Source organism: Sorex fumeus, unplaced genomic scaffold (genome assembly GCF_029834395.1).
Source record: "Sorex fumeus unplaced genomic scaffold, SorFum_2.1 ptg000046l, whole genome shotgun sequence".
Classification (NCBI taxonomy): Eukaryota; Metazoa; Chordata; class Mammalia; order Eulipotyphla; family Soricidae; genus Sorex; species Sorex fumeus.
The window spans coordinates 7,179,918-7,324,096 of NW_026606103.1; the positions used below are offsets into that span (position 1 = coordinate 7,179,918).

General features: G+C 43.7%; 2 protein-coding genes and 1 non-coding gene across 3 annotated transcripts; 1 reads left to right on the forward strand and 2 right to left on the reverse strand.

Moving 5' to 3' along the window:
- The first annotated feature begins 24,610 nt into the window (after window positions 1–24,610).
- Window positions 24,611–98,176, forward strand: LOC130031223 (NUT family member 2G-like). Its single transcript, XM_056122490.1, has 9 exons — window positions 24,611–24,626; window positions 26,485–26,848; window positions 27,304–27,432; window positions 27,805–27,944; window positions 28,334–28,626; window positions 29,028–29,129; window positions 29,577–29,624; window positions 41,079–41,218; window positions 98,005–98,176. The coding sequence occupies exons 1-9, from the start codon at window positions 24,611–24,613 to the stop codon at window positions 98,174–98,176; spliced, it is 1,404 nt and encodes a 467-aa protein (XP_055978465.1).
- On the reverse strand, window positions 82,582–82,708 carry LOC130031316 (small nucleolar RNA SNORA9). Its single transcript, XR_008793663.1, has one exon. It is a non-coding gene; the product is annotated as a small nucleolar RNA SNORA9 (small nucleolar RNA).
- A 4,758-nt stretch (window positions 98,177–102,934) lies between the features above and the next one.
- LOC130031224 (transmembrane protein 184C-like) lies at window positions 102,935–104,152 on the reverse strand. The gene has a single exon (XM_056122491.1). The coding sequence runs from the start codon at window positions 104,150–104,152 to the stop codon at window positions 102,935–102,937; it is 1,218 nt and encodes a 405-aa protein (XP_055978466.1).
- Window positions 104,153–144,179: the final 40,027 nt, after the last annotated feature.

Sequence of the window (144,179 nt, forward strand, 5' to 3'; positions counted from 1 at the left end):
AGGTGGTCAGAAAGGCGTGAAGAACACGTTGATTGTACCTGGGTGGGGGGAGGCACGGTTTGGGAGGCTTGGTTTGAGAAGAGGTGGTAAAAAAGGTGGCTGCAGAGAGTTGGTGAAAAAAGAAAGAGAGGTAGAGTCGGAGAGAGGCAGAGTTGGAGATGTGGGCAGAGCAAGAGACAGAGTTAGCGAGTGAGGGTTCGAGAGAGAATTGTGGAGTGTGTTAAAGAGAGGTTGGAGAGAGCTGGAGAGAGTTGGGAGCAAGTTGGGGAGTGAGTCATGGCTAGATGGGGAGAAAGTGGTGGAGAGAGTTTGGGAGAGACAAGAGATGGAATAAGGCAACTTATTATCAACCAGCTTGACCCTCGTTTCTCCTCTGTTGGCCTCAGGCAATGGTCATCCCAGGTGGGGAAGCGGTTCAAGAGCACTGAACAGTGAGAGAGAGCCACGAGGAGAGCCCATGAACATCCGTTAATCTGTGATCATTCCTAGCGACACCTGGGTAAAAGGAGTTTCAACAGTCAGGGAAAGAAGCTTAGGGAGGAGCCCAGGAGAGGAGAGCACAGAGAGGAGCCCAGGAGAGCCCAGGGAGGAGTCCATGGCAGGAGAGCATATTGGAGCCCTGAGAGACAGCAGGGCAGGCCGCCCACCAGGCGCGCACTGCCTGCCGGAGGATGGACAGCGGGGTCTGCACCAGTGACCGGGGTCTGCACGGTGACTGGGATCTGCACCGTGACTGGAGTCTACACTGGGTGACCGGGGTCTGCACAGGGAGACCCGCGGCTGGAGCCAGACAGGAGGGAGCCGCGCTCGGACCCCGGAGTTCGCTCTAGGCACCGCCTCCTCACTCAGGGGCGCACCCTCGGCTCCCCTCCTGCGAGCGCCCGCGTGCCTGGGGTCTTGCGCAGATCCCCACAGGATGTGCAGACACCGGAGGCCGGTCACACTCAGTCGGGAGCGAGTGTAGCCAGAGCGACAGAGCCCGCTCGCCCTGCAACAGCTGCGGGACTGGAGGAGTGGGTGAGGGTGGGTACCGCACTGCGCCTGCGCACTCGGAAAGTCGCCCTCAGCGCGTCAAGCCCAGCACACGATCCCCCTATGTACCACCAGGTGGCGGTGCTGAGCCAGGAGTAACAGAGACATCCACCAAGGATGACCCCATAAGTCACTTATTTCAACTCATATTAAAGTTGCCTGTATTGGGTGGCGGCGGTTGGGGGCCAGAATTTCCCTTCCAGCACTACATTCTAAAGTCAGAGAATGTATTTTAATTGCTTTTGCCACTATCCTCTAAAGCAACAGGATTCAGTACTGCATAGACAGTTCAATGGGTAGGGCGCTTCCCTTGCACATAGGGATCCGAGATCCATGCCCGGAATCCCATATGGTCGCTTGAGTCCACCAAGAGTAATCCTTGAGCAAAGCCAGGTGTGAACCAAAATCCAAAATATAAAGAGCAGGAGGTAGGATGCTTGCCTTCATTCTGCAGATCCAGTTCAGATCCACAGCAGCACGTGTGTTCCATGAGAGGCAGAAAAATCAGAGCACCGCTGGGCGTGGTCAAATTGAACCCCGCCCCCCGAATACTATTGATGCAGGTGCGGGAGAAGTGGGGGCAGAGGGTTTCTATGTTCAATCGCGAATCCCTGGTTCTTCAATATTTTCAAGAATGAAAATATTAAATAATAAAGATTCTCAGAGTTAGAAAGTAGAAAAGTTTATGATAAGTAGAAGAGAAAAATAGGAGATTCCCAAAACGGGAAGGAACTTAGTGTGGGCCTATGGCTCTTTTTGCGAGACTTTGACAGGAAAACCAGGTCTTTGTGTGACAGAGAATGCAGGGAATCTACAGGGTGGTCATGCTGGTTTATCTTTCTGGTCGTCTACCTCAGGTATGTTCATTATCTTAGCCTTGTGACTCCCAATTCTAGGACAACCTCTGAAATGTAATTAATGAAAGAAACATTATGGGAGGGCTGGAGCAATAGTACAATGGGTTGAGCACTTGTCTTATATGCAACCGAACCAGGTTCGATCCCTGGCATTACATATAGTCCCTTCAACCTGGCCAAGATTGATTTGTGAACACAGATCTGACAATAATTCCTGAGTACTCCCAGGTGTGGTCCCCAAAACAAACCAAACAAAAAGTACTTTTATGGATCAGTAATATAATGGACTGAGTGCATGCAAGAGTCTCAAGTTTAGTCCATGAACAGATCCCAGGCCCCCCAAGCACTACCAGGAATAACGTTGAAAATCAAAAAAAAATTCCATCAAACTCAAAAGTATTTATTATGATGTGGATTCTGTCTCATCTGGAATGAGAGGCTATGTGTTAGATGACATCCAGGGGATCTTCCACTGGGTGGAGTTATCACTGCACCATAGTAGAGCTCTAGCCAGAGTCAGTAGAGATTTGCTTAAACAAAGGATTATTTTGTAGACATGTGAAACGGTGATATTTCTGAACAATTTCTCAGAGTGGAGCTTAATTTATCTGAGTTAGATGACCAGATACGTAAAATTTAACACAGAACAAGGTGAAACTTACCATCACCTTTTCAAGTTCACTGCCTTAGCAGTGGTAGGTTGGTGTGTGGGTTTGAAGTAGAGCATTAATCACCTTTTGGGTTACTAATTTTTTTTTTCCATCTTTAGTGATTTGCCATTCTGGCCCCGGCTAATTTGAGTTGCATTTACTAATGTGATTGTGTAGTTTCCCCATCTTAGGGGAACATTTGCTTTTGTTTCAATATTTCAGCTGTGCTCCTGTTCTTTCCTCCACCTAAACATTTTCTAAGAAGTGTAACTTCACCATTAGAATGAAGCGTTAGTTAACTCTCTCAGCCTTCTAGAGGCTTTCCAATTTCTCTGACTCCTTGTAATCCATAAGTACCCCTTTGCAGTGCATCCACATAAGATATAGTTCTGAACTCTGGAGTCCTGTTTGTGGCTGGCTTTACAGCCATATAGCTCTGTGTCAGGTGAACTTGATCTGGCACCATTTAATAATTTCTAAGCCATTTTTGGGGTTTGATGGTGGTGGAAGGAAGTACAGTAACTTTATACAAGCTAAACATGAACATTAACAATTATAAAAAGCAATACTCAAATAATAATACCCATATTTGTTGTGTGTGTGTGTGTATGTGTGTATGCTGATACCCAGGCATTGTTTTAGCCGAAGAGTAGTGTTTCATTTCTGGCTGCATTTTCTCCCAGTAGCCAGAGTGAAAGTGAACAAAAAGTGGGAGTACAACATAGCTTTCAGGATGATATGTTCTTGTTTTTTTCCTCTTTTAACTGCTCTAAAATGAGTCTCACTCAGTATTGTGAAAAATCAAGTTTCTCTGATGAACTCATTCTAAGGATATTTCTTAGATATATTTCTTAGATATGGGGGGGATGTATGTTGGTACTACCTCCTAAATGGTGCTCTGAAGGTCTGGGACCCTTCTTGGCATTTCCTGGACAGCTGTGCATGAAGTTCATTTCAGGATGCTGCTTGGGCCCTGAGAGTTTGGCCAGGCATCCCTATTGGTTGTCAAGTGCCTCCAAGACCAGAATTAACAGGTCCCAGGGCTGCAGCTGGAGATGCTTGGGGGGCTATGTGATGTCAGGGATCAAACCAAGGTTGGCTTCATGCAAGGCTTGCACCTTAATCCATGTACTGTACCCTAAACCCTATTCTAAGAATCCTTAGATTTATTAATATGATTTAAATCATAGTTTTAATTATTCAAAGTACCCTTTCCCCCCTAACTTCTGAAAGTCTTATATACTCATTGGAAAAGCTAGAAAATACTAAAATTATATGAAACATAAAAAAGATATATAATTCACCTAGGGAATTGCTGTTAATTGAACTTTTATTTATAACTAGTCTTCCATATTTTTGCACTTTGTATCTTTGTATCTTTAAAGTGTTTAAAGAGAGACGCCTGCAGAAAAGTAGCTCTGAGACTCTGTCTTTCCCTCTTCACCGCTCACACTGCACTGATCACAAATCAAGGAGCCCAAAGAGTACCAGATAAAAGAGACCCTAACAAAAACACTGCAAGACATATCATAGTTAGAATGATTGATGCTGCCAATAGAGATTACTGCAAGCAGCAAGGTCAAAGAAGGAAATCGCATACAAAGGAGCTCCCCTTAGATTCACAGCAGATCTATCAGAGGAAACCCTCCAAGCCCTAAGGCAGTGGCAAGATATAGTGAAAAAAAACTCACTGAAATGAATGCTTCACCAAGAATACTCTATCCGGCTAAACTCTCACTCAAATTCGAAGGAACGGTACACTATTTTCTAGACAAACAGCAGCTCAGGAATTTCATAGACTCAAAAACAAACCTAAAATAAGGGCTAAAGGGGCTACTGTAAGACAGGACAAACCTTACAACCACAACACACCCTTACAGAAAGATGACACAAAACTTCATAACAAGAATCTCTCTGAATGTCAACAGTCTAAATTCAGCAATTAAGAGACACAGAGTGGCAAAATGGATTCAGAGACAGAACCCAACATTCTGCTGCCTACAAGAAACTCATCTCAACAGCCAAAGCAAACACAGACTCAAAGTCAAAGGATGGAAAACAATGATGCAAGCTAAGAGCTCCTTCAAAAAAGTTGGGGTGGCCATACTAGTATCCGACAGCATTAATTTCCCGTCGATTTTCAGGTCGGTTTTGTTTAAGCTTTTCCTGTCCTATAATGTCTTGTCAGTTGTTTCCTCTGGGTCAGAATCTGTCCCATGATTGTGCTCTTCACAAATTATATTACTTCGGCATTCAAGTGTTCAGAAACAAGAGTTCTCATGACAGACAACAAAGCAGTAGTAGACAGAGAATCAATTCAATAATAGAGAGAGAATCAACTAATAGTTATCTGGGAATAAAAATAACTGAGTGACTTGGGAAGAAAAATCAGCCACTGCCAGATCGAAAGTTTGCTTCTCCCGAAAAGGAGCATAACTTGAGACCCCCATAACCATGCCACTGGACTCCGCACCAGGCTGTTTCACATGGAGCACTTCAGAGGGGGGCAGGTGAGAGCCCTCCCTGCCCCAAGAGACCCAGCTCTGACAGCCAAAATCTCCACAACCCTACCACCCTACTGCCACGACGCTCTGGGGTCATTCCCCACGTGCTCAAGCGGAGTCTCACACGTGAGTGAACATATTCCTGGAAAGAGCATAAAACACCCCCTGCCCAATCTCCATAATTACCACACCACATTTGATGTGGTTCAGATAGTAGGAACAAATCATAGAGGGAAATATATATGCATATATCTATTTCTTCACAGTTTCCTATATGAATAATGTTTTTAAGCATTTTCAGCAGTACTACGTAACAGACAATATGAAATATATTATTTCTGTTGTGTTTGGGACAGGGATTGGGGCTTGGGTTGGAAACATCCTGAATTTGGTGGTGGTAATATGTAATGATGGTGGGATGGGTGTTTGAATATTCACGATCACAATCATCCTGTTGATCATAGATTGCCTTGAGCAGGCACCAGTAACTTTTCCTTCGTCCTAGCCCCGAGATTCGAAAAAGTGCCACATTCAAGGCTCTTTCAGGTTTAGGGGAATGAGACCCAACATTTTTAGTGGCATTTGGCATATTGGGTATGCAACGGGGAGTTTGTGAGTTTGAATATTAAATGTAATCAAATATTGTGAACTAAATTATAAAATAAAAAAAATCTTGACTTTCTTACTGAATACATTTAGCAAGGGCTAAATTATGTACGATTGCATTTCTAACATAAAAGCTCTGATTTAATTTTTTAATTTTTTATCTCTGTAAAATGTTTTATCAAGTATAAAACTACAAGTGCCATAAGAATTATCTTTGCAGATATTTGTAAGAATCTATTTTGGCTCTGTAAAAATACTTGATGTTGCTGAGGTTTCTTGTGCTCTACACTACATAGATGTTCTACACTAGAAATTTGTAGAAAAAAATTTATTTCTTGTGGGTGAGGAGGCCATCTCATGTGGAAGACAGGGTAGCAGAATGCTTGCCACAGGACAATGTTGTGTCCCATTCTACTCATGCAGTGCAACTCCTTCCACATGAGCGCATGCAATGGTGTTATGAAATAACATGAAAACCTGGTCACAAGGTCTCTCATGCCATTTACCAGATATTTGCAACATAGTTCTAATAATAAAATAGTAAAGGTATTTAGAAACCTGTTTTAAAAACCACCTTTTCTCAAATTCTAACACATGAACAGACAAGACAACATTGTGGTAAAGCAAAAGAGACAAAACCAAGTTTCCAGTGTGACAAAGTTTAAATGTGAAGCACAGGTACAATAAATTTTGCAAAGGATCAACGATTTTACATACAATTAAATATCCTATGATACAGAGTAAACTAGGCAGAAAGTCTGCTCTGTATTGCAAATTAACCGGGATACACTCTTCAGCCTTCAGAATTTAATTTCTAGGAAGACAAATGTTAAAGGGTTTAATAAAGCATTCACTTAGATGATTATGAACAAGCAAGACTTTTGGGCAGGACCTATAGTACAGCAGCAGGACATTTGCCTTGCATGTGGCTGCCCGGGTTGGATCTTTGGCATCCCATATGGTCCCCTGAGTAATGCCAGGAGTAATTCCTGAGTGCAGAGTCAGGAGTAACCCTGCGCAATGCCAGGTGATCCAAAAAGCTCGGAAAAACAAAACCAAAAACACATAAAAAAAACCACAAAAGAAAACAAAAAACCAAGACTAGTTTTGGACATGGTAACAAAGCTGACACATAATAAAATCATCTTCATATATTGCACTTTCAGGTACTTTGCAAAATAATTAGCAATATCATCTTTAACACTGATTACAATAGTTTCCCACAGTTCTTGCTCAATTATTTTAAAGAAATTTTATATTTATAAAGTTGTTCACAATACTTTATTACATACATTCACTATTTCAACACCAATCCCACCACCATTACACCTTCCCACCATCATTATTTCGAATTTTCCCACCCCCACCCAAGCCTGACCCAAAGGCAGAGGCTAAATAATTGATTTTGTATTACTTATTATAAATAATAGACTTAAAATTATCCAAAAAGACTTCCTTAGAGGAAAGTGTGTGAAATTTGTTGTATCTCAACATTAAGCCCCTCTATAGGAAATGACTAACATGTTGTTACAGGTTGAGCCATATATATATATATATATATATATATATACAGATCAGTTGCCTTCTACCTTACATCTCATCAAATGTAAATCTCTGACTTCTTTATTTATTATGATGATAACTGATGCTACTTGGCTCAGTGTTTGGGTAACTCCCAGCATTATTTGGGGAACAATGTGTTGCTAAGGACAGAACCGAGGGCTCACATATGTAAAACATGCACAACAGTCCTCTTAGCCATCTCCCTGATGATCCTTCCTTATATTTATGGGAGGTGACTTGCACTAAATTTTGAGAATGGGGCGAGGTTTAGGTAAGCTTCCCAGTTTAGTGGGGATTTTTTAGTATTAGAAATGATGCTTTCTGAAATGCTCTCATTCTTTTTCTTCTTATAGTTTGTTGTGGGACTTCTCTTTGTCTTTATTCTCCCCATCCTATTCAATTTTGTTTTTATCCTTAGGACTTTTACTTTGCATGTGGGCCCTGGTCTGGGAAGGGATCTCTGGTAGGTCACTTTCGACTGTTCATGAGGCTAGACTAGACCAACTCTTTCGAGCCTTTCCCATCCTGCCTATTTCTTATGTCATCATGACATGGGTACCCTTGTTCTAGTGCCAATAACTATTCTCAAATTGGCTGGTTGTATTTTTCATTAAAGTTCCTTTTTTGAAGGGGTGGCAGACCCTATCAGATGCAGCCTTTTATTCTCCCTGGCTTCTCCTTTATTGAGACCTCCATTTACATGCGGGTTTTGTGGCCATTGGTGATTTGCTAGTATTCATTTGTAGTTTGTGATTCCTTTTGTTATGAACTTTGCCCGAGTTTTCTTATTTCTCTAGTTCCTTTAGATAGAATAAATGCTTTTCTTTGAATGCACAAGGATATTAAACTACAAAGGGCAAAATATCATTGTGAAAGATATAGATAGGGCTGGTGATAACCAATTTCTATATGGGAACAGTCCCTGGCATTGCCCAGGTACCTAGTGGTACTCAAGCCCTGTGCTGGAGGCCCCTGTTGGCCCTGCAGTGTGTGGTGTCAGGAAGTGTTGGGAATGAGCCCAGGCCTCCCACGTGCAAGGCATGTTCTCTGCTACTGGATCCATTTCTCCAACGCAAGAACCCATTTTTTTATTTTACCTGTTAGTCAACATTTTTTTGACAGGGGTTGGGGTGGTATTTAGGTTTGGGGATCATATCCAGTATTGATTAAGGTTTATTACTACGATTTTTAAATTAAATCACCATGAGATACACCGTTAGAAAGCTGTTCATGGTCCAGTTTCAGTCATACAATGTTCTGACCCCCATCCCTCCACCAGTGTAGATTTCCCACCACCAGTGTCCTCCAGTTTCTTACTGCCACCCTCAACTCCCAGCCTACCTCTATTGTAGACAGTTTTCCTCTATCTCTCTCTCTCACACACACACTATAGTTTGCAATATAAATATTAAAAGGTAATCGTATTTGTTCCTTTACCTACTTTTAGCACTCAGTTATTATCCGAGTAATCATTTACAACTATCCTTGTCATAGTGCATTCTTCTCTATCCCAACTCTAAGTACTTTCCTAAAGGGATCACTCCTAGCAGTGCTCACGATGTTGTGCTTCCATATATGGTGCTAGATATCAAACGGGGGTTGGTTGTGTTCAAGGCCACTTTTTTAAATATTTCTTGACCCTCAACTTTTTAATTAATTATTTTTTGAGAGAAGGTGGGATTGCCAAGAATAGAAATCATTACCTCATACATTGCAAGCATGTATATCATTCATATATACACATGTATATCACTGAGTAACAACTAGGCTGGTAGTACAATATGAGGACCTGAGATAATTCAGACCTGTTTTGTGGACCATGTGGTATCAGGGATTGAACTGGCGTTGGGCACATATAAGGCATGCACCTTAACATCTACTGTCCATCTGTCCCCCATCTAATCTTTTAAATTGCAATAAAATACAGCTTTAAAAACTTGCAGAATATACCTATTTCTTATATAGTAATTAAAAAGTACAAATTAGTCAAATTCATATCACCCATAGTTTCAGGAATCACATATATACCACTGATATCTATTTATATCTCTATCTATCTATCTATCTATCTATCTATCTATTACTCTTCTTACACATTTCATCCCATCTAACTTATTTCCAGACATCTTGGAAAATTTTAATTATCAATAACAAAATATATTTTGAAAAAGTTGGAAGACTGACCAAAAGTTTAAACGCTTCTATTCATGCCAGTAGTCAAAGGTAAGACTTCCGGGTCTTCTCTTAGTTGAGGGATGTTTTTGGTTTCAGGGAACCAGGGGAAGAAACGTAAGTGAATTTTGGGTAAGTGGATATCAGGTTGACTATACGGATTCTCCTGGTAAGAGAAGCAGAGAACTCCTGGAACTGGAGGAAGCATTCAGGGAACTAGGACTAGACCCAGACTCTGCACCTTTTTGTGAACTCAGTCCACAGTAATGTGTTTATTTTCTTCTTAAACTGACTTAATCTTTCTTTCCTAGTGACTCAAATCTTTTCTTCCTGATATTTCTGCTTACCTTTTTAGGTTCCCTATTAGAGAGCCTGGCAAGCTACGGAGAGTATCCTGACCACATGGAAGAGCCTAGGAAAATCCCCGAAGTGTATTTGATAAGCCAAAAACAGTAACAACAAGCCTCACAATGGAGACATTACTGGCGCCTGCTTGAGAAAATTCTCTGCTTGGGAGGACAGTGCTACAATGCTGTAGTAGATCATTAACATGTTGTTACAGGTTGAGCATTGTGTGCTAATATATATATATATATATATATGTATATATATATATACATATAATTTTTTTTTATCAAGTTCGGTTGCCTTCTACCTTACATCCGTCAAATGTGGTGTGCTACTCTTGGTATATCAGTGGCACACAGTATGAAATGCCCAGGAATTCTAAAATTTTAAATATGGCGCTAGAGCTGAAGTTAAATTTTTAACTGGATGGTGGTTTGCAGTTCGGAAGCATCTCTGTATCATGTTGGCTCTCTTCCAAAATTTATTTGTGAGTCTCTGGATCATGGTCATTAATGAGCTTAAAAAGGTCACTACTTTTTTTCTATTTTAAGGAGCAAACAATGAATTCCTAAGCTGGAGACTTCCTCCAGTCAGGAAGTGAGAGAAGTACAGAACAGAGCTACTTCTAAATTTATTCAATAACACTAAAATTTATACCACAAGAAAATCTCAAAAATAAACTATTCCTAAGTGTAGTCTATTTTGGTGTATAACTTTGCCTTTCAACTAAGTGAAACTGACTGAAATTAGTTAACACATAACTTTATTTTACAGCTATATAAGTCTAAACTCTCCTTCCCGCCACCCCCCCCCCCCCACCACCATTTTTTAAATGACAATGCCGCCCATGAAACTCCAAACAGGCTTGAATTTATAAATAGCAAATTTCATGGATTGTGCTAGAAGCTCTTCTCAGACTGTCATCCCCTTTTATTTTCTTCGAATTCAAGTTTTTCTGTAGAGTTTAGTTCTGGGAAGCCCTGTTTTCCAAAAGTTACCACAAAATAATTTACTTATGTATTTCAACAGAGAATTCCTCAGAGTATATATTTTTCTCCATTAGAACACTAAACATCAAAATTGAGTCTTAATCCAGTAAAGCTGGAATCATTAAAGTTTCGTCGATTCGTAGATTGCCTCGAGCAGGCCCCAGTAACGTCTCCTTCATCCTGGCCCTGAGGTTATATTCAAGGCTCTTTAGGAGAATGAGACCCATCATTGTTACTGGTATTTGGCATATTGGGTGCGCCACGGGGAGTTTGCCAGACTCTGCCGTGTGGGCAGGCTACATTCGGTAGCCTGCGAGTTTGTCAAGTAGGAATGAGATGTCATAATAAGATGTCGAGCGGGCGCGAATGAGGCCGCGCGGTTCCGGCAGCTGGTTTTTATAGTCTCAGAGTCTTGGCCGCTGATGGGATTACACGGCGCCAGGGGGCCAGTTGGTGGGTGTGACCCCCGCCTACTGGAATTTGGAGGATCTGGGTGGAGGATGCTCGACTCCAATCCGAGTAGGCTTGGAGATCTCGGCCCCGGAACCCATGTGGCTTTGTCTCTCTGCCGGTACCTTCAGGTGTGCGGAGAGTGGTCTCAGCATGGTGGTGGCTGGTCCTGGAGGTCTTTGGCTGCCGGGGCCCTGGCCAGGGCGGGGAGGAAAGCTCAACCCGCTCTCCTCCAAGGGGCTCCAGCGAGGAATAGCCAGGCGCGGGGTCAGGAGACTGCGCTCTTCTCCTCCGGGAGCTGGTTTTTATAGTCTCAGAGTCTTGGTCGCTGATGGGATTACACGGCGCCAGGGGGCCAGTTGGTGGGTGTTGGTTTAAGTTGCCAAAAAAGTTTAAGTTGCCAAAAACCTTCAATCTAAATTAGAAGCTACTGATATTCATGACTTCACAGTCTGAGCTTTATTAATGATGCAGCTTTCCTTGAGGGCTTCTACTTCTGCTTTCAATCTCGCTCTAACTTTCTAGCCTTTACACACAGAAAATTGGACAAACTGACTGCACACATGTGCAAACTCACATACACACACATGCATACTCACAGTCTGTTGATTGAGTTTGCTGCTTCTCTGATCCCTCCCCACTCCAAATGGCCAGAAGACTTGAAGGTAGACCAAGAAAGATAGGGTGTTCCCCAGGGCAAGTGGAGCCCTATTGGCCTACTCAGACCATCCAGTGTCCCTTCAGACTCCCCCCCACCTTCAAATGCCCCTCTGCCCTGTCTGTCTCTTAGGGAAACAGGTCATGAAAGAGCTCTCTTGGCATCAAGTTGGCAAAGATAAATCATGAACAAGTAATTACTAAACCAAGACAGTGGTACATAAGCATTCTCAGCTTTTCTAGTTCTGAGCGAGGCATTTTCTCAGCAAACCAGGAGTCTCAAGGTGGCGGTCTTTCTGCAGCTTAAGTTGCAAAGGTGGAGGGGCTGCAGCCTACTGAAGAGGAAGGAGGGCGGTGGGCACCACCGACAATAGGGAGGCAGGGAGAAGGTGGGAAGAGGAGTATACCAGGGATATTGGTGCTTGGAAATGTGCACTGGTGGAGGGATGGGTGTTTGATCATTGTGTGATTCTAACCCAAACATGAAAGCTTGTACCTATCTCATGGTGATTCAATAAAATTTAAAAAAAGACACCTCTCTCTTTAGAGAGAGGAAGCCAAAAAGTATTTCTCTTATCTCATGTCTCAGATTAGCTCATTTTTACCCTATTTCTTGGGTCTAAATCAGTGTTTCAAAAAAAAAACAAACTCAAAATCTCAAAAGCCCAAGTGTTGGAATTTTCTGTATTAGCCCTTTATGTCCATATATTTTGAGAATAAGAAGTGTAAAGTAAGAATTTCTCAATGTTCCTTGGGCAGGGAGGGCTTTCACCCGCCCCCCCCCCCTTGGGGTGCCCCGAGTGAAACAGCCTGGCTCAGAGTCTGGTGGCATGGCTATGTCAGGCGTCATGTTACTCCCTTCCAGGAGAAAAAGCTGGGACCAAGCCCTGGTAATTGAAAGCCTCCAACCCAACTGCCACCACACTCAAGGCTGCTCCCCACATGCTCAGGCTGACTAGTGAACATATTCCTGGACCACGCGACACATCATAAGACACTCCCTACCCATTCTCCATAAGTACCACACCACATTTGATGGGTGCCTACAAATAGTAGGCAAAAAAATCATTTTGGGAAATATATATGCATATATACATATTTTCTGATATATAAACGAAAGCTCATATCACTGAACCTTTAATAACATGTTAGTGATATCCTAAAGTATGTTTTAATGGCCCCTGCCAAAATAGAACAATCTTCACACTGTTTCCTCTTTGGAGACATTCTTGTAGCATTTTCAGTGGTTTTTCAAAACAGACAATACAAAATATATTATTTCAGTTGTGTTTTGGACTGGAGCAATAGCAAAGCAGGTAGGGCATTTGCCTTGCATACAACTGGCCCGGCCAAGCAGGGTTCGATTCCTTCGCCCCTCTCGGAGAGGCTGGCAAGTTACTGAGAGTATCTCACCCACAAGGGTGAGATTGAATATAATATATATTCAATATGCCAGACACAGTCACAACAAGTCTCATGATGGAGACGTTACTGGGCCTGCCGCTTGAGCAAATCCATGAACAACTGGAGGACCGTGACCCTGTTTTGGGACAGGAACTGGGGCTTGGGATGGAAACATCCCAAATTGGGTGGTGGGAAGGTGTAATGGTGCTAGAATTGGTGTTTGAATATTATATATAATCATTTATTGTGAACTACCTTACAAAATTTTAAAAAAGTGATTGTTTTTTGCTTTTATTTTTTTTTCTTTTTGGGTCACACCTGGCGATGCTCAGGGATTACTCCTTGCTCATGCACTCCGGAATTACTCCTGGCGGTGTTCAGGGGACTATATGGGATGCTGGGAATCAAACCCGGGTAGGCTATGTTGGCTGCGTACAAGGCAAACACACTACCCACTGTGCTATCGCTCCAGGCCCAAACATTTAAAAAAAAAAGAATTTCTCAGCGTTCCGTGTAGGAACCTGTCAGCTAACAAGTTTCAGAGAAATGACTAAAGCAACTTGGATGATGCCAACAGAGAGGAGGAGTTCTGGTTCTCTTGCCACTAAAAAACAAACTGTCAGGGACCCCTTATGCTCTCTTCCACGGAAGCTATTAACCCCTTGCTTCCTGGGGAATGGAAATCTTGGTAAAATAACGGTGAGTTTCTGAGGATAGGTAAGAAAGACGAGTAACTCCAAAATATTTCCTCCCAGCCTCCTAAGACAGAAAAGTTGCTCACTCCTCCACAGCAGAGTAATAACGAAAAGAAAGTCCCAGCTCACCAGATGAAGTGTGGTAACAGGAAAGAGAAAAAGATGGTGAGTAGGGAAATGAATACCAGATCCTTGGGAATTCCCCAAAAGAAAAAGACAAACACTACACATGGGTGACTCATTAACCCTTCCCCACATTGAGTAGGTAGGTGATCAGTCTCTCCCAGGCCCCTGAGTGAGAACCATTGTGAAAGCACTGTTCAGAACAGGCAGCACTCTGTGGGCCGCTTGGGGCCAGTCCTGGCATCTGAGAATCAACTCCATCCAGAAGGGAAACTTACTCCCCACATCCTGAAAAGGACTCAGAATCCAAACCCTCCCTGGGAGAGGAGCTAGGGGCTTTCCTGGAAGTCTGTCCAGGTAAGAAACTGTTAGGGAAGGTACCTGTTGTCAGTGAATCCCATTGATCCCTTGTCCGCCTGGCCAACTTCTCCTGGAGTCTGTGGGCTGCTAAGGAAGGCTGGTACCCTCAGGCACCTTCTATAAGGACCCAGGTCTCCTTTCACCCACCAAGCCAGGAATTCCAAGTTGTCTTAGCATCATACCAGGGCCTCCAAATGTAACAGTTCGATTAATCCATCACAGCAAAACAAACTTTAGGACATTAAGCAATGAGAGTGAATTATTTCATGTCAAGACTGACCGCAACCAGGCAATCTTCTGGAACTGTAGCCAGACAGGGGCACTGAGCACTTGACATAGGAACATTCCTGAAACCACTCACTGGGGGCAAAGAGAAGAGGAGCAAATAAATGGGGCTTCTCAACTGGTTGTGTTGTGACAATACAATAAGTTACACTGAAGCAGGAGGGGTCTTAGTTGTGGTTCCTGTTGCTGGAAATCTTTGTTATGGACACATTCTTTTAGGTCCCATAGAGACATATATGAATTGACTAATTGTGTCTGTGACCCTTCCCTACTTCTCCATCTGGGTAACAGGTGGGTGTGGGTCCTTATGCTCCATTCTGAACCAAGACTTATTACTGATGACCTATTCTTCTCTGCTAGGTTCCTAGAATGAGCCACTCAGAGTTCCTGCCTCTGGCTGTCTCCTGGTTGCCTTTGCTTAGCTCCCGCTCACATTTCTAACTTTGCTGTCACCATAGCAATACACCATGAGAAGGTATTTCTTAATTCAAGAGGTACAGCAGACGCAGAGCAAAAGTACAATTTAACCCTTACATATCAAAGCAGCCTGAGACATCAATGGGAACAGTACATCACTGCTCAGACCACCTTGAACCAAGAGTTAAACCAAAAACTCACATGAAGCACTAGTAATAATGAAAAAAATTAAGAAATTTCACCATTCTTTGGACAGGGACAGAAGCCCAGAACACTTCTCAAGTGCTTCATAAATTCTGACACAGACTGACATGACCTAAAGCAACAAAATGCTCTTCATAACCACTGAACTACTAAAGCATCACAAGTGTCAATGAACATATAATAAGACTGAGGGGAGAAACAATAAGTAATTGAACAGAAGAGGTAAAGAATACAATAGTAGTACTCAGCATGAGAATGGAAGAAGCCAAAATTGAATCAGTGACACACGTGGCGGGGGGTGGGGGGAGTATGATACAGCCAGAAGTTCAACCTGGACCTTCTGGGCGAGTGCATCAGCAGCCTGCTGTTGTCTTCATTGCTGCTGTGCCTTTGGTCGGACCCCAACAACTTTGGCCCAAGTTTGCCAGGAAAGTAAACCACCAAAATTTACGTATGTGGGAGCCATACAGACAAACCCCCGCTGGCTCAGCTATACAGGCTCATTTATTGGCCTTATTTTCAGAGACCCATAAATTTCGAAAGAGAACAAAAGCCATAGTTAAGGGCGGTGGTGCACTGTTGGGTTGCAGGCCTGCCCTGCATGGCATATGCCAAATTCTCTGGAAAAGATGGAAACAGGGGCCATGATCTAGAAACACAAAAGAGTCTCGAACAGAGCAGCTCACTGCAGAGATGCCTCCAGAATTCAAGCCAGACCAACTTCACTGACATGCCCAGATTTGGGGCGGGGTTGGCAGGAATTGTCCCTCCACCTTTCCCCTAAACCCCACTTCCCTGGCGGTTGCCAACTTTCAGAACCCAGAGAGAAGTTCAGGTAAGTGGGTTCAGAGACAACAAACTCCTGGCATCAAGGGATAGGGGATGGGCCGGTCCCTCTCTTACCCCATCCCCATGGGACCCTGGATGTCATGCCCACAAATTGCCTCTGGCTGCTACAAAAGCTTCTTAATGGCCATGATCCAGAGACACACAAAAGAATCTCGAATTGAGCAGCTTGCTGCAAAGATTTCTACACACCCTACTTATCTAGAATGTTAGAATTCCAAGAGCACGCTAAGGCCCTTGTGACCACGAGACATCTTATGTGAATCATAACAAGAAATTCAAAAGGGAGCATAGGGGAGATTGTCTGCCATAGAGGCAGGGGGAGGGGTGCGAAGGTGGGGATACTGGGGACTTTGGTGGTGGAAGATGTGCATTGGTGAGGGATGGGTGTTTGATCCTTGTATGACTGAAACACAAATAGGGTAGTTTTGTAATTATCTCACAGTGATTCAATAATTTTTTTTAAAAAGACAGTACACTTGTCCTCATCAATAAGTAAGAGATGGAGGCCAGAAAGATAGCAAACCAGGTAGGGCACTTACTTGCACATGACTGATCTGTTTGATCCCTTGTTCCCCATGTGGTCTGCTTAGCCAGCCAGGATTGTTCTCTGCATGCAGAGCCAGGGTAAGCCCAGAGCACCAGTGGATGTGGCCCACAAACAAATAAAAAAGAGGTCTAGAAAAGAAAAATTTTAAATAAATAATATAAGCTATTTAACTGACAACAGAAGAGAAAAATCACTGAATTATAGAATTTCTAGAAGGACAGTAAAGAAACAAATGCAATAGTGTAGTGGGTAAGGTACTTTCTTGCATGAGGCTGACTTGGATCCAATATTCAATATCACCCAGGATCCTCCAAGTCCCACCAGGAGTGACCTCTGTGTACAGAGCCAGAGCACTTAATAGCCCTGAGCACTGCTAGTGTAGACCCCAAACAAAAATTAAAATGAAAAAAGTCAATAAAAAACCTCCCCAAGCAAAAGTACAGATCCAAAATTGATTTATTAACACAGAAGCAAGCCAAATTAGATCCTCAGCACCCACATGTTTTCCCAAGGCCCCTGGGTGTCACTCACAATCACTGAGCCAGCAGTAAGATCTCAGCTCCTCTGGGACTGATGCAAAAAAAACAATAACCTAGAAATCAAACTAATATTCACAACAAATGCAAAAAACTACATGAGTCTTATCAGTCATTTTACAAAGGAAAAGGAAAGCAACCCCGGAAATGGGAAAATACTACATGTTTATGGGTATGAAAAATTAACATTGCCCAAATGATAATGCACAAATTATACATATTTAATGCAGTTGTTCAAGATTATGATGACATTCATCAACAATTTAGAAAAACTTTCAGTGAAATTAATACAAAATCATAAAACTCCCTGAGAACTAAAAGCAATTTTAAGAAAAAAGGAGGGAAGTATTGCTTTTCCTGGCTTAATATTGTACTATAGTAAATTTTCTCGTTATAAGATGTATGGTTGTTAGTGAGACCCCAGAAATACCCAAAGGGGCCATGAGTGAATATTAGTTAACTGGAGGTGGTGGTGGTGGGGATAGGCTAAGACTATAGGGTTAACCAATAAGATAGGAAGATATAGGAAGAATCAAGATTGAAAGGGGGCACATTAAAGATAAGGTCAGAAGCAACGTTGCCAAATGTAGTAATCAAAATTGTGATCTATTGAAAAAAAAGCGAACTCTCCGGCCATGGGGTAGAATTGACAGCACACAGATATAACTCACATATTTATTGAAAAATCTACGACAAAGTTGCTAGGTACATAAAGTCGGGCAGGCAAGTCCTCTTCAACTAACATGTGGGGAAAACTGGAAAATAAAATGTAAAAAAAGAGAAAGAAATACATATCTCGTATCCACCCAAACTTAACTCAAAGTGGATTATAGACTTTGAAATTGGACCATAATCCATACAATACATTTTTGAAAGCATATACAGACCTGTCTAGGAAAGGAACCTCATAGGTGTGTGCAATGGTTTGATTTCACTGGTAAAAGAAATAAAAATACAAAGGGGATTAAAACAAATGTACAAGTGATTACAGAACAAATGAAACTTGAGATAAAATTTTAAAACTGCCCTACTGAGTGGGAGAAAATATTTTCAAACATATAAAAAATAAAGGACCAATATCAAGATGTATAAAGCATGCAAAAGCTCAACAAAACGCAAATCATCACATCAAATAGGAGAGAAGTGAGAACCATCCACAAAGAAGACACACAAATGATCAATAAGTGTATGAAAACATGTTCAGTATCAACTATTACGAGGATATTGCAAATCAAAACAATGAGATATTATCACCCACCAGTGAAAATGTCATATGTCACAAAGAGTAGAAACAACCACTGTAGGCAGGAATGTAAAAAAGGTTCCCTCACCTCACTGGGAAACTGAGCTCGTTCAACTTCTAGGGAAAACACTCCAGAGATTTCACCAAAACAATAAAAATATAATTTCCATATGTTTCAGAGATTTCACTTTTTGGCATTGACCCACTAAAAACAAAAAATATTAATTTGAAAAAATATATGTATACCTGTGTTCATCGAAGCACTAATTAGAATAGCCAGGATATGGAGACAACCCAAACATCAATGAAGGATGAATAAAGAAGTTCGGACGCACGTGCACACATGCAGATGTCCACAATGGAATTTTACTAAGCTATTACAAAATAATGAAATCTCTGACTGGAGCTGGAATAAGTCAGAGGGATTAAGACAAAAGCCTTAATTTCAATAAGTAAATTAGTTGAAATAAGTAAGAGAGATTAAGACAAAACTCACACAATCTCTCTCATGTGTGATACTGGGAGTCAGAAAACAAGGAAATAGAGAGTGTCAAATATGGCAACCCCTTAACCTTGAATTCCAAGCCTGAGATTACCATGCACTTGGGGGAGGAGTGGGATAAAACAAGAGGTGAAGCTGGAAGTAGCACATGGATAGTGGTGGAATGTCTTGGGCATTTTGGTGAGATGAAATGCAATGACTGTAATAATAAACGCTGTTCCCCAACAAAGCAGTGGTTAGAACTGTTGGTTATTAATTATTTGTTAACAGGGAAGGCACACATGACCTGCAAAGATTAACCTTAGACCTTTCACTCATCATCCTCATTTAGGAGGACTTGAAATGCTACCAACTGAAGTAGTGATGGTTTGCAATGAGAAAAATTCTCTCTAGCTTTCACATGACTCAAACTATGCACACAGGCTTATTATTTTAACCATCTTAGACATCCATCCTAGCCAATCAGGGCGTACAAACTCAATACATCAGGATCCTTCATGAGCTCTATTGCGCATTCACTACCAAGATCTCACCATTCTACAAAGAAGTAATCATCCATATCAAGAGAGGGGTACGGCCGGGTGATACCATTTCACCAAAACTCTTCAGTGCCACCCTCGAGAACATCATGCGACGACTGGAATGGGAAAACATGGGAGTGAAGATAGATGGTCGGCAACTACACCACCTCTGCTTTGCTGATGACATCGTTCTAATAACACCAAACATCAGCCAAGCGGCACAAATGCTGAACGACTTTGACCGTGAATGTGGAAAGGTCGGACTACAGCTGAATCTTACGAAGACAATGTTTATGAGAAACAGCCTTGTTCCTGACGCTCCATTCGCTCTCAACGGAACCACCATCTCCGAATGCAACAGTTATATATACCTAGGTCGAGAAATCAACATGATGTATGACCTGGCACCTGAGTTGCACAGGAGGAAGAGAGCGGCTTGGAATGCCTTCAAGAGCATTGAAGAAATAAATAAAAGGACAAAGAACCTCCAGCTACGAGCACATCTCTTTGATTCCACTATTCTTCCTGCATTAACATATGCCTCAGAGACCTGGACCCTACGAAAACAGGATGAGAACGCTATTCGGGTCTCTCAAAGAGGAATCAAAAGAACTATGCTTGGATTATCACGATTCACTCAAATGAGAGATAGAATCCTGAGTTCTGATCTTCGTCAACGCTCAAGAATCATGGACGCTGTCTCATTTGCCAAGACATCAAAAATCAGATGGGCTGGACACGTAATGAGGTTTATAGACAACCGCTGGACTAGAGCCATTACTGATTGGATTCCACGGGACATCAAAAGATCACGTGGACGCCCACCTATAAGATGGTCAGACTTCTTCGTCAAGACCCTAAATGATCGGTTTGAGGCTCTGCATGTTCCTAGAACGAACAGATACCATTGGGCTACGCTAGCACGCAACCGGGATGAATGGAGACGTAACTGGCACCCGCTCGAATAAAGCGATGAATAACGGGGATTAAGTGATTAAGTGATTCATAACAAATAATGCAAAATAAATTATTTTGGTTCTGCTATGGGGCAGGGGTTGGGGTTTGGGGTGAAAACATCCGAAATATGGTAGTGGGAATGTGTAATGGTGTTGGGATTGGCGATCAAATATAAAATCTAATCAAATATTGTGAACTAATTTTTAAAAATAAAATTAAAAATAAGAAATAAGAAAATTCTCAAATGAAAGGAAAAATTAGCCAATTCACCAGTTGGTTCTGGAAGAATAAACAAGATTGACAAGAAAAAAATATCCAAAGATGAATATCCTAAGATGCAGTGTGGGCAGGATACCCTCAGTAGATTATCGGACTCTCTGAAATATATAAATATATGTAATATTTATATATTTATTTATGGGCTGGAGCGATAGCACAGCGGTAGGGTATTTGCCTTGCATGCAGCCAACATGGCCGAGCCGAGTCCGATTCCTCCAACCCTCTCAGAGAGCCCGGCAAGCTACCGAGAGTATCTCGCCTGAATGGCAGAGCCTGGCAAGCTACCTTGTATTTGATGTGCCAAACACAGTAACAACAAAGTGTCCAATGGAGACGCTACTGGGCCCGCTCAAGCAAATCGATGAACAATGGGAGGACAATGATAAAATATTTATATGTTTATATATAAATATATATTTCCTCTATCATTTGTTGCCTACTGTCTGAAACCCATCAAATATGGTGTGGTAATGATGGAAAATGAGTAGGGATGTGACGAGGAATATCTTCACTCGTATGTGAGGCTCGGCCCAAGCATGTGGAAAGCGGCCTGGAGTGTGGTGGCAGTTGGGTAGTGGAGCAAGAATATAGGTTCCAAAAGACCTAGTGATTTCACATTTGCATGTTCCTACCAAAACCCCTTAAGAGAAAAGTCAAAATGATATATGCACTCCTATATTCACTGCCGTGCTAAGTACAATACTCAGAAAAACCCAAAATGGACACATAAATGGATAAAGTTGTAGTATAAACAGAAACAACAGAACCCTACTCAGCTACAAGAAAAGGTAAAATCTTGCAGACTCCTGCAATTTGGATGGATGGAGGGCATCCTGACAAGCAAAAGAATTCAGAGAAAGGACAAATATTGTAGGATCTCAGCATGCTATATAAACAAAGGAAAGTAATTAAAAACTCCTGAATGAAAAGATGTCTTGACTTTTGATTACAAAAGAAAACCTCAGTCAAGGAAGAAGCAGACTGAAAGTGATCTGAGAACAATAGTGGGGAAAGGCACCCAGGTCGAGAGTTACTGATGACAACATGTATGACCTTAGTTGTGTGATGCACATATAACATGCAGAAAACCACATCCCATGACCGCTACACAGGTGCCTAAGTTTTCAAACACACCAACACTGGACCTTCACAACTCAGGATGAAGAACACCCCTCATTCTGTGCCCTGGGAAAGAATCCATAAGACCTTCCATGACTCGCTACTCCCAGGAGAGATTGGACACACTCAATAAGCTTCTGCCTTGTCTGCCCAGTTCACCATCATCCTTCCCTCTGGAATTTCTCAAGATTCATTCCAATTGCTCTTTGCTCTCCCCTTTCTACAGCATATATTTCTCATCCTAACAAATTCTTCGTGGGATGAAGGAAACTGAATTAGTGTAGCCATGATACCAGAACCACCACCACCACCACCACAGGTTCCTCATATTTGATGGGTCATCAAGCTCAGCTTGCTCTTCTGGGCCCAAAATTTCACTAGCTGCTTCCTGAAGTAAACAATCTGAAATCCCTGTCTCTGTCATCTGGCCATACTACTGCTTTCTTGGAACTGGTAATCACCATGCTTAAACTCAAACAGATCTGCGATTGCAGCATTACACCCATGTACTTGTGAGCTGACAATGGCTGGACATCTCTACCTGGTCTCTATAAATGAAGTGTCTTGTCCAAAAATACTACAGATGATGAACACACATTTAAGAGGTTTTTAAGGCATTACAATATACAAAAACATAGTTTCACTGTCAGTTTCTTAAGCTCAACTGAACCTTACATATCTCTGTCGATATTTGCTTAATTCTTGCATCTCCTGCCAACCAGGCTACCAATTGCACAACAATTGGATGTCAGATTATGATTGTTTCAATATTTTAAGTCAAGAAAACTGTTTCATTTATTGACGAGGGAATAGTGATGGAACCTAATTATTGGTTTCTAAAACGCTTTGGGAAACAAAGGTGAAGCTTTTCTATGTATGTATTTTCTATGTATGTCAGAGCTTCCCATTTTCCCCATTTAGGAGTGACCTGACTTTTTTCATGTTCAAGGGCTAAAGTTTTCAATAAGGAAAAACTTTGTGTTTGCTTTTGCATCCTACACAAAAGGTCCACATGGTAGTAGGGCTTTCTTTGCTCCTGCTGTTTTAATGCTGTTGTATTTTTGGATTCTTTTGTTTTGGTTTGAAGCCACACTGGCTGTGCTGAGGAATTCCTTTGCACTCAGGAATTACTCTGGCGGTACTCAGGGTACCATCTGGGATGAAGAGGATGGAAGCCAGGTTGGCCATATGCAAGGCAATGGCCCTACCCCGCTGCATATTCGCTCCGACCCCAAGTAGCAGACTCAATGGTCCCAGGAGTCCTTTACCACCCTAGCTCTCAGCGTCCAGATCCGGAACCGATCTGGCCCAGGTGTGCGGCACTGCCACAGCCTGGGGGATACGCGCCCCCGAGACAGCTGGACAGTGCCACATACCCCTCTGTTGAGCCCGACATAGGCATGGGTGCGACTATCCAAAAGAGGACTCATTACTCCCATAGCTTGTAGGACGTTGGCAGTTGCAGACCCCGCGAGAGATGCAGGTGCGCGTGCGTGTCCGTTACCTCTAACTGGTTAGAACTGAGCCAGGACAGCCCCAGTGCGCGCGCACCTACAGGCTGCAGTGGTGCAAATGTCGGCCAGTCATGCACGAGATTGGTGGCTTTTCAGGCATAACAAGGATTCAGTTAGGGACTGCAGAAGTTTATGCTGTGGGGTTGGAGTCTCCTTAACAAGAGAGAAGCCGTTTGACCAATATAAAGAAATCACTACACATGCCAGCTGGTAGAACGTACATGTACTTTTAACCAGAGTGGAAATCAGTTATGAGTTCATAAAAATGATATCCTTAGGGGTTTCAGTTCATAGTACATGTCTAGAAATATGTTAACAACAGAAAACCAGTTTGGTGTGGGAGAGAGCATTGTATTACAAGGCGAGGTTGAAGGGAACACCCAGCCATGCATTAAAAACACATCATTGAGCCTCTGGCAAAACTTAGCTTTGAACCACTAAAGATATTCCTCGACTCAACATTATATTTAGGAGGCAAATCATCCATAAAATGTATTGCAAATGCAAAGAAGTAAGTTTGAGCTTCGTAGCTGTTTTAACATGAAACTTCATGGCTATTCCAGGAGGGATAAGAGATTCCAGTAGAAAGAAACTTTGAAAAAGCTAGTCAAACATGTTAGACAATTCTACATTACTTTCATTCCTAGGGATTGGACCCTAATGAAGGATTAGCAAAACAAACAAACAAAAAAGCAAAACCCACTGCGTTTGCTTGGGAAAATTCCTTTTAATTTTTGACCTCCATGGGTTCACAAGTCACAAATGACTAAATATTGCAAACACAGAGTAGACTCTGTTGAAAGAGGTCAACAGGAAGAGAGGAAGGAGAGAGATTTGAGGGGCACACAACTAGACTGGTGGATAAAGTGTTGAGATACAGCGAAGACCAAGCCAACCTGTGTGCTGAGAATCGGGAAACTTAGTCTTAGTGGCTGGAAGAGGCCATGTGAGCTGCTCTGCCACTGAGCAATTTGAAGGAAAGTTCTGGTTCTGGCCGTCCAATCAGAGCCCTTCATGGAATGTTTCCCCAGCCAGGCCCTCCTGGCCCTCCCCTCCCCCACTGCAGAATGTCTTGGGCCCAAGATTCTGAGGTTTGAATTCAAACTTCACCCTCACCCACTGGGATCCTGAGCGTCTGCGTGAGCAGTTCACTCTCTGATCCTGGTCCTGAGTTTTGCCGTTGTGAAGGCTGATAAACTGCAGTGGCCTCTGGCCACGTCTATGGCGATGGCGTCAGGAGGAGGTAAGCCTGTGAGGGTGTCTGTGTATGTGAGAAAGTCTCTGTCACCCTGAAATCCATTGGGTTCATAGTCACCCTGACTGGGAACACCATGTTTTGAGTGGGTGAAAGAGGAGAAAGACCTGGGCTCCATAGATATCTCACCTGTACAGCAAAGGGAGCCCAGGAGAACCTGAGGGGTCTGGGAGGGCATCGTTGGAGGTGTGTCAAATTACCTGCGGGAAGGTCATTGGTATGGACACAGGGTGGCAGCAGGCATTTGGCTGCTTTATATGTGAGTGTCCTGCTGGTGGATGGGGGAACAGGGCCATTTGTCATGTGTCTGGAGGGACTGTTTTGTGGTGGCACAGGAAAGACCCAGGCATGCTGAGTCCATGTCTCCTCCTGTGCTCTAGAATAAGTTTAGAAGTAATTAGACTTGGGCTGAGTTCAACCTGATTTGGACAGCTCAGCACAGATGGTCCAGCCTGAACCTTGTTGAATGAGGCTGTCTGTGTGTAATTCTGCCATGATGAGTCCTCCCCAGAGCTGGGCTGCAAGTGACTAACTGCCACAGTCAGAGCCTGACACTTCTGCAGACTTAAACTCTCTGCTGGCTGAGCCCAGCAGCTGCCTTGGGTCAGCAGGTTGGGAGACAGGTGACTTCAGCGTAGTTACAACTCAGCTTCCTGGGTTGTTCTGGATTGTTCTACTTTTGGCGAAGTTTGTTTTTCCATGGTCTGGCATCTCATGGTGCAGCCCCAGCAAGCATTTCAGCTCTGAGGTGAAGATTGATTGAGAATTGCATACATCCCTCACAGACAAGGGATAAATGGATGTGTGAGTCTATGTGTGAGTTTGTGAGAATGAGTGTGTGTTTCTGTGTGTGTTTCTGTGTGTGTGTGTGTGTGTGTGTGTGTGTGTGTGTGTGATATGTGGGGTTTTCCTGAGAAAAGTCTGTGAAGGTCTGTTCCTTGAGGAGAGGTGGAGTGTACTGAGGCAGAAAGAGCATCGTCAGAGCAGTTGGAGACATCAGGGCCTCTGTCCTGAGCATGATGCGCACAGGCTCTGGGTCGTCTCTAGTGCGAGTCTCTGTGTGAATTCCACCTGAGTAACGATGGTGGCAGACAATTTTCTTTCCTGGCACCTGGTTTGTGCCTGATGTCAATTATCCTGTATCTGTCTCTGGGATAAAGTCTTAGATTATTTAGAAGATGTTACCAATTTTCAATCTAACATGATCAGCAGCTCTAGAACTCTGGAAACATCCCCAAGTGTCTGACTGGTGAAATCTCTGGCCATTTCCACAACTGCTGCCATCCCTGTTGGAACTCTCCCAGAACACAAGAACCCTAGCCTTAGGATCTCCACGAAGTATAACCCAGCTGCAGGGGAGGCATGGCCTGTGCCAGGGACTCAGGGCTGAGACAGGGCACACCACCTCATTCCTTTCAAAGGGCCTGATCTAGAGATGGTTGGGCCAGTGAGGCCTTGCTCCCCCCCCACACTGTCTCCCTCTCACTCCCCTCCCTCCTCTCCACAGTGTCTCATGTGCTGCTCCCAGAGATGACCATGAACCTTGGGGTCTCCGGCTCTGCTTTCCGGGTCTTGCCTTTTCTCAATCCAGGGCTCCCCCAGTCACCACCCTGGGAGCCCATCCAGATGCCCCATCTGGTGACCTCGGCCATTGCTCCTGGCAACCCTCTGGTACTGTCACCTTTCCCCATGATGCCTGTGGTGGCAGGAGCTGCCAGCCATGGTCCCCGAGTTACTGAAGCTGGCAAGGTCATCATCCAGATCAGTCCTGAGGTGGGGCTTGTGGAATCAGCCCAGAACCAGCCTGTCATCCTGACACAGGCTTCACTCAACTGGGGGGGCCCAGAAGTTCCATCTGCCGTGAATGGTCATCCTGCACCCATCTACTTGGTGTCATCTTTGCCGGAGACCATTATGCCGACCTCAGCTACTACTGTCACCCAGGCTGGGACAGGAGACCATCCTCCTCAGGCTCCACTGCCAGTGGCCCAGGTGGTTCCCATCATCCTCCCATCCAGTGGTGGACCACTGCCCCAGTGGGTTTGTGGGGAGAGTGGTCCCGCCAACACCCGGAACCAGGCATCACCTGAAACCTCCAGCAGGCCGAGTAGCGTCTACGAGAACTTTCGGCGCTGGCAGAACTTCAAGGCCCTGACCCGGAGGTACCTTCCTCAGACTCCGGACACTGAGGCCGTTTCCTGCTTCCTCATGTAAGTCCCTCGGGTGTCCTAGACCTAATGGGAGCTTCACAGGAAGGGACTGGGGTGAGCCCCAGGGTAGGGTCAATGACAGCATGACCTCAGGAATGCCACCCTGGCGTTTCGGCTCAAATCCCATAGTGACCAGTCATGCCCTAAAGCTTCAACTCAGTCTGCTCATCAGGGTTGGACCCGACCTGTGGTCTGTAGGAGAGACATTCTGTTCCTAAGACCAGACACAGCACAGATGCACCAGGGTTCAAACAGGCCATGACTGCTCGGCCTTGGCATCTCATGACGTATCCCCAGAGCTGAGGGATCACACCAGCATGGCCACTGAGCTGGGGTGCGGGAGGCAGAGTCAACTCTGCGCGGGGAGACCAGGCCGCCATCGGGGGTCTAGGCATGTGTTTAGGGCAGCGGGGGCTCCCGGCAGATACAGACCCTGACCGAGCCTGTCCTTGCAGCCCGGTTCTGCGCACCCTGGCCCGCCTGAAGCCCACCATGAGCCTGGAGGAAGGCCTGCGCCGGGCCCTGCGGGAATGGGAGGGCACGAGCAATTTTGACCGCATGATCTACTACGACATGGCTGCCAAGTAAGTCAGTCCTGGGCAGAGAGTGGGGGTTGGGGCTGGCTGCGGGACCGGGCTTCAGGGGCTGCTCCCAGATGGCCAAGTGGTCCTTGGCATCCCCGGGAGGCCCTTCCCCTGTGGAAGCTTGTCCCTCCTGGGGCCGGGACACTTCTCCCCACCCCACTCTGGGGCTCCTGACCACAGTCTGAGGGTCACAGTCCTTTATTTTCTGTGACCCTCAAAAGGCTGATATGGGGAATCACTGGGGGCGCTGGGGTCTGTGCCCACCCATTCTCCACCCTCCTGAGGTCTTGGCCGTGAGAGTTCCCTGTCCCTGCCTCATCCAGTGTGGTCCAGGCCAGCCCATCTCAATGGGGTCTGTGCTCCCCATACCAGGTTCATGGAGTTTGAGGCTGAGGAAGAGATGGAAGCGCAGAAGCTGCAGTGGATGAATGGCGTACAGGGCCTGCCAACCCCTGCCCCACCCAGGCCTGAGCCTCAGGGGGCTCCAGGCCCACCGCTAGGCCAGCAGCCAGGTACCGACCCTGTTCCCCAGCTAATTTTCATAGGCCCAGGAAGGTGCTAGGTTTCCTGCCCTGCCAGGGAGCCTTCACTCTCCCGGGGACACCCAGGCCTATGCTCAGCGGCCCCCTGTTCCTGGGTTTCTCCCTCTCACTGAAGACATCACGCTGCCTGAGGGCGTCAGACTCACCTTTGAAGTGGGTTTGGAGACCCTGGCGACACGGTTGACCCCTCCTCCCTTTGAGGGTCCCCTCATCCCTCACGCAGTTATGGGAGATGTAGACACACACCTGACCTGACACTTCCCACAGGTATCCGTCCCCATTTCTGTGCTCAGTGCTGTGTGTCTACGGGCAATAGACGCGGGGTCCCCTCACGTCCCTCTCCCCTTCTTCCTCCTCAGCCTGTGTCCCTAAGATAGTCAGACCCCGGGCTCGGGCAGCCTGCCCCAAGACGCACAAATCACAGCGGGCCCCCAAAACCAAGGCCCCCAAGGAGATCCCCCCTGAGACCATGCAGGAGAACATGGATATCATGAACGAGCAGCTAAAGGCCCCCGATACAGTCTGCAGGGCGCCCCTTGGCCGAAGGGCAGCGGGCAGGAAGGAGCAGCAGGAGGAGGCCAGGACCTGCCCTGACCCGGAGCTCCTGAGCTATGTGTATGAGCTGTGCTCCCAGGAGGCCTTTGTCACCAAGGTGGGTTTTGGGCACTGCTGTAGGGTTTGGAGGGCGCAGGGTTGCTTCTGTCCAGGGCTTGGTAGTGACATATTTCTACTTGTGTTTGTGTGTATGTGTGCACATGTGTCTCCCTGTGTACAAACATTGGCCCTAGTTTGTGAATTTCTGGGTTTGGTCGATGTGTGAACATCTCTGTGTGTCTCCATCTGTGTGTACTGTGTGGGCTCTGCGCAGAAACGTGTGGATACATGTACATGTGCCTAGAGGTGGAAAAGTGTGTGTCTTTGTGTCATGTGTGTACATGACAGAGACTATGTGCAACCGTCCAAGACCCTGCACTGTGCTGAGAACGGGTGTGTTTGGATCTTAATTCCTTCCTAGTCCGTATGAGAACCCTCACACCCGCTTCCCCCTCCCAGGTCGAGGCAGTCATTCACCCCAGCTTCCTGGCGCACCTGCTCTCCCCAGAATCCCAGCTGGATCTCCTGGACCTGGCTGAGGAGCTCGAGGAGGAGGAAGGACTCACCCCCACACAGGTGAGGCACATAGGTCTCTGGGGTCCATGCAGGACCCAGGGGAATAATGTGAGGGTTTCCTGGAAGGCAATGGGGAGCGGTCCACGGCAAACAGGAGGCATTTTGCATGTGATTGCTGGAAAAGAGTCCCTGCAGGGGACGCAGGGGACAGGTCCCAGGGCACTCAGAGCAGCAGGTGGGTCATGAGTCAGGGAGGGGCGCCCAGCACTGGGGCCTAGTCACTTGGTGACCTCCCTGTCCAGGCCATGGCCAGAGGCCACCCTTTGAGTCCTCAGGGAAGATGAGGACGTGAATATGGGGTTAGGGAAGGGTTGGCGGGGGTGAGGGCCCTTAGTGGGACAGAGATCTGGGTTTTCTACTCTGGGAGGAGTCGCGGTCACTCTCTGTTCCTCCCTGCACCCCCACATGCCCACACTCTCCTCCTCCCTTCAGATTGTGGAAAAGCGTCTACGGACTGCACTGGACAAGGAGGTCCAGAAGGCTTGTCCCCAACACCAGCTGACTCCAAAGGACTCAAGTCCATCTGAGAGTGCAGCAGGTCACTGCAACTCAACCCCTACCTGGGGCCATAATCCAGGGGCCAGCGCTGAATCCTGTCCACCTGAGACTGACTTTGGACACGCCTCAAGGCCTGTGCAGGCTGAGGCCACTGGGATGGCACCTCGAGCCTCTGTCCTCTCTTTGGGGAGCCTGGAATCCCCATCCCTTCAGGCAGAACAGGCCCCCTGTCCCGGCCTCGCTGCCCCTACTCTGGACAGCAGTGTCTCCCTCATGCTGGGAGAGGCCCCTCCTGGCCAGGGGCCACATGGGGCAGCAGAGGGCTCCAGTGAGGAGGAGGAGGAGCTGCCCTGCCTGGCCTTCCTCCAGGCCTCTCAACACAGCCTTCTGCCCTGGGGCTTCCCCATGAGCCCTGGCTCAGACACTGGCCCCCGCTGCCCGAGGGCCTGGGGGGCTTCTCAGACCCAACCCACTCAAAGAAGGGCCTGCAATCCTGCTGCCCCTGCTACTGCCCCTTCCAGGAAGCGTCCTCTGTGTGGGAGAGCAGGACTGGGCACTACTGAGAAGACCCCCTTCCCTGGGGAGCACCCCAGGGTGTCTGGGGACTCAGCCTTGACTGTGGAGCTGGTGGGCCCTTCCCTGCCCCCAAAGAGAAGGTTCCAGCCTGCTGTAGCCCAGAGGATTACAGTACAAGATGGGTACAGCATCCAGTAGGACACCGGGGGACTCCCTCCCGAGCCTGGCTGCCCCTAGCAGCCTTGTCTTCCACCTGATCTTCATCCAGCTAGGACTTCTCTGTATTGTTTGGCGGGCCCAGTGGCGGGGTTGTGCTGGAGCAGCCCCTTTGTGTCATTGTGTAAATAGTTAATAAATTTCATTTCATTGAAAACACTCTTGGTATCTCCTGTCTCTCATGCTCCTTGGACAATCCTGAGATGAAAACAGGTAAGGGCGTTAGAGGGGTTGGGTCCTGTGAGACATTGTGCTCCCTGGAGCAGGGAGGAGTCCTCCCCACCCTTAGGGAGATGTGCTCAGTTTCACCAGACCCACCCAATTCTGTGGACATACGCGAGGCTCAAGTTTGCTGCCTTTTCCTTGGAATTCATCAAAAAGCACATCAAAGATTGAGGGCATCCCGCTGGGAAAAATCACAGCATGGGAGAGAGCAACACAAAGGAGCTCTCACAGATGTGGGAGACAGACTCTTTCTATTTCTTCCCTGAGTCCGTGGGTCACACCCAACAGTGACTGCTCTACAGAGCTCCTTGTTCTAGGACTCACTCCTGGTATAGCTCAGGGGACAACGTGGTGCTAGACATCAGTAGAACGAGGGCTGTGCACATGCAACACAAGCACCTTAATGTGTATACAATTTTCCCAATTCTCAACATTCAATTTGATTTGTTTTAGTGTCACACAAAATGGTTGCTGGAGCTTACTCTGGCTCTGCCCAGGAAGTACTCCTTTCTGGGCTCAGGGGACCACATGGAGTGCCAGGAATCAAATCCAGGTTGCCCATTTTCAAATCAACTGCCCCATCAGCTGTACTACTTATTCAGTTCCAAAATACCTTTTAAAACAATTTCACCACACTTTAAAATAGAGCTTGTTTCCTCAGAAGGTGTCCATAACCTCCTCCACTCAGCCATCACCCTTTCTCTTCCCATTGATCTTTGAGTCTTGAACCACATATTCCTTTCTTCCTCTAGATTCCCACACTCTGGCCATCTAGCTTTCTGTGGCCTCTTTCACTGAGAACAGCTTTTCCTGGTCCACCTACATCAGCACATGTCCACAGTTCAAACGTCAACTACAGAATCATATTCCATGTGCAGTAGGGCTACATCTGGCAATTCCTTCAATGGTTGATGAACAGTGAACTTCTTTCTACTCCCTTGTACTAGCTAACAGCAGGTACACAGATTTTAAGTGAGGTTCTCAAATAATTTTATTGAGAACGCAAGCCTGGGAAAAACCCTCTCACTGCTGGCAAAGAACACCAAATTTGGGATTGTGGAGTAGAGGTTTTATGCACTGTGTAATGCAAACCAAGCACGAAGGTTCTGATAACTGTATTAGGGATGCAACGATTTGTGTTATCCAGAGAACATGTGTCCTCTCTTGGTGTTTTCTTTGCACTAAGACAAACAACAAGGCCCTTAAACTTTCCTTGTCTGTCCCATCTCGACTTCTGGAACTGAGCATGGTGTCCTGAACCTGCAGTTTTCTTTATCCCTGATAGTTCAGGATCTATATTGCCTTTGGTGCTCTGTTACTTTCTGCCTATTTGGAGACAGTTCAAAATCACAGGTAGTTCCTGTCAGGAATGGGTTTTTTTTTGTTACGCAAAATAATTTTTTAAATTTTATTTTCATAAAGTTATTCACAATAATGGATTACATTCAATATTTCAATCCCACCAACATTAAAACATCTCAACACCATTATTTCTAAGCTTACCACCACCACCACTCAAGCCTGCCTAACAGACAGATACTTTATTTTGTATAGCTTATTATGAATAGCATGAGAAATCACCTGGCCACAAAAGTGGCTGCACGCCCTGGAATTCTACAATTTTAAATAATTAGTGTCCGAAGAAATCTCTGCAGCTAGCTGCTCAATTCTGAGATTCATTTTGGAGTCTCTGGATCATGGCCATTACTGAGCTTCAATGGCAAAAGGAGGAAGGCAGTTCATGAGCGTGACATTGAGGCGAGGAGATGGGAAGGAGCAGCTGTACCTGATCCCTTGAGGACTAGAGTTAGCAGTCACTGGTCTAACATACCTGGGTTTTCCATTGGGCTCTGGATTCGTAAGGGGCAGGTAGAGGGACAGCACCTGCCCCTGTCTGAGGCACCCCGGTGAAATCGGCCTGCTGCAAGATCAGGAGACATCTCTTTAGCAAGCGTCCTGGTTCTGAGATTCATTTATTGTTGTGAATGATTTCGGGTAACCTTGAGGCTCCTCCACAGCACCAGTAGCTCAACATGCCTGATCATGCATTTGGTCCCTAGAAGCAAGAACAGTTCCTGGGAACCACACCAGTTTTGTTCTTTAAAACTCTTTAAAACTCTTAAAACTTTAAAACTCTTTAAAGCTCTCTAAAACTGTGATCAGTGTGGTAGAAATGAGGTATATCCAGACTCTATGGCACAAATGAAACAAGGCAGTCAGACCTTTCTACTGCTCCTGCATGCTCCTTTATGGGCACACAAAGTCCAGCATCCAGACTTCAGAGCAGATCAGCTGCCCTGCAGGGGACCCAGATACAGCAGCGGGGCCTGTGCTCATTCCCATAGACTAGCCCATAACCTCCAGGTTGTTCCTGTTGGCGAGCTCCTTGCCACCTAGCCCAACCCCAGCAACCGCTGGGAGTTTAAACAACACTGACGTGTCTGGAGAAAGCTCTGCTCTCCACTGGGGAGCACTGAGGAAGCCCTGCAGTCACAGTCAGGGAGCTGAGGGGTCCCTGGGCTCTTCCTCCTCCATGGAGCAGACCCTAGAGGGGCAGCCGAGTTGTGGAGCTGGGTTGGATGGAGGAGACTCTGAGGTGGTGGTGCTGATAAAGGACCTGAAAAGTTGGATCAAGCATCTGGAAAGCCCTGGGGACCTGGCTTTTACCTGTTAGAGCAGGGATAGCAGCTTGCTGAGACCAGCTCTTCATTCCTTTGAAGAGGGCGGGGAGTGAGGGTGGAAACGGGTCTATCTGGGGCTTGGGAGGTATTAACACAGTCTGCTCCCAAGAAAATGCACATCTCAAAATCCCTGGAGAGGGGACCATGTTTTATGTGACCAGGATAAAGATTGAGGGGTGCATTTTCATGGGATAGGTGGAAAACAATGGTCTCATGATCAGGCCTTGAGGATCCTGGAGCCCCAGAAGAGTCTCGCTGTTTGTGTCAAGTTCTTGGGATTGGGTTGTGTCAGACTAAAGCCATCCCAGAGCACATGCAGGTACACCTGTGACCGTGCCTGGAAAACACTTGCAGGTGTTCCTTGCATTGATGGTGCTTCAGCAGGCTTTGGTGCCCTCTTTGCCCAGGTCCTGTGCTCTCTGTATGTGTTGTCTCCAAAACAGGCCACCTGGGATAGGCTCCGGAAAAGGCAGCAGCCTCTGCAGTGGCCTAAGGGCCATGTTCCACACCCCACAGTTGGAACAGCTCTGGTGAGAGTCCAAACTGCACATCCAGGTGTGGGCTAGGTAAGGGCTCAGGCACTGGATCATGGAAGGGAAAACAAAACCCGCACCAGAGCTAGGTGAGAAGAGTTTCTGCAAACCTGTGTAGGCAGGTTCAAGCTGTGCAGGGGCTAGGGACTTACATGAGTAGATGGTCCTCAACTCTGGGCCAGAGGAGAAGTCCTTGCGAACCCTTACTTGATGGGGCTGGATCAAACCCAGGTTCTAGTAGAAACTTGGTATGTGGATGACTCTAGTTATGGCCAGCCAGATGGAGGCCAGTGTTAATCCAGCCTTCTACAGAGGGGACTTGGTGTGGTCCCAAGAGGAGGTAATGTGTGCCCTCTGGCAGGACATGCACTCTTGGCCTCCCTGCGAGTTGCCAGGCTGGGCTCTGCTGAGGGACCTGTGACTCAATGCTGCCCAGGAGACACAGGGCCTGGATACATGCCACCCGGTGGCTGCCTGCCAGGCTGCTGCATGCTGGCTCCAGAGCTCTATGGGTGGCAAATCGGGCTTGGTTTGACCCCTACACCCTGGAGAAGGAAGCAGTGCTATGGGCCTCAAAGGTGTTTCCAGCGATCAGACCCATTGACAGGGACAGCTCAAACAAAAAAACACAAACGGGACTTCATAAAATTAAAAAGCTTCTGCCTAGATAACAACAATGGTCTACAATGAAAGGACACCAGACTGAACTGGAGATAATGTTCATGTGCAACACATCAGGTAAATATGAATATCCAAGATCTAGAAAGTACTCAAGAGGACTCACCCCCCTCCCCCAATTCACAAACCCTATTTTAAAATAGTGAGAGGAAAGAAATAGATGCATCTTTAAAGTCGACTGATGGCCATGAAATAAGACATGAAAAAGGGTTCATTATCACGTGTTGCTGGTCTTCACTGGGCTGGAGCAATAGCACAAGAGGTAGGGTGTTTGCCTTGTACGTGGCTCACCTGGGTTTGATTCCTCTGTCCCTCTCAGAGAGCCCAGCAAGCTATTGAGAGTATCCCGCCATCTTGGCAGAGCCTGGCACTCTACCGTGGCATATTCGATATGCCAAAAACAGTACTAACAAGTCTCACAATGTACACATTACTGTTGCCCACTCAAGCAAATTGATGAACAACGGGAGGACAGTTTTACAGTGCTATCACTTACTCTCAGTGAAATCCAAATCAAGATGATAATAAAGTATCATATCACACAAAGGAGAATGACATCTGTCAGGGAAAAAAAAGTGGGCACAATCTGTGGTGTTGTTGGGATGTGGTGGAAAAGGAATCCTTACCTGCTGTTGTTGGGAATGTTGTCTGGCTTAGCTCCTGTGGAAAACAGTTTGGAGGTTTCCCAGAAAAGTAAGAACAGAGCTGCCATATGATCCAGCAATGCTGCATTTTGATATTACCCCCAAGACACAAAAACATTCATTCAAACGAACAAATGCACACCATTATTCATTGCAATACTCAACACTATAGCTAGACATGGAACCAACTTAGGTATCTAACATCGGATAAACAATTCATGAGAGTATGATATGCAAACACAGTGCAGCTATAACGGAAGGTGACGTCATACAGTTTGCCACAAGCTGAATGGAACTGAGTGAGTCAGAAGGAGGACAAATGCCACAGACAAATGTCACTTGTCTGTGGTATATAGAAGAACAGGGTAAGGAATGCAAGGTAACAAATGGGATACCTATATGACCCTTGACCCCTGACTACAGAAGTAAGGAATAAAGGGAAGGAAAAACTGAAGGGAGTGAGAAGAAAACGATGGAGGGTAACTGGGGTAGGGGGCATGCACAGTAGTATAGAGGGGATAGTTTTATCTGTATATTATGTCTGAATAATACAGCTAACAATAGTCTAAGAATAAGACTCAAACTACATCAGCCAAATAAAAAAAATGTGCTCGTCCAGGGGGTATGGTGCTGCCGTGAGTCAACCTGCATCTGCGGGGAGAGTGCATCAACAGCCAGACTTTCTCAGTGTCTGGATGGGCTACCTGCCTCCACCCCCCTGTACTTGTGGAAGCCTCAGCAGTTACATCCACACCGCAAAGCTGCCACACAGTTAAAAAGCCTTACCGAGCCTTACCGAGTCAATAAAAATACTGAATTCTCTGAACAAACTCCATGCCCTCTTAGCACCTGTATTGTAAACCATTATGCACAAAAGGAAAAGGAGAGAGAGAATAAGAAGAAAAGTGCCTCCCATAGAGGGAGGCTAGGGATGAGGGATGGGGCGTTGGGGGATGGTGGGAAGGAAACAGGGGACACTGGTGGTGGCAAATGTACACTGGTAGAGAATAGTCATGTGCTGGATCATGATATGACTAAAACCCAACTATGAAGAGCTTTGTATTCGTACATCTCATGGACATTCAATGAAAAAAATTTTAAAAAGTAATGTGGAGTTCATGCCAATTCAATCAGCTTAATCAATGGCTGAATAAATAGCAGTACTCCTACATTAAATATAATGGTAATAACAAAATATACCTGTCAAGGAGACAGGCTGGGGGGTGGGAGGAAGCTTTGGGAAACTGGTGAAGAGAGGTCAATACAAGGGGTCAGATTGTATTGGAACATTGTATACCTCAAAGTCAGCTATGAATAACTATGTAAGTAACAACTCCTTAATGCTTAACAAACTTTTTCTGCATTTAAAAAGGAAAGAATAACTGTAGCATTGAGAGGATCAAAGAACAAATATGATTTCATCATCATGGGATATGAGCAGCTTCCGCCAAACATCACCCTTAAAGTAGTGCCAGAAGGGTCCATCATTCTATCACCATAGTCAGTGGTTCATCATCTGAGGATGCCTGAGGACCACATACCTGTTTTTCTGAAGGGGAGGAGGGAGAGGCACATGGAGTTGATGGAGCCCCGTGAGTGGAGCCATAGCTGTCAGCTGACCTGACTGGAGAGGTAGAGCTTCACCCCCCACCCCTAGCAAACTCCACAGAGAAAGGCTAGGTTTGTGCCAACTAGCAAGACTGGACATTGTACACAGCCCCTTGGCTCTGGACACTTTGCTGTGACAGGTGTGTTCTTTCCCCCACTGCCCTTCCCTCTTCCCTGGGGATTCAGAGTCTTAGGTCAGAGGGAAACCCAGATGCTGTCCACCAACACCATAGACATGGGCTGAGATTGGAAGAACTGCGAACTCTGTGCTCAGGTTTGCCTTCCCTACCCAGGGCTGTGGGTGGCTAAGGGAAGCTGTCTCTGGCCTGCCTTTCCCCTCTTCCAAAAAGGACCCCAAAGAAACTCAGAAGTAACGGCACAGCATCACCTGCTTGTTTTGGAAGAAGAGGCGATTGAGAAATCACAAGCTTGCAGGCTTCAAAAGAATGAACCTGTGAGGAAGCACTCACATTCTTCTCAGTGCATGTGGAACGATGTCCAGTTCAAATCAATCACAGACCTCTACAAAAGTATCAAAAATATTTAAATGAAATTAAGCATCTTTTCCCACTACAAAGTGACGAAGGAAAAAAAAATAAATCCAAAGCAAACAGTAAGAATCACACTATACAGACGCAGAACAAGATTCTTCTGAAAAACTTTTAAAACAGTGAGGAAATAAATAAGATATATGAATATTAACAAGAGACACTGCAAAAAAAACTAAGGTATGAGGCAAAGAAAGTGATGGGAATGAAGGAAGATCAAAGAAATACAGGCCTACCTTTCAAAAAAGAGAGGAATAAGTAAGAAAGTCTCAAAAAATCAATTTGAGCTCACATGTGAACACTATGGAGATGGATAAATAAAAAAATTAGCAGAAGGAAATGATAAAAACCTGATCGTAAATAAACAAAAATTTAAATGACATAAGAGCCCATATTATTTGAATCTCCTTCCTACAGAGCCTGGTGGATGTGATGGCAGAAAGAAATTATTATCTCATGCATGCTTCTTTTTCTAGAAACTCATAAATGACAAAGTAAGGGCCTTTGATTGTAGATTTCTGAGATATTCTCTCTTTATTTTTTAAATTTTTTTTCTTGTCCCTTTTTGTTTTTGGAACATACCTAAAGGTGCTCAGGGCCTACTCTGGGTTCAGAAGTCATTCCTGGCATTGCTCAGAGGACCATCAATGTTTACTGCATCAAAGCAGGATTTAGTCAGATGCAAGTGAGTGCCTTTACCCCAGTACCTAGCTCTGGCCTTTCTTTCCTTTTTTTACTTCTTTTCTTTTGGGGTCATACCCAGCGATGCACAGGGTTTACTCCTGGTTTATACACTGAGGAATTACTCCTAGTGGTGCTCAGGGAACCATATGGGATGCTGGGAATAGAACCCGGGTCAGCCAGGTGTAATGCAAATGCCCTTGCCACTGTACTATTGCTCCAGCCCCACTTCTTTGCATTTTAACATAGGTTTCGGCACAGAAGATGAAAGACAGGGTCTTCAGCTGCCTCTGATCTCACCTGTAGATTCGTCTGACAGAAGAGACATTTCACAGCAGAAGGAAATGTGAATTTCATTTTCTTGTGTCTTGTTCACTAGTGTGATAATGGGTCTCAGGGATCTGAGAGCTCAGATGGACACAGGGAGGACATGAAGTAAAGAACTGAAACATCACTGACCACTCACGACAAGGAAGAAGCTTTGCGACAGAAAATCAAGAACAAATTGGAAAACTCTCCAAATCAGCATATATATTATTGTAGATTTCAAAAGGGGAGGAAAAAATTACTACAGTAAGCCAAGAAAAGCAGGAGAAAGAATCTAATTTCCAGACTTAGCAATTCATAAGAAATTTCCACCAATCCCAGACACATAAAGAGAAATACAAAATTGGTTTTGACAAAGGTGCAAAAGTAAAATTCTTAGCTATGATAGAAAACACAAAATTAATCAGCTTAAAAATGAATAAACTGAACTTCATCAACATTTAAAACTCATATTTGGAGTAAGATGGTTTTCATGGCAAGTGGTCACCACGCTACAGTTTTCCATCTTTACAACTTCGTCTTATTGAGAATGATATTATCCAAACGGGACTATACATGCTATGAAAATGAAATGTTATAGAAATGACTACTCACTAAATGACTAAGCAAAATCCACTTGACATGCAGTTATAGAATCAATGTTTCTTATCTTGGATTTTAGCATTTGGTACAATGGATTCTACTATTTTCCCTGATGATTCACTCCCTGAGGATCTTTCAGATTATTTCCAATGAAAGTCATTACTGAAAAATTCCAAATTATACTGAAAATTTTGGAATTGTCCCTTCTAATGGGTGAATTTCATGACATGAATTATATCTCTGTAACAAGCTAAGAAGCGTATCCCTTATCTAGTGGTGTGGCTTGCCCTTCCTGGGTTTAAGCATGCGCCATACAATCCTGCCTTCCTGAGTCCCTCCTCTCTGCTGGCTCCTTGGGTCTCCCGTTCTGCTCCAACATTCTCATCTAAGGACGAATTCACTCCCCCAGCTCCAGCTGCGCCATCGGCCCTTACTAAACTCTGATGTAGACCTCTCCAGCCCAAATCTCTTCCAAAAGCCAAGTGGAGTTCCTAGTCCCTCTCTTGAGGGAGTAGAAGCACTCAGATCCTCTGTGGACCCTGCTCCAACTCTCCAAGGCCTGAGCAGGTCAGAGTGCAGCTAAGGTAGGGTGTGAGAGCTGGGGTCAGAGGGGGTTAGGGTGGGGACAGGGAGGGGTCAGGACAGGGATAGCACAAGGGCAGGTCCAAAGTCAAGGAGGGCTCATGAGAGACCTGTGTCCAATGGGGAAGATGGGATTAGAGAGGTCATATTTTAGGGTTCAGAGGTCAGAGGGGTGCAGTCAGGGCTGAAGCCACTCTGGCCATGGGCATGGAAACTGGAAGCCCCTGCAGGAGTTCCAGCCCCTCAGCCCTCGGCTCAGCAGGTGCTTGGGGCACCCTGGTCTGAGGTGAGCAGATGGCCTGTGGGCGGGGAACAGCCGCGGTAGACTGGCCCATCAGTCTCCTCTTTTTTCCTCTCTGTGTTCCCCAGTCTTTGAGCGGGCAGCTGGCCACAGCGTCCACACGGTTGGGGCACCCGGCCCACCCTGTCCAGGTCACATGGCCCACTGCCCCTTGCGGAGACAGCGGGGAGGTGGAGGCAGGACACTAGTACAGCCCCGCACACAAAGCTAGTGTCTGGGCCAGGGGTGGGGGTGGGGGGGTGCTGCGGGCATGGGGTCTCCGGGATGCAGCTGTGACCATCTGTGGCCACCACATCCCTTCCTCGCATTCCACGGGGCTTGCTCACTGTGTGCTCTGCTGTCCATGTTCCTGCTGCCCAGGCTTCAGACAGGAATATCAGACAACAAGCTACCCTGTCACTCTGGAACTGGTTGACCGCTGCTTCTGCTTTCCCACTGAGAAGTGGTCAAGGCTCTACCAGAGAGGAAACGGGGACGTCCTGTTTACCACATGGCATCGGGCTGGTCATCACAGTATGCAGGAAGCCCAGGGGGTATGGATGATCTCTGGTGGCCACGAGGCCGTGGAAGGCCAGTGGCCATGGCAGGGCAGCCTGCAGTACCAGAGCATTCATCCCTGTGGAGCTGTGCTCATTCATTCCCACTGGGTGTTCTCTACCACCCACTGCTTTACAAAGTGAGTTGTTTCTCAGGTCCTAGCAGCCGGGCTTGCAGGGGGAGAGGGTTAAAAGTTTAGAGCCCCTGCATCCTCAAGACTGTGTGCTGGGACAATCTGTGTCCTTCTAGTCCAAGTTTTTTTGCCTGTGACCTGTCCTCTCCTGTATTGTCCTCTCTCCTCACCTGATTTTGCTCATCTTCTATCCTCATCCCTGTGCCTTTCCCTGACACAGGTCTGCCCCCGAGATGGCAGTGTTCATCCTGCCTCCCAGGAGCAATGTCAGCTGGCTCTGTGTCACCTCACACCACGGCTTCTCTCAATGTCCCTGCAATCCTGGTTGTCAGAGGGAGGCTGGAACCTGGGATGCAGTGGCAGATGCTGTTGTTCTGTAGGTCTCTGGCCTGGGGTCTCTGCTCACATGTCTATTGGTCAGCTGCATGGACACTAGATATGGAGTACCTGACCTTGAAGAAGAACAGAGCTGATCTCTGTACTGGGTTCGGTTGGGTGTTCCCAGTGGTTTGGGAGTGGCAGTAACCAGGAGTTGGATCTTTGGTACATACAGAGGACCACAAGCATCTGCTTTGTGCTGTGTCCCACTGGAGTCCCACTGTGCATTAGGTTGGCTTGACCCACCTCACTGTGTCTCCATTTAGTCAGAGCAGAAGTTCCCCCTGTGGGTCAGAAGGGCTGACACCATTGGAGTGGAGAACTCAGATGGGCAGGCTCCAGTGTGCATGAATCAATTTGTGGATGCGAGAGTTTGGTTACCGGCTGTGTGGGGAGGAATTTCCAGGTGAGTGAGTGGAAAGGTGGAATGTTTCGTCCCTCATGGTCAGAACACAGGACATCCTGCACGCATGGTCTCCTTTGACCAATGATTTTGTGCAGTTTCACAACAGGTGAGTACCAAGGAGTGAGAAAAAGGAGTGGTTCAAGAGCAGTTTGGTCATAAGGAGGGTCAAGAGGCAAGATGGAGCCAGGGCGCTCTGCATGTGCCCAAGGTAGGTCAGGATTGTCCAGGCCCATGGGACCTGAAGCCCTCCGTGATCCTTTCCAATAGTGGGTGTGTGCTGAGTTGTGATTAAACCGCCCTGATTGCGAGAGAGAAGGTCTGACAGAAAGAGAGGGTTCTGTGCGGTGGTGCAGACAAGGCAGTGCTGGGGGTCAGATGATGGTGGAGAGGCACAAGCTGCCATCTGCAGAAGATGATGACTGTCACCTTCCCTCCTGCAGGAAGTCTCAGGCCCCTGAGGATTACTGGGTGTGTTGCGGAAGTACCCAGCTCTACCAGGACACCCAGTAGGCCAGGAGGGTGGCTGTGAACTGCATTATCATCCATCCAGACTTTTAGAAGCTCCACCATTTTGCAGCGGTGTTACAACTGCACCAACCTGTGAACTTCAGCTCCTATATCATCCCTGTATGCCTTCCAACCCCTGGCATGGAGCTGCTTCTTGGCACATCTTGTTTGATAAATGCCTATGGAAAGCTCTCTGAGGTCAGTGAGTGGTTATGGTGTGGGTGTGGATGGGAGACAGGGACTAGGATTCTAGCTCATCAAAATCTCTAGTTAATGTGGAGGCCTATTCACCTTGTGCCTCTGTGCCTTATTTCCTGAGAATTGGACTCTTCTCGTTCCTCTTGTGAAAAATGTCTCCTTCTGAAAGCTTCAAGTTACTCAGGTCGAAGACACTGAAATTCTGGGTCCTTTGCTTTTGGGAGTCAGGAATCTGGAAATCAAAGTTTCTCTGTCTTGGGTGTAAAATCTTAACTAATAAGTGAATTGATGTAGGGTTTCTCAAAAATGCTGTTTAGGTGACCTGAGAACTCCTCTCAGTGATGTACGGCCCACCTTCTCAGTTTGAGGATACAGTGTTGTTAGGTTCTGCAGTGACAGAGTTAACCAGGCCACCTCAGTGAAAACTGGGCGAAACCTCTAGGCCACATCTGGTTGTGCTCAAGGGCCTGTAGGGCTTTATCTTGATGCTCAAGGAACATGTCATGCCAGAGATATAACTAGCAACGATTTTGGGAGAAGCATGTATTTCACACATCTGTTCTCTTCTATCCCCTTGGTTCTAGTATTTCAATTTGATATAGATCAGACATGACTTTATCAACTCAATTTGTCTGAGTATTCCTCTTTCTACTGTGAAATACCTTAATTTTTCCATGGCCATAGAAGGAACATGTAAAAGTAAGAAAAAAGCTCTTGGAGAACCTCGGGGAAGAACGATGATGACCTAAAATCATCTCAGTCCCATCACCTAAGTTTTGTTCTTCTCCTTACCTGTGTCTCCTATCTGCATCTTGGATTTGTCAGGTGAATGGAGTAATAGGGTGAATACAGGGCAAAACTTTGTGGAGGTTTTCAGTAAAATGAGGAGAAGTATAAAAATTTGCGTAAACTTGAACTTGTTCAGAGAAGTGTGTTTATACATTAGTGAAATATTGATGCGTAATGATTAGGGAAAAGGAAATATTGATTTATATTTTCAATTTTTTATATTTATAAAGTTGTTCACAATAATTTATTACATTAAATATTTCAACACCAATCCCACCACCATGTACCTTCCCGCCACCATTATTTTGAATTGTATCTTTAACTTTATATTTTTATATCTTTATATCTTTATGGGCTGAAGCAATAGCACAGCGGGTAGGGCGTTTGCCTTGCACACAGCCAATATGGCCGACCCGAGTTCGATTACTCTGCCCCTCTCAGAGAGCCGGACAAGCTACCGAAAGTATCTTGCCCACATGGCAAAGCCTGGCAAGCTTCCTGTGATGTATTCGATATGCCAAACACAGTAACAAGTTTCACAATGAAGGCGTTACTGGGCCCGCTCGAGAAAATCGATGAACAACCGGAGCACCGTGGACCGTGATATCTTTATATTTATCTTTCTTTTTTTCTGTCTGTCTCTCTGTCTTTTTCTCTTTTGGTCTCACCCAGCAATGCTCAGGGGGTTGCTACTGGCTCGGCACTCAGGAATTATTTCTGGGGATGCTCAGGGGACCATATGGGATGCTGTGAATCAAACGTGGGTCGGATGCATGCAAGACAAACACTTTACCTGCTGTGCTATTGCTCCAGCTGCCCAATTGCCTTTATTTCTAAAGTCATTATTTGGTACACTGCTTCTCTTCAAAAGTGCTACAGGCATTTCAGACAGATCATATCATCTGGAAATGGGGTACAAAAGCATTCCAGATTCTTGCCTGAATCAGTGGCAGGAACACTTCCTTCCTCGTAACCAGCCCCCAACTATACATGCACATGCACGCACACACACACACACACACAAACACACACACACACACACAAACACACACACATGCTCGCAGACACACTCATACTCTCACTCAGTCATACAAGCTTATGCTGCGTTTGTCTTGAGGTCCAGGACCATGCCACAGACTTATCATTAGTCAGCCTATAGAATTTCAGACAATCAGCTTCTGACTTTTATGGGCTTAGCTGTGACCAGGTGGCCTCACCTCCAGTGCTCCCATGCCAGCCTGCCATCACAAACATCCTTCTGCCCATTACTTCCTCTCCCCTTCTCCTTTCTCTCTAGAAACTTCTTTGTTTTCACTGGGTCTGCAAGGTAGAGTTGTCATTTCTTCGTTATTGCTTGCCTTAGGAAATCACTTTTACATTTGAGCAAAATCTGTTAATTGTCTTTGGATAACTAATTAGTAGTGGTAGTTTAGAATCATATGGAGTTTCTGTATTAATTTTTTAAGGACTGCATATCATTATCCCTAGCAACTACACTAATTTCATTCCCAGTACCAGAGCCCTTTTCTCCACATCCTTGCCAACAATCATTTCTTCTTGAACCACTTTCCCAACTATGAGCCATTTCCGTAGCTATAAGTAATTTTGAATTTTTAAATGTGTCTGTGCGCCATCTTTGAGGAAGTGTCTGTTTATGTCTTTTGAATAATTTTTACTGTATTTTTTTCTGTTTTTTGGTTATATGAGTTAATATATTCTGGGTATTAATCCTTCGTTAGGCATGATGATCAAAGAGCTTTTGCCTATTGCTCAGTTGCTTTTATTTGTTTGTTTGTTTATTTGTTTCCATTGTAGTTTCCTTTTCTTTATAAATGCGTTTAGTTTTATGTTGTCCCATTCTATTGGATAACATTGGGTGTCCTTGCTCCTCCTGCAGAGAGCTTAGGTTTTTTGAGCTGCTCCCACAACAGTGCCCTTGAGGCATACCCAATTCCATCAAGCACCAATAATCCTATATTACTTTTCTCTTTCCTTCATGCCATTTGCAAGGATTATTTAGCAATGTCCATTTTGTATAGACACAGAAAGACAGTTGATGGCTATGCTTCGTAACATGGAAGTTAATTGGCTCCAAAATAATATTTACTCCTGGTCATCCATATTTACTTGACTTAAGCCTCAGTTTCACTTGGTTCCTAGCTCTCCAAAAGCAGGATCCTGACGAAGGGACTGGATGGGCCCAGGGTAAGCTGAAAACTACCCTGGCATTGGAAAGAGATAGGCTAAGTGTATGAAGTATAATAAGTTAAGAGCATCATCAGGTAAAAGACTCTGTCATGACCCAAGAAGAAGTTACTGAATAAGGACCCTGCTCAAGTTAGGATCAACTAGCCTGGCCTGAGAACTGTGGTTTGGAATATATAGCAAGATGTCCCAGGAAGATCCAACCTTTAAGCTTAATATAGTTCTTACTGTGTTCATACAAAAATGACTAGAAATTTTATAAGAAGTTACTATGGTTGTTTAAATGGATTACTTACTAGCTGAGGAAAGGAGAAAGCAATATACCCTAAATGCAATCCCGCCCTTGTACAGCTCTCCTAGTAATCTGGAGTGCTCCTAGTTATCTGAAGTGCTGAACCCTCAGATGAGATTTTGTCCTCGAGTTAATCTCCTAGAACATCCCCTGAATGACTAGCTTTATCTCTGTTTGATGTTCTGATATTGTTCAACCCCTCCTATGTGTACCCCCATCCTTCATGATTTCTATATTACTATACTGTAAGGGGAAAGAAGGGTCTAGGAGGATGAAAAGGAATCCAAGGACGATGACTGGAAGTAGAGGACTTTTAGGTCTATGAAGAGACTAGGATGACAGAACTATGATGACTGGGACTACGAGTAAAAGTACAACGATGGTTTTGCAGTAAGGAAAGAGATCAGACTACACTGGGGAGGAGAGAGAAATAAACTGGCTACTGACAAGTCTGGGGCCCAGTTCCCCTGTTCCCGAAATCCTTTGTACATCTCTTGCTGTCATCTAGCCTGAAAGGTGGCTCTCGGCCACCAAACACTTGAGTCCCACATGTGTTTCCACTCCTTTATTTGGAAACTCACACCATTCGTGTATTCTTGATTGCTTTTCCCTCCCCACTGGAGATGTGTCTGAATGTATTCCTAATGTTGAAATCCCAGAATATACCCCCTAACTTTTCTTCTGTGTGTTTTATGATTTTATAGACAACATTTCTCTGTATGTGTTTCTCTGTGTGTTTGGGCCATTTCTCAGAAATTTCAGGGAAATTTCTGACTCTGGGGGTGAGGGTTTCACTCCTTTAGCTTAAAGGGGACCTGCAGTGTTGGATAGTGACCTTTACTCCTGCATGCAGAACATATGCTCAGCACTTTGACCCAACAATCTCTCTGATCCAAGATCCTTATGTCCAGGCAATATCTCCAGACAGTTCTCCCTGCCCCATGCTCTATATGATTTAGTGTCCACACAACTTTATGAGGGTTTGCTGGAAGACTTCAATGCATCATGGTCTGAAAAGTTAGTGGATACATTTTCTATCTTCCTGATTCTATTGAGGTGTGTTTTGGGACCCAGCACATAGTCTATCTTGGAAAATGTTCCATGTGCACATTTGCCGAAAAGAATGTGTATTTACATTTTGGGGGATGGAAAGGCCTGTATACATCTATTAGCCCTCTCTCTTCCATTTCTTCCTTCAAAGCCTTTCTTCAAAGCCATTCTTCCTCCAAAGGCATTCTTCCATGTCTTCCTTCTGAGTTTTAATCTTGTTGATCTATCCAGAGGTGATAAGATGGTGTTGAATTCTCTAGCTACTATTGTTTTGCTACCAATATCCTTCTTAAAGTTCCCAAGAAGTTGTTTTAAGTGTTTTGGTGGTCCCTCATTGGATGCGTATATGTTTAGGAGCATGATTTCCTTCCTGCTGTACATATTCCTTGATTATTAAAAAATGGCCTTTGTTGTCCCCTAAAATCTTTTTCAGCCTAAAATCTTTGTTGTTGGATATTAGTATGGCCACCCTGGATTCTTTGAGGGAGTTGTTTGCTTGAAGGATTGTTTTCTATCTTTTGACTTTGAGTCTGTGTTTGCTCTGGCTCTTCAGATACGTTTCCTGTAGGTAGCAGAATGTTTGGTTCAGTTTCTTAATTCATTTTGCCACTCTGTGTCTCTTAGTTGACATTGAGAAAGATTATTGTATGGGGTTTTGTGCCATCTTTCTGTAGAGGTCTGTTGTGCTTGTAGGGATTTGTCTTGTCTTACAGTAGCCCCTTTAGTCCTTCTTTTAAGATTGGTTTTGAGTTTACGAAGTTCCTGAGTTGTTGTTTATTCATGAAATAGTGCATTATTCCTTTGAGTATCATTTTCCTCCTTTCCTGAGGGGCTTGAATTTTGGTGTCAGAAAAATAAATTCTCCCTATAATTTCATCTCCCTACTGAATTTTCTTCACATTATTTTCTAGGTTTAGCTCTAAAATAATTCTTTTTATTTTACTTACCTTTTTATCTCTGAACTAAATATATTCTCCTGTATTTTTGTTGTCTAAAGGTATTAATGCGATGGCAGATGAGTGCTGGAAGCCAGGTGGAAGGGTAACAGGGAAGATGGTGGGTCTGTCATTGGATGGTGGAAAGGGAAGATATATTGGCTGATCGGGAATTTCTATGAGAATGATGGGAGAATAGATGGATAGATGGACAAAGGTGAATGGATAACCAAGGGATAGGAGGGTGTGTGAGTGAATGTACACGAGGAGAGAGAGGCCAAAGGAAGGGTGACTGCTGATCTGGAAGGACGGGAGAAAACTGACTCATGGAGAATGAATGGATCTTGAAAGGGGAGTTGTGCTGGTGATTGCTTCTGCTCTGTGTGTTGCATGCATTGGTGGGGGAATTTGACATTTTTTGTGTTTAATAACAGGGCTGGGTGTTTATTTATGGGAGAGAGATGAACAAAGTAAGATAAGTTAGGAGGCCTAGGGAAACAGGAGGAGGCTTTTCTTGCTGGTGGGTAGGGGGCTGAGGCAGTGCTGAGGCTCAGCTGGGCTGAGAAATCTTGTTCTTTGGGAGTGCTAGAGAGTGGCAGAGTGAGGTGGGGGTAACTGAAATGCCAAAAGCCTCCTCTGTCCTTTGAGAGCCGGAGACTGGTAGTGAGTTGGAGGCTACAAGGACTCCTGCTGGGATTTTTAGGGAAAAGGATGATTGGCACATTCCCACTCTCCAAGATTAGCCCAGCTCTCAGGCACCAGGGAAGCTGTGACAGCTCACCTCAAAGTAGGTGACTAACATAGTGGAACTGTGTTATGATTTTTGGGTCACACCCAGCGATGAACAGGGGTTACTCCTGGCTCATGCACTCAGGAATCACTCCTGGCAGTGTTCAGGGGACCATATGGGATGTGGGAATCAAACTCGGATTGGCCACATGCCAGGCAAATGCCCTACCCGCTATACTATCGATCCAGCCCCTGGAAATGCATTATGATGCCCCTGGAAGTGAAAGTCTGAAATCGAGGTGCAGCCTCTGGTTCCTTTGGATGGTGTATGGCACATAGTCGCCTTGGCTATTCCAGCTTCCAGATGCTGGACCCATTCCTGGCCAAGTACCCCTTCTGGCATACTCAGGGAACAAATCTGAGTCTTCCTCTGTCACCCCATCTGTTCTCTCACCTAAATCTCCTGCCTCCTTCAGCTGAAAGACGCTTACAGAGTGGAGTATCCTGAGTGGCAAGGAAAGAGAATCTGGGGGAGAGGAACTGGCTGGGGAGAGGGGACTGGAGCCATGGCTGGGGTGGGCAATGGACCCTCTGGTGCTGGTGTGGTGGAGGGACACTGTGTCCATGGACCGCTACCACTGTAGCAGTGGGCAGTGCTGAAAGGAGGTAAAGGGATACGCATGATACCCTTTCAGTAACAGTATTGCAAACCATCCTGCCTAAAAAGGAAATGAGAGGGGGTGGGGGGAGACAGGCAGACAGACAGACAGACATGTGCTCTGGTCCGGTGTGTAGGACACTGTGTCCATGGTCCCCTATCACTGTAGCAGTGAACAGTGAGCAGTGGGCAGTGTGTGGTCTGGTGCTGGTGTGTAGGACTCTGTGTCTATGGGCCCCTTTCACTACAGCAGAGGGCAGTGGGCATTCTGGTGCTGGTGTGCTAGAGGGACACTTTGTCGATGGAACCCTATCGCAATAGCATTAGAAATCATGGTACCAAATATTTTAGAAATATAAAGAATTGCTCATGGCACCCCCAGATCTCCTGAGCATCATATGGGTAGTCTCCCCAACCCCAAGAGAGGAACCAGTCCAGTGGTTGCACATGCATACTGAGGGGCGCAAAGGCCATGTGCTGCCAGACACACGCCCAGCCCAGCACCACTGCCAGGGTGTGTCCTGTCCTCTTGCAGGCCCAGCAGCCAACATAGCCTTCCTTGGGAACATAGCCAAGGTGCCCCGGGCCTCTGCCCAGGCGCAGCACCCACAGAGGGGTCAGTCCTGTATGGGGCAGCAGACAGGCATCTTCTGAGGCAATAAGGCCCCAGGAGGCCCCAGATGTCTCCCAGGGTTTAGCAGCAATGTAGGGTAAACTCACAGGCTTGGTCCCCGTCACAGTGTACGTTCACTGGAGCATTCAAGAGTGACTCCTCAGTACAGAGCCAAGAGGAGCCCAAGCACTTCTGGGTGTGACTCCACTGCCCCCAAATTGTTTTAATATTTCTTTGTTTTAATATTGCTTTGGGGGTATATGTTATTCACTTCCATCTCCACTAATGTGTCCAAACACCAACCGCCACTGATTTTTGTCATGTCTAGTCTGTCCCTTTCCTCTCTACAATGTAATTTTATATAAATTTAAATTCACTAAATATTTTAAGAAACACATTTTATGCTTAACTTTCCATAAATAGTAGCACTATAGCACTGTCCTCCCGTTGTTCATCGATTGGCTTGAGCGGGCACTAGTAATGTCTCACAACAAATTGTGAGGCTTGTTGTTACTGTTTTTGGCATATTGAATACATCACGGGTAGCTTGCCAGGCTGTGCCGTGCAGACGAGATACTCTCAGTATCTTGCCGGGCTCTCATAGAGGGGCAGAGGAATCGAACCTAGGTCGCCCGCATGCAAGGCAAACACCGTACCCGCTGTGCTATTGCTCCAGTCCTCATTAGTAGTAATAAGTGCAAATAATTAAAATGTTTAACACTGAAGAGTTGTTTTCCTACGTTTCTCAATTATTAGAGTTGTAAGTAGTTTTGAAAAACTATGTAGTAGTCTAATTCCCTGAGAATCTATAAGATCCTGAGTTTCAAATATCTTGTCACTGAAAATAAAGAATGGCTTTCAGACACCGGTTCTACAGGTACCTGGACCATCACGATCACAATCACCATCAGCCTGTTGTTTGTCGATTGCCTTGAGCAGGCACCAGTAATGTCTCCTTTCTAGCACTGAGATTTTAAAAGAGCCATATTCAGTGCTCTTTCAGGTGTAGGAGAATGAGACCTATCATTGTTTCTGGTGTTTGGCATATTGAGTATGACACGGGAAGTTTGCCAGACTCTACCATGTGAGCAGGACACCCTCAGTTGCCTGCCCGGTTCTCCAAAGTAAGAACAAGATAATAAGATTAGTGGCCACGCGCTTCTGGGAGCTGGGTTTTTATAGTCTCTGGGACTTAGCCGTTGATGTTTTTTCATATATGATTATATTAGGATTCTTTATTTCCTCAGAAGGTCTTTGCTGCCTCCTTGCAGAGAGCCCTTCCTCACCAAGCACACACCTTTAAACACTGATGATTCAGCCTGCTGGAGCATGCCTACTCAGGGCTGTTAGGTAACTTCCCCCTGGAAGCAGCCCCATCACCTGCCTGATTTAGAAAACAGTTTCTCAAGAGACCCCAGAAGCAGTGGCTCAAGCCAGTTCCCACCAAGAATGAAAGCCTTGCCCTGAGTGCAGATTCAGCCTCTCACATAAATGGCGATTTCTTACTGTTTGTTTTGTTTTGGAGTCACACTCAGTTGTGCCCAGAGCTTAGTCCTTTATCAGAGATCACTCCTGACAGTGCTCAGGGAGCCACATAGGATACCTGAAGTGGAGCCTGGGTTCACCATGTGCACAGTAATTGTCCTATGTGCTATACTATTTCTTCAGGTTCCCACTTAGGTATTTAAAATAAACAGTTCCTTCTGCTGTTTTGTACTCCAGACAGCATCCTAATGCCTGTTGGCTCTCGAAGAGAGATGTGTGTGCACACAGGACAGGAGACGCCGCAGGGCTAGAGACTCAGGAAGAGGGCGTCCAACAAAATCCTAGTTTCAAGGTATCTTATCCACACCAATAATTCTGCATTGATTACAGTCAGGTGATCTATGCTTATTTAACAGTCTGTATCCAAAGGGGTTTTGCTGAGGGGGTTTAATGTTCCTTTTTTATACATGTTTTTATCCTCCATTGTCAGATATAAATTAAGGGGCTAACTCAGATCTGGCTATTTCATGCTGAAGAAGATCACAATGAAAGAAGTGTGAACAGAATTAATTGATCTGGTGAGGAAAATATTCCTTCAACTGTAAACTACATTCTATCTTCAAAATCCCTGCCATGAAATTCACCTTCAGTCCAAGACATATTTTGCTTTTGCTCCTTCATTTTGGAGGGGCCACACTGGTTGATGTTCAGGGCTTACTCCTGGTGAGACCAGACGGGGTTCTGGTGACTGAACCCAGATCAGTCTTTCTGCTCTACCATCTCTCCAGAAACTCAAAGACACAGTGGGATGTTTTTGTTTCTGTACTGTCATATCATTGAAAATTCTTGAGAAGTTCCTTAACTCAAAGCTGTTTCGTCCAATTATTTTAGAAAATCCTTTTAACAACCCATACCAACGGTTTAATCTAATCTTACGTAATAGTCTCAACTGAATAATCGCCACCTACTTAACTTCAATTTTCAACACTGAACATAGCCAAACGTATACCTTCACTAAAACAGAACACTAGTCATAAGCCTAACCAAAGGCTTGACCTAACCTTATCTATTAGCCTTAAGCGAACAATCTCCCTATACTTTACTCTCATCAAGTAATTGTGGGTGGAGTGATAGCACAGTAGATAGGGCGTTTGCCTTGCAAGTGGCTGACCCAGGTTCGATTCCTCCGTCCCTCTCAAAGAGCCCAGCAAGGTACTGAGAGTATCCTACCCACATGGCAGAGCTTGGCAAGCTACCCATGGCGTATTCTATTTTCCCAAAACAGTAACAAGTCTCACAATGGAGATGTTACTTGTGCCCTCTTGAGCCATGAACAATGGGAGGACAGTGCTACTACAGTGCTTGTACAAGTAGCCCAGTCCTTATCCTTACTCAAACAGAACCCAAACCCTAATAACAGTAAACCAAAAACAGCAAAGCCACGTTCTTATAATCCCCAACCTAAAGGCTGGGCATTAATTTACCTATTATCCTCAACTGAACAATCTCCCTAGACTTTACTTCATTTTCAGTTTTAAAAGCAGTCAAACCCTTATCAAACAAAACTTTAATCCAAACCCAAACCTGAATGCAATCCACATTCTTTAGCAACCCACACCAAAGGCTCTGCCTAATTAGCCTCAAATGATCCAACACTCTTTCTCTAATAACCCCAGCCACGTCCTAATTCAAATTGCTATAATATCCCATATCAAATACTTGGCCTAAACTGCTGTCCTAGATGAACAATTGCCCTATGTATGATTTTCTCTTTTCAACTTTAAACATAGTTAAACCAATACTTACTTTACAGAACCCTACCCTACCCCAATTCTCATTGTTTTATTCTTTTTTTTATTGGATCACCATTATATGTAGGTACAAAGCTGTTCATGATTTGGTTTCAGTCATACAATGTTCCACACCCATCCCTTCACCAGTGCACATTTCCGACAACCAATGTCCCCAATTTCTCTCCTGTAGGAGAACATTGGTTTGCCTTTCCTTCCCAGCCACAGGGAGTTTGGGTTTGTTGATTGCTCCCCCAACCTGTCAATTACATTTGCCTCCTGATCAGACTCTGCTGACTTGTAAATATTGTTTTTCTCTCTTAATGTCCTTTGCATAGTTAGCTACCTCAGAGCAATGGCTTTTTGTATGGACACAGGAAGACAGTTAAAAAGACATGCTTTTGTGACTTGGGAGTTGATTGACTCCAGATAATATTACCTCCTAGACATCTGCTCTCTCAACTTAAGCCTCAGTTGCCCTTACTGCCTAGATCCCCCAAATCAGGGCCCCGATGAGGGACTGGATGGACCCAGGCAAGCGGTAAGCTACCCTGGCATCAAAATGGGCCTGGTCAAAGTTGCCTAATACTAAACTATAAGTTAAGAATATGGTCATGGACAAATTCTGTCATGATCCAAAAGTAACAACTAGATTTGGGTCCTGCTGGGGTTAGGAATTATTGATCCAGCCTGAGCACTGTAGTCTGAGTCTGTAGAGAGATGTCCTCAGGAAAGTTGTCCTACAAGCCTAATTGTGTCTATTACTGTGTCAACACAGAATGGCAATTTTTAGAAAGTTGAATTAAGATGTTAATTAACTTTCTGGTCCAAAGAGAGGAGAAACACACCTTAATTGTTGTTTTGGCCTGGTGGGCTGCAGTGGTCAGAAAGGCGTGAAGAATATGTTGATTGTACCTGGTGTAGGGGGAGGCACGGTTTGGGAGGCTTGGTTGGAGAAGAGGTGGTAAAAAATGTGGTTGCAGAGAGTTGGTGCAAAAAGAAAGAGAGGTAGAGTCGGAGAGAGGCAGAGTTGGAGATGTGGGCAGAGCAAGACACAGAGTTAGCGAGTGAGGGTTCGAGAGAGAATTGTGGAGTGTGTTAAAGAGAGGTTGGAGAGAGCTGGAGAGAGTTGGGAGCAAGTTGTGGAGTGAGTCATGGCTAGATGGGGAGAAAGTGGTGGAGAGAGTTTGGGAGAGACAAGAGATGGAATAAGGCAACTGATTATCAACCAGCTTGGCCCTCATTTTTCCTCTGTCGGCCTCAGTCAAAGGTCATCCCAGGTGGGAAGCGGTTCAAGAGCACTGTACAGCCAGGGAGAGCCACCAGGAGAGCCCATGAACATCCGCTAATCTGTGATCATTCCTAGAGACACCAGGGTAAAAGGAGTTTCGACAGGGAAAGGAGCTTAGGGAGGAGCCCAGGAGAGGAGAGCACAGGGAGGAGTCCAGGGCAGGAGAGCACATTGGAGCCCTGAGTGACAGCAGGGCAGGCCGCCCACCAGGTGCGTGGTAGCCTGGGAAGCAAACCAATGCTCACTGCCTGCCTGAGGACTGGCAGCGGGTCTGCACCAGTAACCGGCGTCTGCACTGTGACCGGAATCTACACTGTGACTGGAGTCTACACTGGGCGACCATGGTCTGCACCGGATGACCCTGGTCTACACGGTGACGGGGTCTACACTGGGAGACCCGCGGCTGGAGCCAGACAGGAGGGAGCCGCGCTGGGACCCCTGAGTTGGACCCGGCTCCGCCTCCTCACCCAGGGCCGCACCCTCGGCTCCCCTCCTGCGATCGCCCGCGTTCCTGGGGTCTTGCAAAGACCCCCGCAGCGTGTACAGACACCGTATGCTGGTCATACTCAGACAGGAGCGACCGGAGCCAGAGCGACACAGCCCGGCTAGGCTAGCCCTGCTCCAGCAGCGGGACTGGACTTGGCGCTGAGGGTGAGGTACTTGCACTGCGCCTGCGCACTCTGAACCTCACGCTCAGTGCGTCAAGCCCAACACATGATCCCCCAAGCACCACCAGGGGGCGATGCGGAGCCAGGAGTAATTCAGACCTCAACCAGGGATATCCCAAAATGTCACATATTTCCACTCATATTAAACTGCCTGTATTGGGGGGTGGCGGTTGGGGGGCCGAATTTCCCTTCTAGCACTACATTCTAAAGTCAGAATGTATTTTAATTACTTTTGCCACTATCGTATAAAGCAACAGGTTTCAGGACTGGACAGATAGTTCAATGGGTAGGGATCTTCCATTGCACATGCGGACCCGAGGTCCATGTGGACCCGAGATCCATGCCTGGAATCCCATATGGTCGGTGAGTCCACCAAGAGTAAACCCTGAGCAAAGCCAGGTGCGAACCAAAATCCAAACTATAAAGAGCAGGAGGTAGGGTGCTTGTCTTCATGCTGCAGATCCAGTTCAGATCCAAAGCACCACATGTGTTCCATGAGAGCCAGAATAATAGGAGCACTGTTGGACGTGGTCAAATTGACCCCCCACCCAAATACTATTGATGCAGGTGCAGCAGAAGTGGCGGCAGTCGGTTTCTATGTTCATTCACGAATCCAGGTTCTTCAATATTGTCAAGAATGAAAATATTAAATACTAAACATTCTCAGGCTGGAGTGATAGCACAGTGGGTAGGGCATTTGCTTTACCCACAGCTAACATGGCTCACCGGAGTTCGATTCCTCCACCCCTCTCCAGAGCCTGGCAAGCTACTGAGAGTATCTCGCCCGCCCGACAGAGCCTGGCAAGCTAACCGTGGCATATTCAATATGCCAAACACAGTAACAACAAGTCTCATGATGGAGACGTTACTGCGCCCGCTAGAGCAAATCAATGAACAATGGGAGGACCATGACTGTGAAAGATTGTCAGAGTTAGAAAGTAGAAAAGTTTATTGATAAGTAGAAGAGAAAGGAACAGGAGATTCCCAGAGTGGGAGAGAACTTAGTGTGGGCCTGTGGGTCTTTTTGTGAGACTTTTACAGAAAAAACAGGTCTTTGTGTAACAGAGAATGCAGGGAATCTACAGGGTGGTCATGCTGATTTATCTTTCGGGTCATCTGCCTCAGGTATTGTTTCTTATCTTAGCCTTGTGACTCCTAATTCTAGGACAGGAGAATATGGTCCTGGGGAGCTCCACGAATGTTTAAGATTTGTCCTTGCAGATGAGGTGGAGTAGATCAATGGGGGAAATGGAACTGCAGGTGAGGGGAAACAGTGGACACGCCTCTTGTTGGCAAGGGGAAACTGAGGATTCCTCTTTTACTATCAAATGATGATATATTCATGAAGGTGTTACTTGGTTACATGAAACACGTTATTAAGTTTTTCAACTTTGTTTATATCTAAGTTACAGGATATATCAGTTTGGACTCATTAGTGAGTGAGAAGCAGACTGTCACTATGTATTTGGTGAATGAACGCTCAATTGAGTCACTTAACACTCTTCTATTCTACTAGATTTTATCAGTTTTTCCTTTAAAGTTTTCTCATTTATTGGTTATTATTTATCTATACAAACTCTAAAATGTAATTAATCAAAGAAACATTATGGTAGGGCTGGAGCAATAGTACAACGGGTTGAGCACTTTTCTTATATGCAACTGAACCAGGTTCGATCCCTGGCACTACATATGGTCCCTTCAACCTGGCCAAGAGTGATATGTGAGCACATATCTGAGAGTAATTCCTGAGTACTCCCAGGTGTGGCCCCCAAAACAAACCAAACAAAAAGAATTTTTATGGATCAGTAATATAATGGACTGAGTGCATGCAAGAGTCTCAAGTTTAATCCCTGAAGAGATCCCAGGCCCCGAAAGCACTACCAGGAATAATGTTGAAAAACAAAACAAAAAAATTCCATCAAACTTGAAATTATTTATTATGATGCGGATTCTGTCTTATCTGGAATGAGAGGCTGTGTGTTAGATTACATCCTAGGGATCTTCACTGGGTGGAGTTATCACTGCACCATAGTAGAGCTCTAGACAGAGTCAGTAGAGATTTGCTTAAACAAAGGATTATTTTGTAGACATGTGAAACGGTGATATTTCTGAACAATTTCTTAGAGTGGAGCTTAATTTATCTGAGTTAGATGACCAGATACTTAAAATTTAACACAGAGCAAGGTCTAACTTACCATCTCCTTTTCAAGTTCACTGCCTTAGCAGTGGTAGGTTGGTGAGTGGGTTTGAAGTAGAGCATTAATCACTTTTTGGGTTACTAATTGTTTTTTTCCGTCTTTAGTATTTTGCCATTCTGGCCCCGGCAAATTTGAGTTGTATTTACTAATGTGATTGTGTAGTTTCCCCATCTTAGGGGAACATTTGCTCTTGTTTAAATATCTCAGCTGTGCTCCTGTTCTTTCCTCCACCTAAACGTTTTCTAAAAAGTGTAACTTCACCATTGCAATGAAGCGTTAGTTAACTCTCTCATCCTTCTAGAGGCTTTTCAATTTCTCTGACTCCTTCTAATCCATAAGTACCCCTTTGCAATGCATCCACATAAGATATAATTCTGAACTCTGGAGTCCTGTTTGTGGCTGACTTTACAGGCATATAGCTCTGTGTCAGGTGAACTTGATCTGGCACCATTTAATTATTTCTAAGCCAGTTTGGGGGTTTGATGGTGGTGGAAGGAAGTACAGTAACTTTATACACACTAAACATGAACATTAACAATTATAAAAAGCAATAATCAAATAATAATACCCATATTTTGGGGTGTGTGTGCGTGTGTGTGTGTGTGTGTGTGTGTGTGTGTGTGTGTGTGTATGCTGATGCCCAGGCACTGTTTTAGCAGAAGAGAAGTGTTTCATTTCTGGCTGCATTTTCTCCCAGTAGCCAGAGTGAAAGTGAACAAAAGGTGGGAGTACAACTTAGCTTTCAGGATGATATGTTCATGGTTTTATCCTGTTTTAATTGTTTTAAAATGAGTCTCACTCAGTATTGTGAAAAAATCAAGTTTCTCTGATGAACTCGTTCTTAGGATATTTCGTGGGGATATGGGGGCACGTATGTTGCTACTACCTCCCAAATGGTGCTCTGAAGATCTGGGACCCTTCTTGGCATTTCCTGGACATCTGGGCATGAAGTTCATTTCAGGATGCTGCTTGTGCCCTGAGAGTTTGGCCAGGCAACCCTGTTGGTTGTCAAGGGGCCTCGAGACCAGAATTTACAGGTCCCAGGGATGAAGCTGGAAATGCTTGGGAGACTTTGTGATGTCAGGGATCAAACCAAGTTTGCTTTCATGCAAGGCTTGTACCTTAATCCATGTACTGTACCCTAAACCCTATTCTAAGAATCCTTAGATTTATTTATATGATTTAAATCATATTTTTAATTATTCAAAATAACCTCTCCCCCCTAGCACAGTGGCAGGGCATTAGCCTTGCATGCAACCAACATGGCCGACCCGAGTTCGATTCCTCCGCCCCTCTCGGAGAGCCTGGTAAGCTACGGAGAGTATCTCGCCCGCACGGCAGAGCCTGGCAAGCTCCCCGTGACATATTCGATATGCCAAACACAGTAACAACAAAGTCTCCAATGGAGACGTTACTGGGCCCGCTCGAGCAAATCGATGATCAACGGGAGGGCCTTTACCTTTTACCTTTACCTTTACCCTCCCCCCCTTAACTTCTGAAACTCTTATATACTGATTGGAAAAGCTAGAACATACTGAAAATTATATGAAAGACAAAAATATCTATAAATCACCTAAATAATTGCTGTTAATTGAACTTTTATTTCTAACTAGTCTTCCATATTTTTGCACTTTGTATCTTTAAAGTGTTTAAAGAGAGACACCTGCAGAAAAGCAGCTCTGAGACTCAGTCTTTCCCTCTTCACCGCTCACACTGCACTGATCTCGTCCCAAACCCAGCAACATGAAGAAACAATGCAAATCCCCACCACTTGGGGAGGACAACAAAAAGAATGCAGAAGAATCCGTCGATACTGTTCACCTAAGGGACCTCTCAGAAAAGGAATTCAGATACGAAGTCAGGAAAATGTTCAATGAACTCAATCAGACAGTTAGACAGATATCCAGTAACATGACAGAAAAAATTGACAAATTGCGCTAGGAAATGAGAGCAGAAATGTCATGAATAAAAGATTCTGTAGATGAAATGAAAAATTCAGTCTCTTCTCTCAAAAATAGAATGACCGCAGCTGAAGAGAGAATCAGTGAGCTGGAAGATCAGCTGCACCAAACCAACTGGCAACAACACACAGTGGCAAGGCACCTCAAATTAGCTCTACAGAGAATCAGAGTCCTAGGAGATGATTCCAAGAGGAACAACATTAGAATCATTGGACTACAAGAAGCCCAGGGAAACAATCCCAATGAAAAAACCACGGTGAAACAAATCATTGCTGAAGTATTCCCATAGCTCCACAATGCAGCCATTCAGGTTCAAGGAGCCCGAAGGGTACCAGCTAAAAGAGACCCTAACAAAAACACTCCAAGACATATCATAGTTAGAATGATTGATGCTCCTGATAGAGATACAATACTGCAAACAGCAAGGTCAAAGAAGAAAATCACATACAATGGAGTACCCCTTAGATTCACAGCAGATCCATCAGGGGAAACCCTCCAAGCCCGAAGGCAGTGGCAATCTATAGTGAAAAAAAAAACTCACTGAAATGAATGCTTCACCAAGAATACTCTATCCAGCTAAACTCTCACTCAAAATTCAAGGAGTGGTACAGTATTTTCTAGACAAACAGCAGCTCAGGAACTTTATAGACTCAAAACCAAACCTAAAGTAAGGGCTAAAGGGGCTACTATAAGACAAGACAAACCCTACAATAACAACACACCCTTACAGAAAGATGACACAAAACTCCATAACAATAATCTCTCTCAATGTCAACGGTCTAAATTCACCAATTAAGAGACACAGAATGGCAAAATGAATTCAGAGAGAGAACCCAACATTCTGCTGCCTACAAGAAACCGCTGGAGCGATAGCACAGCGGGTAGGGCGTCCACCTTACATGCGGCCAACATGGCCGACCAGAGTTCGATTCCTCCGCCCCTCTCGGAGAGCCCGGCAAGCTACTGAGAGTATTCGATATGCCAGACACAGTAACAACAAAGTCTCCAATAGAGACGTTACTGGGCCCGCTCGAGCAAATCGACGATCAAGGGAGGGCCTTTACCTGTACCTTTTACCTTTACAAGAAACTCATCTCAACAGCCAGAGCAAACACAGACTCAATGTCAAAGGATGGAAAACAATCCTGCAAGCAAACAGCTCCCTCAAAAAAGCTGGCGTGGCCATACTAGTATCTGATAGCATTTATTTTGCATTGAAAAAGATTAGAAGAGACAACGAAGGCAACTTTCTCTTCATAAGGGTCACGGACAACAGGAAGAAATCACACTCTCAAATGTATATGCATCTAATGAAGGAACAGCTAAATATTTAAAACAAATGCTAACAGATTTTAAGGAGGACATTTCTAGCAACACAATAGTAGCTGGAGATTTCAACATCATCTTATCACCTCTGGATAGATCAACAAGAACAAAACTCAGCCAGGAAACGTTGGCTTTGAAAGAAGAAATAGAAGAGGGAGGGCGTATAGACCTGCACAGGGCTTTGCATCCATAAAAGAAAGAATACACATTCTTCTCCATTACGCATGGAACATTTTCCAAAATAGACCATGTGCTAGGCCACAAAACATACCTAAATAGAATCAGGAAGATAGAAATAGTATCAACAATCTTTTCAGACCAAGATGCACTGAGAATAGGAGTGAATCACACACAGATACGGAGAACCAAATCAAACACCTGGAAATAAAAAAACTCAATGCTTCAAAACGAGTGGATCAGGAGGGAAGTCAAGGATGAAATCAAAAGATACTTGAAAACAAATGAGAATGAAGACACGAGCTACCAAAACTTATGGGATGCAGCAAAAACCGTTTGAAGGGGAAAATTTATAGCTCTGCAAGCATATCTCAGGACAGAAGAAAGGATGCACTTAAACAACCTGACTTCACAGCTCAAGATCTTAGAAAAGGATCAACAGAAGGAGCGCAAATTGTGCAGAAGGAAAGAGACTATAAAACTTGGAGCAGAAATCAACGACGTGGAAACCAAAAAAAAAAAAAAAAGCAATTCGAAAAATCAATGAAACCAAGAGCTGGTTATTCAAAAAAATAAATAAGATAGATAAACCACTAGCAACACTCACAAAGAAACAGAGAGAGAACGCTAATAAATCGAATCAGAAATAAGAATGGGGATATCACAACAGAAACCAAAGAAATTCAAAAGATCACCAGAGACTACTTTGAAAGTCTGTATGCCACGAAACAAGAGAACCTAGAAGAAATGGATAAATTCCTGGATTCCTATTATCCCCAAAGGCTGAGTCAAGAAATACAGTGTACCAGAATAGACCTACTCACATCAAGGAAATTGAAACTGTAATCAAAAGTCTTCCCAATAACAAAAGCCCAGGTCCAGATGGATTCACTAGCCAATTTTTCCAAACATTTAAAGAGGACCTATTGTAGGTTCTTCTCAAGATTTTCCAGGAAATTGAAAAAACAGAGACTCTCCCAAACAGTTTCTATGAAGCCCATATCTCTCTAATACCAAAAGGAAACAAAGACACCACAAGAAAAAGAAAACTCAGGTTGATATTCCTGATGAACCTGGATACGAAGATTCTCAACAAAATAGTAGCAAATAGAATTCAACAACTCATCAAAAATATCATACACCATGACCTAGTGGGATTCTTCCCGGTGATACAAGGATGGTTCAACATTCAGAAATCTGTCAATATAATCCATCATATCAATAAAAGAAAAGATGAAAATAATATGATCATATCAATATATGCAGAGAAAGCATTTGACAAGATCCAGCAACCGTTTATGATGAAAACCCTCACCAAAATGGGGATAGAGGGAACTTCCGTCAGTATAGTTAAGGCTATCTACCACAAACCTACAGGAAACATCATCCTCAATGGGGAAAAACTGAGAACCTTCCCCCTAAGATCAGGGACGAGACAAAGATGCCCACTCTCTCCACTATTGTTCAATATAGTACTGGAACTACTTGCAATATCAATTAATCAACAAGAAGATATTAAGGGCATCCAGGTAGGGAAGGAAGAAATCAAGCTCTCACTATTCGCAGGTGATATGATACTATACTTAGAGAATCCTAAAACCTCTACCAAGAAACTCCTTGAAACAACAGACTTGTATAGTTAAGTTGGAGGCTATAAAATCAATACACAAAAATTCATGGCTTTCCTATACTCAAATAGTGAGAGAAGAAAGTGACATAAAGAAAATAATCCCATTCACAATAGTACCCCAGAAAATCAAATACCTAGGAATCAGGTTAACTAGTGAAGTAAAGGACCTATACAAAGAAAACTACAAAATGCTTCTTCAGGAAATAAAAGAGGGCATGAGGAAATGGAAAAATATCCCCTGCTCCTCTTTATAATAGCCAGAAACTGGGAAGAAACCTGAGTGCCCATTAACAGATGACTGGTTATAGAATGTGAATGGAACTGACCGGACAGAGGTCAGCACTGGTGTCTGCACTTCCAGAGACCGGCCTGTGCCCCTATGGCCCATTGACCTTCTTCAGACGGCCTGTCACTAAACCATTAATAGTTCTGATTCTAGAGCAGTTTGGGTACACTGCGCTGTCTCTCTGCTCTCTCTTCTCACATTCTCTCTCTCTCTTTCTCTCCCTCCCCTCTTCTCTTTCTCTTTCTCTCTTGTCTGTCCTCTTTCTCCCTCTCCATTTCTTTCTCTCACCCCTCTCCCTTCTCTCTCCCCCCTCTCACTCTCCCGTCTTCTCTCTCTCTCCTGTCTTCTCTCTCTCCCCCTCATTCTCTTTCTCTCCTCCCTTCTCTTTCTTTCTCTCTCCCTGTCTTCTCTCTCCTCTTTCTCCCTCCTCTTCTCTCTCCTCCTCCTCTCTCCCCCTCCTCTCTTCTCCCTTTCTCTCTTCTCTCTCTCCCCCCTCTTCTCCCTCTCCTCTCTCTCACTTTTTCTCTCTCTTTCTCCCACTGATTTTTGTCCCACACCTGGAGATACTCAGTTACCACAGGCTCTGTACTCTGGAGTTGCTGGTGGTATTGCTCAGGGAACCGTGAAGCTTTGGCCTACATGCACAGCATGCACTCAATCCATCGAGCTCACTCCAACCCCTGGCACACTTGTCTTTGTTTTAGAGAAGGCAGGAGACATAGTGCAGCAGGTATGGTGCCTCTCTTGCCTGGGGCCTACCTGGGTTTGATCCCTGACACTCCATATGGTCCCCTGCGCAAACCAGGAGTGATCCCTGGGCATGGAACCAGGAGTAAGCCTGGAGCACCATTGGATGTGGCCTAAAATGTGTGTGTGTGTGTATGTGTGTTAAATAATTTTTATTTTAATTGAATCATCAGGAGATAGTTACAAAATTGTTCATGACTGGGTTTCAGTCATGCAATGTTCCAACACCCATTCCTTCACCAGTGCATATTTCCCACTACTAGTATCCCCAGTTTCCCTCAAACCATGCCCAGCCTCTCTCTATGGCAAGCACTTTCCTTTTTTCTCTCCTTTGGGCACTATGGTTTGCAGTACAGATACTAAGAGGTCATCATGCTTGTTCCTTTACTTACTTTCAGCAGTTCTTATTCAGTTCTTATTCAGAGTGATCACTTCCAACTGTCTTTGTCATAGTGGTTCCTTTTTTATCCAAACTTCCTTCTCCCCAGCACTTGAAGCCAACTTGCAACCATGACCTGTCCTCCTGGCCCTTGTTTCTACTGTCCTCAGGTGTTAGTCTCATATTGTTTTTCTTTTAATTCCACAAATGAGTGCAGTCATTCTATGTCAGTCCCTCTCCTTCTGACTCTTTTCACTCAGCATGATACTCTCCATGTCCATCCATTTACAAGAAAATTCCGTGCTTCATTTTTCCTAACAGCTGCATAGTATTCCATGGTGTAGATGTGCCAGAGTTTCTTTATCCAGCCATCTGTTCTCAGGCACCGAGGTTCTATAAACACACTCTTATTCCCTCCCCTGACCTTCCCCCTTGTTGCTGTTGATCTGCCATGTGGGGTCCACATGCGGCCTTATTGTGGCACTCGCAGTTCTCACTGTGATGCTGGCAGGGGTTGCGGGCAGGGTGCAGGGCTCACATAGTCTGCTGGGGTGCTGATGGGGCATCATATGTCAGGATAAATCACTCACTCTGCTGGGGTGCTCCTAGCAGGTCGAGTATTAGGCTGCAGGCTCTTGGGTTTGTGCTCCTGTGGCTGTGGTGCATGCATCTCTGCTTGCCAGCATGTACCACTGGCTGAGCCATGCAGGCTCTAGCTGCAGTGCTCACAGGGTGAGGGGTCACTGTGGTGCTCTGTTTGGAGTTCCCAGGGCTCACACTTTCTGACTGTGATGCTTGGGTTCTTGGTTATTACTCACAACATGTGACAGTGGTTTGGGTGCCAAGAACATTCCTGGCACATGTGGCAACATGGAATTGGAACTCATTTGACCATATACCTATAAGGCAAGCATCTTAGCCACTGTGCTATGCGTCAAGCCCTCCATTTTAAAATGTTTTAGGAGTATAATGTCACCACCCTGTTTCCACCAAAGTGACAGTATCCCTCAGCCATAGTCCCCTGGACCTTTCAACCCTGCCCTGCCTCTTGGTGTGCTCAATTTGGGAGTTAGAGTCTATGGGTTTGTCTTTGACATTTCTCTCCTTGTGGTGTATTTCTTTGAATACCATATATAAGTGAGATCATCCTGTATTTGTCTTTCTCATTGTGAGTAGTGATTTCACTGATCTTTTACATGATTTTTTTCATTTCTATTTTCCTTACTTCCACTGTAATTTTTATTTTTTTCCCTTCATCTACTGACTTTGGCTTTAATTTGTTCTTCTACTAAGTTCCTTGAGGTATGCAAAAAATATTTATCATTGTTAATTTTGACAGTGCTGGAGAGTGAACCCTTTAGCTACTTCTAGAAGACCTTAGATGTGAAGATGTTCCCTTCACAGCACTGCAAGGGGAGGCCCAGGAAGCTTTCTCTGTGCTGTGCATTCTGACTTTGCTCTGAGTGCTTATGCACCAGGCGGGAATGGACGTGGGTGTCCCTGATGGTCCACATCTCCAGTCCTGTTTTGTTTTGGGGTTACTTCTGGTGCTGCACTTAGGAATCACTCCTGGTAGTGCTCAGGGATCGAACCCAGGTCAGGACACGGGTCCTACCTGCCATGCTCTCATTTCCTATTTTTTTAAATTTAACTTTTTTTTTTTTATTGAATCACTGTGAGATACTGTTACAAAATTTTCATGATTGAGCTTCAGTCATACAATGATCGAACAACCCATCCTCCACCAATGCACATTTCCCACCACTAGCATCCACACTTAAGTACCTATTCTTAAGTGTGGGACAGAGGTGCTTGTTTGACTTGCATTGATCCAGCAGACAGAGATGCATGTCTTCCTCTCTCCCTTAATCCTGTGTTTTTACATTGAAATCTCGCCATCCCCTCATAGCATTCACGGTATTCTAAGAGGTTGTCTTTCTTGCCCCAGTGTCTGCCTCTCTAGAGGATATCGCAATCACTCCCTCCTTTCACAAGCACTGCAAGTGTACCTGGAGCTCACAGACCCAAGTCCCTCCTACTGCCCTTCCAGATAAGTCCAGACTCTCTAGGATTACTCTTCAGGCTTAGTTTCCTTTGGACTCCCTCCCACATCTCTGATTCACCATGGCTCAGTATTTCCCTCATCCACTTACTCAAGCATCTTGATAACATATGTATCCTCTGCTCTTGGAATCTGCCTTTAGTTCTCTTTGGCAGGCCTTAAATTGAAATCCTTTCAGAGTAAGTCCTCAGCATTTAGCCTTCGGAGGGTTTGATCAGAATGTCCTCTCCACCACTTTGTCATAGTTCTTTTACAGCCCTCATTTCTGCCCTGGAGTAATTTAATTGCACATATATCTTCCATTAGGTTGTAAACCCTTGGAAGACAGGGATGTTGCCATCCATTATGATTTCCCCAGTACTTGATATGGTGCATTTTGCTTGTGTGGTAGTGTGCAGGGGCTGGCAGCTCCAGGCTCTGTGCTTGGAGTTGCTTCTGGGGGTGCTTGAGGGATCTTACTGTGTCAAGGATCCAACCCAATCCAGAGTCTTCTACATAACAAAGCATGTGCTCAGTCTCATTGAGCTGTCTCTGATATGGTACTTTGAATGCATTTCGTATTCATGGTTAGTGGAGTTAAAGCTCAATGTACTTGTGAATCAAGGTTTGTTTTCAATAAATTCAAAGTTTAAATTGTTATATTAGCCAAATAGTATTGTTTAAAATGGAACTTAATCATTTTTTAAAATCTCTATCCCAAAGCAGCTCAATGAATTCTACATTAACCTCCATTTTATAGAGGTAAAAAACAGCAAGTATCTTGCAAAAAGTTCCAGAGTGAGGGGAATCTGTGCCTTAGAAGATCTTGTTTTTCTAACTGAAAAAGGCCCTCGTAATTCTCAAAAAAAAATCCTGAGAAGTCAACCAAGGTTGGTTAAATGAAGAGAAAGGATGAAAGTGGGAAAGAGTTACAGCTCTCCATATGCAAATGCATCCTGTCTGTCTGTCTGTCTCCATTTCTCTCACTCCCTCCCTCTTCCAAATCTTGGTTCAGCCTTGGGAGAATATAGGAGTCCTGGAATTTATCCATTTCTTTAAAGTTCTCTTATTTCACGGCATAAAGATTCTCAAAGTAATCTCTGATTTGAATTTTCATAGTTTCTGTTGGGATGTTACCTCTTTCATTTCTGATTCAGTTTATTAGGGTTCTCCCTCTCTCTCTTTCTTTGAGAGTCTTGTCAATGGTTTATTGATCTAGTTTTTTTTTCAAAGAACTAGCACTTGATTTCATTGATCATTTGGATTGTTTTGGGGATTCCAGCTCTTTTTTTAAAAATTGACTTACCTTGAGATACACAGTTACAAAGTCTTCATGATCTGGTTTCAGTCATAAAATGTTCAAACACCTGTCCCTCCACCAGTGTACATTTCTCACCAGTGCACCAGTGTCCCCAGTCCTCCCTCCATCCCTCCCTCCCTCTCTCTATCTCTCTCTCTCTCCCTTCTAGCCCCCTTTCTCTTTCCCTCTCTCTCTCTCTTTTACCTCCCCCATCTCTCTCTCCTTCCCCTTTTGAGCATTATGTTTTGCAGTATAGATACTGAGAGGCCATCATATTTGATCCTTTACCCACTTTAAGCACACATCTTCCTAGACTATAGACCAAGCATTATGGCTACTTAATACCTGGATTGCAGACCACAACACCCTAAAGGAGAGAGAGAGTAAAAGGTACTATCCACCTGCTACAGAGGCAGGAGTGGGGGGTGGGATGGGGATTATGGGGGGGATGCTGGGAACATTGGTGGTGGAGAATGGGCACTGGTGCAAGGATCAATTGATAAGATAACTCTGGAATTAATTCAAGAGGAACAACATAAAAATAATCATTGTCCCAAAGGGACAGGAAGGCGACTCTTGTGAAGATGCAACAATCAGAAACATCACTGCTGAGAAGTTCCCAGAGCTGGAGGGGGCAAGCACCCAGATCCAAGAGACTTGAAGGGTACCAGGTAAAAGAAATACAACTAAAAATACTCAAGATACAAACTAGTCAGAATGATGAATGTCTTAGATAGGTATAGAGCACTTAAAGATTAAAGAAAAAAATGACATGCAAAGGAGTGTTGGTACAAATGACAGAAGAATTCTTACATGAGGCCCCAAGACAATGGTGGGAGATAATTAAACTCAATGAACAACTTTACCCAGCCAGACTCTCATTCAGATTTGAAGGAACTATACACAACTTCACGGATAAGAAACAGTTCAGGAACTTTATGACTCAAAACTGCTGTAAAAAGAGAATGAAAAGGGCTACCGTAGATAAGAGAAATCTCACAAGTAGACCAAATTTCTACAAAAAGACGGTACAAACTCCAAGGCAATAATCACACTCAATGTCGGAGGCCTAAATGTACCAATTAAGAAACATCAAATGTCAGTATGGATTAAAAAATTGAGTCTAACCTTCTACTGCTTGCAAGAATTAAATTTAAGCAGTAAGGGCAAACAGATTCAAAGTCAAAGATTGGAAGACAATATTTCAAGCACACAAGCCCCAAAAAAGGCTGGGTGGCCATACTGATATCAGACAACATTGACTATAGTATTAAAAGGTTTTAAGAGACTGAGAAGGCCATTTCTCAGTGATGAAGGGATATGAACATCAGAAGGAACTCACATATTCCTAAACACATTTAAAATTCATAAAATGACCAATAGACTTGAAGAACATTGATGACAGCACAATAACAGTTAGAGATTTCAACACCACTCTGTCTCCACTTGATAAATCAGCTAGGCTAAAACTAAAAGCGGAAATACTGGAATTGACTGGAATTGAAGAGAGAAACAGAAGAGAGGAACGTAGTATATATACATATATTATATAAATATATACACACACATATATATGTATGTGTGTATACACATTCTTCTCCAATGCACATAGGGCATTCTCCATGATAGAACACAAGTATAATCACAAAACATAACTCCAAAAATTATTTAACATTCTCAAGTCAATCAATGCAATGCACTACATCAACACAAAAAAATTAAAAATCATATCAATAGATGCCAAGAATATATTAGATAAGAGGATGAAGAGGAAGGAGAAAAGTAGCTTGTAGAAGAGAGCTCAGAACTTCCCCAGTCTCTGAAGGGAAGCTCCAGAAGAGAGATAATGCAAGCTATCAAAGGAGGAACACCTAGATTACTCTGGATTATAGACCTGAGAAGGAAGGGAAGGAAAAGAACCTGAGAAGGACAGGGAAGGAAAGGAAGAAGAGGCAGATAGGAGGTAACATGGGCAAAAGGACTCAGACACATTGGTAGTGTTACTGTTTACATATTTTATTTAGGAATGCAAAAAATAAAAAGAATGTCAAAATTATTATGAGTAATTCAGAGGGTATTAATCACTAACAATTTAATGATTTAATTAAAAAATATTCAAAGCTCTTTTTAACTGCTTACCTCCCAAAGAGTTGAGGATTTCAGCAGATGGCTTCTCCTAGAAGGTTATTTTTTTGTAGAATCTTTAGAATTTTCTAAATGTGGTATCCTATTTTCTGCAAATAGTTCAATCTTGACTTTTTTCTTTCATATCTGGATGCCCTTGATTTTTTTTTTTTTGCCTAACTGCTATGAGCAGTACTTCCAGTAGTATATTAAATAGGAGTTGTGAGATTGGGCAATCTTGTCTTGTAACTAATCTTAGAGGTTTTTAGTTTTTTGCCATCTATAATACTTGCTGTGGGCTTATGTGAGATGACTGATTATATTGAGAAAATTTCTTTCAACTTCCATTTTGTTGAGGGTTTTTTATCATGAATGGGTACTGGATCTTGTTGAATGCTTTCTCTGCATTGATTGATGTGATTATATGATTGTCATCTTTTCTTTTATTGATACAGTGTATTATGTTGATTGAATCACAAATGTTATATCAGTTTTGCATCCTTGGGAGGAGTCCTACTTGGTCATGGTGTATGATCTTTTTGATGACCTGCTAGATTTGTTTTATTAGTATTTTGTTAAGGATCTTTGCAGTTATGCTCATCAGGGATTTCAGACTATAATTTTCTCTCTCTCTCTCTCCCTCTCTCTCTCTCTCTCTCCCTCTCTCTCTCTCTCTCCCTCTCTCTCTCTCTTTCTAACTTTTTTTTAATATCTGTGCTTTTGTTATGAGGGTGATATTTTTCTCATAGAAATTGTTTGGGAGTGTTTCTATTTCTTCAATTTTCTGGAAGAACTTTATAAAGATTGACAGTAGGTCCTCTTTAAAGTTTGGAAAGTATTCACCAGTGAATGCATCTTGGCCTGGGCTTTTGTTTCTGGAAAGAATTTGATTACCATTTCTATTTCTTCAATAGTAATAGATTTGTTCAGGCATTCCAAGTTTGGTACAGACTTGGGAGTTTATAGGAATACTAGAATTTATCTGGTTCTTCAAGTTTCTCTTGTTTTGTTGCATGAAGATTCTCAAAACAATCTCTGATGATTCTTTGAATTTCTGTCGTTTCTGTTGTGATGTCCCCCCTTCATTTCTCAGTTTATTGGGGCTCTCTCTCTTTCTTTGTATGTCTTGATAGCAGTTTATTGTCTTTCTTTTTTTTTTCCAAGAACAAGATCTTGGTTTCATTGATCTTTTGGCTTATCTTTTGTGATTCCAGCTCGTTCATTTTTACTGTTTTTTTTTATTTCCTTCTTGCCACCTGGTTTAAGCTCCTTTTGATGGTCATTTCTCAAGATCTTAAAGTGAGAAGTTAAGCTGAATATGTGGGTCTTGCTTCCTGATGAATTCTTACAGAATTCTTACTAAACATTCCTCTTATAACAGTTTTAGATACATCCCACAATTTCTGGTAACTTGGTCTTTATTCTCATGTCCAATGTTTAGATTCAGCCTTCTGGAACTGTGAGTTACCGTGGATAGTCTTTGTCTTGGTCGACAAAATAAAGTCAGACAGTCTCTCACCCTGTTTGTTCCATTCTAGGCCATGGGTCCCAATGTGGAGTTCTTCAGCTGAACTTCTCGGTCCTATCTTGGCATTAAAATCACAAACAATGATCTTATAGAAGGTGTGGTCTTCTTTATAGAACCTCTCCAACTGCATGTAGGACTTCTCAATTACTCCTTCATCATAATTGGATGTTGGTGCGTTTACAACGAAGATAGAAACTGCCAGTAGTGAGCCACATCTATTCAAGTGTAATTGTCCTATTCAGGTTGTAAGGCATTCGAAAGAATCAATGCTGTGGCCAAGTTCGTGTTGACAAGGACACTGACACCTCCGATGCCTCTTTTGTCGCATGTTCTGCCTTATTATCTGTCATCTACAAGCTGTTCACTTAAGTCATCCCGAATAGGATTGACAGAACACTAGATGAAGGAAAACCATGCGAGCAAGCCAAGTTCCGCAAAGGATTCAGCACAATTGACTGCATCCACACGATAACCAAGCTCATTGAGGTTTCTTGGGAGTTCAAGATGCCGCTCTCCCTAAGGTTTATTGATTTAAAGAAGGCCTTTGATTCTGTTGAGACCGAAGCAGTCATTGAAGCCCTAGCCTATCAGGGCATTCAAACTCAATACATCAATCAGGGTCCTCTGTGAGCTGTATTATGGATTCACTACCAGGATCTCACCATTCTACAAAGAAGTGATCATCGATGTCAAGAGAGGGGTTCAGCAGGGTGATACCATTTCACCGAAACTCTTCAGTGCCACCCCCGGAAACGTCGTGCGATGACTGGAATGGGAAGGAATGGGAGTGAAGATAGAGGGTCGGCAACTACATCACCTCCACTTTGCTGATGACATCGTTCTAAATAACACCAAACTTTAGCCAAGTGGCACAAATGCTGGCCGACTTTGACCATGAGTGTGGAAAGGTAGGTCTACAGCTGAATCTCACGAAGACAATGTTGTGAAAAACAGTCTTGTTCCTGATGTTCCAATCGCTCTCAACGGAATGACCATCTCCAAATGCAACAGTTATGCGTACCTATGTCGAGAATTCAACATGACGAATGACCTGGCACCTGAGTTGCGCAGGAGGAAGAGAGCGGCTTAGAACGCCTTCAAGAACATCAAAGAAATAACTAAGAGGACAAAGAACCTCTGTCTCTGGGCACATCTCTTCAATTCCACTGTTCTTCCTGCATTAACATATGCCTCAGAGACCTGGGCCCTATGAAAACAGGATGAGAATGCTATTCGGGTCTTCCAAAGAGGAATCGAAAGGGCTATGCATGGAGTGTCACTTTTCACTCAAATGAGAGAAAGAATCTGGAGTTCCAACCTCCTTCAATGGTCAAGAATCAGGGATGCTGTTTTGTTTGCCAAGGCGTCGAAAATCAGATGGGCTGGACATGTAATGATATTTGGAGACTGCCACTGGACTAGAGCCATTACCGACTGGATTCCACGGGATGTCAAAAGATTGCGTGGCCGCCCACCTACAAGATGGTCAGACTTCTTCATCAAGACCCTGAACAATCTGTTTGAGGCTCTTCATGTTCCTAGAACGAACAGATGCCATTGGGCTACACTAGCACATGACAGGGACAAATGGAGACATGACTGGCATCCACTCAAGCAAATCGATGAGTAACAGGAAGTCAAGTGATCAAGTGATATCCTTAACAATTGTTTTCTAGCCTTTGACTTTGAGTCTATGTTTGCTGTTTAAATATGTTTCTTGCAGACAACAGAGTGTTGGTTTCAATTTTTTAATCCATCCTACCATTCTGTTTCTCTTAATTGGTATATTTAGCCCACTGACTTTGAGAGAGATTTTCGTTAAGGGGGGGAGGGCTTGTGCCATCTTTTTGTAAGAATTCGCTATGACTGTGGGGGTTGTCTTCTCTTAAAGTGACCCATCTAAATGGGTTTAAGTCTATGAAGTTCAGCTGTGAAGTTGTGTTTTGTTCCTTCAAAATCTGAATGAGAATCTGGTGGGTAAAGTATTCTTGGTGAGGCATTTGTTTCACTGAATTTTATTCACTGTATTTCACCACTATCTTCAAGCATGGAAGATTTAATCCGATAAGTTGGTTGTACATATTAAGGATGCTCCTTTGTAAGTGATGTCCTTTTGTGATGTTTTCTTTCAGTATTCTATCTCTATCATTTTCAGCATTCTGATTAAGATGCATCTCATGGTATTTTCATTTTTATTTCTTTTAGCTAGCACCTGTTGGGCCCCCTGGATTTGGGTGCATGTGCTGTTCAGCTATGGGAACTCAGAAATGATGGCCTTGACAGTTGCTTCTTCATAGGGTTTTTTCCCCTGTCCCTCTGGGAACTCAAGGATTCTTCCATTGTTGTTGAATTTATCCCAAAGTTCTTCTGTCATCTATTGGTTTATTTTGAGGCTATTTTCTATCTTCTGGTGTCTTCTGGAGATTTCCTGCACCTCATCTTGGAGTTCACTGATTCTGTGTTCATAAGCTGTTACTCTGTTAATGAGGTTTCCCAGTGAGTTTTTCATTTCATCTTCCAGGTTTTAGATCTGGCATTTATGCTTGTATTTTCATTTGCATTTTCCTTATTTCTGCTCTCATATCCTCTTGTGTTTCATTGGCGGTGCACTCCATTGTTTCTTTGAGTTTCCTATGGATCTTCATCAATCTCATTCTAAATTCTTTATCAGAGAGGTTATATAGCTCATTGTTACTGGTTGGTTCATCTGGGCTAGAATCTGCACTGTTTAGTGGGTTTCTGTGTTGCTTTACTATTGTGACTGTTGTAATTTGAAGTTGTTTCTTGTGCATTGTTGTAGTTAGAATGTCTGTGTATGTCTATTATTAATTATGGAGAGGTGAAGAAATACATGGCTGTTCCTCTTCATTCCACGATGTTGCTCTTCATAGGTGGGGTTTAATACTGACCTGGGGAGCAAATTGGCGTCCCTGAATTCAAACCAGAGTCCTGGATGCCTTCCTGGCCTTCTTTTTAGTTTTCAGAGAAGATGGGCAGAGAAGATGGCTTCGTTACTGTTAGTTTATTATTTGTTTTTAAGATAGTTGTTTTCATTGCTTCATTTTTAGCCTATGTTTTCCAATATGCTTCCATGATTACATCTGTAACTTGGAGAGCAAAATTTACTTCAAGAATTGTTCTACCAGCAGAATTCCCATATTCAAATAAAAAAAACCCATACATTTAATATGCTCAAACCAATAGCATTAAATATTTTTATATTATTTTTCTCTAAATATACAATCCCAAGTGAACATTACCTATACATTTACTTATATTCAACCCTTTTTGAATTAATACAATAATTTTCTCATTCTCTTTGGAAAATAAGCAAAGGAATGAGTTTTATTAGAATAAACATAATATAGCTCTATCAAATCATTGAAATATTTTTGGTAACATTTTGGGTAATATTTAAATTACCCAGGGCTGGAGTGATAGCACAGTGGGTGGGGCGTTTGCCTTGCACGCAGCCAACATGGCTGACCCGAGTTCGATTCCTCTGCCCCTCTCAGAGAGCCTTGCAAGCTACCGAGAGTATTTCGCCCGCACACCAAAGCCTGGCAAGCTACCCGTGACGTATTCGATATGTCAAACACAGTAACAACAAAGTCTCACAATGGAGATGTTACTGGGCCCGCTTGAGCAAATTAATGAACAACGGGAGGACAATGACAATGACAATGACAATGACCAAATAGTAATTTAAATCCAATTAGTAATTTAAATCCTAAATAGTAGTTTTAATAAGTCAACTGTCAGCTCTAGAAATAAGGAAAAAATTTAGAGGAGTAACTATAGGCTTGGATTTTCTAAAGGGATTGCAACATATAGAGTTCCTTGACATTTTTAGGTTTTCAAAAACAAGTTTGATAATGCAGTTTTAATGTGTCTGATATTATGTTATATTGATAATGCTATATAACAAACTGTGATATAGAATTGAGCAAGTCAAAAAGATATAAGTAAATGATACTTCAGTAATACTAATTGTAAATTAGAATTAACTTACCACAAGTCAATTTTTTTGGTTTTGTCTTGTTTTGTTTTGGCGCCACAGCTAGCTGTGCTCAGGGCTTCTTCCTGGCTCTGTGCTCAGGGATCACTTCTGAGGGTTCAAGGGACCATAGATGGACCCATGTCAGAAGCCTGCAAGGCAAGCTCCCTTTCTGCTGTACTGTCTCTTTGGCCCTGTCAATTTAAAATTTTTTTAAAGAAAAGTCACTCTATTTCCAGCTATAAATCAAATAATAACTTACAGCAGATCTTTAATTCAAAAAATCATTAAATGCAAATAAATTTATTTGTATTCTTAAAAATTAAAAAAAAAACTTAAGGAAGCTTACTATTTTCTTGTGTTGTTGTAAAAACATCCATCAGGTTTGAATTTGCCATCTTGCAGATTTTGTTTCATCATATCAACTGAGTCAAGAAGATCCATAGCACTGAAATACAATAAAATTTTTTTAAAAAAGCTCTTTAATTGTTCACATTTTTACTTGCTCAATTCTAAAAAGTACTATATAAATGAATTTCTGAAAATAAGGGTGTTTGCCTTACAAGCGGCCAACATGGCCGACCCGAGTTCGATTCCTCCGCCCCTCTCAGAGTGCCCGGCAAACTACCGAGAGTATTCGATATGCCAAACAGAGTAACAACAAAGTCTCCAATGGAGATGTTACTGGCCCGCTCGAGCAAATCGACGATCAACGGGAGGGCCTTTACCTTTACCTTTACCTCTACATTTAAACTGAGTTGTGGGGGGAGGGGTGAAGAAGCTGAACGATGAAGAATCTGCTCCTCATGTACATGGGCCTGGGCTCTATCACCAGCAGAGAAACAGCACCACCAATACAATGAAACTCTTAGAAATCTTGCTGAACAGTTCCCAAAGTTAAAGAATGCAGACATCCAGATCCAAGGAGCCAGAAGAGTGCCAGCTAAAAGAGACCCGAATAAAAACACTCCAAGGCTAAGCGAAATGAGTCAAAAAGAGAGGGACAGACATAGAAAGATCGCGTTTATCTGGGAATCTAAAGTAACAAAATAAGAGACTGACAACCAAGAATAGCCGAGATAAGTACCAGGAGGTTCACTCCATGACTTGGAGGCCAGCCGCACATGCTGGGGGGAAAGGGAAAAGGCAGCTCAGATAGAGAAGGGAGCACCAAATAATGGGTGTTAGGAGGATCCTCCCAGGATGGGAGAAGCATGCTGAAAGTAGACTATAGACCAAACAAGATTGCCACTCAATGCCTCTTTTGCAAACCACAATACCCAAAAGGAGAGAGAAAACAAAAGGGAATGCCACAGGGGTGGTATGGAATGGGGGGAATGGGGCGGTGGGAGGGATACTGGGAGCACTGGAGGTGGAGAATGGGCACTGATGGAGAGATGGGTACTCAATCATTGTATAACTGAAATCCAAGCACAAAAATTTGTACTTCTACAACTGTACCTCATGGTGTTTCACTAATAAAAATTAAAAAACAAGTCAAAAAATAAATATTTGAACTTTAAATTCAATTACTATGCCATATAACTCAATTTTCAGGTTTATTTTAGGGGCAGAAAAATCAGAATCAAGTTTGTCATCATCAGATATACTATAAAATATAAAATAATAGGAAAAAATTTAATTTTTTAAACTGAGCTATATTTTAAGTGATTCACAGTACTAAGGGGAACAAGTGTAAAGGATTGTTTTATTTACTTTCAATAATTCCTAGGTTCTCAAAGATTTGCTCAAATGAAATGTTCACTCCTAAATAATATTAAATAATACTATTTATCTTTGTTCTCGGAGAGCCTGGCAAGCTACCGAAAGCATCTCGCCCACATGGCAAAGTTTGGCAAGCTACCCGTGGCCTATTTGATATGCCAAACACAGTAACAACAAGTGTCACAATGGAGACATTACTGGGCCCGCTCGAGCAAATCGATGGACAACTGGTGGACGTTGCTACAGTGCTACCTAAAATTAATATTACTTCTTTTTTTTGGGGGGGGGGCATACCTAGCGATGCACAGGTATTACTCCTGGCTATGCACCCAGGAGTTACTCCCGATGGTGCTCAGCGGACCATATGGGATGCTGGCGACCGAACCCAGGTTGGCCGTGTGCAAGGCAAATGCCCTACCCGCTGTGCAGCTTAATTTGTGGCTCCAGCCTCAAATTAATATTGTTTTAAGTACAAAAAAAAGTCAAGTGAACTCCTCTCAAAACGCAAATATAACTTTTATAAGTGGAAGCACACTTCAAATAGTCTGATAAATTATTTGAATAAAAGTATAGCTTTAAGGAATGCATGCAGGTAAGAAATGCTGAAGAGAAAAAGCACACCACACTGTATTCTGATATTGGAGAAAACAGCAGCATTTTCTCAAATGACTGCTGCCATTCAGTTGTCTGGTGATGGAGACTGAATGTGTACATGGTCTGTTTCACCAGCAGGGTGAGCTCGGTCCTCTACGATAAACGTTTCTATGTAAATCTCATGGAAGCTAAAAGAAATCTTTTCTATAGTTACAAGCATGGGTGAATACATGCATAAAAGCAAACTATTAAATATGATTGTAGACTAATACTAATTTATTATTTACTATTAAATATGATTGTATAAAAATTTCATAGAGCAGCCCTACAAAAAGAGCTTTAAAAAGTAATTACTATATTAAGATTCTACCACATGTTTTGTAGTCACAGTGTCACCAAAGTAAAATTATATTTTACTGAAGTATTTAAATCTCTCCTATTTCTCTTATTACTAATCTTTATTGTTTTCTCACTTGTATTTGCTAATTTTGGTTTTGCTTTTCCTATTCTTTTTTTAATTCCACATGCTTGGTTTTTCATCTTTTATAGGATTATGGTTTAGCTCTATACTAAACATTAAAATAAAGTCAATTATTTTCAGTGTAAATATATAGTATACAAAGCATATTGAAAATATTTCAAATATAAGTGTACAATAACTTTAAGCAAATATTATTACCAAATACAAATTTTATTTATTTATTTATTTTGCTTTTTTTAGGTCACACCCAGCGATGCAAAGGGGTTACTCCTGGCTCATGCACTCAGGAATCACTCCTGGCGGTGCTCAGGGAATCATATGGGATGCTGGGAATCCAACCAGGGTTGGCTGCGTGCAAGACAAACGCCCTATCCACTGTGCTATCGCTCCAGCCCCCAAATACAAAATTTACATATAAAATATTTCAGAAAATTTAACCACAATTCTGAACAAACTGCCAAATATAGAGGATTATTTCATCAACATAAAGGAGAAAGTGCTTAATAACTGACCTAGTAGAAGAAGGCACTATGACCAAATGTCTTCCAATGCAGCTTCAAATGGTTGGGTATAAAAGTTTATCCATAGGATTATAAGATCAAGTTAACCTACATATGTATTAAAAAGGATGTTTAAGTCAATACAGTTCAATGCCACCTTAAAAATCAAACACATTAGTTTATAATGCGAAACTTACTCAGTATTGTCATGACATTATAAAATAAATAAAACTGCATCCTTAATAACAAATTGCAATCTTCAGATTAGTTATGTGGATAGATTATTGCATTCTTCACAGAAAAATTTTAGAAAACAAGAAAGCGTACATGCTGTCTGAAAACCCAGAAAACAGGAGCAGGTATTAAAAGCAGAAATAATGGTGCCTCGCCTGGACTCCTTAACCCCTACTCCTCTATACCACATGGATGCTCAGACTGCAGAAAGAGCTGTCAGAAACCTAAGAAACTGAGATGGGACATTTTGGCTTTCAAGTAACTTTTAATATCTAATAATATATATAATTTCTTAGTCTTTTAACAAAGAATACATTGAACTAACAACATTTTTAAGTTATGCAACTCAGATTTATGTAAAAACAATTGTTTCCGATAATGCTCAATAACATTAAAGGTATATTACAGAGATAGGTATATTATTATGGCCATTCGCTTTGAAAGAAATTCCGAGAATAAACACAGCTTTCAACGTTAATTCACACAATGAATATATGACCAACTTTAATTTTATTTATTTTTTTATTTTTTGCTTTTTGGGTCACACCTGGAGATGCACAGGGCTTACTCCTGGCTCTGCACTCAGGAGTTACTCCTGGCGGTGCTCAGGGGACCATATGGGATGCTGGGAATAGAACCCGGGTCGGCCACGTGCAAGGCAAACGCCCTACCCGCTGTGCTATCTCTCCAGCCCCGACCAACTTTAATTTTAAATGGTATATCTGCTGACTAAAAAATATGCAACACATTTAAAACACATACACTTCAGCAAAATTAATGGATACTTCTTTTCTATAAAATTATGTAAAGGGTTTAAATTAACTTTTATCTTTGACTTTAGTGAATTTAAACTATGTGTAATAATATTATTATCATCCATATAGGAAAGGAAAAAATCAAGCTCTCACTATTCGCAGATGATATGATACTATATCTAGAGAATCCTAAAAGCCTCTACCAAGAAACTCCTTGAAACAATAGACTTGGACAATAAAGTCGCAGTACCCAAAAATTGTGCCCCAGAAAATCAAGTACCTTGGAATCAGCCTAAGGAGTAAAGGACCTCTACAAAGAAAACTGCAAAACGCTACTCCACAAAATAAAAGAGGACATGAGGAAATGGAAACATATCGCCTGCTAATGAATAGGAAGAATTAATATTGTCAAAATGGCAATACTCCCCAAGGCAGTATACAGATTCAATGTGATCCCTATGAAGATAGCCATGAAATTCTTCAAAGAAATGGATCATCAAGCACTCCTAAAATTCATTTGGAGCGACAAATGCTCACGAATAGCTAAAGCAGTTCTTGGGGAAAAGGGTGGGGAGGCATCACCCTCTCCATTCTCAAACTCTACTACAAAGTGGTAAGAATAGTTGTAATAAGTACCAGGAGGTCTGGTCCCCGTCTTGGAAGCCGGCAGCACATGCTGGGGGAAAGGGCAGTTCAGACAGAAAAGGAAACACCAAGTAAAGGGTGTTTGGAGGACTCGCTGGGGATGCAAGATGCGTGCTGAAAGGCTGAAAGTAGACTATAGACCGAACACGATGGCCACTCAATACTTCTATTGCAAACCCCAACACCCTAAAGGAAAGAGAGAGAAAAAGGGAATGCCCTGCCATAGAGGTGGGGTGGGGTGGGGGTGGGGTAGTGGGCAGGCTACTGGGTTCATTGGTGGAGAATGGATGGGCACTAGTGGATGGATGGGTACTTGATCATTGTATAACTGAAACCCAAATACGAAAGTTTGTAAGTCTATTTACAAACTAGTTACCATGTAGCTGTACATGGTATCTCACTAATATATATATATATATATATATATATATTATCATTACAACATATAATTATAAATTAAACTCATAAAAATTAAATTTACAAAATTCAAGGAGATTAATCTTTACAATATAATTAAGGGAAAAGTTTTATAGAAATACGAACTACCTAGTCATGCATGGTGTCCAGTATTTGATTTAACCAGTCATATATAATGTAAAATCTTCTTGAGATGCACATGTCAGTCATTTCTTGGAATTATTTTAAAAAAGGAAATCTATCAAAACAAAAAATAGATTAATTTCTTACATTTCAGATATTTATCATTTTTCTCTAAGAAAGCATCTTTAAATAAACTAGTAACTTGATAAAACAGAACTGAGCCTGAAATTCACTAGAACAAACTAACAGTAGGCACAAACTAGGCAAATTTTCAGCAACTGATTAGTTTCTCATATTTTATGTGTTTCTAATTTCTCTAAGAGTTTCTTTAAATAAACTACTTCATAAAAAAGAATTGAGCTTAAAAATTCACTAGGACAAATGAATACTAGGCACAAAATGGGCAAAATATCAGGTAGTGCAACAGGCAGAATGCTCTCATTGAGCATGTAGCCAGACTTGATCTTCAGCACCCTGATCATCATCAGGACTGAGCCCTGAGCACAGGGACAAGAGTAAGTCCTGAGCACGCCCAGGTGTGGCTTAATCAAAGCCCACCCACAAATGTTTTCCCTCAATTCCCTGTTCTGTCACAATCACATCTCAGGGTTCATTCCCACTGCTGACTGTCAAATACACTTACTTTGCTTCTTCATCCTCCACATGAGGACGATCATCTGACATTTGTCTTTTTCTTCTCAGCTCACTTATTATAACAGCTTCCAATTCCATCCAAGTGTCAGCCAGGTGAAGCTTTCACCTCTTCTCACAGTTGAGCGGTATTGCACGTGTGTTTGTACAAGCTCTTTATCCACTCATCTCTTGTGGGCACTTGCGTTGTTTCCAGATCCTGGCTGCAGTCAACAATGCTGTGATGAGTACAGGTGTGGAGATGTCCTTCAGGCTGAGCCAAACCAGTCTCTCCAATGAAAAATGAGGTTCCTATCTGGCACACCCCCACTGGCACTTACTCATTTCTGGCTTTGTGTTACACATTTGTGAGTCCCCATGTGAGTGATGTTTTATTTTCACTTTGATTTGCATTTCCCTTATAATCAATGATGACGAATTTCCTTTGCCTCTGGGTCAATTTCACATCTTGAGACCATGTCATTCCTTTCCTTTCCACATTTTTGAATCGGTTTTTCTGATGGAGAGGTTTTTTTTTTTTTTTTTTTTTTTAGTGAAACATCATGAGGTACAGTTGTAGATTTACAAATTTTTGTGCTTGGGTTTCGGTCATACCATGATCAAATACCCATCCCTCCACCAGTGCCCATTTTCCACTACCATGGATAATATCCCTCCCCCCATCCCCCCATCCCCCCGAGCCACTGTGGCACGGCATTCCCTTTTGTTCTCTCTCTCCTTTTGGGTGTTGTGGTCAGCAAAAGAGGCATTGAGTGGCAAACATGTTCAGTCCATAGTCTACTTTCAACATGCATCTCCCCTCCTGGGAGGATCCTCCAAACACCCTCTATTTGGTGCTCCCTTCTCTATCTGAACTGCCCTATCCCCTAGAATACCCGGCTGGCCTCTAAGCTATGGAGGAATCCTCCTGGTGTTGATCTCAGCTATTCTTGGGTATTAATCTCATATTTTGTTATTTTATATCCCCCAGATGAATGCAATCTTTCTATGTCTATCCATCTCTTTCTGACTCATTTCGCTTAGCATGATACTTTCCATATTGTACCACTTGTATGTAAATTTCATGACTTCATCTTTTCTAAGAGCTACATAGTACTCCATTGTGTAGATGTACCAAAGTTTCTTTAACCAGTCATCTTTTCTTGAGCACTCAGATTTCTTTCAGTTTCTGGCTACTGTAAAGAGTGCTGTAATGAACAAACAAGTGCAGATGTCACTTCGACTATACATTTTTGCCTCTCTGAGATATATTCCCAGGAATGGTATTGCTGGGTCAAATGGGAGCTCAATTTCTAATTTTTTGAGAAGCGTCCATACTGTTTTCCAAAAGGGCTGAACTAGTCGGCATTCCCACCAGCAGTGAAGGAGTGTCCCTTTCTCCCCACATCTGTGGCAGCATCAATTGCTTTTGTTCTTTTGAATGTGTGCCAGTCTCTGAGGTGTCAGATGGTATCTCATTGTGGTTTTGATCTGCATCTCCCTGATGATTAATGATGTAGAGCATTTTCTCATGTGCTTTTTTGCCATTTGGATTTCTTCTTTGAGAAAGTTTCTGTTCATTTCATTGCCCCATTTTTTGATGGGGTTGGATGTTTTCTTCTTGTGGAGTTCAACCAGTACTTTGTATATCCTTGATATCAACCCCTTGTCAGATGTGTATTCGGCGAATATTCTTTCCCATTCTGTAGACTGTCTTTGTATTTTGGTCACTGTTTCTTTGGAGGTGCAGAAGCTTCTTAGTTTAAGAAAGTCCCATTTATCTATCTCTGTTTTCACTTGCTCAGTCAGTGGCGTGGCATCTTTGAAGATACCATTAGCTTCAATGTCATGGAGGGTTTTGCCAACTTTGTCTTCAATGTACCTTGTGGTTTCTGGTCTGATGTTGAGGTCTTTAATCCATTTTGATCTTACTTTTGTACATGGTGTTAGGCAGAGTTCTGAGCCCATTTTTTTGCATGTAGTGATGGAGAGCTTTAAGAGCACTTTATGTATCTTAGGTATTAGTCCTTTATCTTGCGTATGGTCTCAAAATCCTTTCCATCAGCAGAATGTCTTTTAATTGTAGGGCACATTGCTCACAGAATGCAGAAGTGTTCTAGTTTGATATAGTTCCGTTTCTGTTTTTATTACCTTTGCCACTTGAGTTCTTACATTTCAGACTTCACTGTGGTCATGATTTTGGAGAGTCTTGCCTATGTTTCCCCAATGGATTTTTCAAGATTCAAGTGCAATATAAAAATTTTAATTTACTTGAGTTGATTTTTGTTTACAGGGTGAAAGAGGGGTCTATTTTTCCCTTATTGCTTCTGTTTTATTCTTTTTCTTATTTTTCACAATTGTCTGAGATTTCTAACACCTTACTCTGAATGGAGCAGGTCAAGATCTCACAACGTTTCATAATTGCAAGCACTGTGGGAAAGCACAGGGTCACTCCAGACCCAAGTATGATGAAGGCTTGCACCTAATTTCATTTTTTTTAATTGTGACTATCTAGTTTTCCCGTAATCATTGGCTAAAGAGGTTTCCTTGCTCCAATTCATGCACTTCTTCATAAATAAATTGCTCATGCATCTGAGGGTTTCTCCCTGACTTCTCAATCCTATGCCATTGAGAAGAGACTTTTTTTCTTCTGGTACCAACCAATTTTGATTGCTAAAGCTTTGTGTCAGAATTTAAAGTCTGGGGACACAATGCCTCCCATTTTTCCTCAAGATTGCTTTGGCTATGCCAGGAGTTTTGTAGCTTAATGCAAATTTTAGAAAAATTTACTCCACGTCCTTGAATAATGCCACGGAAATTTTTTCAGAATTGCTGTTTCTGTAAACTACTTTGAGTTAAGATAGTCATTTTCAAGATGGCAATTATTATGATCCTTAAACGAAGAATATTTTTCTATTACATTAGTTCATTTTAAATTCCTTTCAGAAGTTTTTCAGTTTTCACTAAATAGGTCTTTTACCTCCTTTGTTAAACTAAGGGGTTTCTGTTTTTTACATGATTGCAATCGGGTTTATTTCTATTCTGAATTTGGGGTTTTTTTTTGTTGTTTGTTTGTTTACATGTAAGAATAAATTAGAATCCTGTGCACTGGTTTTGTAGCCTGCTACTTTACTATATAAATATATTGTTTTGAGGAGTTTTTCAGAGGAGCCTTTTTGGGTTCCTACATACGAAATTCCTAACAGTGCTTCGTAGGTTTTAATAAGTAAATCTTTCACCTCCTTTCTAAAAATTGATTACACATTACCTAATGTTTTTCATAACTATAAGCAGGATTTTTAAATTAAATCACTCTTTTATCATTGTTTACATATAAAATCACAAAAGATTTTCCTGTTTGCTTTCGTAAGCTGCAACTTTCCTGTAAAGATTTATTGCTTCTAGGATTGTTTAATGAATGATTGGTTATGCAGTCTTAGGGTTCTTGATATGTCATTTGTAAACAGTGAATTTGATTTCTTTGCCAATTTGAACACAAATTTAAATTTTTTTCTTGCTTAATTTCTGTGGCAGCAGCTATCAGAACTGTATTGAATAAAAGTGCTCTCAATATATTGTTACATCCATAACAGCGTTGGGAAGTCAAGCACTAAAGAAACAAATTGTGATTGAAGCCGACTTCAGGTTAACCATGTCACCATAACACTAGAAAATACTTTATCTGTGAAACAAACAAACAAAAAACTATAATGTATTTACAGAATAAAATAAGGGATTCACACTGTGCTAACATACACCTACAGAGAACAAAGGCAGTAAGAAAAATACAAAACCCAAGAAAAGTGAGACAGAAATAACATTTTTCCCTTTCTGATATTTGGGCCATTCTCAGTGGTACCTGAGAGTGACTCCCAGTTATTTGCTTGGGGACTTCCTGTGGACCTTTGGGGGCCAAGCAGTGCCAGGGACCCAGCACAGGAGATTCATGGCAAAACATGCTCTCAAGCCATTTGAGTGATTGCTCTGGACAGAGGATTATTTTTTAAGGGCAATACTGACTCTGTCCCCAGTGGCAATTACTTTTAATATAAGTTTACTCTTCCCCATAAAAAAACATAAATGGCCAAATACATTAAAAAAAAAAAGGCCCTCCCGTTGTTCGTCGATTTGCTCGAGCGGGCCCAGTAACGTCTCCATTGGAGATTTTGTTGTTACTGTGTTTGGTATATCGAATACATCACGGGTGGATTGCCAGGCTCTGCCGTGCAGGCGAGATACTCTCCGCAGCTTGCCGGGCTCTCCGAGAGGGGCAGAGGAATCGAACTCGGGTTGGCCATGTTGGCTGCATGCAAGGCAAATGCCCTACCGCTGTGCTAAATTTTTAAAAACACACAAAAGCCAGTAACCTACTTTATATTGTCTAAAGAAATTCTCCAGCTCTAGCGACACACAAAGGTCAAAAAAATGGAAAAAGATTTCCCATGATGGGAGAATTATGCTGAAAGTAGACTATAGACCAAACATGATTGCCACTCAATGCCTCTTTTGCAAACCACAGCACCCAAAAGGAGAGAGAGAGAATAAAAGGGAATGCTCTGCCACAAAGACAGGGGGGGGGGATGGGGCTATGGGGGGATGGGGGATGGGAAGGATACCAGGACCCATGGTGGTGGAAAATGGGTACTGGTGGAGGGATGGGTATTTGATCATTGTATAATTGAAATCCAAGCACAAAAATTTGTAAGTCTACAACTGTACCTCATGGTGTTTCACTAATAAAAATTAAAAAAAAATTCCCATGCAAATAATAGCCAAAAAGGAGCCACAAATGTAACCACAGTAATATTAGACAAACACTTACCAAGAAAAGCCTGTATGAGTGTTTGGATGAGCGCATGCGGCCAAGAGACCTGAGCGTTGGTGCTGGAGAAGTAGGAATCTTTAGAGCAGTGAGTGAATCCACGGAACTGTGAGGTCTGGAAAACGGGTCTGCAGCAGGAAATGAGGCAACCAGGGCATTTGCTCCCCAATGAAATGGGTTCATGTTTCCACGAACAGCCTTCACCAGGCATAGAAGAGGATGTTATCTGCTTAGATCCCAGTAGAAAAAGCTCCAGAATTTGTGTAATAGCTTAGAAAGGTCAAAGGAGGGAGGAGCTCTCTTAGATCTCCCATCCTGTCCAGCAGCAAAATCCTGCTCTTTTGTTTCCACAGGGCAACCAACAATCACCCTGATACCAAAAGCAGTCAGAGACAGCACAAAAAAGGAAAACTACAAACCAATAGCCCTGAAAAATAAAGATTATATGAACCTATCAATAGGTGCAGGGAACACATTTGACAAAATCCAACATCCATTAATGATTAAAAACGCTCAATAAAAAAATGGAGTTGGAGAAATTTCCCTCAATATAGTTAAAACCATTTAACACAAATCCATAGAAAGCATAGTACTGCATGGAGGAAAACTAAAAGCCTTCCCTTTCAGATGAGGCACAAGAAAAGGATGGGCTTTCTCACAATTTCTATTCAATAATGTACTGGAAGTTCATGCCATAGTAATCACGCAAGAAGATATTAAGGTAACCAGATAAAAAGTCAAGCTCTCTTGATTTGCAAATTACATGATACTGTACTTAAAAGCTCTGAACACTCTACCTAAAAAAAAAACCCTCCTAGAAACAAGAGAATTGAATGATAAAGCAGTAGGCTAGAGAATAGACACCTCTCAGAGGAAGATAGGTGGATGAGCAGTAGGCAAATAAAAAAATGCTCAGCATCACTTGTCAGAGAAATCCAAATCAAGACAAAAAGGACACATACCACCTCACACCAGTGAGAATACAATCTGTTCATAGACTAGAAGGATTAATGTAGCCAAGATGGCAATAATCCTCCAAAGCATTATACAGATTCAATGAAATTGTATGATTCAATAAATCATTATAGATTCACTTCTTTATAAAAAATGCCCCTTGAATGTTCCTGACATTTATATGGACTGACAAATCCCCACCAAAAATAGCCAAAGAAATCCTAGGGAAAAAGAAAACTGGAAGAATCACTCTGCCCAATCTCAACTATACTGCAAAGCTGTAGTAATTAAAGCAGTGTGGTATTAGAATAACACCACAGACCTTGGTATGTAAAATAATAAACAGACATTAAGACCAGTGAAATAGAACTGAAAACCCAGGAACAGATCCTCAGGTATATGGACCGCTAATCTTGAGTAAATAAGCAAAACATCTTAGGTGGAGCATGAGAACTTCTTCCACAAATGGTGCTGGGAAAACTAGTTGGTCAATGCAAAAAAAAAAAAAAAAGAGAAATCAGAACCTTTTCTAATACCATGTACAAAAGTCAAATCAAAATGGTTAAGTACCTCAATACCCAAAAAAACATAGTCAGAAGAACACTTACGGACACTTGAAGCTAGAGGCATCTTTAAGGAGCCAACTGCCACTGGCTAAGCAAACAGAAACACAGATAAACAGGACAATATCAAAACAACTTATCTGAATGAAAACTGTTACAAAAACACAAAGATTCCCCCCAAACTGGAAGATAATTGACCATCATTCATTTGATAAATTGTTAATATCCAAGATGCATATAAGCACTGATAGAACCATGGGAAAAATCCAACCCCATAAACAAATGGAGAGAAGAGATAAAACGAAACTTCTTCAAAGACATACAAATGATCAAAAGGCATATGAAAAAATGCTATACATAAGTAATCATTATGGGAATGGAAATCAAAACAATGAGATAGCACTTTACACTACAAAACTGGCACATATCAAAAGATGAGGAAGAAGAGGCTGGGCTGATAAAATCTCAGGGCCAAAATAGGCTGCCAAAATGAAGAAGGACAAAAATGACTGTACTTTCAGTGCACATATGCTGGCATCAGATGCATCCATCGAGGACCTGATGGTGCAGGCGCGAAAAATCAAGTAGAACATCATTGGTCTGACCGAGACGAGAAGGCATCAATCACATCATGCCATTTTTGACACTGGGGAAGAGCTGTTCCTCAGAACATGTGACAAAAGAGGCGTCGGTGGTGTCGGTGTCCTTGTCAACACAAACTTGGCCATAAACATTGATTCATTCGAATGCCTAACAACCCGAATTGGACAATTACACTTAAACAGATGTGGCTGGAGAAGTTCTATAAAGAAGACCACACCTTCTACAAGATCATTGTCAGTGATTTTAATACCAAGATAGGACCGAGAAGATCAGCCGAAGAACTCCACATCAGGACCCATGGACTAGAATGGAACGAACAGGGTGAGAGATTGTCCAAGTTCATCATGTTGACCAAGACCATCTATGGTATCTCACAATTGCAGAAGGCTAAATCTAAACGTTGGATATGGGAGTCTCCCAGTGGATGATTCCACAATGAAATTGACCACATCATATTCAATCAATGGTCTTGCCTGACCGATATTGCTGTCTGCGCTCTCCCCTCGCTCCAAAGAGGTGCATAATAGCAAAAGGATGCTTAGCGCGTGTGTGCATGTGCAAGAACTATGGGCAAAGGCCAGATTCCTGCACAAGACCAACCCGAGTTCAATCCTTGAGACCCCAGGTGTCCCTGAGGCCTCCAGGAGAGACCTCTAAAATGCAGAGTCAGGGTCAACCCAGGGCACTGTAGGGTGTGGCCGCAAAACAAATGAAAAAAAACAAAACAACTGGAGGCAATTGAATGCAGCCTAAAGCTGCAGTGCTGACCCTCTCATTGCCCATAGTCGTGGCCATGTCCCTGTGTGTGGCAGCTGCAGACTCTGGAAATCAGTTTCCACACCAAAGCGTGGTTCATTTTGGGGATCCTTGTATGGTCACCATCCTCATGTCCCTTGGGGGAACTTGCAGCACTTGGTGCCCTACACGAAGCCTAAGTTCCAGAGGCCCATCATCAGGATGTTGCCCATGTCACACCCACATGTCACACAGCTGGGTGTCTCTGAAGTATCACCAAATACGTGGACACCTTATGGTAGTGATAGGAGGCCTATGTCCTCTACAAATTCACGAGCTTCCTAGTCAACTTCCTGAAGAGCTGTTTTCAACCTGGAAGTCATGTGGAAAGGCAAAGAGAAGCACAAGTCCTCACTTCCCTTCTTCTGCTGCCTTCCGTGCTCCATGGGAGAAATTCTGCTGCCCTGGTGCAAGGGGGTTGTGCTACAGTATGTCACGATCAGACTGGCCACCACAACCACCGCTGAGATCTGTGAGACGTGCAACATCTATGTGAAGGAACATTCAGCTTGCAGAGAGCTTGCGTGCATTTGGTCATCATCAACATGCCCCTGTTCTTTGCCATGTATAGCCTCCTGATATTTTATTAAACACCAAAGGAGGATCTGAGCCCATCTAGCAAATGGGGATGTTCTTTCATGTGAAGCTCATTATCTTCTGGAAAACAGTGGTGATTGCTTTGTTGGTAAAATTTCATGTGATTTCAGACAGCAGAGACAGAAACATTCTGCATAGAAATGTTCATTGCTGCCATAGTCCACCACTACACCTTATATGGGAGATCAAGAATTACGAGTGTGCAACTCTTTGTTCCTCGAAACGTCACTTTTTCCACTTCACAACCACACACTGGTAATTACCACGAGCTTGGAGACACACTGATGGCACAGAATGTGCTCAGTACAGTTAGAGGTACCTGAAGACCTTTAAAATGACAAAGAACATCACATAAAAGCTGAAACTTCGGAATCCATAATCCAGTGCTGCACTTCTTTATGCTTTTTCTTTCTTCCTTTATTTCTCTATCTTCCTTTCTTCCCTCCTTCATTTCCTCCTACCGTGCTCCCCTCTCCCTTTCTCCTCTTTTTCTTTTATTCTTTCCTTTTTCCTTCCTCCCATCCTAGACCATGGGTTGGACAGCCAATCTATGGAGAAGACATCAGACATAAGGACGGTCGGTCCAGGTACAAGTTCCAGTTCTGCACAGACTCATTAGGCTCACCTTGACCTGCCTCCAGTGAGGCTCCCACACTCCCACAGGCAGAGAGGGAGTGTCCCAGTGTCTGCCCACAGGAGCTGAGGGGGGGTGTTCAAGAAAGAAAGTAAGAAAGAGAGAGAGAGAGAGTGGTCTGCCATAGAGGCAGGCAGATGGGGGGAAGGAAGACATATGGAGAACATGCATACTGGCATACTGCTGAAGAAATGGGTGTTGGAACATTGTATGACTGAAACCCAATCATGAGAAACTTTGTAACTGTGTATCTCATGGTGATTCAATGCAATAAAAAATATTTGAAGTGCCCCTCAAATCTGTGTGTGTGCGTGCGTGTGAGAGAGAGCAAGAGAGCGAGAGAGAGAGAGCGAGCGAGCGAGAGAGAGAGACTATCTTTTTAGTCACTGTATCTGTGTATATTTGAAATACTGGAACGTTAAAGCCAAGGTAAAATAAAAATTAAAGGCCCTTAGGACAAGCTGGAGTTCAGTTGTGAAGTCTCATGTACCAATATTTAGAACTATCTGGTTTTTGATATATTTTTAATGATTCTAGGATGACTAGACTGAGGACTCCACCCAGCTACTTAGTGAAGTTGAAAGGAGAGCAAGCCAGCCATACCCTGGAGAACTTAGGGTTTACTTGTGAAGAGTTAGCCCTGATACTAACTGGAAGAGGCCACTTTAATATGGGAGCAGCCTGGAAGTTGTCTTTCCTTGCAGTTTCATTAAAGAACAAATCAAATAAATCAAGATAATTAATTGTAATCACCATTTTAATTAAATTGTTAGTATGTATGTTAAAGTAATTGATTTAAATTTGTCTTGAAAGTTTTACAATTATGATGTTGAAATTAATAAGTAGCTATTTTTTTGTGAGAACTTTGGTGGAACAAGGCTTCCCAGAACTAGACTCTAAGGAAAATTTTGGATAGGAAGCAAGGGAAGTGCTCAGGAATAATCATTCCATGAAAAGAATGGAATAATAAAACATTGCATGATATTTGCTTTTATATAAATTAAGATCCATTTGGAAGACATTGTCGTTTTAAAAAAATCTTTACTATTTTAATTATATGACTATAAAGTTAAGTATATAACTTGTAGTTAGTTATATAATACAATAATTTATGTTATATTATTAAATAATTATTATAGCACTGTCACTATAATTCTGTCCTCCCGTTGTTCATCGTGTTCATCAATTTTCTTGAGCGGGCACCAGTAACATCTCCATTGTGAGACTTGTTGTTACTGGGGTTTTTTTTTTTTGCATATCGAATACATCATGGGTAGCTTGCTAGGCTTTGCCGTGCGGGCAGAATACTCTTGGTAGTTTGCCGGGCTCTCCGAGAGGGGTGGAAGAATCAAACTCAGGTTGGCCATGTACAGGCAAACACCCTACCGGCTATGCTCTCACTGTGGCTCAAATAATTATTATGTGCTACATAATTTAAATTAAGTATTTGACTACAAAATTAAGAGAGAGAGAAGGAAAGCGCCTGCCATAAAGGCAGGCTAGGGGAGGGGCAGTGACAGGAGTTTCTCCCGGGTCATTTGTGGTGGGAAATGGACACTGGTGGAGGGATGGGTTTTGGAACATTGTATGCCTGAAAACCTGGTCATGAAAGCTTTGTAACTCTGTATCTCATCGTGATTCAACAAAAAACTTCACAAAAGCCAATAATTTAACATACCTAGCAATATTTGATCTCTGAGATTTTTGGTAAGTTTAAATTGTTAGGCTGATTTGGTAACCTTAGCAATAGCTCCATTCCTCGATGCTCCTGAAGAGACTGGAGGAAGTCTCCAGTTCAGGAATTTATTGTTTCTTCACTATGGATTACAGATGAAAGGGAAGAGAAATGGGGGCGTTTTAAACTTCAAACTTCTAGGTTACCCTGTGACTTTGGGTGATTTCTAAAATAAAGGATTAAGTTTTAAGAAATGGGACACAGTTATAAGAAGAATTTTTTGTTTGTTTCTGAATTTTTTATTGGATTCTGCAAAGCCAGAGAGCCCTAATAAGAATTTTTAGGCTATACTGCTAATTATTTTGCCTAGAACATGAAAATGCATTTCATTAACACAAATCATCTTATATGGTAGTTTTGACACCTGGTCTGAAACACAGTCATGACCTAAGTCTTAAGTATAAATATGAAATTTTTATAGTGCTTAATATGTGATTAAATTAAATAATTCTTGATATATGATAATATATGAGTTTTTAAAACTCTTTAATATGTTTTCCTAGAAATTGTGGTTTTAAGGATGCAAAATAAACCTAGGTTAATTTACAACAGGAGCAAAGCTTTTTTTGTTTTTTTTGGGTTTCTTTTGCTTTTTGGGTCACACCTGGCGATGCACAGGGGTTACTCCTGGCTTTGCACTCAGGTGTTACTCCTGGCGGTGCTCAGGGGACCATATGGGATGCTGGGAATCGAACCCGGGTCGGCCGCGTGCAAGGCAAAGGCCCTACCCGCTGTGCTATTGCTCCAGCCCCAGTAGCAAAGTTTTGCTGGAGCCAAAGTGTAGTATGTAATAGTTAACTGTTAAGTATTCTAAAGATTTTGGCTATTTACAGAATAATGTGTTTGTGTTTGGGTTTTGTTACACTTGAAAGTTTTGTAATTTTCAGTGCACCAATATTGTCTGGTCTATGCATGTGTTAGAAGCTGTGAAATGGTGGCTCTTAAACCAAGTTTGCGAATGTCTCCAGTATTTTGACTTAGAACTGTGATAGGATGAGAATCCACGTGTCCATGCTTTTCTGTTACTACGTGAGACCACAACTTGGGCTCTTCATAGAAAGGTTCCCCTGAAGAAGTAAAATGAAGAAAGAAAAAGGAGCACAACCTGATGACAGTTAGCTCCCCGTCCCTCTTTGCAAAACTGAGAGCTGGGATTATGAAGACATCACCATCTCAGGATGGTGATGGTTGGATAGTATGATATTTTTAAGAACAGTTCTGAGTGCTTTATGAATAGGGAATTTTAGGAAAACAAAATATGTCTTAGGGTAAAGGGAACTTAAGATTTTAAATACTGTAGTAGAAGTTATTGTCTCGTGGGAAAATGGCCTTTTAAAAAAGGAGGAAAAATAGAAAGCTAGAAGAAATATTTGACTTCAAACTAAGGTAGACATAACTGATTTTAAATATTGTCCCCTTTCATAAAATTGTGTTAATTTTCAAGCACTGTTTTAAAGATATAAATATGAAGTGTCTAACATTATCTAAACTGTGTACTGCAGATGGGGAAAATGTGGTTAAGCTAAATATTACATCAAATAGAATGATTTTACACAATTTTAAAGTTTAAAAGAAATAGAGGAGGCCCAAGCGATATTACAGCAAGTAGAGTGTTTGCCTTGCATGTGACAGACCAGTTTGATCCCTATATGGTCCCCTGAGTCCTGCCAGGATCCCTGAGCACAGAGCCAGGCACAAGACGTCAGCTTCCTCACTCCCAACCTTTCACTGAAGTAAAGAAGAGAAAAAGAGAAAGTCAAAGAAAAGGAAAAATAGAGTTGTCATGCGTGTAACAAAATGTTGAAGATGAGCATAAAATTAAATAATTTGGTGCATGATCATACCAAATGTTTGTTTGAAATGAATTTAGAAACATTGTGTTCTTTCAGTTAATTACCTGAGTATTACACATCAGGATGTTAGTTAGATATTTGCTTGTATCTTTCCTTAATGCCTTTTGTGTGTTTTGCTCATGTCAATTTCTTGTTGTGTTGGACAAGGAATACTTATAAAGCTATGCTTTTTCTATAAATCAATGTGTGAGTGGATTAATTCTAAAATACTAGCAATGCAGGTGGACTCTGATTAAAGAACCTGGGCACTCATCACATTCACTTATTTTAAGCTTGAGTTGCCTTACATTGGTCTTAAATCCTAATACCTCCTTGGATGGCCCTGAGACAAGCTCTATACTAGCCTGACTTCTACACCGGAGTGTGTCCGGGCCCACATGAATTATGACTGGATAATGGCTCTTCTTTGGAACAGGCTTAAGGAAGCAACTGGCAAGGGAACTAAGGGGTTGGGAAAATGAAAACAAGTTGGCCTGAAGCCAATTTGTAGTTTGGGGAAGAGGACCAGGTGTCCCTACACACCCAAAACTCCAAATCAACAACCTAAATACATGTCTCAAAATCTGGAGAAGGAACTACAAATAAAATAGCACTGTAGCACTGTCCTACCATCGTTCATCTATTTGCTCGAGCGGGCACCAGTAACATCTCCAATGTGAGACATGTTGTTACTGTGTTTGGCATACCGAATACGCCACAGGGAGCTTTCCAGGCTCTGCCGTGTGGGCGGGATACTCTCAGTAGCTTGTCTGGCTCTCAAAGAGGGACGGAGGAAGTGATTCCAGGTCAGCCACGTGCAAGGCAAACACCCTGCCCGCTGTACTATCGCTCCAGCCCACAAATAAAATACAAAGAGTGAAAGGATAAAATTGAAGTCAAGAGAGGAAATCAATAATATAGAAAGCACAAAAGAAATTCAAAGAATCAATAAAACTAGCAGCTGCTTCCTCAAATGATAAGCAAGAGAGACAAACCTTTCACTACACTCACAATCAAGAGAAAAGAAAAAAAATGTTCAAATAAAATAAATCAGAGACCAAAAGTGTAGATCATAACAGATCCCTTGGAATTTCAGTATGTAAGAGGTCACTATGAAAAACTTTATGATATTAAGTTGAAGAATCTGGAAGAAATGAACAGATTCTTAGAATCAGCACTGTCTGTCCTCCTATTGTAAATTGATTTGCTGGAGCGGGCCCAGTAACGTCTCCATTGTGAGACTTATTGTTACTGTGTTTGGCATATCGAATGCATCATGGGTAGCTTGCCAGGCTTTGCCATGCAGGTGAGATACTCTTGGTAGTTTGCCAGGTTCTCCAAGAGGGGCGGAAGAATTGAACCCAGGTAGGCCTGGTTGGCTGCGTGCAAGGCAAACACCCTACCCGCTGGGCTATCGCTCCAGCCCTCTTAGAATTATATCATTTAAAAAATCTGAATGAGAAGGATGTAGTGTTTATTAATAGACCGATCATGACTAAGTAGTCTCATCAAGAACAACATTCCAGGTCCAATGGGGTTACTGGAAAGTTCTATCTGACTTTCAAAGAAGGTTTTTACTAAAATGGAAGAAAAAAAATCATAGATCATATTGGTGAATGCAGAGATAACTTCTGACAAGTTTCAGAATCCATTCCTGTTGAAAAAAAGAACTTTATTAAAATAGGGGTGGAAGAAACCCTTTTCAAGGCAGTAATGACCATCTGTAACAAGCCCAAGGCCAAGATCTTTGTTTTTTTTAATTGTTTTTATTTTATTTTCATGATTTTTGGTAACACCCTTCAGTTTTCTTACCAAACTCAGGAGTCACTCTCCTGACTGATTCAGGGACCATATTGGATGCTAGGGATTAAACCCGGGTCAGCCACATGCAAGACAAGCACCTTAATCACTGTGTTATCCATCCAGCCTAACAGCCAGTATCATTCTTAATAATAAAATATGCAAAATATTTCTTCTCAGATAAGGTACAAGGATGTCCACTATCCTTTCATCCTCCACTTTTATTCAATATTGTATTAAAAGTCCTGGCTACAGCAACAAGGCAAGAAAAATAAATCAAGGGACCCAAATTGTGAAAGAAGTCCAATCATTACTATTTGACCATGACATGATTGTATATTTAGAAGACCCTAAAGAGTCAACCAAATGCTACTAAAATTAATAAATCAATACAGTAAAACTCGCTGTAAAAAACCCAATGCACAAACATTGGAGTCATTCTTATATACAAATCAGTGAATGAGAGGAGTAAGCCACCAAGGAGTCTATCCCATTTATATTAGTGTCCAAAATAAATATATCAGTTTCCAAAATATCAAGAATCTCTGATTAAACCTAACAAAAGATGTAGATCTACATCATGAAAACTTTCAACCACTTAATAAAGACATAGAAGACCTTAGGAAATAAAAAAACAATTCCATGCACAATTACAGACAGAAAGACTAAATTTATTAAAATTATTAATCTACCTTAGCTCATATATTCAACATAATGCCCATCCAAATTCAGATGACATTCTGCAAAGACCTAGAAAAGTCAGCAATATAGTTTGTACGGAATCACAAGAAACCACAAAAAGTCAAATCCATACTGAAAAAGAAGAGATTTGTAGGTATCTCATTACCTATAATTTGAAACTACATTTATAAAACTATACGGATCAAAACTGCAAGGTACTGGCCTAAAATTAGGCTTTATACAAGTTACTGGAATAAAGGTACTGCAAGGTACTGGAATAACGTTTGGTTTTATGATCAATGTTAAGAATTGAATACTCAAGGTAAAAAAATATTTATAGACATAATTTTGATAAAAGGAGGTGAGAACATGAAAAGGAGTAAAGATAGCCTCTTCAAGAAATATTGCTGAGAAAATCGGATAACCACAGGTAAAACATTAAAGCTGGATCCACATCCAAAAGTCAAATCAAAGTGAATAAAAGATCTTGAGATCTGACTGGAAACTAAAGTACATTTAGGAAGATATAGGCAGAATAGTCTGAGATTTCAACCTCAAAGATGTCTTCAATAATATGATTGGCAAAGGAAACAGAATGAAAAATAAACAAATGGGACTATATTAAAATGTTTCTGCATGGAAAAATGAAAGGCTGAAACTAAAAGACAGCCAACGAAATGTGAAAAAACTTGCATTCAACACATCATAAAGGGTTGATCTCCAGGATATTTAAACTACTTAAAAAGATCAAAGAAAAATATACAAAGACCTTATCAAGAAGTGGGTGGAGGAAAGGACTGAGCGATAGTATAGGAGGTAGGGCATTTACTTTCCCACAGCCAACCCGGGTTGAATCCTCAGCATCCAGTAAGGTTCCCTGATCATCGCCAGAAGTAAGTAATGAGGGCAGATCCAGGAGTAACCACTGAGCACTGAGGTATCCCCTCAAAACTGAGATGGGCCTAAGAGATGCTGCATTTGGCAAAGGAACCAATTGATAGTCGAGCAGCAGGAGCTGCTCTCTATCTTCACATGGTGCCACCGCCACCCACGGGGACAAGATGCCTAGGTTTCGCACCATCACTGCACCTGTCAGCTGTGCCCCAGCAGTTTGTCTTTTAGTCCTGGTTTTGCTACTCTCTGGCCAGGGCCATGTGTCTGCTGGTGAGAGTCCTGTGCTCAGTACCTTGTAACTATCTGGATGTCTGAGCCCTGCCTGTACCTGAGCTATCCTGAGCATCAGAGCCTTGCCTCTAACTGCCAGAATCTGGGCACGAGTGATACTGTGCCTCGTGTCAGGGTACACCATACTACCTAATCTATTGGGAGGACAGTAACCAGAATGCATGTTCTCAGAGAGAGAGACAGAGAGAGAGTCAGAGACAGAGAAAGAGACAGAGACAGAGACAGAGACAGAGACAGAGATACAGACAGAGAAAGACAGAGAAAGAGAGATAGAGACAGACAGACAGAGAGAGCACCCCAACTCGGGACTTCCTTTAATCTGCTGCCAAATCCTACCCTCAGCATTCCAATTCTGTGTTCAGATTGACTCCCTGTCCATGGGCTGAGATTGGCTCCCTGTTCCTGGGACTCTACACCTCAGCTCCTGCTGTGTCTCCCCCTCCCCCCCCCCCCCCCCCCCGTCCCGAGTAGTGGTTACCTTAAATTCTTTTAGGGATTGTGGCAAAGGACTATCTTCTAAAACTCCTTCCTGTTGGCATGTGGACGCTCGTTTTGCTTGGGACTCCTAGGTGCCACACTTGTTCCCTAACTGGAACAGTGGGGTAGGAGTCAGTGTCCCTGATGGCTGGTCAGATAATTAGTGGGGCTCCAAGACTTGAGAGACAGACATGCTCAGACCCGTGACAACTAAAAATTATTTCACTAAGACCAGGGAACTTTGGAGAGAATATTCCCATATGAAGAAACAGAAAATATAAAAACATCCCTTAACACCCATAGAAACATATAGAACCATTTACAAGTGAAAAACACATTTAACTATTAGCCTTGAAGAGATATTTTGCATCTTCTAGATTTTGGGCTTCATAGTTCTTGTCCTTGTAGTTTGTGTTGGAATCTAAAATAATTATTTCTGTGACCTGGGTTTTAGTGGGTAGTCTTCTAATCAGTGACTATTATCATGGAAATGGGTTTCTGCAGAAGTTTTCTCTATTTGCACATTTACTTTTCCAATGCCCTTCCTGATGGCAGTAATAACATCTCCCTTTGGAGCTGGTTTTGAAGTTCTCAAATGCAACAGCATTTCGGGCTCGATTCCTGTGTCCTCTGTTCCCTATTTCAATCGACATTCTTTCTCACTTTCAGTAGTTCTCCAAGGCTAACCCTTGAAACCAAGCCTACTATTTGAAACTTTCTCTGTATGTCCAGGGCAGTCTATGCTGCCAGTAGGCACAGACACGCCTCATTCATGGGTGCTCACCATCAGACATTAAGGATGCTGAGTCTGGTGAGGGAAGGAAGGTATTGTCATTTGGATAATTTGCTCCTGTACAGTTATCAGACAGCTAACCTTTGATATAAGGAAAAAGCTTCTAATGCAAGCTGTGAGTTCCAGGCCTAGCCAATATGAAACCAGAGAGCACTGAAAAATGAGCAAAGAGACTTAAGGTGGTACAAGAAAATGTCTCCTAAACTGACTTGAGGAACTCAGGAAGGCTATATCCTCAGGCTTGTGTAATTCACTGAATGGTGACACAGCAGCCACCGAAATATTTCTTCTACTTGTATGTTTTCAGATGGAGAAACCACCAAATGGTTCCAGATGACACACCATCGGGCTGTCCAATGAACAACTGGGGAAACTTTGATTTGAAGTTTCTCCATAAAGAAGGACTCAGCCACTTCTGTACCAAGTCTGGCCACAACACAATTTGGGAGGTCAAGTATGGCCAGCACAAGGAAGTATAAACCATAGTGCTGTCTGGGAATTCTATTAGTTTTGTAAAAATATGGGTAAGCACATTGTTCACCTTATGTTCACCTGCTTTATGCTTTATGAGAAAAACCTGGACTTTGTTGGAATTGTAAATTGGTACCCTCTTTTCTTGCCAAATACCATGAGACTAGAACAATGGACAACCCCTAAGAGCCCTCTTCCTGCAGTGCTCATAGCCCCAGAGTTGTTTCTCCCTTATCCATACCCACAAATGGACCTGTTGACTATCAGGAAAGCTGGAGACTTAGGATTTATGGCTTTGTGCACACTTCAGGAGGCTCCCCAGGGATGCAGGAAATATCCAGGATCCATGTGCCTTTCTCCTTGAAAGTTATAGGCCAGATAAAGCCAGATCTAGGGAGATTCTCGAATGACCCTGAGAAGTACATAATGAAGTTCCAGGGTATTCTGCAAATGTGTGAAATGGCATGGACAGTTATAATACTCATCTTAAATCAAAACTTAAAAACAAACAAAAGAGTACTGTACAAAAGTACATAACTTGATTATGTACTTATCTGAGTCTTATAATCATTTCTGGAGAATTCAGAATCCTTTGATAAATAAAATATATTCCACAGCGCAGTGGCAGTCTGTCCTGTAGACTCAGGATGGAATTACAAGCAGCCAACTGCTGCTTGGTGCCTAGACACTGTGAGTTACAGAGTAGGGAAAATAACAAGAAGCAGAGACTGACCCCTTAATTATGCTTTGTTGATCATTATTGAGCAGGAACCAGAGAAAACACCCACAATATCTTTAGAGTGTCAGGGAAGCAATTAGAAAATACACTACCTAAATCCTATGCAAGGTGAACTAATCTTATGGAAAAAAATGTTTCTGCAGGCTGCCCCAGATATACGGAGAAAGTTTCAGAAGATAGGTGTGGGTCTGGAGGTTGTCCTTGGAGAACTATTGAAAGGGGCTTTGGCAATCTATTGCAACAGAGAACAAGAGGGCACAGGAAGAAATAGAGCCCAAGAGTGGTTTTGCATTTGAGGACTTCAACAGAAACTCAAAAGGGATATGCCATTTCTGCCATCAGGACGGGCACTGGAAAAGTGAATGTCCAAATAGGAGAAACTTCTGCAGAGACCCCGTCCATGATAATAACAAGCACTGGTTACAGGACTACCCACCAAGTCCTAGGTCCCAGAAATAGTTGCTCTAGAATCCAACACTGCAAACCACAGGGACAAGAAGTTTGAAGCACAGCATCTACAAAATAGATATATATTTTCAAGGTTAATAATTGTTTTCTTCTCTTGGAAATAGTTCTATGTCTTTCTATAAGGGCAAGGGAGTACTTTATACTTTCTATTTCTTAATATGAGAATATTTGCTGTAATGTTCTTTGGTTTTAGTGAAATGGGATTTAGTTGCCACATGTCTAACCATGTCTGTCACACTAGAGTCTTGAAACCCCAATGATCATTCGACCACCATCATAGAAACTAACCACAGCTTCACCAGAGCTCCAGTTAGGGAACAGGAGTTGTATCCTAGGGGTCCAAAGAAAGACCAGCACCCACATGTCAACAAGAAGTCATTTCAGAAGATGGGCCTTTGGCCCAATCCCTAAAATAAATTTAGGTTAATCACTCCTGACATTAGGAGTTAATGCTTTAGGGGATAAATTAATAATTTAGGGGAATTCTTCAGTAGAAGCTGAGGTGTAGAGTGCTAGGTCACTTTCAATCTCTGCCTATGGACCAGGCAATCAGAACGTAGAATAGGATGGCTTGGGGTGAGACTCGGCAGTAGATAAAAGGAAGCCCCCCTCCCTCTGTCTCTGAGCACACATTCTCTGGACTCTCTCCTCTCTCCATGGATCAGGTCTTTCCTAGACATGGGGCTCAGACCCAGGCAGGGCTCAAGATGCCCTGTAGTGACAAGGCACTGAGCACAGGACTCTCACACACACACACACATGAACATGGCCAGAGAGTAGGAAAGCAAGGACTGCATGACAGGAACTGCTGGGATAGAGCTGTGAAGCCCATTTGATGGTACAGAACATAGGATCTAATCTGCCTGGGCAGCTGTGCTGGAGACAGAGGAAAGCTTAGATGAGATAGAGAGCAACGCAGGGACAGGACCCAGGCATTGTTCGTGGGGGGGGCAAGTAGACAGCTTGGGACAGGACAGGGAAGTCGTCCACGGGTCCAGAAAGTGTCAGGGACAGGACATGGTTATCATTCACAAGTAAAGGTGAGGCCTGGACATCTAGGGAAGGACCTGGAACCATTTATTTTTCTGTACAAGAAACTAACTTTCAATCTTCTGAGTTTTAGGTGCAAATATTTCATACAATTCTCCCAAACCCACCACCGCTTTCTTGCTAATGAGAGTGCAGCAGGTATGGCATTTGCCATTCTTTAGCTCTTTGGGTCACACTGGCAATGCTCATGGGTTACTCCTGGCACTCTAATTACTCTTGGCAGTTCTCGGGGCACCATACAGGATACTGCAGATCTAAGCCAGGGCGGTCTTGTTCAGGGAAAATTTCCCACCTGCTGTACTATTATTATTATTATTACGCTGAAGCGATAGCACAGCGGGTAGGGCGTTTGCCTTGCATGCAGCCAACATGGCCGACCTGAGTTCGATTCCTCCGCCCCTCTCGGAGAGCCCGGCAAGCTACCGAGAGTATTCGATATGCCAGACACAGTAACAACAAAGTCTCCAATGGAGACGTTACTGGACCCGCTCGAGCAAATCGATGATCAACGGGAGGGCCTGTACTATTATTACAGTAGGGCATTTGTTTTCTACACAGCCAACCCAGATTGGATCCCTGGCAATTTATGTGGTCCCCTAATCACCAATAGGAGTGTTCCCTAAGCGGGGACTGTGGAGTAAGCCCTGAGAAAAGAAGATAAAAAAAGGATAGAATTGGTGAAAAAGAAGAAGGAAAAGAATGGTGGGAGGAAAGGCTAAAAGAAGACAGAATTGAAGGAGAAGGGAATAAGGAAGAATGAAAGAAAGAAATCAAAGAAAGAAAGTTAGAAATAAGGGAAAGAAAAACCAAAAGAAGCAAGTATCAAAAGTAAGAAAGGAAAGAATGGAAGGAAGAGGAGAAGAAGGAAGGAAGGAAGGAAGGAAGGAAGGAAGGAAGGAAGGAAGGAAGAAAATCCAGAAGGAAGGAAAGAAGAAGAAAAATGGAGGATTCCAGGACTGAAGGAAGGGAGGGAAAGAAAGAAATCGGATGGAAGGAAGAAAAAAGAACGAACGTATTAAAAAAGGGGGTAAATGGAGAGGGGAGTATGGTAGGAGGGAATGAAGAATGGAAGAAAAAGGAAGGTAGAGAAATAAAGGAAGAAATAAAATAGAATAAAAGAAACGAAAGAAAAAGAAATGGGGAGGAAGTGAGGGAGGAGGGAATAAATGAGTGAAGAAAGAAAGGAAGAAAAATAAAAGGAAGAAAAAGAAACGAGGATGGAAGGAAGGAATGAAGGAAGTAAGGAAAGAAAGAAATGGAAGAGAAAGAAGGAAAGAGTTAAGAACAGAGGTAGGAAGGTGTAGAGAGAGCAAAAAGGAAAGGGAGAAAGGAAAAAGAGAGGAAGGAAGTAAAAGAGAAAGATGAAGGACGTAGGAAGAGGGAAGGAGAGAAAGGGACAGAGGAATAAGAAAAAATAAAGGAAGAAAACAAGAGAAAGAAATAGAAAAGAAAGATGGTATGAAGGAGAAGGAAGGAAGGAAGGGGGAGGAGGAAGAGGAGGGAGGGAAGGAAGGAAGGAAGGAAGGAAGGAAGGAAGGAAGGAAGGAAGGGAAGGGAAGGGAAGGGAAGAGGGAGGGAGGGAGGGAGGGAGGGAGGAAGGAAGGAAGGAAGGAAGGAAGGAAGGAAGGAAGGGAGGGAGGGAAGGAGGGAAGGAGGGAGGAAGGGAGGGAGAGAGGAAGGGAGGGAAGGAGGGAGGGAAGGACGGGAGGGAAGGAGGGAGCCAAGGATGGAGGGAAGGAGGGAGGGAAGGAACGAACAAAGGAAGGATAGTAGGTGGGGACGTAGCGAGGCAGGGAGGGAGGGAGGGAGGGAAGGAGGGAAGGACGGAGGGAGGGAGGAAGGGAGGGAAGGACTGAGGGAAGGAGTGAAGGAGGGGAGGGAGGGAGGGAGGGAGGGAGGGAGGGAAGAAGGAAGGAACAAAGGAAGGATAGGAGGAGGGGACCCAGGGAGGGAGGAAGGGAGGGAAGGAGGGAAGGAGGGAGGGAGGGAGGGAGGGAGGGAGGGAGGGAAGTAGGGGAGGGAGGGAGGGAGGCAAGGAGGGAGGGAAGGAAGGAAGGAGGAAAAGAATGAAAGAACCCCCCCCCCCCTCAGTTCCTGTGGGCAGACACTGGGACACTCCCTGTCTGCCTGTGGGAGTGTGGGAGCCTCACTGGAGGCAGGTCAAGGTGAGCCTAATGAGTCTGTGCAGAACTGGAACTTGTACCTGGACCGACCGTCCTTATGTCTGATGTCTTCTCCATAGATTGGCTGTCCAAGCGATGGTCCTCTGCATTGCTCTAGGATGGGAGGGAGGAAAAAGAATAAAATAAAAAGGAGAAAGGGAGAGGGGAGTACAGTAGGAGGAAATGAAGAAGGGAAGAAAGAGGAACACAGAGAAATAAAAAGTATTGAGGAGTACAGCACTGGATGATGGATTATGGATTATGGATTCTGAAGTCTCAGCTTCTTCCATGTGTTCTTGTGTGTCATTTTACATGACTTACGTATATGTAACTGTACTAGGCGCATTCTATTCTACCAGGACTTCTTCAAGCTCTTGGTGACTACCAATGTGTGGCAGTGATGTGGAAGAAGTGACTGAAGTGTCTGGTGATGAAGACAACAGGTTGAATTGCTCATCTTCGTCCATTGGAACATTTTTACTTTTTGGTTTCCCCCTTAACGTTTTGCTAATGTTCTTCGCCTGCTTAGAAATGTCACTTTTGATGTCAGAGACATCCCATATTTCTAGGAACAAAGAGCAACATGTTCCTCGTTCTTCGTCTCCCATATAAGGGGCATAAGAGAAGGTGTAGTGGTGGACTATGGCGGCAATGAACATTTCTATGCAGATGATAAAGTCCTGCAGCCCCGTGGCCACTGTCTCTTCTGTCTGCCACTCCCAGGTGGAGTTCTGGGAAATTACACCAAATTTCACCAGCAAAGCAATCAACACTGCTTGCCAGAATGTGACAAAAACGACAAGCTTCACACAAAGGAACTTTCCTATTGCCTGGATGGGCCTCAGCTCCTCTTTCAGGGCTTTATGAAATATCAGGAGGCTATACATGGCAAAGAACTGGGACACGTTGTTGATGATGACCAAATACATCCAGGCTCTGTGCAAGCTGAAGGTTCCTTCACTGTACACCTTGAATATCTCACAGATCACGGCGGCGTAGGTGGTGATGAGTCTGATCAGGATGTACTGCAGCACTCCCAGCTTGCACCGGTACAGCAACACCTCTCCCACGGGGCAGGGTGGGCAGCAGCAGAAGGGTATGGGGGGCTGCGTCTTCTCTTTGCCTTGCATCATAGCTTCCAGGTTGGGGTACTGGCTCTTCAAGTAGTTGAATAGGAAGTTCATAAAGTTGTAGAGGACATACGCTTCGTAACACTCCCGCATGGTGTCCACGTAGATGGCGATGGACGGATACTTAAGAGCCACCCAGCTGTCTATGCTGTACACGGGCACCATCCAGAGGATCCTCATGATGGGTTTCTGAAGCTCGGGCCTCGTGTAGTGCACCAAGTGCTGCAGAATCTCCCAGAAGGTCACGGGGATGGTGAACAGCACGAAGATCCCGGCGATAAACCACGCCTTGGTGTGGATACTGACTTCCAGCTTCTGCAGGTGCCACACACCCAGGGGGATGGTCACGACCACGGCCAGCAGATAGAGGGTCAGCACTAAGGGTCGGATCCAACGCCTCCAGTTCTTAAGTTTAGGCACGCACGTGTCGAGCATTTCTCAAAGGCTGAAGGCAAAGAGCGCAGAAAGTCTCTGAGGCCCCTGCGCTGAGGTCCAAGGTTATAGGTGGATGCGCATTCCATGTAACAAAGCAGCAGTGTGACATCAGGGGAACCGCTGGGCGCCGCACCCGCTGTACCACTGACGGCCGCCGGGGGCGCTGCGGGCAGCATCCTCGCTGCTTGCCTGCATCTGGCCCCTTACAAAGTCCTGGGACCCCTGGCGCGACCCCTTGCCCCTGAACCCCTGCACTCTGTCTGGCCTCTAAAGGAGAGCAGTGGCCTACATTGAGATGGTCCCGGCCACTTCTCTCGGGGCCAACCTTCCACCCTGGCTCTCCTGGTCCAATCTTGCTGATGATGTACAGGGGTGAGGCCCAAGAGGGACCTTCACTCCCTGGGAACTCCCCGGACTGTTTGTACACTCTGGAGCTGCTTCTGCAGGGCTCTAAGGAAATCTGCCTGGAGCCGCAAACCCCGAGTCCAGTTCATCAGAGCAGAGCGCCCTGGTTGCCTCATTCCCGGGCAGATCTGCTTTCCCGGCCTCAGGTTTTTGTGGAATCATCTACTACATACAGTGTTCCTGTCTCATTAAGCACATTAAGCAATTAAATAAGTGGAGAGAGTTAATCCTTCCCCTAATGCTGATCATCCTGGCATTCTTAATGATCGTGGTATGTCCTGAATGTGTGATCGCTGCAGAAGCCTAGTTTGGAACATAAAACCCAGCAACAATCCAATATAAATACTGATTTCAAGGGCTGGATTGATAGAACAGCAAAAGTGTTCTTGCCTTGTAGATAGCTGACCTGGCTTAGATCCCCGATACACAGTATGGCTGCTCTGACCTCCACCAGGAATGAGGCCTAATCATATGGATTGCAGTACACCCAGAGCACTTTCAGATGGGACAAAAAAAAAAAACACTGATTTTGTTCTCCAAAGCTCATAATGAATGCTGATAAAATGTAACAAGATTGAAAAGATTTCAAAAATTTATCCTCTGAAAAACCTGGCTTAAAATAGAAATTAGGAAAAGACAGATGTTGGAAAAGCATCAATACCCTTGTAAGTTAAACAGTAAACTTCCAAAGAAGCACAGGCATGTGGAATACAAAATTCAAATCAGCATTTTTAGTTGCATAATCATGTGAAACAAATTAGTGTGATTAATGCAGTCTCTTCAGGAAAAAAAACTTATAAATGCACTTCTAGTGAGGTGTAGAGATATATCACAGGGGTTAAGAGACTGGCCTTGCACACGTCCAACCCTAGTTTGACCCCCAGCACCACATATGGCCCCCAGAAATGCCAGCAGCAACACGCACAGACTGAGGCAGGAGTAGTCAATAAGTACCACCAGGGACTTGTGGACTCTCTGAGCCCAAAGGGCAAGTCTTCAAATAGATCCCCAAAGTTTCTACCCTTAAAAGCTAGAGAAGGGCTGGGCGTGAGCTACACAAGATGGAAGGCATGACTTGTATGGGCACGGCCTGGGCTTAATCCTTAACAACCACATGGTGCCCAGCACCATCCAGAGGCCCTGAGTACTACAGGAGTGACTCTGGAGAATTTCTGAGGAGAACCCAGCAAAAGTAAGAAAGTAGGCCATGAAGAACTACCATATCAAAAGTAGATGAAGGAAATAAGAAATAAAGACATGATTCAGCTGACACAGAATATATAATGTTGAAATATTAACACAACTGAGAAATCTCAAGACAGACTCACCGAGAACAACAGAAACTTATCTCCTACCCTGTCAGATGAGAACTAGAAACTCATCACATACACTGTCAGACTACAGTTACAACTGAAAATCTTACCTAAGGGCTCTGGTTTAACTGTAACTCTCCAATTCCATAACAGTTAAAGAATGTTACAAACCTAAACCCAGTAACAAAATCTCCTTCAATCCCTACCTACTCTATGTAATAGACATAAAGGCTATACAAGTAAGCATCATATGAATAAATTACTTTCAAAAAATAGCTTCCATATTCAACCTGATTTCAAACTCTTTGTGAAAATAAGAAACAGGCACAAGTTTACAGCATTTCAAGATACAAAAAGTTATTAAATATGTATGCTTCTATGCATAATACTGCAATTACCTAGCAAGGGTTGTGGTGGCATAGTGAAGGGATGGACTAAAATTATAACATGGTTCTGGAGGTGGGAACATGGCAATTGTTGGCCAGGGAACTGTTCTAACTGTTTGTCAAACCCATAGCTGGTATTAAAACTATTATAAGCACATCACCTAAAATGTCATATTTTTTTAAAATTTCACTAGTGTTCCCCACTTTTAATTTTCTCAAAACTATGCTCCAGCAATAACCACTTTACTTACCTCTTAATAAATACTTAGTTTTCATTTTTACAGAAACAGACACAGGGAAAGTTCATTTGCTATTACAATTACAAAGGAGCAGTTTATCTTAAACCCAATTTTGTAAGTTCAGAGAGATATAACAAGAGTAAAACTGTGTAGCTGAACACAGTTTTATCTCCAGCTCCATATATGGTCCCCCTGAGCACTGCCTGGAGTGATCCCTGAGCACAGAGGCAGCAATTAGCCCTAAGCAACACCAGGTCTGACCCAACCCCCGCTCCCCACTCCTACCACCAACACCTAATTATGTAAAAAGCCAAATCCATACACATGACTAGTCTCAGTGCTCATAAACAAAGAGAGAGGGGAAAATATTAGTCCCAAGGGCTCCTGGGTGGAGAAGTCAATAAAGCACAAGCAAGTCAAATGGGAACAAAAAGCCTGGAGACAGAGCTGGACCTTGAGAAAGCAGGAAGGACAGCAGCCCGGAGCAGGTGACACAGTAACCCCAGGTCATGGCATGGGCAGAGACTTGTAGACACCTCCCTCCTCTGGGCACGTCATTAAGCACTGACCCCTTTAACTCTTCCACAAGAAGAAAACATCCAACCCCATCAAAAATGGGGTGACGAAATGAATAGAAACTTTCTCAAAGAAGAAATTCGAATGGCTAAAAGGCACATGAAAAAATGCTCTACACCATTAATCATCAGGGAGATGCAGAGCAAAATAACAATGAGATATCATTTCACACCACAGAGACTGGCCCACATCCAAAAGAACAAAAGCAACCGGTGTTGGCGCAGATGTGGAGAGAAAGGGACCCTCCTTCACTTCTGGTGGGAATGTCAACTGGTTCAACTCTTTTCAAAAACAGTATGGACGATTCTCCAAAAATTAGAAATTGAACTCCCATTGGACCCAGCAATACCACTCCTGGGAATATATCCCAGAGAGGCAAAAACATATATCAAAGTGACATCTGCACTTGTTTGTTCATTGCAGCGCTGTTTACAATAGCTAGAATCTGGAAAAAACCTGAGTGCCCGAAAACAGATGACTGGTTAAAGAAACTTTGGTACATCTACACAATGGAGTACTGTGTAGCTATTAGAAAAGATGAAGTCATGAAATTTACATACATGGAAATGGTACTACATGGAAAGTATCATGTTAAGCGAAATGAGTCAGAAAGAGAGGGACAGACATAGAAAAACTGCATTCATCTGGGGAACATAAAGTAACAAAATAAGAGACTAACACCCAAGAATAGCTGAGATAAGGACCAGGAGGTTTACTCCATGCCTTGGAGGCCAGTCACACATGTTGTGGGTAAAAGTCAGCTCAGATAGAGAAGGGAGCAAAAAATAAAGGGTATTGGGAGGATCCTCCCAGGATGGAAGATGCGTGCTAAGAGTAGACTATCGACTGAACATGATTGCCACTCAATGCCTCTTTTCCAAACCACAGCACCCAAAAGGAGAGAGAGAACAAAAGGGAATGCCCTGCCACAGAGGCAGGGTGGGATGGGGGGTAAGGGGAGTGGGAGGGATACTGGAATCAGTTGTGGTGGAGAATGGGCACTGGTGGAAGGATGGGTATTTGATCATTGTATAACTGAAACCCAAGCACAAAAATGTGTAAGTCTACAACTGCACCTCATGGTGTTTCACTAATAAAAATTAAAAAGCCCCAAAAAACTGTGTTTTTCAGAAATTTTGACACATGGTAAATCCTAAACATATGCTACCAAGTGAATAAACCAGCAAGAAACAGAAATGCTATGTTGATTCAGCCTAGACAGGTACTCTAATGAGTTGGAATCTTGAAGACAGAATGAAGAGTTGCAGGTTCCTGTGAGAAGAGGGAGGAGCGTGTGCGTTATTTACAGAGCAGTCTCCACCTTGAAGAGGCAAGGGGAGAGGAAGATGGAAGGCAGAACACTAAAAATTTCTCAGGTACAGCAGTGAGTAAGGAAACAGTGAGAAGTACAGCTCCAAGCAGAATTCCAGCAACAAAGCTCCATCCTAATAACCAGGTTGCACTGAAGGAATGTGCAGCAGCATCGTGCTAATGAAAACAGTATCTCAGAACCCGTTCAACTCTCCTAATCTGACTCAAATTTCCACATGAGTTTCTTGTCAAAAATAGTTTTAAAAAGCACCTCATGGCCCACATGAGCAACTACCTGACAGCGGACACCTGCGGTTTTACAAGTGTTCTAGAAGTGAGACTTGAATTGTAAACCAGGATCTGCACCAACGCAGGGACCCTTCCCCCCAGGTATACCCGTGGCAGGGGTCATGGCCTCTTGGGTTGCTGCAGATCATGCATATGACAATTAATTTCCCTTTCATGCTGCACTGGACCCATATCTCAGCCTCCTTTACAGAACTCTTATGACTAAAGCCTGGCTACCCCAGCGGCATTAAGCCAGTAGTCTGCCGTTCTATTCCAAGCAAAATTCAACAAAATAACTGTGAGCACAAGAATCTGTACAAACCTAATTTAAAAGAAAATATTGCCTGGATCAGTGTTAGAGGTCCCACAGAATTCGCACAGGAGCACCAACGTACTATACTTGAAAGAGGAAGATACTATACTTGAAGGGGGAAGAAGAGAACACTATCGATCAAGCTGAAGCCTCAACAGGGAATACCCACATTAAGAATCTCTCTGATAAAGAATTCTGAGGTGAAGCTAAGAGGATGTTATTGAGCTCAAAGAAACAGTGGAATGGACATCCAATAAAATAGAGAGGATATGAAAGAAATGGTGGAAGGGGCAGTCAATACAATACAGAAAGAAATGAGAGCATAAATTTTTAAAAAAGCTACAAATAGAATTGTCACTAATAAAAAATTTGGTAGATGAAATAAAAAACTCAGGGGATGCCCTCAACAGTAGAATGACAACGGCTAAAGACAGAATCGGTGAGCTTGAAGATGTGCTCCGGAAAACATAAAGGCAACAACAGAATATGGTAAAAGACTTCAAAATAGCTCAATGGTGAGTAAGAGATATATGAAATGAGTTCAAGAGGCATAACAGAAAATCATCTGAGTACCAGAACAGGGAGGCAAGCCCAATTACTACCAATATTGGTAGTAACTGTTAAATACATCACTACTGAGAAGTTCCCAGAGCTGGAGAATGCAGGCTTCCAGATCCAAGAAGCCCGAAGGGTACCAGCTAAAAAAGACCCTAATAAAACGAATCAAAGATACATAATGAGATCGACAAATAGCAAAGATAGAGACACAATACTGAAAGCAGCAAGATCAAAGAAGAAATCACATACAAAGGAGAACTTTTTAGATTTTCAGCAGTCTTATCAGACGAAACGCTCCGTGTCCAAAGATATTGGAATATAGTTTAAAAAAAAACTCAATGAAATGATTTCCTCAGAATACTGTATCCAGCTAGACTCTCATTCAGATTTGAATGATATACTACTTCATGAATTAATAACAGCTCAGGAATTTTGTAGATTTAAACCTTAAATGAAAAACTGAAGGGGCTAGTGTAACACAAAATAAAACCCCAAAATAAAACAATCTTCTACAGAATGTTGGCACAAAACCCAATGAAAATATTCTCTCTTATCGTCAATGGTTTAAGTGCACCAATATAGTCACAGAGTTGAAAAATGGATTAAAAATCTAAATCTATCATTCTGCTGTCTATAAGAAAAACACAAACAGTCATAGTAAAAATAGACTCAAGGTCAAGGAAGGAAAACGAACTTTCAAGCAACCAATTTCTTCAAAAAAGCCAGGGTAGCCATACTAGCATCTGACAACATAAATTTTAGGATGAAAAAGATAAGAAGTGACAATAAAGGCCATTTCACAATCGCTATCACACCATTGTTCATCAATATGCTCTAGCGGTCCCAGTAACATCTCCATTCATCCCTGTCACATGCTAGTGTAGCCCAATGACATATTGGGGGCTCTTTCAGGGTCAGAGGAATGAGAACCATCATTGTTATTGTTTTTGGCATATTGAGTATGCCACAGGTGACTTGCCAGGCTCTGCCATACGGGACACTCTCAGTAGCTTGCCAGGCTCTCCGAGAGCAATGGATGCTTTTGGGACAGCCTCTAATCACCTTTACAGGTGTTCCCAGTCAGTAATATATGCGAGAATGATACTCTCAGTAGCCTGTTGGGTTCTCTGAGAGCAAGAGCTTGAGAGTAAGAGGTTGCAAGGCCACAAATGTGGCCGCACACTTCCGGGAGCTGGGTTTTATTTTATTTATTTATTTATTTAATTTCACAATAATCAAGAAATATGTACATCAGGAAGAAATTACACTCCTAAATTTATACATGCCCAAGAGGGGTCAGCAAAATGCTTAAAACTTCAAGGAGCACATTGTTAGCAACACAATAGTAGTCAGAAAATTCAGCACTGCTTTATCACCTCTTGATAGATCAATGAGACTAAAACTAAAAAAGGAACTACTGGTGCTGAAGGAAGAAATGGAAGAGAGAGGGCTAGTAGATATTCACAGGGCTTTTAATCCCCCAAAAGCAGAATACACATTCTTCTCCAATGCACAGGGAACATTTTCCAAGATTCCTGAGTGCAGAGACAGGAATAACCCCTGTGCATCGCCATGTGTGACCCCCAAAAAATAAAATCTAAATTAGCTAGAATGCTACTAGGATGAACCTCAGAATAAGAAGAATCACCAAGGAGAGAGAAAACCATTAATAATCACAAAGAACTGATCACCAAAATGCAACATATGTATGCATATGTATATATATATATATATAAAACCACAAATATATTATCTCAATATGAGTAAAATTTGATGGAAGAGAAAAATACTTTAATATCCAGAGCTGACACTTGAACCATCTTAGTAATCTCCAGAACCAGTGAACAAAACTAGTGGCCCAAATCGTTGTTTCTCACCCTTTCACTGACTACAACTCCCTTCGGGCCTTGTTTCTTCTTGTGGCACCCCGTTCTATCAGTTGGTATTCTAACCTTGTCACAAGACTAGAGGCAAAAATCACCCATTTATAGATTTAAACCTGTGTTCCCCTTGTAACATCCTGGAGGGCCCCTAGGAGTTATTTGATCTCTTGTTGAGTAATGCTGGTCTACAAAGTTCTATCATCTACTCAATCTGCTTAACAATTGTGGAATATACATATACATATACATATACTCGTTTACATGTATTATACTGCTCTCACCAAGCAAGGGATGTAGGGGGGGAATGAAGCGACAGACTAGAAGTATCATTTGAGGTGGGGACTGGGCATTGGCTTCCAGGGAACTGTTCTAACTATCCATTAAAACCATAAATGGTATTTACACTATTATAAGCATATCACCTGAATTATCATAATAATTTTTAATTGGCTAGTGTTCCCCACATTTAATTTTCTCAAAACTAAGTTCCAGAGGGGCCGCTGCGGGCCCTCGCGGCCGCTGTTCTTGGGCGCGCCCGCGCATGCGCCCTGAGCCGCGTCTCGGCCAGGCCAGGCAGGTCAGCACCGAGAGCGCTGCACCAGCTCTGCAGCAGGCACCCAGCTGGGCCGCCGTCCGTGTTGTTCTGCTAGGGTCCTTCACCTCCTCCTAAGGATGCATCCCGACTTATCTCCACACTTGCACAACTGAAGAGTGCAACATCTTGATAAACTTGCTTGAGGAATGTCACAAAAATCGCGGCTCTCTGAAATGTTTTGGTCAATGCAATGATCTTGATTGAGAGATGAGAAAAATGCTTGAAGAAGGAGCAGAGGCATGGTAATACAATGCGAAAGAGACTATTTAATTCCCCAGAGGATTCTGAAAAATAAATTGTATTTTCACTGGATGCCTTGGCTGAGAGAAGACCTAAAGCCTCTTGGTTGACAGCTGAAAGAATCCTCTCATTTGGTCTCTAGAACCCTTTGCCGATCCGTAGACACAAGGCATGGAAAGATCCGGAAAAGCCTGGATTCTGACAATGTTGGCAGACCCTTAAGTTCTCACCAGCAAACTTGACTTCCCACTTTCCCCCTTTCTCTCCACCAGGGAACACTGGAGTAACTTCTCTCCCTCAATAAAAGAACTGATTTTAATCATAAAACACACACACACACACACACACACACACACACACACACACACACACACACACTATGTTCCAGCAGCATCCCTTTTACTTACCTCTTAAGAAATAATTTGCGTTTTTAAATAAATGGACCCAAGAAAAGTTCATTTGTTAATGGTCATACAATGACTAAATAGCAGTTTATCTTAAACCCGATTTTGTGTGATCAAAGAGATAGAACCAGGATAAGGCTGTGTAGCTGACCCCAGTTTGTTCTCCAGCTCCACATATGGTCGCCCAGAGTACTTCCTGCTTCCTAGAGTGATCCTTGAGCCCAGAGCCAGCAGTAAGCCCTACGAACCACCGGATGTAGTCCAACCCCCCTTTTCACTCCTGCCACCACCACCTTATTATGTATAAACCCAAATCCATACACATTACTAGCCTCAGTGCTCATAAACAAAGAGAGAGGGGAAAATATTAGACCCAAGGGCTCCTAGGTGAAGAAGTCAATAAAGCACAAGTAAGTCAAAAGGGAACAAACAAAAAGCCTGGAGTCAGAGCTGGACCCTCACAAAGCCAATGGGAAAGACAGCAGCCTGGGAGCAAGTGACACAGTACTTCCAGGTCACGGCATGACAGAGAATTGCAGGCACCTCCTTCCTGACACATGTCCACGACTTGATGTCCAGACACACCATTAAGTACTGACCCTGTTGACTCCCACATAAGGAAGGTTTATTTGGTAGAACACATACCAGACTGGCTACACACTGTGACACCATATCTGTCAGTGTTTCTGCATCTCCTCTAAATACGGACCCTTCTGGTCTGGCTTCCTTCCAGGACCCATATCTCCCAAATACAAAATAATGATAATAATAGCGGTAATTTAAAATGAAATTCTAAAGACAAAAATTAGAATAAGACTCCCATATAGTACAGCTGTTTGACTCCAGGGTAGTTGCCCAAAAGACTGAAAAGAGTCAAAAATAGATATTACAACCAAGCACACAGCATTATTCACAATAGCACAAGCATAGAAGAAGCAACGCACAAGTGTCTAGCAGTAGAAGAGGAAGTAGCAGAATGCTGTATAGACATAAAACAGAGCACTACTGAGCTTCTCAGAAAATTCTGACACATGGTGAACACTAAAGACATGCTGCCAAGTGAACAAATCAGTGAGAAACAGAGAAACACATATTGAATCAGCTTAGACAGGAACTCTAATAAGTAGCTGGAATCTTAGAAACAGAACAGAGTTGTGGTTGCAGGTTCCTGGAGAGAAGAGGGGAAAGCATGTGCATTATTTACAGAGCAGTCTCTGCCCTGCAGAAGGAAGGGGAGAGGAAGATGAAAGGCAGTTGGTTGCACGACATCATCACTGTAGTTAGCATCGCTGCACACGTAAGAACAAAGATGCCAATTTTTTTTTGGCTTTTTGGATCACATCTGGTGATACTCAGGGGTTATTCCTGGCTTTACACTCAGGAATTACTCCTGGTGGTGCTCCAGGGGACCATATGGGATGCTGGGAATCCAACCCGGGTCGGTCGCGTGCAAGGCAAATGCTGTACCCACTGTGCTATCGCTCCAGCCCCTGAAGATGTCAATTTTATCTTTTATATATGTCACAATACAAACCTTTTTAAAGCTTGGGAAGTAGATCGGTGATCTAGTGAAAAGGAATTAATTTCTGCAGGGATCTCTTCCGGAGACAAAATAAAGAGGCGGAGTGGAGGACTAATTGGCTTATTCTGTGTAGAAAAACATGTGAAGCCAGGGATGAGTAAAATTATTAAAGACAAAAGTACAGTGCATAAATACGTATTTATGGCACATATAATAGACAATACAGGATTGAATATCTCCAAATAGAAAAGAAAGAAAATTAGAAAAGATTGAAAGGTTAGAAGACATTCCTGACGAATTTATTACTGTTATCATAAACTACCACCAGGAATGGTCCAAAAACAGTAAAAAATAGTAACCATCTACTCAGAAGTCTGCTTTTGTGTCACCCCACTAAATTTGAATATTTGAGAAAACCATCATTTTCTCAAATCACAGCTGCTGTTCGGTTGTCTTGTGAAGGAGTCTGAATGTGGACTTGGCCGATTTCACCAGCAAGGTGAGCTCAGTCCTCTGAGATAAACATTTCTGTCTGATGCAAGCTAAAAGAAATCTGTTCTATATTCACAAACAGACATGGGTGAATACATTTGTCTACGCAAACTGTTAAGTCAGAGGCTAGAATACATATAAAGCATATGATTACAAGTTTAAATATAGCAACAATGTTAGAATAATTTAAAAAGTAATTACTATATTGAGATCTTGGGCCTCATATCTGGTTGAATCACTTACTTGTACTAGATTATTTTGTACATTATATTAGCTTCTGAGTACAGATTTTTTCCTGAATGGTGGACATTTTAATTTTACAATAGTACCCTTTTCCTCAAAGTATTTCATTGAATATTATTTTCATGATACTATCTCACTGCTTTTTATAGTTGCTTATCAGATTAAAGATTGTTTCTTTGTAAACTGCTGTTTGTTTCATCATTCATTCATTCATTCATCATTCTGTTTTTCGTCGATTGCCTCGAGCAGGCCCCAGTAACATCTTTCATCCTAGCCCTGAGATTATATTCAAGGCTCATTAGAAGAATGAGACCCATCAATGTTACCAGTATTTGGCATATTTGGTACGCCACGGGGAGTTTGCCAGACTCTGCCCTGTGGGCAGGCTACATTCGATAGCCTGCAAATTTGTCCAAAGTAGGAATGAGATAATAAGATGTCATAAAAAGATGTCCTGATAAGATGTCGCACGGCCGCAAATGCGGCCACGCGGTTCCGGGAGCTGAATTTTATAGTCTCTGAGTCTTGGCCGTTGATGGGATTACACGGCACCAGGGGGCCATGTGGTGGGCGTGACACCCGCCTACTGGAATTTGGAGGATCTGGGTGGAGGATGCTCGACTCCAATCCGAGTAGGCTTGGAGATCTCGGCCCCGGAACCCGCGTGGCTTTGTCCCTCTGCCAGTACCTTCATGTGTGCGGAGAGTGGTCTCAGCATGGTGGTGGCTGGTCCTGGAGGTCTTCGGCTGCAGGAGCCCTGGTCGGGGCGGGAAGGAAAGCTCAACCCGCTCCCCTCCAAGGGACCCCGGCGAGGAACAGCCAGGTGCAGGGGCAGGAGACTGCACTGGTCTCGTCCGGGAGCTGGATTTTATAGTCTCTGAGTCTTGGCCGTTGATGGGATTACACAGCACCAGGGGGCCATGTGGTGGGTGTGACCCCCGCCTACTGGAATTTGGAGGATCTCGGTGGAGGATGCTCGACTCCAATCCGAGTAGGCTTGGAGATCTCGGCCCCGGAACCCGCGTGGCTTTGTCCCTCTGCCAGTGTGTTTAGTGAATGGATATTACTATGTCGAATGGTCTTTCTGCATAGAAACTGTGAACATAAAACTGACTTGTCAAAATGAACTCTGCAGACAATAAACTTCACTTTGCTAGAAGATTCACTTTGTCTTGATTTATATAGAGATGGTTTGAAATGTAAATTCAAAGGAACGAGATGTAATTTTTCTTTTCCAGTATTGTCTTTGTAATTTTTAAACTTTGAATCTCTATATTATTATATTGGTGTAGTAAATGAGTTAAAATGTGAATGGAAAAGATAAGAACAAAAGATGAAAACAAAAAAATAATAAATGACAGTATCCTGAACCTTATGGTCTATATATACTATTTTACTTAAAATTAATTACCTAAGAAAATTATTAGCATAAAAACGTAATCCACATATTGAGGTCCTACAGTATTTTAAATTTTATTTTTATAAAGTTGTTCACAATAATTGATTACATTTAATATTTGAACATCAATTTCACCACCATTACACCTTGCCATAGCCATATTTCAAGTGTTTCCATCCCAAACCCCAAACCCTGCCCCCAAAGCAGAACCTAAGTAATTTATTTTGTATTTCTTGTTATGAATAATCCACTAAAAATGATCCAAAAAAGTTTTCTTAGAAAAAAATGTGTGAAGATTTTTGTATTTCACCCAGGAGCCATTAAGCCCTTCTATTAGAGATTAGTAGCATGTTGTTAAAGGTTGAGACTTGTGTGCTGATATATTATATATGTATATATATATATGTATATCCTACAGTATTTTGTGTAATCTTGATGCTTCCAAAGGAAAATAATATTTGACTGTGATATTTAGATCTCCTATATTTCTCTTATTATTCTTAATTCTTTTTATACCTTTGTCAGCTTAATTTTTGTTTTGTTTCCTCTATACTTCTAATTTCCCTGTATTTTTCTTTTAAGAGATATCTATTTCCTTTTATAGGTCCCTAGCCTGGACTGACCAAACCCTACTTCTTTACATGACATGGTCTTTTAGACTACAGAAAGAACTGGTCAGGCAGCAGGTCACCGGAGATCTTTCCAGACCTCTTACTGAGCCAATTCTACTGGGTTACTTCAGACAGAACAGAACAGACGTGCCATCTCTGCCCACTCCAGAAGAAACCCCTGCGTCCACGAGTTTCTAGAAGCAAAACCCAGGTATGCCGATTCCAGGACTAAGACTCCAGGCCACATGGCAGTAGCTGAGACGGGCTGACCCTCCCAGTCTCCGTGCCCGCTTGGGATCCTGGCTGTCATGCCCAGGATCTGCCTCCAGGCGCCATCTCAGTGCATCAACAGTCTTGATTCAGAGACTCCCAAATAAATCTCAAAATGTATTAGCTCCCTACAGAGATGTCTCTGGACCCAACCATTTACAATTTTAGAATTCCAGAAGTGTGTGGTTGCTTTTGTGATCATGTGACCTCTCGTGTTATTCATAATAAGCAACAGAAAATAAAGTATCTAGCATCTGCCCCTGGCAGGCAGGCTTGAATGGTGGTGGAAAAATTCAAGCAAACCATAATGTTGAAAAGTAGAGAGTGTGGGAGAAATTGTCATAGAGGCATGGGGGCGGTGGGGGGTTGAGATGGGAGGGGAATACTGGGGACATTGGTGGTGGAAAATGTGCGCTGGTGGAGAGATGGGTATTCGATCATTGTATGACCGAAACTCAAACGTGAAAGCTTTGTAACTGTAGCTCACAGTGATTCAATTAAAAAAAAACTGGTCAGAAACCTAAGAAACTGAGACATAACATTTCTGCTCTCAAGTACATTTCAACCCCTAGTAAGCTGTGTAATTTCATAGACTTTTTAACAAAGGATATATGGACCACACAGCACTTTTAAGTTATACAACTCAGCTTTATTTAAAGGAAATCACACAAGTGTGTCCAATTAATTCTCAGTAACATTAAAATTTATAACAGATTCCACACATATTATTCTGGGTGCATATTTTGAAAGTAATAAATTCAAACAATAATCATAGCTTACCTATGTGACAAATTTAAATGTAAATGGTAAAACTAAAACAAGTAGGTAAAACAATTAGCTAAAACAAGAGGTAGGCTCATGTAAGACCAGGCTCCAGAGATTCATAAATAAATCTCAAGAGAACAACAAGACACAAAGTATATTTTTCCAGACACTCACACATGATTGAGATGTCCATGGTACCCTGGAAGAGGGGTGGGTCCTGGGCTGACCCACCCAAACAGAATCCTGGCCCGCACTTGCTCCCACACTTCAAAATAGCCACCATGCTCCCTACGGGACTCCATTGTCTTGGGACTCAACCTCATAGAGAAATTAGTCTGCTGAAAAACTCAAGTCTGCGGGTTTTGTGACTGAGATATTCCAGGCTTTCTCAGAGTCAGGATGGGCTACTTCTGCCCCGCTTCCTGTACTTCCATAAGCCCCAGAAGTCACTTACACACACTAAAGCCACCACCCAATTAAAAATTTAACTCCAGCTGCACCACCCTATTAAAAATTCCGGACTTCCTGGAGTGAACAGCCATGAATGCGAATGACATCTCAAACTCCACAACACAGATAAACAAGTAGTAGCCCATCAGATTGGATGGGATATAACAAAGAAGGCAATCAATCTCAATTAATAAAACATAAACATAAAAGACTTAAGCTGAAACAACATCTTAATAATCTCTCATACAAGGACTTAATGTCTCCATGGTGAGATACAACAATTTATACTAATTTTCTGCTAAAGAAATATTTGTTGAGATTCCCGCCTGAAGCCCAGTGGGGAGAGTGCCTGTCCAGCTCCGCGGGACCGCCCACCAGTCCGTCGGCCCCTCCCCTCCAGGTGGGTAGGGGGCGTCCAGCCAGGAAGTGCTCCTGCCCCCAGCTGCAACTCAGATTCCCACCTGAAGCCCAGCGGGGATACTGTCGACGACCCTTCCTCCATTCCAGGATCCTGGGTGGGAGTCGCCTGGGACGGGCTAGGGGCGTGGCCAACAGGAAAGGGGAATGGCCTCTTAAAAGTAGGCGTGGCCTTCTCCTCTGCAGGCGGCCACTAACTCGGCCGCAGTTATATCACTAACATCAGGCACTCAGGACTTTCATCCCACAACTTGCCCCCTAATACCAACCAAAAATTTCCCACCTCTTTTACTACAATCCAACAACATCCCACTCGCCTACTCAATGTCCAACAAAGACCTGTCTGAAAATAGCTGTATAAGCTCAGTACCAAATAGCACCTCCTCCAAAAGTTTCACTCAATGTCGGTTATAAAACAAAGAATAACGCCTGATTGAGAAGAAGGTCATACTCAGAAACGTAGAAGGGTGCCTACCATCGACAAAACCTTATCCAAAATCCTTTCCCACTATAAGATGGAACAGTATAATCTGCGCCGGACGGGAACCGAGGCCCATTGTTCGGCAACAAAACTGAACGGCTCCTGGCAGTCTCTCCTCATCCAACCAGGTACAGCCTGCCCCCACGGCTTGGGACTCCCCCAGGGAATGTGCAGCTAGCTCAATGCCCTAGAATTGCCAGTTTTCCCCCTTGAACTGCGCGGGACGGGAACTGAAGCAACATCACATCCCGCGGCAACAAAGCTGAACGGATCCGGGAACTCTCTCCTCACTCAACCAGAATAGCCAGAATAGTAACAGTGAACGTGAAGGACTAAAGAACACTGGTCACAATGGTAAAGCAATGCAAAAGCCCACCAAACTTTCTTATTGAAGAGGCTAGCCCAGAAAACACCAACAGTATTGCAGTGTTAGACAACCTCTCTGACGAGGAATTCAGAAGGGAGCTACTTAGGATGCTTAGGGAACTAAAAGAAACAATGGAAAGCAATGCCAATAAAAGACAAGAGGATTTGAAGGCAGAAATGAGAAAAATGCGATCGGAAATGTCGTACCTGAAAAACCTGGTAGGCAAATTGAAAACCTCAGTGGAAGGCCTAAGAAGCAGAGTAACAGCTGCTGAGAACAGAATCAGTGAGCTCGAAGATCAAGTTCAGAGACTCGCCAGAAAAGAGCAGAAAATGGAAAAGAGACTCACAGTTCGGGAACAGATGGCAAGAGAAGATCATGATAAAGCTGAGAGGGGTAACATAAGAATTATTGGAGTCCCAGAGGGACAGGAAGAAAACTCTGATGAAGAAGAAACTGTCAAAGACATCACTGCTGCAACATTTCCAGAGCTGAAGAAAACTTGTGACCACATTCAGGAGGCCCGAAGGGTACCAGCTAGAAGAAATCTGAACAAAAATACCCCAAGACACATCCTGATCAAAATGACCAAAACTTTAGACAGAGACAAACTTCTGAAAGCAGCAATATCGAAGAAAGAAATCTCTTACAAAGGAGCATCCTTAAAATTCACTGCTGATTTTTCTGATGAAACCCTCAGGGCCCGAAAACAGTGGTGGGACATAGTGAAAAAACTCAATGAAATAAATGCCTCTCCAAAAATACTTTACCCAGTGAGACTCTCATTCATAATAGAAGGAACAACACACAGTTTCACAGACAAATAACAGCTCAGGAACTTCATAGACTCAAGACCATGGTTACAAGTACAACTAAATGGGCTACTTTAACACAGGACAGGACCGTCAAATACACCTAATTTCAACAGAACAATGGGACAAAATCCCATAAGAATAATCTCACAATGTCAATGGGCTAAACGCACCAATTAAAAGACACAGAGTGGCAGGATGGATTAGAAAATTGAACCCAACATTCTGCTGCCTGCAAGAAACACACTTCAATAGTCAAAGCAAACACAGACTCAGTCAAAGGCTGGAAAACAATCCTACAGGCAAACAGCTCCCATAAAATAGCTGGGGTAGCCACCTTAATATCAGACCACATCGATTTCAGAGTGAAGAAGGTCATAAGAGACAGTGAAGGCCATTTCTTAGTGATCAAAGGATCTTTACACAGGAAGAACTTACAATAATAAATGTATATGCACCTAATGAGAGACCAGCAAAGTACTTAAAACAACTACTCATAGATTTGGAAAAAGACATCAATAGTAGCACAATACTAGTGGGAGACTTCAACACCGCTTTGTCACCTCTTGATAGATCAACCAGACTCAAGCTTAGCAAGGACATACTTCATCTGAGGGAAACAATGGAAGAAAGGAACTTAGTAGATATATACAGGACACTTCATTCACAAAAAGCTGAATACACATTCTTCTCAAGGGTACATGGAACATTCTCCAAGATAGACCACATGCTGAGCCACAAAACATGCCTCCATAAAATTAAGAAGGTAGAGATTGTATCAACAACCTTCTCAGACCATAATGCGCTGAAATTAGAAGTAAATCACACACAAAAACAGAAAACTAAATCAAACACCTGGAAATTAAACAGTGCTCTATTGAACAACGAGTGGCTTAGACAGGAAATCAAAGAGGAAATCAAAAGATTCCTAGAAACGAATGAAAATGAGAACACGAGTTACCAAAACTGATGGGACACAGCAAAAGCTGTGTTAAGAGGAAAGTTTATAGCTCCACAAGCATTCCTCAGGAAGGAGGAGTGAGCACACATAAGTAACCTAACCTCACAGCTTAAGAGATTGGAGAAGGACCAAAAAAAGGAGCACAACCCGAACAGGAGAAAGGAAATAATAAAACTCAGAGCAGAGATTAACGAGATGGAAACCCAAAAAACAATCCGAAAGATCAATGAAACCAAAAGCTGGTTCTTTGAGAAAATTAACAAGATCGATAAGCCTCTAGCAAAACTCACAAAGAAAGGGAGAGAGAAAACCCTAATAAACCGAATCAGAAATGAAAAGGGGGTCATTACAACAGAAACTACAGAAATTCAAAGGATCCTCAGGGAGTACTTTGAGAAGCTTTATGCCACGGAACATCAAAACCTTGAGGAAATGGATAAATTCCTAGACTACTACAGACTCGCAAGGCTGAACAAAGAAGACCTGGAATACCTGAATAGACCTATCACCATCAAGGAAATTGAAATGGTAATAAAAAGTCTCCCCAAGCACAAAAGTCCTGGCCCGGATGGATTCACTAGTGAATTCTTTCAAATCTTTAAAAAGGACTTACTCCCAATCCTCTTTAAGCTTTTCCACGAAATTGAAATACCAAAAACATTTCCGAACAGTTTCTATGAAGCAAATATCACACTGATACCAAAAGCAGACAGAGATACCACAAAGAAAGAGAATTACAGACCGATATCGCTGATGAACACAGATGCAAAGATCCTCAACAAACTACTAGCAAACAGAATCCAACTACTCATCAAAAAGATCATACACCATGACCAAGTAGGATTCATCCCAGGGATGCAAGGATGGTTTAACATTCGGAAATCAATCAACATAATCCATCATATCAACAAAAGAAAAGATAAAAAGCATATGATTATATCAATAGATGCAGAGAAAGCATTTGACAAGATCCAACACCCCTTTATGATGAAAACCCTAGCCAAAATGGGTATAGAGGGGACCTTCGTTAACATAATTAAAGATATCTACCACAAGCCTACAGCAAGCATCATCCTCAATGGGGAAAAACTGAGAGCCTTCCCTCTAAGATCAGGGACGAGACAAGGATGCCCACTATCTCCACTGCTGTTCAATACAGTACTGGAAGTACTTGCAATAGCGATTAGGCAAGAAAAAGATGTTAAGGGCATTCAGGTAGGAAAGGAAGAAATCAAGCTCTCACTATTCGCAGATGATATGTTACTCTACTCAGAGAACCCAATAACCTCCACCCAAAAACTCCTAGAAACAATAGACTCGTATATTAAAGTTGCAGGCTATAAAATCAATACCCAAAAGTCCATGGCTTTCCTATACACAAACAGTGAGAGAGAAGAAAGCAACATGAAAAAAACAATCCCGTTCACAATTGTGCCCCAGAAAATCAAGTACCTAGGAATCAGCTTAACTAAGGAAGTAAAGGACCTGTACAAAGAAAACTACAAAATGCTACTTCAGGAAATAAAAGAGGACATGAGGAAATGGAAAGATATCCCCTGCTCATGGGTCGGGAGACTTAACATTGTCAAAATGGCAATACTACCGAAAGCATTGTATAAATTCAATGCAATCCCTATAAGGATACCCATGACATTCTTCAAAGAAATGGAGCAAACACTCCTGAAATTTATATGGAACAATAAGCCCCCACGAATAGCTAAAGCAATTCTTGGGAAAAAGAAAATGGGAGGAATCAACCTCCCGAACTTCAAACTGTGCTACAAAGCAGTAATAATTAAAACAGCATGGTACTGGAACAAAGGCAGAACTGCAGACCAATGGTACACTGACATCTCCCCTCAATCATATGATCATCTAATCTTTGATAAAGGTGCAAGTAATGTGAAGTGGAGTAAGGAAAGCCTCTTTACCAAATTTTGCTGGCATCACTGGATGGCTACATGCAAAAAAATGGGGTCAGAACTCTGCCTAACACCATGTACAAAAGTAAGATCAAAATGGATTAAAGACCTCAACATCAGACCAGAAACCATAAGGTACATTGAAGACAAAGTTGGCGAAACCCTCCATGACATTGAAGCTAATGGTACCTTCAAAGATGCCACGCCACTGGCCGAGCAAGTGAAAACAGAGATAGATAAATGGGACTATCTTAAACAAAGAAGCTTCTGCACCTCCAAAGAAACAGTGACCAAAATACAAAGACAGTCTACAGAATGGGAAAGGATATTCACCGAATACACATCTGACAAGGGGTTGATATCCAGGATATACAAAATACTGGTTAAACTCCACAAGAAGAAAACATCCAACCCCATCCAAAAATGGGGCAATGAAATGAACAGAAACTTTCTCAAAGAAGAAATCCGAATGGCAAAAAAGCACATGAGAAAATGCTCTACATCATTAATCATCAGGGAGATGCAGATCAAAACCACAATGAGATACCATCTCACACCTCAGAGACTGGCCCACATTCAAAAGAACAAAAGCAACCGATGCTGGCGTGGATGTGGCGAGAAAGGGACACTCCTTCACTGTTGGTGGGAATGTCCACTGGTTCAGCCCTTCTGGAAAACAGTATGGACGATTCTCAAAAAATTAGAAATTGAGCTCCCATTTGACCCAGCAATACCACTCCTAGGAATATATCCCAGAGAGGCAAAAATGTATAGTCGAAGTGACATCTGCACTTGTTTGTTCATTGCAGCACTCTTTACAATAGCCAGAAACTGGAAGAAACCTGAATGCCCAAGAACAGATGAGTGGTTAAAGAAACTTTGGTACATCTACACAATGGAGTACTATGTAGCTGTTAGAAAAGATGAAGTCATGAAATTTACATACAAGTGGTACAATATGGAAAGTATCATGCTAAGCGAAATGAGTCAGAAAGAGAGGGATAGACATAGAAAGATTGCATTCATCTGGGGGATAAAAAGTAACAAAACATGAGATTAATACCCAAGAATAGCTGAGATCAGCACCAGGAGGATTACTCCATAACTTAGAGGCCAGCCGGGTATCCTAGAGGAAAGGGCAGTTCAGATAGAGAAGGGAGCACCAAATAAAGGACGTTTGGAGGATCCTCCCAGGAGGGGAGATGCATGTCGAAAGTAGACTATGGACTGAACATGTTTGCCACTCAATGCCTCTTTTGCAGACCACAACACCCAAAAGGAGAGAGAGAACACAGGGGATTGCCCTGCCACAGAGACAGGGGGGATGGGGGGATGGGGGTGGGAGGGATATTATCCATGGTGGTGGAAAATGGGCACTGGTGGAGGGATGGGTATCTGATCATTGTATAATTGAAACCAAAGCACAAAAAATTGTAAATTTACAACTGTAAAAAAAAATATAATAAAGGGGAAAAAAAAAGACAAAAGCCTTAATTTCAATAAGTAACTTAGTTGAAATAAGTAAGAGTGATTAAGACAAAACTCACACAATCTCTCTCATGTGTGATATTGGGAGTCAGAAAACAAGAAAATAGAGAGTGTCAAATATGGCAACCCCTTAACCTTGAATTCCAAACCTGAGATTACCATGCACGTGGGGGAGGAGTGGGATAAAACAAGATGTGAAGCTGGAAGTAGCACATGGATAGTGGTGGAAAGTCTTGTGCATTTTGGTGAGATGAAATGCAATGACTGTAATAATAACTACTGTTCCCCCCAAAAAAGCAGTGGTTAGAACTGTTGGTTATTAATTATTTGTTAACAGGGAAGGCACACATGACCTGCAAATATTAAACTTAGACCTGTCACTCATCATCCTCATTTAGGAGGACTTGAAATGCTACCGACTGATGTAGTGATGGTTTGCAAAGAGAAAAATTCTCTCTAGCTTTCACATGACTCAAACTATGCACACAGGCTTATTATTTTAACCATCTTAGACATCCATAAAGCCCTTTGGTGTTCAACCCACTTGGGAGCTAGATGGCAGTGGGTGCTGGTCTCCTGGTGTATTTAGGGCTTATTCAAGCCCGGAATGGGTGGAAGGGAACACAACAATCTATCTGGGGTCTCCACCTATAGAGTCGGAGTGCAAACAACCCAGAGCACAACCAACACAGCAGAGTCAGAGAAACAGAAGTCAAATTTAAAGCAATGAAGGAAAAATATACATGCATACTTATTTACTATACATATATAAAGCAATCAATGCATCACAATCTTCCTAAGTGCACATGGGATATTTGCTAGGACTGATCATTTGTTAGACCACAAAAATTTTCTTAGAAATTTCAAGAAGATCTAAAACATGCCAAGTAACGAATGTGAACACAATTGCAAGAAAGTAAAAATTAATCATAAAGAAAAATTAGAACTACATATATGCAGAAAAAAAAAAACTCTGAACAGCCAATGGTAGGAGAATGAAAGTTAAGTGGAAATTAGAGGGGGAAAAATGAGACAAATAAAAAAGGAAACACATCTTTCTAAAACACGTGACATGCTGCAGAGTTAAGAGAAATTTCACAGCACTGAAGGCCTACGTCAAGGCCTGGCAGCCAAAACCCTCCAGAATTCAACCACTGCCATGGTCACGGCTGCTCTTCACATGTTCAGGCAGAGCCTCACCCATGACTGAACCTATTCCTCGACCCTGCGCCTGCATTTCATACCTGACACAACCCATCTTCCAAGGGTGTCACACCACATTTGATGAAGGCAACCAATTCTCGAGGGAAATATATCTTTACATATATATATATATATGTATATCACTGTTACTGTCCTCCCATTGTTCATGGATTTGCTTGAGCAGCCCAGTAACGTCTCCATTTTGTGACTTGTTGTTACTTTCTTTGGCATATCGAAGAAATCGCGGGTAGCTTGCCAGGCTTTGCCTTGCGGGCGAGATACTCTCAGTAGCTTGCAGGGCCTTTGAGAGGGACGAAGGAATTGAACTCGGGTCGGCCGCATGCAAGGCAAACGCCCTAGGGCTGTGCTATCGCTCCAGCCCAATATCTATGCACAAAGGAATGAACCTTTAACAACATGCTCATAATCTCTTATAGAAGGGTTTAATGGATAATGCATGAAATACAACAATATTCACACACTTTTCTCTAATGAAACATTTTGGAGCATTTTTAGCATTTTATTCATAACAAATAATGCAAAATAAATTATTTTCATTCTGCTACAGGGCAGGGGTTGGGGTTTGGGATGAAAACATCCGAAATATGGTAGTGGGAATGTGTAATGGTGTTGGGATTGGCGATCAAATATAAAATGTAATCAAATATTGTGAACTACTATATAAAAATAAAATTAAAACTAAGAAATAAGAAAATTCTCAAATGATAGGAAAAAATAGCCAATTCATTACTTAGTTCTGGAAGAATAAACAAAATTGACAGGAAAAAAATATCCAAAGATGAATAGCCTAAGTTGGAGTGTGGGCAGGATACTCTCAGTAGATTACCGGACTCTCTGAATTATATAAATATAATACATATTTATATAATATGTAAATGTAATATATGTAATATTTATATATTTACTTGTGGCTGGAGCGATAGCACAGCGGTAGGGTGTTTGCCTTGCAGGCAGCCAACATGGCCGACCCGAGTTCGATTCCTCCACCCCTCTCGGAGAGCCCGGCAAGCTACCAAGAGTATCTCGCCTGCACGACAGAGCCTGGAAAGTTACCCGGGATGTATTCGATATGCCAAACACAGTAACAACAAAGTGTCCAATGGAGACGTTACTGGGCCCGCTCGAGCAAATCGATGATCAACGGGAGGGCCTTTACTTACTTTACTTATCATTTGTTGCCTACTGTCTGAAACCCATCAAATATGGTGTGGGAATGATGGATAGGGATGTGGCCAGGAATATGTTCACTCGTATGTGAGGCTCGGCCCAAGTGTGTGGAAAGCAGCATGGAGTGTGGCGGCAGTTGAGTAGTGGAGCAAGAATATAGGTTCCAAAAGACCTAGTGATTTCACATTTGCATGTTCCCACCAAAACCCCTTAAGAGAAAAATCAAAATGATATATGCACTCCTATATTCACTGCCATGCTAAGTACAATACTCAGGAAAACCCCAAATGGACACATAAACAGATAAAGTTGTAGTATAAACATGCACAACAGAACACTACTCAGCTACAAGAAAAGGTAAAATCTTGCAGACTCCTGCAAATTGGATGGATGGAGGGCATCCTGACAAGCAAAAGAATTCAGAGAAAGGACAAATATTGTAGGATCTCAGCGTACTATATAAACAAAGGAAAGTAATTAAAAACTCCTGAATGAAAAGATGTCTTGACTTTTGATTACAAAAGAAAACCTCAGTCAAGGAAGAAGCAGACTGAAGGTGATGTGAGGACAATGGTGGGGAAAGGCACCCAGGTCGAGAGTTACTGATGACAACATGTATGACCTTAGTTGTGCGATGCACTTATAACATGCAGAAAACCACATCCCATGACCACTACACATGTGCCTAACTTTGCAAACACATCAACACTGGACCTTCACAACTCAGGGTGAAGAACACCCCTCATTCTGTGCCCTGGGAAAGAATCCATAAGAGCTTCCATGACTCGCTACTCCCAGGAGAGATTGGACACACTCAATAAGCTGCTGCCTTGTCTGCCCAGTACACCATCCTCCTTCGCTCTGGAATTTCTTAAGATTCTTTCCAATTGATCTTTCCTCTCCCCTTTCTAAAGCAGATATTTCTCATCCTAACAAATTCTTCGTGGGATGAAGGAAAATGAATTAGTGTAACCATGATACCAGAATCACCACCACCACCACCACCACAGGTTCCTCATATTTAATGGGTCACCAAGCTCAGCTTGCTCTGCTGGGCCCAAAATTTCACTAGCTGCTTCCTGAAGTAAACAATCTGAAATCCCTGTCTCTGTCATCTGGCCATCCTACTGCTTTCTTGAAACTGGTAATCACCATGCTTAAACTCAAACAGATCTGGGATTGCAGCATTACACCCATGTACTTGTGAGCTGACAATGGCTGGACACCACTACCTGGTCTCCATAAATGAAGTGTCTGTGTCCAAAAATACTACAGATGATGAACACACATTTAAGAGGTTTTTAAGGCATTACAATATACAAAAACATAGTTTCACTGTCAATATTGTAAGCTCAACTGAACCTTACATATATCTGTCGATATTTGCTTAATTCTTGCATCTCCTGCCAAACAGGCTACCAATTGCACAACAATTGGATGTCAGATTATAATTGCTTCAATATTTTAAGTCAAGAAAAATGTTTCAATTATTGATGAAGAAATAGTGCTGGAACCTAATTGTTGGTTTCTAAAACATTTTGGGAAACAAAGGTGAAGCTTTTCTATGTATGTATTTTCTATGTATGTCAGAGCTTCCCATTTTCCCCATTTAGGAGTGACCTGACTTTTTTCATGTTCAAGGGCTAAAGTTTTCAATAAGGAAAAACTTTGTGTTTGCTTTTGCATCCTACACAAAAGGTCCACATGATAGTAGGGCTTTGTTTGCTCCTGCTGTTTTATTGCTGTTGTATTTTGGGATTGTTTTGTTTTGGTTTGAAGCCACTCTGGCTGTGCTGAGGAATTCCTTTGCACTCAGAAATTGCTCTGGCGGTACTCAGGGTACCATCTGGGATGAAGAGGATGGAAGCCAGGTTGGCTATATGCAAGGCAATGGCCCTCCCCCGCTGCACATTCGCTCTGACCCCAAGTAGCAGTCTGAATGGTCCCAGGAGTCCTTTACCACCCTAGCTCTCAGCATCCAGATCCGGAACCAATCTGGCGCAGGTGTGCGGCGCTGCCAGAGCCTGGAGGAGACGCGCCCCCGAGACAGCTGGAAAGTGCCACATACCCCTCTGTTGAGCCTGACATAGGCATGGGTGCGACTATCCCAAAGAGGAGTCATTACACCCATAGCTTGTAGGACGTTGGCAGTTGCAGACCCCGCGAGAGATGCAGGTGCGCGTGCGTGTCCGTTACTTCTAACTACTTAGAACTGAGCCAGGACAGCCCCAATGCGCGCGCACCTATAGGCTGCAGTGGTGCAAATGTCGGCCAGTCATGCACGAGATTGGTGGCTTTTCAGGCATAATAAGGATTCAGTTAGGGACTGCAGAAGTTCATGCTGTGGGGATGGAGTCTCCTGAACAAGACAGAAGCTGTTTGACCAATATAAAGAAATCACTACACATGCCAGCTGGTAGAACGTACGTGTACTTTTAACCAGAGTGGAAATCAGTTATGAGTTCATAAAAATGAGATCCTTAGGGATTTCAGTTCATAGTACATGTCTAGAAATATGTTAACAACAGAAAACCAGTTCAGTGTGGGAGAGAGCATTGTATTACAAGGCGAAGTTGAAGGGAACACCCAGCCATGCATTAAAAACACATCATTGAGCCTTTGGCAAAACTTAGCTTTGAACCACTAAAGATATTCCTCAATTCAACATTATATTTAGGAGGCAAATCATACATAAAATGTATTGCAAATACAAAGAAGTAAGTTTGAGATTCGTAGCTGTTTTAACATGAAACTTCATGGCTATTCCAGGAAGGATAAGAGCTTCCAGTAGAAAGAAACTTTGAAAAAGCTAGTCAAACATGTTAGACAAATCTACATTACTTTCAGTCCTAGGGATTGGACCCTAATGAAGGATCAGCAAAACAAAGAAACAAAAAAGCAAAACCCACTGCATTTGCTTGGGGAAAACTCCTTTTAATTTTTGACCTCCATGGGTTCACAAGTCACAAATGACTGAATATTGCAAAGAAAGAGTAGACTCTGTTGAAGGAGGTCAACAGGAAGAGAGGAAGGAGAGAGATTTGAGGGGCACAACTACACTGGTGGATAAAGTATTGGAATACAGCGAAGACCAAGCCAACCTGTGTGCTGAGAATCGGGAAACTTTGTCTAAGTGGCTGGAAGAGGCCATGTGAGCTGCTCTGCCACTGAGCAGTTTGAAGGAAAGTTCTGGTTCTGGCCGTCCAATCAGAGCCCTTCCTGGAATGTTTCCCCAGCCAGGCCCTCCTGGCCCTCCCCTCCCCCACTGCAGACTGTCTTGGGCCCAAGATTCTGAGGTTTGAATTCAAACTTCACCCTCACCCACTGGGATCCTGAGCGTCTGCGTGAGCAGTTCACTCTCTGATCCTGGTCCTGATTTTTGCCGTTGTGAAGGCTGATAAACTGCAGTGGCCTCTGGCCTCATCAATGGCTATGGCGTCAGGAGGAGGTAAGCCTGTGAGGGTGTCTATGTATGTGAGAAAGTCTCTGCCACCCTGAAATCCTTTGGGTTCATAGTCACCCTGACTGGGAACACCACTTTTTGAGTGGGTGAAAGAGGAGAAAGACCTGGGCTCCATAGATATCTCACCTGTACAGCAAAGGGAGCCCAGGAGAACCTGAGGGGTTTGGGAGGGCATCCTTGGAGGTGTGTCAAAATACCTGGGGGAAGGTCATTGGTATGGACAGAGGGAGGCAGCAGTCATATGGCTGCTTTATATGTGAGTGTCCCGCTGGTGGATGGGGGAACAAGGCCATTTGTCATGTGTCTGGAGAGATTGTTTTGTGGTGGCACAGGGAAGACCCAGGCATGCTGAGTCCATGTCCCCTCCTGTGCTCTAGAATAAGTTTAGAAGTAATTGGACTTGGGCTGAGCTCAACCTGATGTGGACAGCTCAGCACAGATGGTCCAGCCTGAACCTTGTTGAGTGAGGCTGTCTGTGTGTACTTCTGCCATGATGCGTCCTCCCCAGAGCTGGGCTGCAAGTGACTAACTGCCACAGTCAGAGCCTGACTCTTCTGCAGACTTAAACTCTCTGCTGGCTGAGCCCAGCAGGTATCTTGGGTCAGCAGGTTGGGAGACAGGTGACTTCAGCGTAGTTACGACTCAGCTTCCTGAGTTTTTCTGGATTGTTCTCCTTTTGGTGAAGTTTGTTCTTCCATGGTCTGGCATCTCATGGTGCAGCCCAGCAAGCATTTCAGCTCTGAGGTGAAGATTGATTGAGAATTGCATACTTCCCTCACAGACAAGGGATAAATGGATGTGTGAGTCTATGTGTGAGTTTGTGAGAATGAGTGTGTGTTTCTGTGTGTGTGTGTGTGTGTGTGTGTGTGTGTGTGACATGTGGGGTTTTCCTGAGAAAAGTCTGTGAAGGTCTGTTCCTTGAGGAGAGGTGGAGTGTACTGAGGCAGAAAGAGCATCGTCAGAGCAGTTGGAGACATCAGGGCCTCTGTCGTGAGCAAGATGCGCACAGGCTCTGGGACGTCTCTAGGGTGAGTCTCTGCGTGAATTCCACCTGAGTAACGATGGTGGCAGACAATTTTCTTTCCTGGCACCTGGTTTATGCCTGATGTTAATTATCCTGTATCTGTCTCTGGGATAAAGTCTTAGATTATTTAGAAGATGTTACCAATTTTCAATCTAACATGCTTAGCCGCTCCAGAACTCTCGAAACATCCCCAAGTGTCTGACTGGTGAAATCTCTGGCCATTTCCACACCTGCTGCCATCCCTGATGGAACTCTCCCAGAAAACAAGAACCCTAGCTTTAGGATCTCCACGAAGTATAACCCAGCTGGAGGGGAGGGATGGCCTGCGCCCGGGACTCAGGGCTTAGACAGGGCACACCACCTCATTTCTTTCAAAGGGCCTGATCTAGAGATGGTTGGGCCAGTGAGGCCTTGCTCCCCACTACACCGTCTCCCTCTCACTCCCCTCCCTCCTCTCCACAGTGTCTCCTGTGCTGCTCCCAGAGATGACCATGAACCTTGGGGTCTCCGGCTCTGCTTTCCGGGTCTTGCCCTTTCTCAATCCAGGGCTCCTCCAGCCACCACCCTGGGAGCCCATCCAGATGCCCCCTCTGGTGACCTCGGCCATCGCTCCTGGCAACCCTCTGGTGCTGTCACCTTTCCCCATGATGCCTGTGGTGGCAGGAGCTGCCAGCCATGGTCCCCGAGTGCCTGAACCTTGCAAGGTCATCATCCAGGTCAGCTCTGATGTGGGGCTTGTGGAATCAGCCCAGAACCAGCCTGTCATCCTGACACAGGCTTCACTCAACTGCGGGGGCCCAGAAGTTCCATCTGCCGTGAATGGGCATCCTGCACCCATCTACTTGGTGTCATCTGTGCCGGAGACCGTTATGCCGACCCCAGTTACTACTGTAACCCAGGCTGGGACAGGAGACCATCTTCCTCAGGCTCCACTGCCAGTGGCCCAGGTGGTTCCCATCATCCTCCCATCCAGTGGTGGACCACTGCCCCAGTGGGTTTGTGGGGAGAGTGGTCCAGCCACCACCGGGAACCAGGCATCACCTGAAACCTCCAGCAGCCCCAGTAGCGTCTACGAGAACTTTCGGCGCTGGCAGTGCTTCAAGGCCCTGACCCGGAGGTACCTTCCTCAGACTCCGGACACTGAGGCCGTTTCCTGCTTCCTCATGTAAGTCCCTCGGGTATCCTAGACCTAATGGGAGCTTCACAGGAAGGGACTGGGGTGACCCCCAGGGTAGGGTCCATGAGAGCATGACCTCAGGAATGCCATCCCGGTGTTTCGGCTCAAATCCCATAGTGACCAGTCATGCCCTAAAGCTTCAACTCAGTCCCCTCATCAGGGTTGGTCCCGACCTGTGGTCTGTAGGACAGACATTCTGTTCCTAAGACCAGACACAGCACAGATGCACCAGGGTTCAGACAGGCCATGACTGCTCGGCCTTGGCATCTCATGACGTATCCCCAGAGCTGAGGGATCACACCAGCATGGCCACTGAGCTGGGGTGTGGGAGGCAGAGTCAACTCTGCGCGGGGAGACCAGGCCGCCATTGGGGGTCTAAGCATGGGTGTAGGGCAGCGGGGGCTCCCGGCAGATACAGACCCTTACTGAGCCTGTCCTTGCAGCCGGGTGCTGCGCACCCTGGCCCGCCTGAAGCCCACCATGAGCCTGGAGGAAGGCCTGCGCCGGGCCCTGCGGGAATGGGAGGGCACGAGCAATTTTGACCGCATGATCTACTACAACATGGCTGCCAAGTAAGTCAGTCCTGGGCAGAGAGTAGGGGTTGGGTCTGGATGCGGGACCGGGCTTCAGGGGCTGCTCCCAGATGGACAAAGGGTCCTTGGCATCCCCGGAGGCCCTTCCCCTGCGGAAGCTTGTCCCTTCTGGGGCCGGGACACTTCTCCCCACCCCACTCTGGGGCTCCTGACCACAGTCTGAAGGTCGCAGTCCCTTATTTTCTGTGACCCTCAAAAGGCTGATATGGGGAATCACTGGGGGCGCTGGGGTCTGTGCCCACCCATTCTCCACCCTCCTGAGGGCTTGGCCGTGAGTGTTCCCTGTCCGTGCCTCATCCAGTGTGGTCCAGGCCAGCCCAACTCAATGGGGTCTGTGCTCCCCACACCAGGTTCATGGAGTTTGAGGCTGAGGAAGAGATGGAAGCGCAGAAGCTGCAGTGGATGAACGGAGTAGAGGGCCTGCCAACCCCTGCCCCACCCAGGCCTGAGCCTCAGGGTGCTCCAGGCCCACCGTTAGGCCAGCAGCCAGGTACCGACCCTGTTCCCCAGCTAATTTTCATAGGCCCAGGAAGGTGCTAGGGTTCCTGCCCTGCCAGGGAGCCTTCACTCTCCTGGGGACACCCAGGCCTATGCTCAGCGGCCCCCTGTTCCTGGGTTTCTCCCTCTCCCTGAGCACAGCATGCTGCCTGAGGGCATCAGACTCATCTTTGAAGTGGGGTTGGAGAACCTGGGGACACAGTTGACGCCTACTACCTTTGAACGCCCCCTCATCCCTCACGCAGTTATGGGATTCTAGTACACACAGATGTAGACACACACCTGACCTGACCCAGCCCACAGGTATCCGTCCCCATTTCTGTGCTCAGTGCTGTGTGTCTGAGGGCAATGGACACGGGTCCCTTCACGTCCCTCTCTCCTTCTTCCTCCTCAGCCTGTGTCCCTAAGAAATCCAGACCCCGGGCTCGGGCAGCCTGCCCCAAGACGCACAAACCACAGCGGGCCCCCAAAACCAAGGCCCCCAAGGAGATCCCCCCTGAGACTGTGCATGAGAACATGGATATCATGGACGAGCTGCTAAAGGCCCCCGACACAGTCTGCAGGGCGCCCCTTGGCCTAAGGGCAGCGGGCAGGAAGGAGCAGCAGGAGGAGGCTGGGACCTGCCCTGACCCAGGGCTCCTGAGCTATGTGTACGAGCTGTGCTCCCAGGAGGCCTTTGTCACCAAGGTGGGTTTTGGGCGCTGCTGTAGGGTGGGGAGGGCGCAGGGTTGCTTCTGTCCAGGGCTTGGTAGTGACATATTTCTACTTGTGTTTGTGTGTATGTGTGTACATATGTCTCCCTGTGTACAAAAATTGGCCCTAGTTTGTGAATTTCTGGGTTTGTTCGATGTGTGAACATCTCTGTGTGTCTCCATCTGTGTGTACTGTGTGGGCTCTGCGCAGAAACGTGTGGATACCTGTACATGTGCCTAGAGGTGGAAGAGTGTGTGTCTTTGTGTCATGTGTGTACATGACAGAGACTTTGTGCAACCGTCCAAGACCCTGCACTGTGCTGAAAACTGGTGTGTTTGCATCTTAATTCCTTCCTAGTACATATGAGAACCCTCACACCCGCTTCCCCCTCCCAGGTCGAGGCAGTCATTCACCCCAGCTTCCTGGCGCACCTGCTCTCCCCAGAATCCCAACTGGATCTCCTGGACCTGGCTGAGGAGCTCGAGGAAGAGGAAGGACTCACCCCCACACAGGTGAGGCACATAGGTCTCTGGGGTCCATGCAGGACCCAGGGGAATAATGTGAGGGTTTCCTGTAAGGCAATGGGTAGCGGCCCAAGGCAAACAGGAGGCATTTTGCATGTGATTGCTGGAAAAGAGTCCCTGCAGGGGACACAGGGGGCAGGTCCAAGGGCACTCAGAGCAGCAGGTGGGTCATGAGTCAGCGAGGGGCGCCCAGCACTGGGGCCTAGTCACTTGGTGCCCTCCCTGCCCAGGCCATGGCCAGGGGCCTCCCTCTGAGTCCTCAGGGAAGATGAGGACGTGAATATGGGGTGAGGGAAGGGTTGGTGGGGGTGAGGGCCCTTAGTGGGACAGAGATCTGGGTTTTCTACTCTGGGAGGAGTCGGGGTAACTCTCTGTCCCACCCTACACCTCCACATGCCCACACTCTCCTTCCTCCCTTCAGATTGTGGAAAAGCGTCTGCGGACTGCGCAGGACAAGGAGGTCATGAAGGCTTGTCTCCAACACCAGCTGACTCCAAAGGTCTCAAGTCCATCTGAGAGTGTAGCAGGTCACTGCAACCCAACACCTACCTGGGGCCATAAGCCAGGGGCCAGCACTGAATCCTGCCCCCCTGAGACTGGCTTTGGACATGCCTCAAGACCTGTGCAGGCTGAGGCCACTGGGATGGCACCTCGAGCCTCTGTCCTCTCTTTGGGGAGCCTGGAATCCCCATCCCTTCATGCAGAACAGGCCCCCTGTCCTGTCCTCGCTGCCCCTACTCGGGACAACAGGGTCTCCCTCATGCTGGGAGAGGCCCCTCCTGGCCAGGGGCCACATGGAGCAGCAGGGGGCTCCAATGAGAAGGAGGAGGAGCTGCCCAGCCTGGCCTTCCTCCAGGTCTCTCAACACAACCTTCAGCCCTGGGGCTTCCCCATGAGCCCTGGCTCAGAGACTGGCCCCCGCTGCCCAAGGGCCTGGGGGGCTTCTTGGCCCCAACCCAATCACAGAAGGGCCTGCAATTCTGCTGCCCCTGTTTCTGCCCCTTCCAGGAAGCGGTCTCTGTGTGGGAGCGCAGAACTGGGCACTACTGAGAAGACCCCCTTCCCTGGGGAGCACCCCAGGGTGTCTGGGGGCTCAGCCTTGACTGTGGAGCTGGTGGGCCCTTCCCTGCCCCCAAAGAGAAGGTTCCAGCCTGCTGTAGCCCAGAGGAGTACAGTACAGGATGGGTACAGCATCCAGTAGGATACCGGGGGGCTCCCTCCTCAGCCTGGCCGCACCTAGCAGCCTTGTCTTCCACCTGATATTCATCCAGCTAGAACTTCTCTGTACTGTTTGGCGGGCCCAGTGGTGGGGTTGTGCTGGAGCAGCCCCTTTGTGTCATTGTGTAAATAGTTAATAAATTTCATTTCATTGAAAACACTCTTGGTATCTCCTGTCGCTCATGCTCCTTGGACAATCCTGAGATGAAAATAGGTAAGGGCGTTACAGGGGTTGGCTCCTATAAGATATTGTGCTCCCTGGAGCAGGGAGGAGTCCTCCCTACCCATTGGGAGATGTGCTCAGTTTCACCAGACCCACCCAATTCTGTGGACATAGCCGTGGCTCACGTTTGCTGCCTTTTCCTTGGAGTGCATCAAAAAGCACATCAAAGATTGAGGGCATCACGCTGGGAAAAATCACAGCATGGGAGAGAGCAACACAAAGGAGCTCTCACAGATGTGGGAGACAGACTCTTTCTATTTCTTCCCTGAGTTCCTGGGCCACACCCAACAGTGACTGCTCTACAGAGCTCCTTGTTCTAGGCCTCACTCCTGGTATAGCTCAGGGGACAACATGGTGCTAGACATCAGTAGAACGAGGGCTGTGCACATGCAACACAAGCACCTTAATGTGTATACAATTTTCCCAATTCTCAACATTCAATTTGATTTGTTTTAGTGTCACACAAAATGGTTCCTGGAGCTTACTCTGGCTCTGCCCAGGAAGTACTCCTTTCTGGGCTCAGGGGACCATATGGAGTGCCAGGAATCAAATCCAGGTTGGCCATGTTCAAAGCAACTGCCCCATCAGCTGTACTACTTCTTCTTCAGTTCCAAAATACCTTTTAAAACAATTTCACCACACTTTAAAATAGAGCTCGTATCCTCAGAAGGTGTCCATAACCTCCTCCACTCAGCCATCACCCTTTCTCTCCCCATTGATCCTTGAGTCTTTAACCTCATATTTCTTTCTTTCTCTAGATTCCCACACTCTGGCCATCTAGCTTTCTGTGGCCTCTTTCACTGAGAACAGCTTTTCCTGGTCCACCTATATCAGCACACGTCCACAGTTCAAATGTTAACTACAGAATCATATTCCATGTGCAGAAGGGCTACATCTGGCAATTCCTTCAATGGTTGATGAAAAATGTGCTTCTTTCTACTCCCTTGTACTAGCTAACAGCAGATACGCAGATTTTAAGTGAGGTTCTCAAAGAATTTTATTGAGAATGCAAGCCTGGGAAAAAACCTCTCACTGCTGGCAGAGAACCCCAAATTTGGGATTGTGGGGTAGAGATTTTATGCACTGTGTAACGCACCCCAGGCACGAAGGTTCTGATAACTGTATTAGGGATGCAACGATTTGTGTTATCCAGAGAACATGTGTCCTCTCTTGGTGTTTTCTTTACACTAAGACAAACAGCAAGGTCCTTAATCTTTCCTTGTCTGTCCCGTCTCGACTTCTCGAACTGAGCATGGTGTCCTGAACCTGCAGTTTTCTTTATCCCTGATAGTTCAGGATCTATATTGCCTTTGGTGCTCTGTTACTTTCTGCCTATTTGGAGAGAGTTCAAAATCACAGGTAATTCCTGTCAGGAATGGGTTTTTTTTTTGGTACGCAAAATAATTTTTTAAATTTTATTTTCATAAAGTTATTCACAATAATGGATTACATTCAATATTTCAATCCCACCACCATAATACCATCCCAACACCATTATTTCTAAGCTTACCACCACCACCACTCAAGCCTGCCTAACAGACTGATACTTTATTTTGTATAGCTTATTATCAATAGCATGAGACGTCACATGGCCACAAAAGTGGCTGCACGCCCTGGAATTCTAAAATTTTAAATAATTAGTGTCCGAAGACATCTCTGCAGCTAGCTGCTCGATTCTGAGATACATTTTTTGAGTCTCTGGATCATGGTCATTACTGAGCTTAAATGGCACAAGGAGGAAGGCAGTTCATGACATAGAGGCGAAGAGATGGGAAGGAGCAGCTGTCCCTGATCCCTTGAGGACTAGAGTTAGCAGTCACTGGTCTCACATACCTGGGTTTTCCATTGGGCTCTGAATTCATAAGGGGCAGGTGGAGGGACAACACATGCCCCTGTCTGAGGAAACCGGGTAAAATCGGCCTGCTGCAAGATCAGGAAACATCTCTTCAGCAAGCTTCCTGGTTCCGAGATACATTTCTTGTTGGGAATGTTTTAGGGGAAACTTGAGGCTCCTCCACAGCACCAGTTGCTTCTGGTGTGAAGTGGCTCAACATGCCTGATCATGCATTTGGTCCCTAGAAGCAAGAACAGTTCCTGGGCACGACACCAGTTTTGTTCTACTCTCTCTAACAGTGTGATCAGTGTGGTAGAAATGAAGTATGTCCAGACTCTATGGCACAGATGAAACAAGGTGGTCAGACCTTTCTACTGTTCCTGCATGCTCCTTTATGGGCACACAAAGTCCAGCATCCAGACTTCAGGGCAGATCAGCTGCCCTGCAGGGAACCCAGATACAGCAGCGGGGCCTGTGCTTATTCCCATAGTCTAGACCATAACCTCCAGGTTGTTCCTGTTGGCGAGCTCCTTGCCACCTGGCCCCACCCCAGCAAGCGCTGGGAGTTTAAACAACACTGACGTGTCTGGAGAAAGCTCTGCTCTCCACTGGGGAGCACTGAGGAATCCCTGCAGTCACAGTCAGCAAGCTGAGGGGTCCTGGGCTCTTCCTCCTCCATGTAGCAGACCCTAGAGGGGCAGCCGGGCTGTGGAGCTGAGTTGGATGGAGGAGACTCTGAGGTGGTGGTGCTGATAAAGGATCTGAAACGTTGGATCAAGCATTTGGAAAGCCCTGGGGACCTGGCTTTTACCTGTTAGAGCAGGGATGGCAGCTTGCTGAGACCAGCTCTTCATTCCTCTGAAGTGGGAGGGGAGTGAGGGTGGAAAAGGGTCTAACTGGGGCTTGGCAGGTATTAACACAGTCTGCTCCCAAGAAAATGCACATCTCAAAATCCTTGGAGAGGGGGCCATGTTTTATGGGCCCAGGATAAAGAGTGAGGGGTGCATTTTCATGGGATAGGTGGAAAACAAAGGTCTCATTATCAGGCCTTGAGGATCCTGGAGCCCCAGAGCAGTCTCGCTGTTTGTGTCAAGTTCTTGGAATTGGGTTGTGTAAGACTAAAGCCATCCCAGAGCACATGCAGGTACACCTGTGACCGTGCCTGGAAAACACTTTCAGGTATTCCTTGCATTGTTGGTGCTTCGGCAGGCTTTGGTGCCCACTTTGCCCAGGTCCTGTGCTCTCTGTATGTGTCCTCTCCAAAAGGCGCCACCTGGGATAGGCTCCGGAAATGGCAGCAGCCTCTGCAGTAGCCAAAGGATCAAGTTCCACACCCCACAGTTGGAACAGCTCTGGTGAGGGTCCAAACTGCACATCCAGTTTTGGGCTAAGTAAGGGCTCAGGCACTGGATCATGGAAGGGAAAACAAAACCCGCACCAGAGCTAGGTGAGAAGAGTTTCTGCAAACCTGTGTAGGCAGGTTCAAGCTGTGCAGGGGCTAGGGACTTACATGAGTAGATGGTCCTCAACTCTGTGCCAGAGGAGAGCTCCTGTCGAACCCTTACTTGATGGGGCTGGATCAAACCCAGGTTCTAGTAGAAACTTGGTATGTGGATGACTCTAGTTATGGCCAGCCAGATGGAGGCCAGTGTTAATCCAGCCTTCTACAGAGGGGATTGGGTGTGGTCCCAAGAGGAGGTAATGCATCCCTTCTGGCTGGACATGCACTCTTGGCCTCCCTGCGAGTTGCCAGAAGGGGCTCTACTGAGGGACCTGTGACTCAATGCTGCCCAGGAGACACAGGGACTGGATACATGCCACCCGGTGGCTGCCTGCCAGGCTGCTGCATGCTAGCTCCAGAGCTCTATGGGCGGTAAATTGGGCTTGGTTTGACCCCTCCACCCTGGAGAAGGAAGCAGTGCTATGGACCTCAAAGGTGTTTCCAACGATCAGACCCATTGACAGGGACAGCTCAAACAAAAATACACAAATGGGACTTCATAAAATTAAAAAGCTTCTGCCTAGCTAACAACATGGTCTACAACGAAAGGACACCAGACTGAATTGGAGATAATATTCATGTGCAACACATCAGGTAAATATGTATATCCAAGATCTATAAAGTACTCAAGAGGACTCACCCCCCTCCCCCAATTCACAAGCCCTATTTAAAAATTTGTGAGAGGAAAGAAATAGACGCATCTTCAAAGTAGACTGATGGCCATGAAATAACACATGAAAAAGGGTTCATTATCACGTTTTGCTGGTCTTCACTGGGCTGGAGCAATAGCACAAGACGTAGGGTGTTTGCCTTGTAAATGGCTCACCTGGGTTTTATTCCTCTGTCCCTCTCAGAGTGCACAGCAAGCTATTGAGAGTATCCCGCCATCTTGGCAGAGCCTGGCACTCTACCGTGGCATATTCGATATGCCAATAACAGTACTAACAATCTTACAATGTACACGTTACTGTTGCCCACTCAAGCAAATTGATGAACAACGGGAGGACAGTTTTACAGTGCTATCACTTACTCTCAGTGAAATCCAAATCAAGATGATAATAAAGTATCATATCACACAAAGGAGAATGACAACTCTCAGGGAAAAAATGTGGGCACAATCTGTGGTGTTGTTGGGATGTGGTGGAAAAGTAATCCTTACCTGCTCTTGTTGGGAATGTTGTCTGGCTTAGCTCCTGTGGAAAACAGTTTGGAGGTTTCTCAGAAAAGTAAGAACAGAGCTGCCATATGATCCAGCAATGCTGCATTTTCGTATTACCCCCAAGACACAAAAACATTCATTCAAACGAACAAATGCACACCATTATTCATTGCAATACTCAACACTATAGCTAGACATGGAACCAACTTAGGTATCCAACATCGGATAAACAATTCATGAGAGTATGATATGCAAACACAGTGCAGCTATAACGGAAGATGAAGTCATACAGTTTGCCACAACCTGAATGGAACTAAGTGAGTCAGAAGGAGGACAAATGCCACAGACAAATGTCACACGTCTGTGGTATATAGAATAACAGGGTACGGAATGCAAGGTAACAAATGGGATACCTATATGACCCTTGACCCCTGATTACAGAAGTAAGGAATAAAGGGAAGGAAGGAAACTGAAGGGAGTGAGAAGAAAATGATGGAGGGTAACTGGGGTAGGAGGCATGCACAGTAGTAGAGAGGGGAGAGTTTTATCTGTATATTATGTCTGAATAATACAGCTAACAACAGTCTAAGAGTAAGACTCAAACTACATCAGCCAATTAAAAAAAATGTGCTCGTCCAGGGGTATGGTGCTGCCATGAGTCAACCTGCATCTGTGGGGAGATTGCATCAGCAGCCAGACTTTCTCAGTGTCTCGATGGGCTACCTGCCTCCACCTCCCTGTACTTGTGCAAGCCTCAGCAGTTACATCCACACCGCAAAGCTGCCACACAGTTAAAAAGCTACTCCAGCCTTACAGAATCAATAAAAATACTGAATTCTCTGAACAAACTCTATGACCTCTTAGCACCTGTACTGCAAACCATTATGCACAAAAGGAAAAGGAGAGAGAGAACAAGAAGACAAGTGCCTCCCATAGAGGGAGGCTGGGGATGAGGGATGGGGCGTTGGGGTATGGTGGGAAGGAAACAGGGGACACTGGTGGTGGCAAATGTACATTGATAGAGAGTAGTCATGTGCTGGATCATGATATGACTAAAACCCAATTATGAACAGCTTGGTATTGGTCCATCTCATGGACATTCAATTAACAAAATTTTAAAAAGTAATGTGGAGTTCATGCCAAGTCAATCAGGTTAATCAATGGCTGCATAAATAGCAGTGCTCCTACATTAAATATAATGGTAAAAACAAAATATACCTGTCAAGGAGACAGGCTGGGGGGTGGGAGGAAGCTTTGGGAAACTGGTGGAGAGGTCAACACAAGGGGTGAGATTGTATTGGAACATTGTATACCTCAAAGTCAGCTATGAATAACTATGTAAGTAACAACTCCTTAATGCTTAACAAACTTTTTCTACATTTAAAAAGGAAAGAATAACTGTAACACTGAGAGGATCAAAGAACAAATATGATTTCATCATCATGGGGAATGAGTAGCTACCGCCAAACATCACCCTTAAAGTAGGGCCAGAAGGGTCCATAATTCTCTCACCAGTCAGTGGTTCATCATCTGAGGTTGCCTGAGGACCACATACCTGTTTTTCTGAAGGGGAGGAGGGAGAGGCACATGGAGTTGATGGAGCCCCGTGAGTGGAGCCATAGGTGTCAGCTGACCTGACTGGAGAGGTAGAGCTTCATCCCCCACCCCTAGTAAACTCCACAGAGAAAGGGTAGGTTTGTGCTAACTATCAAGACTGGACATTGTACACAGCCCCTTGGCTCTGGACACTTGGCTGTGACAGGTGTGTTCTTTTCCCCACTGCCCTTCCCACTTCCCTGGGGATTCAGAGTCTGAGGTCAGAGGGAAACACAGATGCTGTCCACCAACACCATAGATATGGGCTGAGATTGGGAGAACTGTGAACTCTGTGCTCAGGTTTGCCCTCCCTACCCAGGGCTGTGGGTGGCTAAGGGAAGTTGTCTCTGGCCTGCCTTTCCCCTCCTCCAAAAAGGACCCCAAAGAAACTCAGAAGTAAGGTCACAGCATCACCTGCTGGTATTGGAAGAAGAGATGATTGAGAAATCACAAGCTCGCAGGCTTCAAGAGAATGAACCTGTGAGGAAGCACTCACATTCTTCTCCGTGCATGTGGAACGTTGTCCAGTTCAAATCAATCATAGACCTCTACAAAAGTCTCAATAATCATATAAATATTTAAATGAAATTAAGCATCTTTTCCCACTACAAAATGACGAAGGAAAAAAAATCAACCCAAAGCAAACAGTAAGAATCACACTATACAGACACAGAACAAGATTCTTCTGAAAAACACTTAAAACAATGAGGAAATAAATAAGATATATGAATATGAATATGAACAAGAGACACAGCAAAAAAAACTAGGGTATGAGGCAAAGAAAGTGATGGGAATGAGGGAAGATCAAAGAAATACAGGCCTACATTTCAAAAAAGAAAAAAACAAGTAAGAAAGTTTCAAATAATCAATTTGAGCTCACATGTGAAGACTATGGAGATGGATAGATCAAAAAATTAGCAGAAGGAAATGATAAAAACGTTATCATAAATAAACAAAAATTTAAATGACATAGGAGCCCATATTATTTGAATCTCCTTCCTACAGAGCCTGGTGTATGTGATGGCAGAATGAAATTATTATCTCATGCATGCTTCTTTTTCTAGAAACTCATAAATGACAAAGTAAGGGCCTTTGATTGTAGATTTCTGAGATATTCTCTCTTTATTTTTTTAATTTTTTTTTTCTTGTCCATTTTGTTTTTGGAACATACCCGAAGGTGCTCAGGGCCTACTCTGGGTTCAGATGTCATTCCTGGCATTGCTCAGAGGACCATCAATGTTTACTGCTTCAAAGCAGGATTTAGTCACATGCAAGCAACTGCCTTTACCCTAGTACCTAGCTCTGGCCTTTCTTTCCTTTTTTCTTTTTTTTCTTTTGGGGTCATACCCAGCGATGTACAGGGTTTACTCCTGGTTTCTACACTGAGGAATTACTCCTGGTGGTGCTCAGGTAACCATATGG

What these genes read in the sequence shown, in the direction of transcription:
- LOC130031223 (XM_056122490.1), top strand. An exon ending in GCCGTTTCCTGCTTCCTCAT is followed by an intron (nt 26,849 to 27,303) that starts GTAAGTCCCTCG and finishes CTGTCCTTGCAG; the next exon opens with CCCGGTTCTGCGCACCCTGG. An exon ending in ACCGCTAGGCCAGCAGCCAG is followed by an intron (nt 27,945 to 28,333) that starts GTACCGACCCTG and finishes CTTCCTCCTCAG; the next exon opens with CCTGTGTCCCTAAGATAGTC.
- LOC130031224 (XM_056122491.1), bottom strand. Translation starts at nt 104,152, where the DNA reads ATGCTCGACACGTGCGTGCCTAAACTTAAGAACTGGAGGCGTTGGATC.